Source organism: Stegostoma tigrinum, chromosome 13 (genome assembly GCF_030684315.1).
Source record: "Stegostoma tigrinum isolate sSteTig4 chromosome 13, sSteTig4.hap1, whole genome shotgun sequence".
Taxonomy (NCBI): Eukaryota; Metazoa; Chordata; class Chondrichthyes; order Orectolobiformes; family Stegostomatidae; genus Stegostoma; species Stegostoma tigrinum.
Genome location: NC_081366.1, coordinates 31,123,079 through 31,253,055, shown reverse-complemented (window position 1 = coordinate 31,253,055; position 129,977 = coordinate 31,123,079). Strand labels below are relative to the sequence as shown.

The following is a 129,977-nucleotide window of genomic DNA, read 5'->3' as shown; positions in this document are numbered from 1 at the left end:
GAAAGTATAGAGGGGATGTCAGAGGCAGGTTCTTTACATAGAGAGTTTGAGAGCATGGAATGCGTTGCCAGCAGCAGTTGTGGAAGCAAGGTCATTGGGGACATTTAAGAGACTGCTGGACATGCATATGGTCACAGAAATTTGAGGGTGCATACATGAGGATCAATGGTCAGCACAACATCGTGGGCTGAAGGGCCTGTTCTGTGCTGTACTATTCTATGTTCTAACATTTCAGGCATCAAGTGCTGACTGTGAGAATGTATTTACCCTCATTAACTTGATTAAGATTAAATGTAAATCCACATATAGTTTGGAAATAGATCTTTTGGATAATTAGATGTCATAAATTTCCCATGGACAAAATACTATCCATTGGTAGCAAATAAAGATGGGTTGAAACAGTCAAAAAAGGAGTGAAGAAACTCTAACATCATCTTTTGTTTACATATTTTACATGATATATGTAGCATTGTCATTAAACATGTGGGCAGATCTTTCAGCTGTGCAGACAATTTGTTTATGTTAGTAGGTATCTATAAAACAATTAAGCCATAGCTATAAAATAATATAAATACACACTTTTAATAGTTAATAAACACACTTTAAAAGTGCCATTTGATTTCTAATCAATGGATGTTCTTGACTAAATATACTGCTTGGAGTTCTCAGATCTGTGCACAAGCACCACAAATGTAAAGCTGAGTTCCTGAACCGTTGCAGTTCTTGGGGTGTTAGAAAGAAAATTCCAGGATTTTGATCCAGAGGCAGTGAAGGAACAGCAATATAGGTCCAAGTAAGGATGGTGATTGCTTTTAGGGGAACCTAGTTACTATACTTCTATAAGTATCATTTTTTTCCGAGTGCCATACTCCTCCAAAAGATCCACTATTTAAGGTTAATCTGTTCCAAAACTTTGCTAACTATGTAATGTTATGATAAAATAGCCGTCTGTCTATGCCAGCTTGTTAATTCGTGTGTCATTCAGAACACAATTCCTGGGTGTACTGGACGAAGTTCATACAAAGTCCAGTCATGTGATGATCTCTATGTCAAATTATTGTACAGAATAAAATTCAAATCTACTGAATGTACCAAACACACACAGCAGAAATAAAAACACAATTGTAAAAGCACGTGTTCAGAAGAGTTGGCTTAGGGATCTGTAGCAATTAAGTTCCAAGCTTTGGTTCAAGTTAAAACCTAGGCAGCTGAAATTAATTTCTCTTAACATTTAACACAATAAGCATGATAAGTGCAGCTATCAACTTTAGTTGGTCCCTCTGGATTAACAAAATAGTTCTTGGGTATTGCTATACTTAAATCTTTTCTGCTGCTCCATGCAAATATTCCATTTTTTTAAAAATCTTATTAAATGGTACAATAAAATTGCATAGAATTCAAAGCAGAGGACATAAAGTTTTGTAAAAGAAAAGAGCCCTGAGTTTTCTTTTAAATGTACTTTAACTTACTGTCGTATCTTCAGAGAGGATTGGTTTTAATTTAATTTCCTATATAAATATAATTATAGTACTCCACACTTATTCAGTTGCATTTAGTTTCATCCATGTCCTTTAAATGGAAGTACTTATGGCCTCTACAATTGACAGTTAAAAATACTCTATGTATATATTCAGTTGGTCTTTGGTTTTAGAACAGCAGAATTGGTGATTAACTAAAGTCAGACATGCTGTGCTGATTTTAGGCATTGGGCATATAAGTGTTTACTGGTGAGCAAATTGAGGGGAACATTTATGAGAAAAAATGTGACTGTGCTAAAGGATCAATACCGTCATTACGATGCATGATGATACTATGGATTTAAGAGGTGTATTTTGTAACTTTTTTAAATTCAAAGCTAATAAAATAAACAGTTTGTGAGGCCTTGGAGGTTTTTTTTTAAAGTTGGAACAACAGAAGTAGCTTCAGTGAGTGTAGTCAGGCTCCTACTGAATCAGGGTTTCAATTTAGCCACACATCTCTCTCTGCCACAGCAAAATGCTTGAGTTGTCTCTCTTGCTGCCTGAATTTTCTTGTGATGTTCTTTCCTCCCGGCCTGGAGGAATAGAGCATGTGATACAATCTATTTTACTGAATTTGCCTTTGCTAAGAGTATGTTTGTTGGATGCTACTATATAGGAACAGTTGCTGTTCCGTAATTAAATAATCTATTTTTCTGTTAAATTTTCCAATAGAATCATAAAGTTATACAGTATGGAAACAGGCCCTTTGGTCCAACTCATCCACGCAGACCAGATATCCTAAACTGATCTAGTGCTAATTGCTAGCATTTGTCCCATATCGATCCTCACACTTCATATTCATGGACCCATCCAGATGCCTTTCAGATGTTGCAACTGTACCTGCCTCCACAACCTCCTCTGGCAGCTCATTTCATACACACATCACCCTAGATTTAAAGATATATTGATTCTTCTTCTTTTTGTATTTTAACTAGAAGTAAGAACAATGTCTGTTTGCTTAAAGGTGTAGTGAAACCATTTGAATTACATCTGGAACACAGCACCTTACACTTGCCTTTAAACAAGATAAATGTTAGGGTTTAGGCTGGCTATCTCCCTGATATATGTGAATGGGGTTTGATCTAGTCCACAAAACATGTCATAAGCAGTCCTACACAAGAACAAAGGAAATTATTGAATCCTGAGGGTGTGAAGCATTTTGACTGTAAATTTTTCCTTGGTTTACGATTTACACCCAGCAGCAACCGAAAGACCAAGAGAAATCAAAAATCTTATCGTGACAAATTTGTAAAACCAGTAGTTCTTTTTAATTCATTTACCAGTGGTAGGGCAGCCTGGTGGCTTACAGGTTAGCACAGGGACCTCACAGCACCGGATTTGACTGTGTGGAGCTTGCGCATTCTCCCCTTGCCTGCATGAAGTTCCACCAAGTGCACCAGTTTCCTCCTACAGTCCAAAGGTGGATTGGCCATGCCAAATTGTCCGTAGTGTCCAAGGATATGCAAGCTAGGTGGATTAGCCATGGTAAATGCAGGGTTACAGGAACAAGCTGTGGTGGGGAATGTGGTGCTAAGTCTTGGTGAGATACTCTTGAGAGGGTCAGTATAGGCTTAATGGGTCATTTGGCCTCTTTCCTCACTGTAGGGATTCTATGATTCTAGGCACCCCTGACTAAGCTGGTGTTTACTGACCATCCCTAATGGTTATTAAGAAGGTGATAGTGACCCACCTACTGAAGCCATGCACATAGGTAATGCTGTTGTGAAGCAATTCAGAAAGTATAGTGAAGCAACACTGAACAGTTACAAGTCAGGATGATGCTTGGCTTGAGGGGAACTTACAAATGGTGGTACTCCCACATATTTTCTACCATCGTCTTTCTAGGTAGTAAGTGTCACATGCCTGGAAGGTGCTATTGGAGGAGCTTGAGCAAGTTGCTGCCATGCATTTTATCAATGACACACGTCGTTGCCTGTGTTCATCAATGATGAAGGGAGTGATTGCTGAATGTGGAGGATGAGTTACCAGTCAAGGGAATTTGATGGTGTTGAACATCTTGGAGCTGCAGCCATCCTGGCAACTGGAAAGTATTCCATTTCATTCCTGAAATGTGTCTTCTATGGTGACAGGCATTTAAGAAGTATGATGTGAAGGTGCCAGTGTTGGCTTGGGGTTAACAAAAATGTTGTGTCATTTCTGCAGTTATGAAACAGGAAATTAGTTCTTGCTGCAAGACTCTGATTTGCTGTTCAGCCACAGTATCTATACGGCTGGTCCTGTTAGTTTCTGGTCAATGGTAACCTCCAGCTTGTTGACTGTGGAAGAATTCAGTAATAATAATGCCATTTAATGTCAAGGCAAGATCATTACTTTCTCTCTTGTCAGTTAATTCCTAGCATTTGTGTAGCTTAAATGTTAATTGCCACTTATCAGCTCAAGCCTGGATTTTGTCCAACCCTTGTTAGATATGAAAATGGACTGTTTCAATATCTGGGTAGTCCTAGTGGTATTAACTATTATCTAAGCATCGGTGAACATCTCCTCTTCTGATCTTATGACGGAGAGAAGGTCATTGATGAAACTACTGAAGATAATTAAGCCTAGTTCCTCCTGCCATTTGTTGGTATCACATGGAGCAAATTTAGATTTGATTTGATTTGATTTATTATTGCCACATGTACCGAGATGCAGTGAAAAGTATTGTTTTGCGCGCTAACTAGAAAACTCATACCTTACATAAGTACATCAAGGCCATTTCACCACATCTTTTACACCTTTCCTAAATAGTGTCAAAATCCTCACCATTCAGCATTGAGTTTCGAATTAGTGCCCATTATTGCTTGTTAACCATCTTGATAACATCCCAACTCACCACGGATTACAACCTTACCAAACAAACTAACCATTGGAAAAACTCAATATGTAAGCCAGAGCGAGTTCTTAATGGGTCAACTCATCACTTGCTCCAAAAGATCTTCGTATTTGACAGTGGGCACCAACATCTCAGGCATGCTCCATTGGTACAGTCACATGCATGCAACATCCATAGACTCTGGTATCTGACATGTGCCAGCCTGTATGAATTCTCATGGCTCATCTCTGAGCCATGGACAGGATATTTTTACATTTCGATGCTGCACCTCCAGCTGCTATGGAAATGAAGTTATGATACTGCAACAAGGACACTTTGTAGTTAAGCACATGCACACAGCTCACAGACTGGACTAGGCTGCATCTTTGTCCTCTGCTTGCTGTCATTGTTCTCACTCACCCTGAGGCTACCTAAAGGCTCATACTGTCCATACCTTGCATTGTCTTGCCTTTTTCCAAATTGCCTTCCCAGCCAGAGGTTTACCAGGCTCATAATACAACTCTATTTACAACAGACACAAAGCTAGCAAGTTTGCCACTCTTGCCAGTAAGCCTCAGTCAAGTTGAGGGGATAGCCTTTGTTCAGGGGGTCCCAGCATAGCAAACCTCAAATACCAGTCCAGACCTTGCTCATTGTAGTCAGAGTGAGGATCTCTGCTCATAAGGGCTAAGGAGCCAAATGAGAGTTAGCAAGCCAACTGCCTTGACTCTTTTTGCTCTATTGTGAACTGTTTTGCACCTAGAATGAGAGAGAAGACAAATATTATGGGAGATGAAAGTGGATGGCACAATTGTTACTGTTGGTGCAAGTTTGAAAGTGTCCTGAGCCAGGCAGTAGGCCACGCAGAGGACGTACAGTATTTGTGGTGTTGCAGGTTGGTGTGAGTAATGACAAGTGAGGAAGATGTTGTATGCATTATACAGTGTGGTAAAACATGAGACTTGATGAGAAGCGAGTCTAGTAACAGAACAGAATGCGTGTCAGGTATCAGAGATAAAATGGTGGCACTTTTACTAGTGGTTTGGAGAGTCATTGACCTTTTCTATACATTGCTGGGCATTCTCCCAAACAACCACAACTTGCTTTAATGTGGGTGCCAAGCTCAGACTCGGCAGGCATGGTCTGGTATCTCTGGCCTCTATTGCTGGTTTTGGGGGAAGAGGAAATCATACCTGCTGGATGATGCCAGCACCATTTCAGCAAAGCAGGGTGCTGATTTCCCTTTGCCTGCCATGTCTGGGGCAAATGTCAGTGCATACTCTGAACTGCTAGTTATTGTTTAGGTGCACAAAATGATTTTAAATAGGTACCAGCACCAGGGATGCAGATTAATTCCAGAATCTCTGTGAGTGGCAAGTTGCTCTGTGAATGGTATGTGGTAAGATGAGGCAGCATCCAACATGTGCTCACCATGACGTCTGAAATACCAATTACTGTGGGAGCTGTGGTAAGATATGGCACTAAAACTCTCTCAGTTTCATGCATCAAACTCAACACGACTTGTACTTAGCTTAAAAAACTGCAACTTTTAGCCTAAAAAAATTATAGAGCTTGCAACTGAATGCATAAACAAGGATTAGCGTTATTAGTATTGTTAAGAAACTAATAAAGCATAAATTTTCTATAGCTTAGAGAATTAATAGCCCAGCAAGCAATTTTGTTCAGGATATCTTACATCCTGAAAGCTTGTCGTTCTCTAGGATTTCAAACTTCTTTTTAAAAGTTGTCACTTCCTACAGAGTGATCGTAATCACGTTTGTGGGGTAGATTTCCCATTCTCTGACAGTTTTTAAATCTGGGACCAAGGGAAGGATATCCCACAGGGTCCAGCAGTGCCGACAATAGCAAGCAAGATAAACAGCTAATCACATTAAAATCTCACAAACAGCAAAGTAGGAAGTCAAAAGCACTAATTGTCATTATTTCGAACTCAAATATTCATATAGCAAAGCAAATATTCATAAACAGATTAAGATAGATGTTATAATATTATAAATAAATTTTTTAAAAATCAAAAGATGTGACTTTTACTTGTTATGACAGAAACAACACAGCAATAAATTGAGCTCTGAGTGCCAGAGAAAATATTCAGTAATAATTACAAATTTAATGTACTGTGAAACAATCTAGTGTATGTAATTCAACAAGGTTTAACATTTCCCAAAGGTTTTACAGTAAAACAGAATAAAAACTGTCAGGTTTTGTCAATTCATGACTGCCTGTGGGTTGCACTCTGAGGTGACATCAATGGTGCACTCGTTGGAGTACAGAATCATTGACAGCAAACTGGATTGGCTCTCTGTTCAGCAGATCTGCGGACACTCAAAATTGCTCAGTTTTGTCAGAATGGTAACAGCAAACACGGCAGCTTGGCCACTACTGACACCTTTAAAGCTTGTATCTAAACCTTATAGGCAGAATCAAGGAATTGTTATGGTGCACAAGGCAGCCATTCAGTCCATCATGGCTACACCAACCTTTCAAATGAGCATTGCTATTGCCAATCTCCTGCTTTTTTCCCTTATCCTCGGACAATATTTCTACACAAATAATCATCCAATGGCCTCTTCAATGTCTCAACTGAATCTGCCCCAACCACATTTCCAAGCAGTGTATTCCATACTACTCGCTGAATGCAAAAGTTCTTTTTGCACATCACTCTTGCTTCTTTTACCCATTAGTTTAAATCTGTCATCTCATTCTTGTGGCTTTTTTCAGAGCAGCTTCCCTTCATCTACTTGATCCAGCCTGCTCCTGATTTTGAAAACCTCAATCAGAACTCCTCTCACCTTATGTCCACCCAAAAAGATCAGTCCCCAACTTCTTCAATCTATCCGCATACCTAAAGTTTCTTATTCCAGCAAGCATTCTTTTAAATCACTTCTACACTTTCTCCAATGCATTCACATCTTTTCCATAATATAGTGTGCACAACTGTACACAATTAGGTTCCAATCCACAATTTACAGTTGGACTCTTCCCAGGTTAGAAGAAAATTGTCAGATAAAAAAGAAAAACATCACTACTAATTAAACCTACATTACAGAGATTCTGGGGGCTAAATTCAAAATCTCTTACATCTAGAATATGGATGACAATGTGCTATCAACCCATAGTCATTGAATATTATGGACTAACGTGCACAACTGCAACAAAACTGCCCCTAGCATACAATAGTTTCTCATTTTGAATATCTTGACAAGCAAGTTCATACTACAGTCATACTACAGTCAGTACAATAATTGATTGGAACTCTTCCATGTGGTGGAAATGAAAAGGAATGATAAAATCTACCCGAGTATCAATCCAAAGCCGCTTATCAAACCCACAAGCTTAATCACCACCGATGTTGAACCCAGACAATGAGCTTTCTGAACTAGTGAAAGTGAAACTGCACAATGATATGAATCCTGTAACATCAACTTTGCTGTTCCTCTGATGCTGCATGTGTGTTCCTCCAACTCCACATTGTATTGACTTGGACACAAACAAAACTGTAAATGGATTTCTCATATACTGTCTTTCATTGACAAAGCATTTTAACAAAGTTCCTGGAAAGGATAGGATTCAAGCTCTGTACAACATCCTCAGCCAAGGTGGTGCCAAACTCCTCCATGCTCTCTTTAGAAAGACCAGTTAGGCGTCAGGCTTCTCTCTGGATAGAGGACCCTCCCTCCATGTCATTGACCTGCAGAAAGCCTTCAGTGCTCCATTGGAAGATTTGAGTGAGTTCCCTGATCCGTTGTGTCTCTTTAAGGTCAAATTTTCTTGTTTCTGAATTGCAGCACCTGCTCCAGAACACATTTCTATTTTAAGAGGTAGAGGCTGGCTCCAAGTCAAACATTTAGCATGAACTTATGCTGGCCTTTCACTGACGTGTAACCCCTACTCAGGTATGCAGGCATGTGAATATATAAATTAGCACACACAAAGTTTGTGTGATTCCAGCATTGGAACAAAGATGGGTTGGTCAATCACTCATCATAAATGCTATGCCATTTTCAGGCCTTATCCAATCTTTCTTCTACTGCAGTCCAACATAACACAAAGAAACTGTTAAAGCTAAATTTCTTGGGTACCTTAATTGTTGTGGGTCATTGCAGGAGCAGGTATTTCACCAACCCCCTTGCTTGTACAGTTCACCACGGCTTACTTAATGAGATCAAGATTATTTCATTATTTCTAATATGTGTCAAGCCATTTAGCATGGGTATATAAAAGGCAAATTTTGCTTAACAAATCTACTTGAGTTTGTTGAGGATGGAACTTGTTGAATAGATAAGAGAGAACCAGAAGATGTGACTTATTTGAATTTTCAGAAGGCCTATGATAAGGAGCTCATAAGAGGTTAGTGGGCCAAGTTAAAGCAAATGGGATAGGGAGTATTCTATTGACACAGATTGAGAATTGCTTGACAGACAACAAACAGAATGGGAACAAATGGTCTTTTTTGGACAGGCAGTCAGTGCTTGGGACCCAGCTATTCATGATATATGCAAACCAAATACCACATTTCCAAGTTTGTTGATAACACAAGTTTGAGAATGATGTAAGAAAGCTTCAAAGTGATTTTGACAAGTTAAACAAGTGGGCAAACACATGGCAGATGCACTACGGTGTGACTAAATGTGAAGTTATTTGCTTTGGTGTGAAAAACTTGAAGAAAGATTATTATTTATATGGTGATATATAGGGAAAATTGGATGTTCAAAGGGATCAAGGTGTCCTTGTAGTCAATGGAAGTTGACAAGGAGGTGCAGCAAACAATTTGGAAGGCAAATTATACATCAGCATCCATTGCAAGAGGATTGGAGTTTGGAAATAGGGACAACTTCCTACAGTTGTACAGGGCCTCAGTGAGAACACACCCAGAGAACTGCATGCAGTTTTGGTCTTCCTACCAAAGAAAGGATATACTTGGCACAGAGGTAGCTGCACGATGATGATACCGGAGATGGCAGGACTATCCAATGAGGAAAAAGTGGCATGACTAGGCCTGTATTCCTGACAGTCTAGAAGGATAAAAGGGGATCTGAATGAAAAGTATAAAATCCTAACAGGGTGAGACAGACTAGATCAAGGGAAGATTATTTTTCTGGCTGGGGAGTCTAGATCCAGGAGACACACTCTGGTAATAGATCTGGAATTCTTTTAAGTGATCCAGGTTTCCGCATACTGGTGTCCCTAAAGCAACAAAGAAGTTGGGGTCCAAATGTTTGTAAGCTCAAATACCTACGTCCTATTAATTTAATATAGAATGCTACAACTGTGATCTAAAATGTCTAATGGTTAAGTAGTTCAATGCTATAATGATGTAGGAATGGAGAGATGGGTGGATACTAAAAGAAGCAGTCATATAAAGATGGAAGAAAACTGTAAGATCAGCAAACAACAGGGAATGGTAAGAGAATGGGACTGAGATGCCAGGGTTGGTAGTGCAAAAAGGTTTGGGGAGGGAGGCATGATAAAGGAGGGGCTGCAAAAGAATGAAGACATCACAGGACTGAGAAATGATATGTGGACTTGCACCTGAATAGAAAAATTAGATAGTTCACTTATTCACAACAGCAGTTGGTTACTTGTAACCATTGAAACTGTGTCATTCAGAAAGATGCCACATATCCAGAAGCTGCCAGGAGCAATCAATCTACACCATTGTTTCAAGGTCATTGCAACCTAGATATGGCGATCATGTGAATCCAGTAATCCTTTAGAGCCCTGGTGAATGACACTGAAGTGAAATCCCAGAACTGCAACTCAAAAGAAATATAATATGGCACTTGCCTGCATTAATTGCTATACTGAATGTATTGTTTAACTGCTCAACAATTCAAAGGCTGTTACTGGATGCCCTAGAAAGGTATGTAACATACTACTTGTATTATGCAAAATGCACAACTGTACTGTCAGGAGAGGAACCACAGCATCACAGGAGTTGAAGGAGGATCAAGAAGAGATCAAAGGGACCGAAGAGAATAAACTTGGGCCTCAATGTTTACCACCAACATCAAAGCAACAATATGCTCAGCAAATTCACCAACAAAACAACATTTATTAATGTATCCCCTTTACAGTGGTAAAATAATATGGGGAATTTCACAGGAACATTATCAAAAAGAATTTGATACTGAACCATGTAATGTAACCTTAATACATTAGGATTAGTGACCAAAAGTTACTAAAAAGGTAGGTTTTATGAACCACCCTACAGGAGGAGAGACAGAGAGGTTTAAGGAGGGAATTACAGAGTTAAGAATCTTGACAGCTGAAAGCATGGTCACCAATTGTGGAATGACTAAAATTAAGAGGGTAAGGGAGCCAGAAATTAAAAGTCTACCGATATCTTAGAAGGTTGGAGTCATAGGGAGGGACAAGGCTATGTTAGAGTTGAAAACAAGTAAAAAAAATAAAATTCAGGGGTTACTGAAAAGGAGCCAAGTGAGCTGTATGTGTAGAAAGTTAGGACATAGACGGCAGAGTATTTCATGACCACGTGGTTATGGAAGATAGAATGTGGAATTGCATTGGAATATAGAGATATAGCAAAGGCATGAATGATGGTTTCAACTGCAGATGGGTTTGAATGAAGGGGAGTATTGGTGATGCTATGGAAGTGGAAATAAGTAGTATTAGCAATAGCATTGCTATGTGGTTAGACGCTCAGCTTAAGGCCAATGATATCAAGGTTTTAAGTTGTTTGGTTTGGGCTCAAACAGTTATCAGAGAGAGGGCTGAAGTTGGTAACTAGCGAACAGACTTTCTTCCAGCGTAGCAAAGACAACAGTTTCAATCTTTCCCATATTCAGTTGGAGGAAATTGCTGTTGATCTAGTACCAAATGTCAGACAAGTGGTGTGACAACTTAAAGACAGTGGATAAATTGAGAGAATAAAATTGATTCATCCAGAATGAATTCTTCAAACATTTGAGAGATCCTTGATCATGCATTACTGCATAAATTTCCTAGTAATATACCACATCACAATGATAAGATCAAATTTCCATTGATGTTGGGAACTCCAGTATTTCATTTATAACATTGGCAAGGGTGTCGGCAAAGAAAAATCAAGATGCATAATCACCTGGGTACAGGAGAGAATCAAAACAGCACTTGCCCAGATAAACAAAATAACCTGGAAGAGCTGTGAAAAGAAAAGTAAAGAACTGCAGATGTTGGACATCAGAAACAAAAACAGAAATTGCTGAATAAACTCAGCAGGTCCGGCAGCATCTGTGGACAGAAAACGTTAACTCTACTTTCTCTCCACCCGCTGATTTTTTTCAGCAATTTCTAATTTTGTTTCTGGAAGGGCTGCACTTTGATGAAGGCTGGAAAGGAAGTAAATGAAGACACAGCACAGCACTACTTAGAACTAGTTTCCAAATATCCTTTGATAGACAGTTAGAGTAAAATAACATGTCTAAAAATATGTAGTTTTCTTTTTATTTATTTATGTAGGATTACTGGTCCCATCTCCATCCTTCTTTTCAGAACGCTCTTGGTGACGATCAACTTCCAATAAGTTACCCAGAACATACGATGTTTCAAAGTAAAGCTGCTGTAATCTAAAATATAGAGGAAACAAACGTTAGCAATCACAGTGGCTCAATGGTTGGCACTGCTGCCTCACAGCACCAGGGCCCCAGGTTTGATTCCACACTTGAGTGACTGACTGTGTGGAGTTTGCACATTCTCCCTGTGTCTGCATAGGTTTCCTCCGGGTGCTCCAGCTTCCTCCCACAGTCCAAAGACGTGCAGGCTAGGTGGTATGGCTATGCTAAATTATCCATAGTATTCAGGGATGTGTAGATTAGATGGGTTCTAGGGGGACAGGTCTACATGGGATGTTGTGAGGGTCAATGTGGACTTGTTGGGCCGAAGGGCCTGTTTCCACGCTGTGGTGATTCTATGATCTATGAAGTTTTTACCAGTTAGAAAAGGCTTGTAGTCCTTTCCTCACCCCACCTACCAATTTTGTTCCATTAAAGACGATTCCTGGTGCACATTATGTAGCTGAAAAGGCTGAATGCATTGCTTGCTTCTAGCTTACCATAAATATTACCCTTCTCGATCTAAAGCACTTAAATAAGGATATACCTTCTGATGGTCTCTTGAGGGAAGATATTTTGCTTCTGTGATATATTGCCTTGATCAGAAACTCAACATAATTACTGCAATCTGTAATCTTCAACCCTTTGAACATTCTTAAGATAAAGGTCCCATGTTTGTTGCCTATCAATTGAATATTCTTCTTCCACATTGGTTAAGTATTTGCATTGACATTTTTCTGCTTTTTCTACTAGTTCATTTATACTTTCATTTTACATTTAAGTTATGATATATCAGGCCACTCTTTACATCTAGTCCGTGTATTTTTTCTTTTTCCTAAGCTATGTCCCCATACTGATCCCTTAACCATTTCCACCTGTCATATTTTTCAATGTTTACAAGTATCTCCTTTAACCATTAATTGTGCTCATGCATTCCACAGCAATGTGGTAATCCATGTAAAATGTTTCTTCCACTGCCTGTCCTATATTTGCAATGTTTAATTCTATATCTACGTCCCACTTGTTCTAGACCCTTAGTAAGAGTCTTGAGTCTGCATCCACTACTCTAGCTGACACGGTACTTCAAATTCAAAGTCTCATTGTGTAAAGAAACGTTTTCTCTTATGCTGGCATTGGTCCTTTTCCCTTAAATCGTCTTAAGTTTGGGCCCTTTAGCTATTGACAGTTCAGCCATCGGAACATTCTCGGTAGTTGTCCTTCCATAATTTTAAATGCTTTGCATCAAATTTGCTTTTAGATTTTTCTGCTCTAAGGGCAACCTTCCTGGTTTCTCCTGTCTAGCATGTAACTGTAACAACTTAATTGCTTGAGCTATCCTAGTAAACAGCTTCATTACATTCATCATTACATTCATCAAAGCCTTTGTGCTCTTCCTGTTCTACCCAGATTTGGAAACAAATCTCCAGCAGGAACTAAACCAATATTTTATGAATATACAGGGTAACTTCACTCACTCAAGGAGTAGGTCTACATTCCCATGATTCCATGATTTGTTACAAAACTTGTGAGAGGGTTCTAAGATGGGGAGGGAAAGGGCATTAGGAAGGCAGAAGAGGAAAGAGAGTCTATAGATTGAGGCTGGATAATCACAGCAGGTCAGACAGCATCAGAGGAGCAGAAAAGTCAATGCTTTGGGCCAAACAGTCCTTACCGTCTCCAAGAAGAGGAATTGGTGCCCAGAGAGACACAGCCTTGTTTTGCTAAAGAAAATGACAATTATCTGCAGGGGTGATTTCAAGACTAGCAGACAGATTTTTAAGGTTTTCAAGAGGAGAAAGATTTAAAAAAAGACATGAGGGGCAATTTCTTCTTTACACAGTCTCCTATAATGAATGAGAGTGAGTTTTGTGACATGGGCCACAGAACTGGAATGCATCAGTCTCAACTGATTTCTTTTAAGATAGAGGTGATTTTGAATCTAAATATCAGAGATGAGAACTAATGTCGGATTGACTATATCACCCATTTCTCCAGATTTTTCAACTAACGGGTGAACATAATCTTAGCGTGAGTGCATCATGGTTCACTCATTAAAAAATGTATCAAATTGCATTTCACACTATGTAGCAATTACTATTGAGAACATTTACTATGAACTCTATTTTGTCATTGATAAGAAACAGAAGGATCACTAAACTAATATTTACAGACCAAATCCAACACATTGGATGTGAATATAGGAAGTATGGTTAATGAGTTTGCAGGTGACATTAAAATTGGTGGTGTAGGGAACAGTGGAAAAGGTTACCTCAAAGTACGACAGGACCTTGATCAGATGGGCTGATGGGCTAAGGAGTGGCAGACAGTGTTTAATTTAGATAAATTTGAGGTGTTGCATTTTGGAAAGGCAAACCAGGACAGGTCTTAAACACTTAATGCTAGGGTTCTGGGTGTGTTGCTGAACAAAGAGACCTTGAAGTACAGGTTCACAGTTCCTTGAAAGTGGAGTCGCAGGTAGATGGAATAGTGAAGAAGGTGTTTGGTATGCCTGCCGTTAATTGGTCAGCGCATTGAGTATCGGAGTTGGGATGTCATGTTGCAGCTGTATAGAACATTGGCTAAGCCACTTTTGGAATACTGTGTTCAATTCTGGTCTCCCTGCTATAGGAAAGACGGTGTGAAACTTGAAAGAGTTCAGAAAAAAGTTACAAGGATACTGCCAGGGTTGGAGGCTTTGAGCTAAAGGGAGAGGCTGAATAGGCTGGGGCTACATTCCCTGGAGTATCGGAGTCTGAGGGGTGACTTCTAGAGGTTTATAAAACCATGGGCGCATGGACATGGTGAACAGCCAAGGTCTTTTCTCTGAGGTAGGGGAGTCCAAAACTAGAGGAAGTAGGTTTAAGGTGAAAGGGGAAAGATTCAAAAGGGACCCAAGGGGCAACTTCTTCATGCAGGGGGTGGTGCATGTATGGAATGAGCTGCCAGAGGAAGTAATGGAAGTTGGTACAATTACAACATTTAAAAGGCATCTGGATGAGTGTATGAATAGGAAGGGTTTAGAGTGATATGGGCCAAATGCTGGTAAATGGAACTAGATTAGGATATCTGACCAGCATTGATTAATTGGACTGAAGGGTCTGTTTCCTTGCTATACAGCTCTATGACTATGACCATTTCACCATTGCTTCATTAATTTGATTTCTTATTTACATAATTCACTTGTTTCCCAAATTCCTAGTTCATTCCAAACATGTAATTTTATCTCACGAAAACATCAGTTCAACTCCTCACTGAGTCCATAACCTCATTGTACTAGGGAGGTAATGAACAGAATCCAGGCAAACAAGTCAACAACATAATAAAATGTGAGGCTGGATGAACACAGCAGGCCCAGCAGCATCTCAGGAGCACAAAAGCTGACGTTTCGGGCCTAGTCAGCTTTTGTGCTCCTGAGATGCTGCTGGGCCTGCTGTGTTCATCTAGCCTCACATTTTATTATCTTGGATTCTCCAGCATCTGCAGTTCCCATTATCACTGAAACAGTCAACAACAGCAGTTTGCATTTCTAAGGCACTTTTAACATAGCATAACATTCAAGGGCATCATAGACAGAGAAAGCAAACATGATCTGTGACTAACTGCAGATGGCTCTCGTGTCTCCTATAATCGATGCAAAATCCGGAGAACTGGTCACTAGGAATTGTGAACTGAGAAAGTAAATGGTAGATGAACCTACATTCTCTTACATGCATGAATCTGTATAAGTTTTATATAACATGCAGCGGGTTAGCCAGCTTCCTCTTACATGGCATCTCTTACTCACTTGTATAAAGTATTATCCTGTTCATCAAGGCTCGTGAAGTAAATATCTATGAATGACAGACTTGAGCATAAATCATCCAACAAAACATAATCATCGTGTCGCAAGGTCTGTTTGAACTTTTCTACCATTTCGCTGAAACTTTCAAATTGGCTGGTTTTCTGGAAGAAAAGGCAAAGAAAATACTGATATTACAAAATACAGATTACTTTTTCTCTTTTGAGTAATTTCTCTTCTGTCTGGAATTATATAGAACCATCAAATTTTTACATTGCAATAAAAATGGCCATCAGCTGATTGTGTCTGTCCCAGGTGAATTAACTAGCTGCTTATTCTAAACCCAGCACATGGTTTGTAGTCTTGCAACTTCAGCACTTCAGATCCCGATTCCTTTTAAGTGAGTTGAGGGTTTTGCCTCAACCAGCAAACTGGGTGCTGAATTCCAGACACCAACCACTCTCTGGATGAAAAAGGTTTTCTTCATGTCCCTGTTAATCCTTCTACCAATCATCTTAAGCCTGCGCTCACCAGTAAGTGACCTTTCCACTAGCGGCAACAGGTGTCAATGTATACTTTATCCAAGCACCTCATTATTCTGTAGACTTTATTAAGTCAACCGTCAGGCTTCTCTGTTCCAAGGAAACAACCCTAAACTATCTAATCTTACCTCACTGCTGTAATTTTGAAAGTCCGAGAAACATTCTCGCAAATCCCATCTATACTCTCTCTGGAACGGTTCTGTTCTTCCTATAATAGTGACCAGAAGTGTAGACAATTCTTCAGCTGTGGCCTAATTAGTGTCTTACACAGTTCTAGCATTACATCCCTGCTTTCCTTTAATTTAATATCTCTGCAAATAAAGGAAAGCATCCCATAGGCCTTCTTTACCATTTATCTATTTGTCCTACTACATGTCCATGCACATCTGATAACTGGTGAGATCAGCCTACCATTTCTACATGTTAGAAATGTTGCAAAATGTTTATTCACTGAACATATGACACTGGTTGGTGTGTTGAACCATGTAGGCCCAAAAAGTCCAAGCCAATTCGAGAGACTGTGTTAATTCACTAGCCTTGTCCAGAAAGCTAATGGGAGTTACACAGGCTTTGGTTCAGGAAAAACTTCTTCACCCAGCGAGTGGTGGATATATGGAATGCTGTGCCCCAGAAGGCAGTGGAGGCCAAGTCTCTGGATACTTTCAAGACAGAGATGGATAGAGCTCTTAAAGATAGTGGAATCAAGGGTTATAGGGATAAGGCAGGAACAGGATACTGATTGTGGATGATCAGCCATGATCATAATGAATGGTGGCGCTGGCTTGCAGGGCCAAATGGCCTACTCCTGCACCTATTGTCTATTGTCTATTGAAAATACAAACGTATTTCAGTCCCACTCCTCATTGTGACGTTCTCCTTTCGCATACACAAAATATAGCCGATTGGAAGCAGCTTGCTTGACTGGTACCACATTCAAAGACATTCAATTCCTCCACCACCAATGCTCAATAACAGCAGTCTGTACCTTCTACCAGATGCACCACAAAGATTCACCAAGGCTTCTTAGGCAGCACCTTCAAAACATATGATCACCATCATCTAGAAGCAAAAGGAAAGCAGATACACAGGAATACCTGCAAGCTCATTTCCAAGTCACCCATCGTCCAGCATTAGAAACATATTGCAGTTCCTTCACTAGGTCAAAATCCTGGGAACTCCCTCCCTAATGGGTCTGCCTACACTGAATGGACCCACAGTGGTTCAAGAAGGCAGCTCACCACGACCTTCCCACGGGCAACTAAAGATGAGCAATAAATGCTGGCCCAACCAGCGATGTCCACATTCCTTGAATGGATAAAAAAAAATTATTCAGTGCTTTATGATGTGAATGTTAAAGCATACACACGGAAGTCAATTAAAATATTCATTTCAATAAACATTCAAAAGCAATGCATCCAGATTTGGGAACAGGCCTGTTTTATGACACAGAGTTTCAGTCAAATCAGAATGAATTCAATACCTGTTTCTCCATTAAATCTGTAATGTGCGATTGTTGTCTCTGTAATATAGCCTGCTTTTTTTGGAGCAAAATTGTCTCTCGTTCAGTTTGGACTCCCTTATTAAATTCTTTGGTTGTTTCCTATAAATAATAGTATAATTTATTTGGGTGGTTCTACTGATCAAAGTATTCAATGGGACGTAGTAAAAAATAAAATCAACGTACCCGAATATTTATAATGATAACTCCAATGAAGAGATTGAAGAAAAGGTAGCATGCTACTAAGATGAAACCAATTATGAAAATTCGACTTGACATGAAGCCAAGTCTGCCTGTTTCAGCCTGAAGATCAGTCCAGCCGTCCAACTGCAAAATACAAGAAGTCATTTAAACCACCCTAAAGATATAGTTGCAGCAAAATGATCATTTTCTCTATCCACAGTATCCTTATCCTTTACAAACAAAACAACAATGCATTGCATTCCAAGTTACATAGTTTCCTGAGAAATCTTTTCCTTTATTGTGTCATTGGATAGAAGGTCTTACTAATCTATGATTTTAAAGTTGTGATCAGAGATAATGGGAACTGCAGATGCTGGAAAATCCGAGATAACAAAGTGTGGAGCTGGATGAACACAGCAGGCCAAGCAGCATCTTATGTGCGCAAAAGCTGACGTTTCAGGCCGAGAACCTTCATCAGAAAAGGCGGAGGGGGAGAGGGTTCTGAAATAAATAGGGAGGGGGGCGCGGATCGAAGATGGATAGAGGAGAAGATAGGTGGAGAGGAGAGTATAGGCAGGGAGGTAGGGAGGACGGACAGGTCATGGAGGTGGGATGAGGTTAGGAGGTAGGAAATGGAGGTGCGGCTTGAGGTGGGAGGAGGGGATAGGTGACAGGAAGAACAGGTTAGGGAGGCGGGGACAAGCTGGGCTGGTTTTGGGATGCAGTGGGAGGGTGGGAGATTATGAAGCTTGTGAAATCCACATTGATACCATTGGGCTGCAGGGTTCCCAAGCAGAATATGAGTTGCTGTTCCTGCAACCTTTGTGTAGCATCATTATGGTACTGCAGGAGGCGCAGGATGGACATGTCGTCTAAGGAATGGGAGGGGGAGTTGAAATGGTTCGCGACTGGGAGGTGCAGTTGTTTATTGCGAATCAAGCATAGGTGTTCTGCAAAGCAATCCCCAAGCCTACACTTGGTTTTCCCAATGTCGAGGAAGCCAGAACACCTATGCTCAGTTCCTTAGACGACATGACCATCCTGGGCCTCCTGCACTGCCATAATGATGCCACCCGAAGGTTGCAAGAACAGCATCTCATATTCTATTTGAGAACTCTGCAGCACAATGGTATCAATGTGGATTTCACAAGCTTCTAAATCTCCCCTACCCCCACTGCATCCCAAAACCAGCCCGGCCCATCCCTCCCTCCCTAATCTGTTCTTCCTCTCACCTATCCCCTCCTCCCACCTCAAGCCTCACCTCCATTTCCTACCTACTAACTGCATCCTGCTCCCTTGACGTGTACATCCTCCCCGGGCTGACCCATCCCCTCCCCACCTATACTCTCCTCTCCACCTATCTTCTCCTCTATCCATCTTCGATCTGCCTCCCCCTCTCTCCCTATTTATTTCAGAACCCTCTCCCCATCCCCCTTTTCTGAAGAAGGGTCTAGGCCCGAAACGTCAGCTTTTGCGCTCCTAAGATGCTGCTCGGCCTGCTGTGTTCATCCAGCTCCACACTTTGTTATCTATGATTTTAAAGCAATGGACCCCAGAAGTCAGCACTGGGCCTACTTTCAGGGAAATATTGAAATGTGCATAACAAGGAACACCATAAACCCAATTTCAACAAAATTCTTGTATTGGCAAGGGGTTGTACTGTATCCGCCTCCTGTGACATCCACCAGGTTTTCTTTACACAGCATTATTTTCTTCTTCTTAACTCTGTCTATCCTTCCAGAGCCTACATGATAAACAACTTGTATCAGCCACCCCTCTCTCTCTCTCTCTCTGCTCCTCATTCAAAATTCAAGCTAATTCTTCTTCCACTCTGACATTACAAGTGCTCAAACTGGTCAATGCATACGTCCCACTTCAGAAAGAGAAGGCCAGCCTTCCTGAACACGCAGCATTCTGAACGGCACCAGCTGAGAAACGGACTTTAAACATGTTTTACAGCATAGGCTGGAGAAAACAACATAATGGAGTGATCAAACAGTCAAAAATGTCTTGGATCCAAGATCAAAGGACAGGTTATCTCAACAGTTTAAAGAATACTGATTTTGGATATGGGATGCATGAATAGCATGGTTCACGTGAAGCAATCTTGAACGAGATGCTCTGAGGAATTCAGGAAATTTGACAGTCTGCATATCCAGATGAGATGTACCCTAGGCTCTTAAAGAAGGGATAAAGCACAAAACAGTCCAATCCATGGAACGGGTGGCTGCCCATGCAGCGTACTTGAGATGGTGAGGGCTGCTGCTTAAGACGGAGAACGCAGGGGAACAAGCAGTGAGCTGGAGCCTGCTCTGACCTACTTGCCAGAAATTTTGCTTTCCAGTTTCTATCTGGTACGTGGGAGTATAGGCAACTGCATATCAATGAGGCAAGACCAGACAGCAATGGCATGCAAATAAACAACTCATCACTCACCAGTGAGATTCTCACTTCATCATCCAAAACATGGTTGCAGAATCAGACTTTTCGTTCTTGACTGATCTTATTTTTCTGATTTCGCCATATTTTCACAACTGACTCACCAGTGCCCATGTCATTCAGAGCTGGGAAAACTTCACTCAATGGCTTTATTTATGAGAGCATTTTCTGCCAAAGCATTCATCCAGATTTCATTAATGCTCTGGGGTGGAAAGTGTTTGATTCTTGTACAGAGGGGACACTGTACAGTATATGGCAAGTTGGGGCGGGGTGAATAGTATTGAAGAATGCTCACTGTGGAGAGAAGGGTCTGAATTGCTGCTGTATGTATTATTTCTCTTCACATTGTTGCATCCAATTAATGGAAGGAGTGGAGATATTTGAAAGGACTGGTAACCACTGAACTGGAGTTGATCTCAGGTTTCCAGAGAGTAACCATATGTCTGTGCATCATTGAGACCATTAAAATAACTTGAGGCCCAGCTGGGTGCCTAGTACTCAGCTGTTGAGAAGACCAGAGCTCCAGAGCTATGGCAGAAGTTTGGTGAATAGTGTTTTTTTGCATCCCAGCTTGTAATGGTAAAACTTTGGATGACATCCACTCATATCTTGGTCTTTTCAACAAACTTAGGAAGTGGTGACATAGTTACGGAATGGTCAAGGTTCTTGCCAGCAAACACAGGATTTGGGTCCAGTCGCATATTTGCTCCGTAGAACACAACATTTTAGATGTGACGTGCCTAGGGATTTTCAAAGTGAAATACAGAATCATTGGAATTTGCTACATTTGGTTGCAGTCTCCACTTGTAGAAATATTCATCAATTTTTGGTAGTTCATGGATTAGAGAGGATTCCATATCCAGGAATGATTTTGCTCGAGTTATTAAAGCAGTATCATCAGCATAAATACATTTTCATGATGTGCTGGAGGCCATGTTGTTTGTGTAGACATTTTAAAAGGTCAATACTGGGATTCTGGCCTGGGCAAGGCCTAGGCTCTTAAGGAAGAGGCAAGGCACAAAACAGAGTTTTCTCAGAGTACTGGGCTCATCTCATGGATATATCTTCATCCTTCACTTGCTCAGAAATATCCTCAATGTTACCAGCAGTTAAGGAGGGAGGAATCAACTCCCCTCTTTTTAAACCCTTGACAATCAGTCACATGTATCTAACACTCTTCAATTAACAAAAATAGAAAATACTGGAGAAACTCAGGTCTGGCAGTATCTGTGAAGAGAAAGCAGAGTTAACATTTCAGATCCAGTGACTCTTCATCAGAACTCGACTGAATTTAGTTAACCAGATCAAAAATGAAGGCGAGCCAATGTGAAGGTATTTTGACAGTTATTATCTATTAAACCCAAGAAAATAAGATAAAAAAAAATGCCCAGAAACATTTTTTTCAAAAAGGTTTAAACAGGAGGAGGAGGAGTGTGTCTGTATAGATAGGAGATAAAGGTAGTTGCAGTTGTAAGTTAAGTGCCCTTGAGTTGTGAGAATGAAACCCGAGTTCCAACTTTTTAGCTATTCTCCCATTTTCTTCAGGAGTACCAAGCTTTCAATTAACAATAATTTCTTGATGAAGATGAGATAACAAGATCTGGAGCCGGATGAACACAACAGGCCAGGCAGCATCAGAGGAGCAGGAAAGCTGATGTTTCAGGTCTGGGCCCTTCTTACATTTTTTCTGAAGAAGGGTCCAGACCTGAAACGTCTGCTTTCCTGCTCTTCTGATGCTGCCTGGCCTGCTGTGTGCCTGCAGCTCCACACCTTGTTATCGCAGACTCCAGAATCAGCAATTCTTACCATTTCTTGTGAACACTGTGTTTTTCCCCCAAGTTGCTTTTTCACTGATGCTAAGTTTCTGAGATTCAGAGAGAAAGGCAGAAAATAACTTTCTGTATCACTAATCAATCCACATTGCTTTTTCTGTCCTTTCTTACTCAAAGGTTGTTGTTGATATGCAGTTCCTTCGTAGATGCTAGTGTCTGACACTGATCCGACTGGATTGTTACAGACAACTTTTCATCTCTAAACACGTGAATTCATCATCCAAGTGTGAGTAAAACAAGACATGCAAATTTCTTGATGCTTTGCTGAGTATCAGTGTCTCAGTGGTAATTCCAGTTTGTGTATTCCATACAGGCTTGTCAGGTGATCACAGCAGCTATGTTTAGATCAGCAGAGTTCTCATTTAGAACTATATTAAGTCCTTGGGAGGCTCAGGCATTAAAGTCAAATGATGAAATGTGAATATTTGTATACCGGGGATAAAAAGGACTGCAAGATGCTGGAAGCTAGTGTCAGTAAATGTGGAGGTGGAAAAGAACAGCAGGTCAGACAATATCTGAGCAGCAGGGAAGTCAACGTTTCACGCCTTTGTCCTGACAAAGGGTTTTGGTCCGAAACATTGATATGCCTGCTCCTCAGATACTGACTGACCTGCTGTGTTTTTCCAGCTCGACATTTATTGACAGAATATTTGGAGACCATTTTCACTACAATCATAACAACAACAGCTAGAGCAATTTGGCACATGGCAGTACAGGGACCTATTGAATATCAACCCATTTTCCCACGCAATATCATAAGCTGAGTAAACATCTAGAAAAATGGCTCCAAACTTTGAAGAGTAAAGGGTTAACAAAACCAATACTCTGACAATACACAACCAGCCCAGCTCTTTCTCTCCACCCACTGCATCCCAAAACCAGTCCAACCTGTCTCTGCCTCCCTAACCTGTTCTTCCTCTCACCCATCCCTTCCTCCCACCCCAAGCCGCACCTCCATTTCCTACCTACTAACCTGATCCCACCTCCTTGACCTGTCCGTCTTCCCTGGACTGACCTATTCCCTCCCTTCCTCCCCACCTGTACTCTCCTCTCCACCTATCTTCTTTCCTCTCCATCTTCGGTCCGCCTCCCCCTCTCTCCCTATTTATTCCAGAACCCTCACCCCATCCCCCTCTCTGAAGAAGGGTCTAGGCCCGAAATGTCAGCTTTTGTGCTCCTGAGATGCTGCTGGGCCTGCTATGTTCATCCAGTCTCACATTTCATTATCTCTGACAATAGCTACTGAGGATACACATCCTTTCTTTTTCCTTTTCTTTTATCATGTGCTGGTAAGTACAGTGATTTGATACATTTGTTTTTATTTATCTGGTACTTAATGTTGTAGTAGAACAAAGTTAAGCTTAAGAGTAAAAGTTGCAGGAGATCCCAGACCCACGTTATCCTCCTCTTGCTCCATGTGGGAGCTCAGGGGCGCGGCTGATGTCCCTGACTCCTACACGTGCAAGAATTGTGTCCACCTACAACTCTTGTTAGACCACATGATGGCACTGGAGCTGTGGATGGTCTCACTTTGGAGCATCCGTGATGCTGAGGAAGTTGTGGATAGCAAGTACGGCGATTGGTCACACCGCAGGTTAGGATTGCTGAGGGAGAAAAGGGAATGGGTGACTAAACGGCAGAAAAAAAAGGCAGGAAGGCAGTGCAGGTGTCTCCTGCGGTCATCTCCCTCCAAAACAGGTATACCGTTTTGGACACTGTTGGGGGAGATGGCTCACCAGGGGAAGGCAGCAGTAGCCAGGTTCATGGCACCATGGCTGGCTCTGCGGTACAGAAGGGCAGGAAAAAAGAGTGGAAGGGCGATAGTCATTGGGGATTCAATTGTAAGGGGAGTAGATAGGCAGTTCTGTGGTCAAAAACGAGACTCCCAAATGGTATGTTGCCTCCCAGGCGCACAATTCAGGGATGTCCTAGATAGACTGCACGACATTCTGAAGGGGGACGGTGAACAGCCAGCTGTCGTGGTGTGTATAGGCACCAATGACATAGGTGAAAAAAAGGGATGAGGTCCTACAAGTAGAATTTAGCAATTTCAGAGCCAAGTTAAAAAGTAGGACCTCAGAGGTCGTAATCTCAGGATTGTAACCAGTGCCACGTGCTAGTCAGAGTAGAAATGAAAGAACAAGTGGCTTGAGAGATGGTGCAGGAGGGAGGCGTTCAGATTTTTGGGACATTGAAACCAGTTCTAGGGGAGATGGGACTATTACAAATTGGACAATCTACATTTGGGCAGGACTGGAACCAATGTGCTCGGGGTTGCTTTCACTAACGCTGTTGGGGAGAGTTTAAACTATTGTGACAGGGGGATGGGGACCAAATGAGGAGGTTAGTGGGCAGTAAGGAGGTAGTATCTAAAGCATGTAAGAAACTAGATAATGAAGTCAGTGTAACTAAGGGAAAGAGTAGGCAGAGAGCAGATGATGAACGCGAACAGACATGTGGTCTGAGGTGCATTTGTTATAATGCGAGAAGTGTAGTAGGTAAGGCAGACGAACTTAGGGCTTGAGTTAGTACCTGGGATTACGATGTTATTGCTATTACTGAGACTTGGTTGAGGGAAGGGCAAGACTGGTAACTAAATATCCCAGGATATAGATGTTTCAGGTGCAATAGAGAGGGAGGTAAAAGGAGTGGAGGAGCTGCATTACTGGTCAAAGAGGATATCACAGCTGTGCTGAAGAAGGGCACTATGGAGGACTCGAGCAGTGAGGCAATATGGGCAGAATTCAGAAAAGGAAGGGTGCAGTAACAATGTTGGGGCTGTACTACAGACCTCCCAGCAGCGAGCATGAGATAGAGGCACAAATATGCAGACAGATTATGGAAAGATGTAGGAGCAACAGGATGGTGGTGATGGGAGATTTTAATTTTCCCAACATTGACTGGAATTTACTCAGTGTTAGGGGTTTAGATGGAGCAGAATTTGTAAGGAGCATCGAGGAGGGTTTTCTGGAGCAGTATGTACATAGTCCAAGATAATGAAATGTGAGGCTGGACAAACACAGCAGGCCCAGCAGCATCTCAGGAGCACAAAAGCTGACGTCTCAGGCCTAGACCCTTCATCAGATGAAGGGTCTAGGCCCGAAACGTCAGCTTTTGTGGCTCTCTGATAAAGGGTCTAGGCCCAAAACATCAGCTTTTGTGCTCCTGAGATGCTGCTAGGCCTGCTGTGTTCATCCAGCCTCACATTTCATTATCTTGGATTCTCCAGCATCTGCAGTTCCCATTATCACTGTAAATAGTCCAACTTGGGGAGGGGCCATTCTGGACCTGGTGTTGGGGAATGAGCCCGGCCAGGTGGTTGAAGTTTCAGTAGGGGATTACTTTGAGAATAGTGCTCACAATTCTGTAAGTTTTAGATTACTGATGGACAAAGAAGAGAGTGGTCCTAAAGGAAGAGTGCTGAAATGGGGGAAGGCCAACTATAGCAAAATTTGGCAGGAGCTGGGGAATGTGGATTAGGAGCTGCTGTTTGAGGGTAAATCTGCATTTGATATGTGGGAGGCTTTTAAAGAGAGGTTGATTAGAGTGCAGGACAGACTTGTCCCTGTGAAAATGAGGGATAGAAAGGGCAAGATTAGGGAACCATGGATGACAGGTGAAATTGTGAGACTAGCAAAGAGGAAAAAGGAAGCATACATAAGGTCTAGGTGACTGAAAACAGACAAAGCTTTGGAAGAACATCAGGAAAGTAGGACCAATCTGAAATGAGGAATGAAGAGGGCGAAAAGGGGTAATAAAATATCTTTAGCAAACAGGGTTAAGGAAACTCCCAAAGCCTTTTATTCATACATAAGGAGCAAGAGGGTAACTAGAGAAAAGGTTGGCCCACTCAAGGACAAAGGAGGGAAGTTATGCGAGGAGTCAGAGAAAATGAGTGAGATTCTTAATGAGTACTTAGCGTCGGTATTCACTGAGGAGAGGGACATGATGGATATTGAGGTTAGGGATAGATGTTTGATTACTCGAGGTCAAGTTGGCCCAAGTCGGGGTGGGGGGGGGGCGGGGAGAAGAAGTATTGGGTATTCTAAAAGGCATTAGGGTGGACAAATCCCCAGGTCTGGATAGGATCTATCCCAGGTTACTGAGGGAAGAGAAAGGGGAAATAGCTGGGGCATTAACAGATATCTTTGCAGCATCCTTGAGCACGGGCGAGGTCCCGGAGGACTAGAGAATTACTAATGTTGTCCCCTTGTTTAAGAAGGGAAGCAAGGATAATCCAGGTAATTATAGGCCGGTGAGCTTGATGTCAGTGGTGGGGAAGCTGCTGGAGAAGATACTGAGGGATAGGGTCTATTTACATTTGAAAAGAAAATGGGTTTATTAGTGATAGGCTGCATGGTTTTGTGCAGGGAAGATCATGTTTTACCAACTCAATAGAATTCTTTGAGGAAGTGACAAAGTTGACAGATGAGGGAAGAGCTGTAGTTGTCATATACACGGACTTCAGTAAGGCATTTGATAAGGTTCCCCATGGTAGGCTGATGGAGAAAGCGAAGTCGCATGGGGTTCAGGGTATACTACCTAGATGGATAGAGAACTGGCTGGGCAACAGGAGACAGAATTGTAGTGGAAAGGAGTTTCTCAAAATGGAGATCTATGACAAGTGGTGTTCCACAGGGATCTATGTTGGGACCACTGTTGTTTGTGATATACATAAATGATCTGGAGGAAGGTATAGATGGTCTGATCAGCAAGTTTGCAGATGACACTAAGATTGGTGGAGTAGCAGATAGTGAAGGGGACTGTCGGAGAATGCAGCAGAATATATATAGATTGGAGCGAACCAAACGGTAAATGGAAAAGCCTTGGGGAAAATTGATACATAGAGAGATCTGTGTGTTCAGGTCCATTGTACCCTGAAGGTGGCAACGCAGGTGGGCAGAGTGGTCAAGGAGGCATACGGCATGCTTTCATTCATTGGACAGGGTATTGAGTACAAGAGTTGGCAGGTCATCTTACAGTTGTATAGGACTTTGGTTCGACCACATTTGGAGTACTGCATACAGTTCTGGTCGTCACATTACCCAAAGGATGTGGATGTTTTGGAGAGGTTTACTTGTGGTTTAGCAATCTCTGCTAGGTTTGATGGAGGCATATGAGCAAGGAGCAGGAATAGCCAATTGGTTACAAAATGAGCTTGCCGATAGGATCATAGGGTGGTGGTAGACGGGTGTTCTACACGTGGTAGACTGGAAGCCTGTGACCAGGGTTGGTCCACTCAAGGTCAAAGGAGAGAAGTTATGTGAGGAGTCAGAGAAAATGAGTGAGATTCTTAATGAGTACTCTGTGTCGGTATTCACTGAGGAGAGGGACATGATGGATCTTGAGGTTAGGGATAGATGGTTGATTACTCTAGGTCAAGTTGGCATAAGTCGGGGGGAGGGGAAGTATTGGGTATTCTAAAAGGCATTAGCGTGGACAAATCCCCAGGTCTGTGACCAGCAGCGTGCTGCAAGGATTTGTGCTGGGTCCACTGTTCTTCATGAGCACAAACAGAAGTTGCTGGAAATGCTCAGCAGGTCTGGCAGCATCTGTGAAGAAAAAAATCAGAGTTAACATTCCAGGTCCAGTGACCCTTCCTGTGGACTGATGGTAGCTGGGAAAACATCACTCTGTATCTGTTGGTCATAATTTATATAAATGACTTGGATGGGAATATAGGAGGCATGGTTACTAAGTTTGCAGCTGACACCCAAATTGGTGGTACAGTGGGTAGTGAAAAAGGTTATTTGAGTGTACAACAGGATTTTGATCAACTGGGCCTGTGGGCTGAAGAATAGCTGATCGAGCTTAATTTAGATAAAAGTGAGATGTTGCATCTAGTTAAGACTAACCAGGGCAGGACTTACAGTTAGTGGTCAGGCACTGGGACCTGTTGTCAAACAGAGATACCCAAGGGTGTAGTTACATTGTTCTTAGAAAGTGGTGTCATACGTAGACAGAGTGGTGAAGAAGATATTTGCCATGCTTGCCTTCACAGAGTGCAGAAGGAGGGGCGTCATGGTACAGCCAAACAAGACATTGGGAAGACCACATTTGGAGTACTGTTATAATGCTGGTTGCCCTGCTTTGGAAGGATGGTTTTAAACTGAAAAGGGTGCAGAAAAGATTTGAGGATTTTACCATGACTGAAGGGTTTGAGTTATAAAGGAGGGGCTGAATTGGCTGGGGCGCTTTTCCTCTGCAGCATAGTGGGCTGAGGGATGACTTTATAGAGGATTATAAAATCATGAGGGACATAGATGAGGTAAACAAAGGTATTTTCTGAAAGGTCTGTTTGACTGTATGACGCTATGAGCAGACCATTCCCCCTCTAAAGCCTTCTCCAACAGTTACTAAGATCATAGTTAACCCGATTGTAACCTCAAATCTACATGGCTGCCTACCACAGATAACCCCACTGCTGAGCAAAACTCTCCAGTTCTGCCTTCAAAACAAGCTTCCAAAGGCTTTTCAGGAAGAGACTTCCAAAGACTCACAACCCTCTAGGAGAAAGAGTTCTGCCTTCTTTCTGTTTTAAATGGGTGACCAGTGACCACGAGTTCTAGAATCTCCAACTACTGGTATTATTCTTTCCACATTCATGTTGTCAAGGCCCCTCAGGATCTCATATGTCTTAATTGAGTTGATGCTTCAAATTGCCTCTGGCGGTTCCAGTCCCAGATGACTGTTTGTAAAATCCATGTCTTCAACATAGTACATTCAGCTTTGATTTCTACAGTTGCCCAAAGATTCAAGGAGTGTCTTGTGGCTGCTGCAGGTTCTTGTGCTTGTTGGTATTATTAAAAAAGAGCTCTGCAGTCAAGATTCCTTTTTCTGGTGTTGATAAGATGTTCATTATAGGTCAGATTTATATTTGCTACTACATATCTGCTACGTCTGAAGGTATTACTCCTTGATACCCAAAAGATACCTTGTGACCTGATGGAATAAATGGTTTACAAAAGGTCTTGTGAAAAATAAATGAATCACAATTGTTGTCAGGGAATTGACACAGGGCAGATAAGCTAGGTTTCCAGTTCTCTCAACTCTCTACAATATGGGCTATATGTGAAAACACATATAAGCCCACCAATCTCAACTATCCTAGTAACAGAAACATATACACACAGATAAAATTTGTTTGTTGCAGGAATGAGTATTAGCTTGCTGTCTGAAACTGGAATAATCTAATTTTCCGGTGTATCAAAATTCCCACACATTCCCAATTTAGACATTATTCAAACAATAAAGTCCAAAATATTACTACTGCTGCGTTGGGTGAAATCTGATTGTAATCTTGATGGGTAATTCCACATATTATTGCTACTCCCTGAACATTCATTTCAATGTTTACTATTTTCTTCCAGCAAACACTGTTTCAGTATATGCTGCCTTAACAGTGGTCAATTGTCTGATTTTCTCAAGAAAGGTCCTGACGTGAAACATCAACTTTCCTACACTACTGATGCTGCCTGATCTGCTGTGTTCACCAGCTCCACACTGTATTGTCTCGGACTCCAACATCTGCAGTTCATGCTATCTCTCAATTGCCTATTTGTTGGTGTGATTTAAATCTCCCAAAAAGAGTGAGAGCTGTTGATTCTTTTAGGTTCTTTGAGAGAATGACAAGGTCAGTTGTTAAAGGGGAACAGGTAGATGTCGTAAATTTGGATTGCAAGAAGATATTCAATAAGGTGCCACTTGAAAGGCGCACAAGATAGGAGTTCAAGATAATGAATTGAGGATTGGGTAACACACAAAAATAGAGGAGTTAGGGTTAATGAGTCTTTTACAGATTAGAAGATATAACTAATGGAGTACCACAACAATCTCAATAATTCACCATCTGTATTAATTGGAGGACAGGGCAGAATGCAATGTATCCAAATGTGCTAATGATACGGAAGTAAGTAGGAAGGTATGTTGTGATAAGGACATAACAAATCTGCAAAGGAACACAATACATTGAGAGAGTGAACAAAAACTTGGCGGAAGGAGTTTAATGTAGAAAAGTGTAAGGCCATGCATTTTGGTTGAAAGAATCATAAAACCGACTTATTTAAAATTGAGGGTCCAGAAAAGTACATCACAGGAATCTGGGTGTTCTTGTGCATGAAATAGGAAATGTTAGCATGCAGGTGCAGCAAGTATTTAAGAAGACAAACGGAATTTCGGCCTTCATTGCTGAGAGATTAGATTTTAAAAATTAAAGGAAATTTTGTTACAACTATACTGGATGCTAATGAGGATGCACCTGAAATACAGTGCGCTGTTTTCATCACCGTATTTAAGAAAGGATATACTGGTATTAGAGACCGTTCAAAAGAGATTCACTAGACTGATTCCTGGAATGAAAGTGTTGACTTATTAAGACTGACAAACTAAACTGGACAGGTCTTTATTCATTAGACTTTAAAATAATTAGCGCTGATCTAATTGAAACATATAAGATTCTGAGAGGGCTTGACAGGGTAGATGTTGAGATGATGTTTTCATTAGTGGGAAAATCTCAAACCGGAGGACACAGTTACAGAGTACCATTAATTAAAAATGAGATGCAAAGCAATTCCTTCTCCAAGAGGACAGTGAATATCCAGAATTCCCTACCCCATTGAGTTGTAGAGATGAGATAATTGAAAATATTTGAAGTGGGGATGGACAGAATTTTAAATATGGGGTAGTTGAGGTCTATAATAAACTGGTACAAAAGAATGGTTGAGCCTTGGGGCAGTTTAGCCATGAACGTTTTGAATGGCAGGACTGGTTTTATGGGCCAAATAGCCTACTTCTACTCTTATTGCTTATGATGTGGAGATGCTGGTGTTGGACTGGGGTGGACAAAGTCAGAAGTCATACGACACCAGGTTATAGTCTTAACAGGTTAATTTAAAATCACAAGCTTCATTGCCTGACAAACGAACAGTGAGCCGAAAGTTTGTGATTTTAAATAAACCTGTTGGATTGTAACGATGTCATGTGACTTCTGACATATTTTTTATGTCCTTATGACTCCCTCGGTGTATAGCACTTGCACTCAGCAGTCAAATTTCTTCCAAATGGTGGCAAAAGTGTGACTAGGAATTTGGATGGGAGAGAGGCTTGATTTTATTGATAATCAATTTATAGATAAACTCTCACATGGACATCAAAATGAACACCATTTTCCTCTGAAATGGCAAATGGAATCTTTTACATTCAGCTGACAGTTCAAATGGAATGTGCCCTTGATTCAACAATACTACCAAGAGTGCGTTTCTGCTTCACTGCTTCACATTCATGAAGGTCCATCATTTGAAATGACTCTTCAAATGATCAGATGTTTCCACTCAGAGCCCTAGTGTGTGAAACTGGAGTGTGCAGATAAGCCAAGTAAAATAAGGGTGTTCTCAGCCCATTTCATTTGGATAGCCAAGGTACACATTGAGAGCTGAGGTACCCAGGACAACTTTGGGCATGGGGTCAGGAATGCTGTTAGGATTGGGTAATGGTTCAGGCTTCATTTGTGGGGAGGGGTGTCTGGTAGCCATGGTGGGGAATCAGGTATCCTTTGAGATTATTAACTGTGGAGAAGACCGTGTACAAAAGCTGCATGAACCCTTTATAACTGTGCAATCTGTCAAGAGGCGTCATCCTGTCTAGAAGTGTCGGCCTGTCAAAATATGTTTCGTGGATGACAGTACTATTCCTGTTGGAGTGTAGTCTGAAAAATTACAGTTTTAAGTGTAGAATTATTTTTTCTCTTGTGTGTATGGGTACTTGTAGATACTGAGCAAGTTGGCATGGTGGGTAAAAGGGAAAGACGGGTGAGTACTAAGTAGATATTGTGGCTATAAGGAACCATGGACAATGTATAGAGGGGATTAGGTGTCAGGGATTGATATGGGGAGTGTCGGGGGTGGGGTGGTGGTGAAGGGAGATGCAAGGGATGAGGGCTGGAGAAAGGTTTTAACATTTTATTCTTTTGTTTTAATTTTTGACCACAGCACTGAAGCCCAAAGGCAGATTTTCCACTCAGCCTACCTCAGAAACTAGCCGCCTCCTCAGCTATTTCCAGGCTAATTGCTCAACTCCCAATCCAGTTCCCAGCTCCCTGTGAGACTAAGTAAGTTATGCACATGGCTAATATTAAAGATCAGGTTTGCAGAGCCAGGATTTCTCCATCCTCTGCATACTTGACCCAGGAACAAAAATCTGGTCCTGTATGTTCAAGTCGCCGAAGTACTATTTGTTCTCACAGTCCTCAGATAAAAGTCCTTCCAAATGAGTCAGGCAGACTCCTTAAATCCAAAGAAATAAATTACACTCTAAATATTTTAAAAAATGTCTGACTTATATAAATTTCAATTTTTACCATTTCTGAATTTTAGGAGAAGTAATCAGTATTTTGTTTGTTCCCGATCAATATAAAGAATGTGCAAAATGTTTCATTACCGTTACCAAACTGAAGAGTGTAAAGAATGCAGATCTGAGGTTACCCCAGTTTTTGTAATCGCCGTGATCCGTGTTTCCATAGAAATAGTATCCAATCAGTGCAAAAACAGTCATCAGTAAAAACAGGAGGAACAGGACGAAGAAAACACTCTTCAACGTACTCACCAGGGCAGTAGACAGCACCTATAGAGCAGAAATGAATAGTTGTTTCAAAAGAAGCTGTAGGTAACTTTAAGAAATAATCACTCCTTAATATCAGTTCACATCAAAATTTTAGATCTTACCTTTCATTTAGATTTTGAAATGGTCTAAACAGCCTTGGTCCAAAGGCTGGCACAGGAGTTGAATTCCAGAGGTGAGGTATGAGTGCCTGGCCTTGCAGGGTATTGCCCTAGGCCTTACATCTTCAGCTGCATCAATGACCTTTCCTTGATCATCAGGTCAGAAGTGGGGATGTTTGCTGAAGGTTGCACAATGTACAGCACCATTCACAACGCCTCAGGTACTAAAGCAGTCAACATCCAAATGCAGGAAAATAAGTGATATCCTGGTTTGGGCTGACGAGTGGTAACAAATATTCGTGCCACTCAAACACCAGGCAATGACCACCTCTAACAAGACAGAATCTAACTATCGCACATTGACACTCAAAAACATTACCACTGAAGAATTCCCTGGAGGTAAGCATTCACCAGAAACTGAACTGGATTTGCCATATAATTACTGTAGCTGCAAAGTCAGATGCAAGGAACATAACAGTGAATCACTCAGCTCCTGACTCCCAAAAGCCCGTCCACTATCTACATGGCACGAGCCAAGAGTACAATGGAATACTCTCTACTTACCTGGTTGAATGCAGCTCAAACAACACTCAAGGAGTTTGACACAATCCAAGTCAAAGTGACTCACTTGACTGACACTAATTTCACAAGCACCTTACTCCCAAACACCAATGTTGATTATCATCTGTGTGTACCTATGTACAAGTTGAATTGCAGAAATTTACCAAGACTCCCAAATAGCACCTTTTAAATATACATCAACTGTTATTTTGAAGAACAAAGGGAGAAGATATATGTGATCACCACTGTCTGCAACTCACCATCCTGATTTGGAAGTATATTGCTGTTTCCTTTTCATTCAGTCAAAATCCTGGAACTTCTTCCAGCGTATCTAACTCAAAATTGGCTGCAGTGATTCATGAAGGCTGTTCACCTTATTCCCAAGGGCAATTAGAGATGGGTAATAAATACTGGCCCAGCTGGGACAAGCAAAAATCCATTAATTAACTTTAAAAATTAATTTACTTCACCCAATCTATTTACCTGTAAGCCACGAATAAATGAGATTGTCCGGAGTGTTCTGAGTGGTCGTACTATATGAAGCCAGTATAGAGAACGTTTAAATTTAAGAGGAAGAAAGCGGTAGATAAAGGATAGGCTGAGCACGATGAAATCAAACACATTGAATCCAATCTTCCAATATTTGATTGGGTCAACATAAATTTTTGTTAAGAACTCCACTGTGTAAATGGCCAAGAACAGCTGTTCAGACACCTATCCAAATGAAAGCAAATGATTGTGATTAAAATATTGTATCTGAAGATATCAACATTCTTACACTCTCCCTCCTTATCTATCAGATAGCTGGGGACCTCCCTATGACACAAGCTGTTGCCTTAATTCAAAAATGTAATTTCCTTTCTACAGGCAAGTAGATCAATCATCATGAAGCCATTTCCTGTTCTACATAAGGAAATAATACCAAGACAAAAATTTATTGCCACTACTTGAGAGATTCAGTAGAAAGGTAGATCAATTTTGAAATGTTCTAGTCCTGATGTGGACCAAGCTTCCAGATTGGTGACTCTTAGAAATGACCACAACAGTGCTCATTTGGAGGGACTGGTACAAAGGGCATTATTTTGAAGGAGGTGAATCATTCTAAATTTGCTGTCCCCAAATCTCAACTCCATGGTAGCCAAAATGGATGTATTTTCTATTGGAACTTCCGCTCAAAAGTTGAAATTTAATAAACAACTTTTTCTGAATACAGAATATCAGTTAACAGAGGAAGAAAACTTGAAAAAAAAAGCACAATTAATCCAGAAAACTATTAGAAGCTGACTTGAGCTGATGTCTCGCATATATATTTCTTTTAAGAATCAATGCCCAAGAATATTAGAAATGAATAAATCTGATGTGTTCCTCCTTTATGTTCAGTCTTATGCTTCCAAAAGTCTTCACTTTCCTTTTCAGTGCATATTTACCCCAACAAGTGATGGCACATTCGATATTACTACAATGTATCCCATTGCACTTTCAGGATTAATATTAGTTTCGACATATCCTAGCCTTATATTTGAGGTAGTTTGAAGCATTTGGGCAGTTTCTTTGTTTACTAGATGGGTATACATATGTTAGCTGTGTTGATTTGAACTTTAATCTCACAGGAGGGCCTGAAACTATGACTCGGTCCTCAATAAAACTGAGAAAAAGCTAGTGAAGGTCTAAGATATTTTCTAATCAACCTACTCAGCAATATTGTCACACACCTCTGGAACAGGTGGGACTTCATGCCTTTGGGTTAGAAACCCTGTCAGTGCACCATGAGTGCCCCAGTGAAGGTAAAACTATCAGCATGCAATTTAAACACCTCTGTTTGTGACTAGCTCAAGGTGGTCATAGAAATTGCAGTAATATTAATGAGGTGTCACACAGAAACATAGAAAATAGGAACTAGAGTAGGCTATTCAACCCTTCAGACTTGCTCTATCATTCAATATGGTCATAGCTGACCATCCAACTCACTACCTGTTCCTGCTTTCTTCACATACCCACATACCCTTTGATCCCTTTAGTTCTAGGAACTTTATCTAAGTCCTTCTTGAAAACATTCAGTGTTTTGGCCTCAACCACATTCTGTGGCAGAGATTTCCACTGGCTCACCATTCTTTGGTTGAAGAAATCGCTCCTTATCTAAGCCTTAAATGACCTACCTCATTTCCTTAAACTGTCTCCCTGGTTCTGGGTTCCCCAGTCCACAGGAACATCTTTCTTGTGTTTACGCTGTCTCGACCTATTGGGATTTTATAGGTTTCTATGAGGTCCCTCTTACTCTTCCAAAGTCTCGTGAATATAGTCTTAACTGATCAAGTCTCTCTTCTTACATCAATCATGCCACAAATATCAGCCTGGTAAACCTTTGCTGCACTCGTACTATAGCAAAAACATCCTTCTTCAAACAACAAAGTGAAACTTGCACCAGATACTCCAGGTGTGGATTCACCAAGGCTTCATACAAGTGCAGCAAGACATCCTGCTCCCATACTAGAATCCTCTGACTATGCAGGCTAATATATCATTTGCCTTCTTCACTGCCTACTTCACCTGCATGCTTACTTTCAGTGACTGGTGTACAAGGGCACCAATGTCTTCTTGCATCTCTCCCTTTTTTAAAATCAATGATTATTCAGACAATAATCTGTTGTCCCGTTTTTGCTACACATGAAGCATCACTACATCCTTGTCGGGGCTCACCTTCCCACATAGCTTTGTGTCCTTTGCAAACTTGGAGATATTATATTTAGTTGCATGTCTAAATCATTAACATATATTATGAATAGATGGGGTGCTAGCACTGTTCTCTGTAGAACCCCATTAGTCACTGACTGACAAATCAGAAAAAAAGATTTGTTTATACTTACTCTTTGTTTTCTGTCTGCCAGGCAGTTCCCTATCCATGTCAGTACTCCCAATCCCTTGTGATTTAATTTTGTATTCTAATCCCTTATGTGGGACCTTATCTGAAAGTACAAGTAAACCACATCAACCAGCTCCCCTTATCAACCCTATAGGGGAAACTGCAGGAAATGTGGGGCATATACCCTCAAAACAATAGGAAAGTACTAATAAATTCAACTGTGTAAATATATTTCAAAAATATCATGCTTTTCTTACATTAAAGAATATAAAGAACTTGTTTGCCATTTGGTAATCTGTCTCAAGTGCCATGAAAAGGGAATTTGCTAAAATCGTTGTGAAGATGATTCCTTTGAATATCCAACTCTTCGTAAGTCTTTTAACATAGTTATAAAACACACCATCTCTCCTAGGAAAAGAAATTCAGAGAAAATATAAGCATCAGTTCCTTCTACGGAGGTAGTAAAAGCCCCACACCTTGGATTTACTCACCGTTTTCTTCGAAAGTCAAAAATTGTTTGCTCATGATGACTACCGTACTTGAGTGGATGGATTTGTTTCCCTAAAGGCATGCTCAAATGTTATTTGTTTGCTTGCTCAAAAAAATGCCATTACTTTTAACTGCTCTATATCATAGAAGGTCTATTTTGATCCAGAAGTTAAATATTTTCTGCAATATCTTGTTTGCCCGTGAAAGATCACAGTATGAAGAAAACAAATTGCTGACATGCAATTTATTTTATAAACAGTTCTAGAATGGAATAATGCACAGCAACGGAGTAAACAATAAAAAGAAAGTGATTGTGATGTACTGGCATTCCAGGATGTAGCCAATACTAAGTGGCAAAACCACAAGCAGGAATAGCCCATTCGCCATTTTGAGCCTGCTATGCTATTCAATAGGATCATGGCTGAGTCATGGCCCTTAAAAAGCTTAAAATGCATCTATTTCTTTCTTGAACATATTCAGTGATATAGCCTCCACAGTCTTCTGTGGTAGAGGATTCCAGAGATTCATTAACCTTTGAGTGAAGAAATCTTTGCTCATCTCAGTCACAAATGGTTTATTCCAAATCCTGTGTTCCCTGGTTCTAGACTCCCCAATTAGCATGTTCCTATTTCTGTATTGGTTAGTCACATAGTAGGGGGGGTTAATGTAGACCTTAAACACTTCTGCCTCCAATTCATCTCTGCTGTTAGCCTTGTCCAGTTTGTCAGTGACAAGGGGACAGATTGTTACTTGTTTTACCCTTTCTTAGTTGTGGTATTGCTTTAAGTTGACATGACACAGCCGTTGCTTTATTCCTTCTTCTAGGGTCTCAATTCAATCATTCAATTCCACAAGATTCTTGGTGAGTCTGCACAGGCCACTGAATTAGGTTTTCAAAAGGGTTCATCTGATAATGGTAGGAGCACTAACACATGGGTCCTGGATGAAAGGTTCAGGTGTTAGCCTCATTTTCATCGGTGTCTGAGTGATTTTCAAGTGTTCTCTTTAAATAGATCTAGTGGGGTTTTTTGGTTCGTTATTATTCCAAACGTACTTCCATAAAGGTATAGGAGGCACTTCCCGACTCCAAATATGACTGTTAAATCTTCTTTCTCTATCTGGGCATAGTTAAACTCTGCATTAGCCAAAGTCCTGGATGCAAAGTCCTCTCTATTGGGTCACGTCTGAGGTAATAATATCCTGATGACATATGGGGAGGCATCACATGTCAATGCCAGATCTCGCTTGGGGTCATAGTGTGTCAACACCATAAAGGATGTTTATTCACTTCCCAGGAAGAAACGGATTGGCTATGCGGCCATTTCCAAGACTGACCCTTTTTTAAAAGTTGATGCAAAAGTGCCAGGATGGAGGCCAGGTTGTGAATGAGCTTTCTGCAATAATTCACCAGGCCAAAGAAAGGTCTAAGCCTTGGTACAGATGTGGATGTCAGGGCACCTTTGATCACCCTCACTTTACCTGCCAACAGGTGTAACTCAGTCTTGTCGACTTTGTAGCCCAAGTATGTCACTGAGTTCTGAGGCAAGGTCTTTCGACCTGAAATGTTAACTCTGATTTCTCATCACAAATGCTGCCAGACCTGCTGAGCTTTTTGAGCAATCTTTATTTTTGTTTCTGATTTCCAGCGTCTGCACTTCTTTCAATTTTTATTTCAGTCACTTGAGGTGCTTAGTGCACACATTTTTCCTTTCTAAGGTGAATACCCAGCTGAGAGAAACATCTAAGGACTATATTTAAGTTCTCTTAGTGCTCCTTCTGGGTCTTCCCTAGTATTACCTCATCATCTAGATGAATGGGAAGTTTTGCGCTGTCTGCTGAAAAATTGCACAAGCTGATAATACTCTAAATAAATATTGGTACATACCCTTACAAGTATGATTTTGTAGCATACTTCTGGGAGTCCTCATCTGACTGCAATTGCAAGTACACATGGCTATTGTCCAGCTTTGTGCAGAACAGACGCCCTGCCAACTTTGCATACAAAGTCTCTATGCAAGGCTTTGGGTATTTATCCAGCTACAAAAAGTAGCTACTGACCCACTGGGTTTCACAACCAGAGTGACGGGTGCTGCTCATTTCAGAAATTGGACAGGTTTGATGATTCCTTCGCATATCAGCCTTGGGATCACAGTGTGCCAACACTTTAGAGGATGTCTCTTCCTTTGTATTTCAGCCAGTTGTCTATATATTAGTGCTCCTGTAAGGCAAATGGCACTGGGTGGGCATTGCAGTATCATGGAATTGCCTCCTGGTCAACATGTAAGATAGCCTTGGCTTGATTTATAACCCCTAGGCCTTCTGGAGAAACTTTCCAGTATTTAATTAGGACTTCACTCAGGCAGCCATATCCTAATTGAAAAACGTTGAGCCAATCCAGATTAATGTTTGTAAGCCAATTTTACTCCAACAAGATTGAGCCTGAGCCTTTTACTTCAATTAGTGATAACTGAACTAGCTGCTTCTCATAACAGACAGGAACTGAAGTTATACCCTTGATCTGTAAAAGTTCCCTGGTATAAGTCTGCATCCAGCCGAGGTCTTGAGCAAATTTAAGGATTGGAATCCAGAGTGAAGTCTGTTAAAATGGTGTCCTGCTCCTCTGCTGCTTGGCCCACTGTGTTCATCCAGCTTCACACCGTGTTATCTCAGATTCTCCAACATCGGCAGGACCTATTATCTCTGAAGTCTGTTAAAGACTGGTTCTGCGATCCCTGATCCTGCCATGCCAGTATCAACCTCCACTTGAATTGGGTGACCATTTAACCATTTATTTTGATTGAAACAAAAACAGAAATCACTGGAAAAGCTCAGCAACATTTCAGGTCATTAGACCCTTCCTCATAACTGAGTTGAGTGGAGTTCTGAGGAAGGGTCACTGGATCTGAAATATTAACTCTGATTTCTCTCCACAGATGCTGCTAAACCTGCTGAACTTTTCCAGCACTTTCTGTTTTTGGTTCTGATTTTCAGCATCTGCAGTTCTTTCAGTGTTTATTTTGATTGGTTCTGATTTGGATCTTACTAAGCAATTTAACTGTCCCAAACCTGACGTGGGTGGACTTTCCAGGGTGTGTATCCTCCTGGATACTGGCCTATGTGTTCTCTTACTCAACGTAGGTCTAGTGGGACTCCTTAACTATCTCAAGTCCACATACGAGCAGCAAATTAATGGCTTGCCAGCCCAGATCTTGAAGAAAATTTTAACTGTTTGGCTGAGATTTGGCTTTGTTTTAGGGTTTTGCTGTGGGCTGACCTAAAGTCCCTCTGATATGGCCTGAGTGAGCCTTCAGTCAAGTAGTGTTCCCCAAGGTCAGTCAGAAAGGCAAGAGTGTCCATTTCCATCGGAATACCCTGCAATTCAAATGCTTCACTTGCCATGTTTTCCAATGATAAAGCCACTTGTGGGTGCTTTTGCATAGTGATACCATTAATTCCCCACACCAAACAGTCTCTTAGCAGCTCATCAAGTGTTAAACAAAAGTCACTTGGCTATACCAGTCATCTTAACCTAGTCAACAGTCCTGTTACGGATTCTCCTGTTCTCGAATTGCTGAGAAAAAACAATTGTCTCAGAATTAGACAAGGTTTGCATTGTAATATTCCTTAACTAAATCCATCAACTCTTGAAAGGCTTCAGTGGCTGGTGCCTCAGGGAAAGTTAGGGTCCTAGTAACTGAAAAAACTGCAGGTCCACAAGCTGTCAAGAGAATTACTCATTACTTTCCATTTACCTTAATGTCATTTGGCCGGAAAAAAAAACATTCTTTCCACATATGAGGCTGTCTTCAATGGCAGGATCAACTGAGTCAAGCTTTCCAAATAACAGCATGATGCCAGAAATGCTTACCACAACTCAAAGATGATTGCTGCAAGTGAATTTCTTCAGGTGCAGGCTTTTCTCTCAGAAGAGGCTTGTATCCCATTACCAAGTCACCCCTAACTTACTCGTGGAGAGTCCTTGACACTGATCCAACTCCCCTCAGAGCTGTGAGAGTGAACAGGATTTCTGACACTCCTGTTTGTATCTATCAGCCAAGGCTCCCCAATCGGACACAGATTAACAGCCCCAATGAGGTCCAGCTGGCTGATTCATTACAACAATCACTACAGTTTGCAGGCCTATGAGGGTGGTCTCCATTTCCTCGTCAGCACCATATATTTAATGTGGCCAATTTAGGGTCTGTTTCTGCCTCATCTTCTGTGTAAGCCGTCTTGAGGTATTGTTTTCTTTTTAAATTGAGCGTCAGTTTATTGGACAGCTTACCAAGGAAATTGTATTTCTTGTATGTTTGGGGCCTTTCAACCCATCCCTCTCACCATTCCCCACCCCTCACCAACACCAAAGTGGTGTCAGGTATTCCAAATTCCCAATACCCTGTGTGTGCATTTTTTCCTCCTCAAATCTGCTCTAAACCTCTTGCCTTCCACCTTAAAAATTATGCCCCACCCCTCCCCTTGTTACTGATCCTTCGATTAAGGGACACAGCTGCTTTCTATCCAACCCATCCATGCCCCTCAATCTTATACACCTCTATTAGGTCCCTTCTCTGCTCTGAAGAAAATGAGCCAACATTATCCAGCTTCTCTTCACAACTTAAACACTCTATCCCAGACAGCATCCCGATGATTGTGTCACATGTAAAATGTGGGAGGTTTTGGGATTGAAAAGACATCTGGAACAAGTCAATGTGCCAGAGGATAGCAGTCCTTGAACAACATGTTTTGGAGCAGTGACTCTCCTCGTCGCACACCATACAAAAAGGGGAGAGGTTTCTAGAACAGTTGTACCAGAGAGTGGTCACTCCACATAAATAGGAGCATAGAGATGGCAGGTGACTGGCTGACCATTCACTAAAAGGCAAGGAGACAGCAATTCCTGGAAACTCAGGACACGTTGGACCTGTCTAACAAGTCTGAAATTTTAGAGGCTTTTTAAAATGAGTGACATGACAAAAGCAGGGGTGGATGACTCGAGGGAAAAGCCACAATACCATGTTGCTCTGGGAAAAGAGAGAAAGGCTGGTAGGCAGATTAGAAAGGTAGTAACAGTGGTAACACAATAGGTCCAGGGTTAGACAGTCTAGTTTGCAGCCGGGATCATGAGTCCTACATGGCCTGTTGCCTCCCGAGTGCAGGGTTTGCGGCATAACAGAATGGCTGGACAAACATCTGGAAAGGGAGGGTGACCAGTGATCATGTGGGAACCAACAACGCAGGAAGGGATGGCGTAATCTCAGAAATACCATCTACACTATGAGGGTAAGGCAGACGAAGGAGGTTAATGCGTGACTTGAGGAATGGTGCTGAAGGGATGGGTTTAGACTGGGGTCCATTTTGGGGAAGGAGAAAGATGTTCTAAAGAGATGAGCTTCACCTAAGCAGAAAAGGAACTCATCTGCTGGGTGAGAGGGTAAATAGTGTAGTGGGGTGAAATTAAACTTGTAAGACAGTGGGTTATCTTGTACCATTGGCTTTGTTTTAGAAGTATCATGAGAGTGCAAAAGAGAAATGGGAACACAAGGAAAAAGAAGTGAGGGAAGGTATGAGTGTTGACAGTGGAAAAAAAAGTCGACCTTCCACTGGGCAAGAGGTATGGGTAGGGTTAAATTGTAGGTGCAAACAATCAAGATAAGGCAGTGGATGAAGATAATGTTGTGGATGTTGTATATTTGAGCTTTCAGAAAGAATTTGAAATGGGTATTACATTGTGGGTTGGTTGGCAAATTGTTTGGGATTAATGTTATAGTGTAATAGAATCATATAGTATGGAAACAGACCCTTTGATCCAATTCATCCATGCTAACCGTATTTCACAAACTAAACTAGTCCAATTTGCCTGTGTTTGGCCCATCCCCCTCTAAAACCTTTCCTATTCTTGTATCAAATTTTGTTTAGATGTAATGTGGCATCTACCACCTCCTGTGGCAGTTTGTTTCACATATGAACCACCTTCTGTGTGAAAAAGTTGCCCCTCAGATACCTTTTAAATCTTTCTCTTCTAGCCTTGCTATTATGCCCTCTAGTTTTTAACTCCTCTACTACAGAGAAAAAACCTTTACTATTCACCTTATCTATGCCTCGCATGATTTTATAAACCTCCTTAAGGTCACCACTTGAATTCCTATGCTCAAGGGAAAGAAGTCATTGCGCCATTCCCAATTTAATAATATCCTTCCTGTGTCAGGATGACCAGAACTGTGTACAATATTCCAAAAGTGGCCTCACATAGAGCCGCAACATGACATCCCACTCCAATTCACAATGCTCTGACCAATGAAGGCAAGTGTCCCAAATATCTTCTTCACTACCCTGTCTACCTGTGATGCCACTTTAAAAGGAACTATGTACCTGAACCCCTAGGACTCAGTAAGACAAAACTCCCCAGGGCCCTACCATTAACTGTGTAAGTCCTGCCCTGGTTTGTCCTATCAAAATGCAACACTTCACACTGAAAACACAGGTGTGTGCAGATGGACATTTATCAGACTGGAGATGAGTTCAGTCATATTCCCCATGGATCGGCTTGGGGACCCAATATTTGTTTTGGACAAAATCTCTGAATTTGGAGATTCTAACTTAGGGTGAAAAGGGAATTGTGAGGATGATTCTGAGCAACTTCAGAGGGGCACTAGCAATTTGCTCAAATGGCAGGTGAAATTCATTGCAGAGAAATGTGAAATAATGTATTTTAATTGAAGAAACACGGAAAGATAATGACGGCTCAATGGTACAACTTTGAGGGGAGTACAGGAGCAGAGCAACCTCAGGGATCACATGCATGATTCTATGGGGGGGGGGGGGAGACTGGACTTTGTATTTGCAGATACATTCTATTTTGTTCAAAAAGCACACAATTTGTAGACAGTCAGTCAATGTGGCATTTTATAAATTCCTACTTTAGAAGTAAAATCAGTCTGACACCAAATCAAAACACAAACAGATTCTAAACAGCTTCACATCTAACATGCATTGCCTGACCTAAAATGTCACCACTTCTTTATTTTGATAAAACCTTTCGCCCTCTCAGGACAGTGACTTCAAAGGAATTCGGGAAATAACATATACACATTAATCAATTAAAATCTCTGAACTGATCAAAGATTCAGCAGCATCGTAGGTTTGTTTAGTACATCCTCATCACTGGTGTGAGCCTTTGATTTTTTACATATAAATTCTGTGTCTGATACTGCCTCTCTCACTAACACCGGAAGAAGGAGTAAGAATGCAAAAACTTGTGTTTTCAAATAAACCTGTTGGACTGTTGCCTGGTGATGTCTGACCTTGTCCACCCCAGTCCAATACAGGCACCTCCACATCAAAAGTGGCCAGGCAAACTGAAACATTTGTTAAGGTGGCTTATAGGATCCTTGGCTTTATAAATAGGGAGTATAAATAAAGAGAGAGTACAAATAAAGAGAGTGCTACACCTCTACAAATCATTGGTCAGGTCACATTATAAAGACAACAAAAGCTTAGAAAGATTGGGTTGATTCCCCTTGGAGCAGGGAAGACTAAGAGGTGACCTTATTGAGGTGTTCAAACTTATAAACCATTTTGACAGGGTAAAGAAGGATATTCTTGTTTCCACTAGTTGTTGTATCAGTAACTGGTGGTCACAGTTTCAAGATCGTCAGCAAGAAAGGTAGGAGTGAGATGAGGAGATACTTCTTTACGGGCAGCCTTGTGAGGGTTTAGAATGCACTGCCTGAGAGAGTGATGGAGGCGAACAACATAGAAGGTTTCAAAAAAAACTGGATATATATTTGAAAGTGATGAATTTTGAGGGTCAGGGAAGTAAGGCTCGAGAATAGGACTAGATGGGACAGCAGCAGGTACAGACATGATGGGTTGAATGGACTTCTTCTGTACTGTAAAATTCTGTGATTCTGTGAATCTGTCCTGCACTAGCTCCAGTGCATTTTTCCCAACAGTGCAGTGGCCAGAACTGCACATGGTAGTCCATCTGTGACATAACCAAAGCCCTGCTTGTACCACTCTATCCTTCCCCAGAACTGGTCCCAATGTCCCAGGAATCTGAACTCCTCCTTCCTATACCAATTCTTCAACCATACAGTCATCTGGTATACACTGTTATTTCTATGATTGCCAGTACATGGCACTGTTGTAATCCTGAGATTACAACATTTGAAGATTTACTTTATAATTTACGTTCTAACTCCCTATTTTCTACTAACAGAACCTCATCCTTTATTTCCTCCCTTTCATTGGCACCAATATGTACTATGACCTTCACCCTTCAGATTGCTCTATAGCTGCTTTAATACATCCTTGACCTTGGCACCTGGGGTGTAACATATAATCTTGGAATCTATTTGGTGGTCACAGAAATGCTAGTCTGCTCTCTTTACTATTGAATCCCCACTTATTGTAGCTGTAACCCTAACCCTATCTTATTCCTTCACACCCACAGTGCCAAGGACTTGGCTTCCACTGCTATCTCAAGCTGTCGTCCCCTAACAGTACATCTGTTACAAACGGCCTCCTGCATTACCTGCCATTCGCTACTCTCCCATCCCCTTTCTGGCTGTTTAGTCTTTACCTGAGGTGTGACCACCTCCCTAAACATGCCATCCACGAAAACGTCAGCATTGCAGATACTCCATGAGTTTACCAACTGCTTGGCTCCAAATAGTACTTAGCCAGTGCAGCTGGACACATTTCCAGAATGCATGGTTGCCAGGGAGTGTCCATGGCATTCCACATAGTGGAGGTGGTGTACATTACCAGTGCAAAATCTATTGCCATGGCTTCCCTTTTGATGGAGCTTGTTAGTTATTTCCTGTAAAGAATACTAATCATGCCAGGAACCTTGGTTCATTCCAAACACTCCCGCTACAGTGCAAAGTTCTTGCTTTAATCTTTGGAAACCTTATTTTAAATCTTCACTACCCTGATGTTACTTTCATTATGTTATTATGTTGGCTCCAACTTTCTCAGTTGAATCCCTAGCACTGGTACTTCGTTAAAATTGCACGCTTTTCTGATCTACAGCAACAGCAGACAATCCCTAGGTTACCTAACTGAGGGGTTCTTACCAAACAATGAACTTACGGTATTAGCAAGACTCAGTCAATACAGTGTGGAACCGGGAGAATGCAGCAGGTCAGGCAGCATCAGAGGAGCAGGAAAGCTGACGTTTTGAGTTTACACCCTTCATCAGGACTGCTGTGCTTATGGTGTGCTTGTGACATTATTCTTTGTTTTTCCACTACCTCTCTGACTCCCAAGGTTAAGTGCCCTTCGGGTAATTAGGGATGAGTAATAAATACTCAGCCACATCCATATCCTGTGAAAGAATTTAAAAACGCACAAAGGAGTAACAAAATTGCTTGTGCTTTTTGTCTTAGTAATTAAATATTCAGATATGGACCACAAATGGACATATTGCGCCAAATGCCCTATTTCTGAGATGTAAGTATTTTTAATTTGTATTAATCATCTGTGAAATAATCTCATATTTGAAAGATTCAACATGAATAATAATACTGCAAGACTGAGGCTGTTTACTAATGCAGATAGCCAAACAATACAATCATGAGCAGATCCAGTGTTTTACAGAGTACAAAAATGCTACATAAATCTCATTAGACTAAATTATGTGAGCCACAAACTATATAATTATATCTGGAACTCCACATTCTTTTTCAATTGAATGAAAATCTGTTGTGAACAAGTTATAATATATATTTATAATGCAAAAGAAAGTTATTCAGGTTCAGATTTCTTTATTGACAGATGTAAGTGCATTGTTTAATTTCATATGATTAATAATTAATTTTAGAACAATTAATTGGCCATAAGTTTTCCACTGAGATTAATCATCTGTTCTAAAGCAGCAAATTGCCCATCTCATACAATTAAGTTCAAGGCAACGTGGAAATGGCAATAGTAGTGATTAGTTCCACTTGTTCAATAACTCACACATTACAGAAAAAAGGAAACAAGTGTGTTATATCTTAAAAATGGAAAATACTGGGATTATACAGACACTCTGATTTCACCAGAACTGATAATTAAGTTGTAATGGTCACAAGTGAAACAGTAAACCATCAAGCTATTCAGCTTCAGCACAAGCAGATTTTTAACAGCATTCAGTAAGGTGCCACACTGAAGGATAATATATATAAGAGATTGTGAAGTTGAGGAGTAATGTATTAAGCATCGATGGAAGATTAATTAAATCAGGAAGCAAACAGTAGGGATAAAGAAGGTGGCTAAGGTTGGCAGGCTGCAACCATGAGAATGCTGCATGGATTAGAGGTGGGCCACAGTTATTTGTAATCTATGTTAATGGCTTAGATGAAGAAACTAGGGCTAATCTATCCAAGGTTTCCAACGATACAAAGATATTATGGCTTCAAAAAGATATAGACAAGTTAAATAAAATGGCAGATGATAGTATACTGTTGAAAAATGTTAGATTTGGTAGTTATTTCTTTAGTAGTAAGGATAGCAAAGTAGAATGTGATGTTAAAACACAAAATATCTAAATGTTGATTTTCAGGGACATGTATGTGCTTGTACAAAGAACAAAGTTAGGACGCAGGTATGTCAAGCAGTTAGGAAAGATGACACGTTGGCTTTTATCGCAAGTGCACTAGAATGTAAAATTAAGGAAGTCTTGCTACAATTTCACAGGACTTTGGTGTGACAGCATCAGAAGTGTTGTGTACAGTTTTGGTCTCCACGTTTAAGGAAGATACATGCGATGGAGGTTGTACACTAGTTCAATTCCTGGGATAAAAAAGATATTCTATGACAAAAATCTGAATAAATTGGGCTGACAGACTTAAAATCAAGAGGTGATTTCATTGAAACATGAAAGATTCTGAATGACGGTAGATACTGGGAGGTTGTTTCACCCGACTGAGGAATGGGCATGGTCTCAGGTAATGATTATTTAGCACTGAGATGAAGGGAATATCTTCACTGAAAAGTTTATGAATTTTTGGAATTCTCAAACTCAGAGTGTTGTGGATGCTCAATCATTAAATATATTCAAGAGCCAGAGAGTGAAACGTTCAGGTTATTGGTAAAAATTAAGGGATTTGTAGAGGGAAAAAGTAAATGGAGCAAATCTGGAATGGTGAAGCAGACTCATGGGGTTGCATGGTCTATTCCTGATCCTATTCCCTGTACGATAATTTTAGGTTTCACACAGTTTCCTTTGGCTGACCATACTAAACATAACTGTAATAAGGGTAATATTACATTAATTATTGGTTTAAAGAATTTGGGAGGAAATTAGGAGTGAAGCAGCACAAAAAATACAAGCAGTTCTAAAATCAGTTAAAGTTGAAAGATTTAAAGATTTAAAAACAAAAATAGAAATTGCTGGAAAATCTCAACAGGTCTGGTAGAATCTGTGGACAGAAACAAGAGCAAACCTTTCACATCCAGTGATAATTCTTCAGAACAGCTTATTTGGGTGGTCTGATTAGTAAGATTACAGATGACACGAAGATTGGTGGAGTTGCTGTTGACTGTGAAAGGATACAACAGGATATAGATAGATTAGCGACTCGGGCACAGAATGGTAGGTGGAGTTTCATCCAGACAAGTGCGAGGTGATGCATTTTGGAGAATCAAGTTGTGAATTATACTGTAAAAGGCAGAACCCTTAAGAACATTAACACACAGATGGATCCGGGCATGCAGGTCCACAGTTCCTTAAAAGTGGCAACACAGGTGGCCAAGGTGAATAAAAAGGCACATGGCATGCTTGCCTTCATTGGCCAAGGCATGGAATGCAAGAGTTGGCGAGCCATGTTGCAGGTGTATTAAACCTCTGTTAGGACACATTTGGAATATTGTGTGCAGTTCTGGTCACCACGCTGCCAGAAGGGCTTGGAATATTTGGAGAGAGTGCAGAGAAGTTTCACCAGGATGTTGTCTGGTCTTAAGGGCATTGGCTAGGAGGGAAGGTTAAAAAGTTTAGGATTGTTTTCACTGGAAAGATAGCCGCTGAGAGGAGACCCGATAGAGGTGTACAAAATTATGAGAGGCACAGAGAGGGTGGATAGTCAGAGGCTCTTTTCCCCCAGGGTTGAAGTTTCAATTACAAAGAGGCACAGGTTCAAGGTGAGAGGAGGAAAGATGGAGGGAGATGTGAGAGGGAAGATTTTCATGCAGAGAGTGGTAGGAACCTGGAACACACTGCTGGAAAAGATGGGGGAAGCAGGCACATTGGTAACATTTAAGAGGCATCTGGATGTTTATATAAATAGGGGAGGGATAGTAGGATATGGACTGAATAAGGGCAGAAAGTTTTCTTTTAAGTTTAGTTAGGGCATGATGATCGGCACAGGCTTGGAGGGCTGAAGGGCCTGGTCCTGTGCTGTACTTCTCTTTTGTCCTTTGTTCTATCTTTTAAAAAATTAAAGAATTTGTTTAATTTTACCTTTCTGAAAGTGTTTTAATTGATACTTATTTTTAAAAGAAAGGCTACTCTGATATTGAAATAGCATGCAAATGCACTTAAGAATCCTACACGTCAAACTGTTATTACAGTAAACAGGTTAGCTCACTAAAGTCTCATTCCGCTGACATTTACAAAAACAATATCCATAATAGTGCACTCATTGCTCAATGCACCATGCAAGAGCACATTCTGTAAACCTTTACCAATTCAAAAAGAAAAGGGCGTTTTCTGAAACACAGCCTAGTCCCAGACCGCAGCAATGCTTGTTCATGGTGGCATCAATAACTGCTGCACTGCAGTTGCGGTGTTCACACGCAAACTGTACTTAAAAGGTCCAGATGGACGAGCACCACCCAAAGCACTGCAGTAACTAAGTCAATATTACAATGTTACTGGCTTCAGAAATCCCTGCCATTCAGCAACAAAATTGAAAATAATTGCAGGGCCCTTTTGACGATGTCATTCGTGATGAATACCTTCCTTTCTATCAACTGATAACAAAAAAGAAAAACAAATTGCACATCCAAATGAAAATTACCCATATATTTAAAAACAATAATCAGTGTGGCTTCAGATCTGGCTTTCGAACTCGTGGCATAGTCATTTACGAACCAGAACAAAGTTTGAGATTCATGACATTATCTGAACCCCTTAGGTGTTAGTCAGGTATCCATACAAAAACACATAGGAATTTTTCTGTATAAACCATCTGAGCCTCAGCTACATTGCAGCCACTTCCAGTCATCCATTATTCTCCATTTACCCATTGTTACTTGTTCGATCTTGATACTACTTGTTTGCATTTTTTTCACCATGAAACTACTGACTTTTGTACAACTGAAAATGCAAACATCTGCCAGAAGCTTTCATTTCTTCCAAAGGGTGTCAAACATTGCCATCCAGAGACCCTATATTGGGGCAAAAACCTTGCAGACCATTTAAGTGTTCGAGCTGACCCATTTTCAACTGAGATCTCAAAAAAAAACCTCCGAACTCACGGGAACTATGGAAACTAAGAATATTTTGCTGAAGGCTTGCCACTAAATTTAACACATTCATGCAATATTCAAGAAAATTATGCACAAGTGAATTAATTCAGGCCAGAAACAAAAGTATAGATATTTGCATATTTGAAACATTAGTACTGAAAAGGAATATCTTCACTTGAAACATTCTAACGTGTTAGAAAAATCACAATAATTTTAGAGGAATTTCCTAAACTACATCTATTTTCCTCAAACAAAAACTATAGTAACACATCTTTCCCATATTGCTTGCATTTACGACGACTTGTGCCACAAACACAGGAGCCAGTCTGGTTGTATGACATAAAAAGAATAGTGGGAATAATAGTGTGGAGCTGGAGGAACACAACTTCAGAGGAGCAGGAAAGCTGACGTTTCGGGTCGGGCCCCTTCTTCAGAAATGGATGCAGGTTCTATGATCACAGCTGTGTTGTTGCGTGTCAGTAGCTTGGACTTTGGACCAGCTCATGCTCCAGCAACAGTCTACACACCACACTTTGAGAACACTGTCCTACAGAGAGTCTTAGACGTGATGCGATTAACAGAACATGTTTTTGTTAAAACAAATTAAAGACAATCTAAACATGAATACATTCATCAATCCTTTTGCAAGCAAAGCATTTATTTGGACTTGAAGGTGGCTACTGGTAAGTCATGGAGTCACAGAGATGTTCAGCACGGAAACAGCCCCTCGGTCCAACTTGTCCACGCCGACCAGATATCCTAAATAAATCTAGTCCCATTTACCAGCATTTGGCCCACATCCCTCTAAACCCTTCTTTTCATATACCCATCCAGATGCCTTTTGAATGTTTTAATTGTTCATACCATCTATTCCCACAGCAACTTGGCTAAAATTGGGAACTTAGTGTAGGAATTCACTCTTCACTCACTCTTTTGTGATACCTCTGAGCCAATGCTTCCCAATCCACTGTCCTGATGTGGCTTCAGCTCTGTGAAAATTTGCAAAATACACATCTTCTGACCATGGGAGGGTTCAGCATATGGGGTTGGTTGAGTGTAGAAAGATAGAGGGAGGGGCTGAATGAGCAGATGAGGCAAAGAAAAAACTAGTATTAATTATTTGCAGGCATTTTTTTTGCAGCAATCCAGACCCAGAACATTCCATTAGGCCACAATCGCGGACAAAAAAAACCACAAAGATTTGGAAAAGCCTCTCAACTGACTGGGGTGGGGGAAGGGAAAAAAACCACAGTTTGGGAAGCCCTGCTCTAAATTGGGAAGCCCTGACCTAAAATGTTAATTTACTTACTTATTACGAGCTAATTTACTGTAAGTCTGTTAATTCATCTTCCACAGTTAGAGACGAGAGATCAAGAGGAAATGTTGTCTTCAGATAGAACAGCAGGGCGTACAGACGTAATTGATTTTGCATTGTGAATTCATACATTTGGTCTTTATTCTGCATTTGCTTTGATATCCCTTTTAACTAAACAGCAAAGGTGATCAAAGTATAAAAGCTTTGTTGCAGTACAAACTAAATAACTGGGCAGTGCAGGACAGAATTGTGAAGCCATCCAGCGTATTGGGAAATTACAAAGTGTAGATAATTTCTATTATAAATATTGACAGTGAAGTTTATAAAATGAAAAATGTGTGTCACAATCGTGATGCAAAGTAGATATGTTCCCATGTATTAGTGGTGATCTTTCTCTGCATCATCTCTGTAGCTGTAACATTATATTCTGCATTCTGTTCTATTAAACTGATGTACTTACGTAAGGTATGATTTGTCTGGTTAGCACGCAAGAAAATGCTTTTCATGGTATCTTGGTACATATGGCAGTAATAAATCAAATCAAATTAAAAACATTTGATTTATTTTACCTATATATCCCGTGAAAAGCATTGTTTTGCATGCTAACCAGGCAAATCATACCTTACATAAGTAAATCAGGGTAATAGAACAGAATGCAGAAAGAGTGTCAACAACAAGGAACCTGATTTTAAATGTGCAAGTGGGCTCATTGTAAACGAGAGTTAAAACCTCACCGTTAATATTCAATGTATAGTTACTGCGAGAACTGCATTTTAACATTAGTGGATTTGTCTTTATTACATGATATGGCACAAACCAAACCCAGCAAAAATAATGTTTCTTTATATTAATCAATATTATAGACACCAACTCTCGGGTTCAAGGGCAAGTCTGATACTCCTGAACTGACATATTCAAATTTCTTGTTTCTTTATTATTGTTTCAACATTTCTTACATTATATGTTGTGTTGATAAGAGAACAGAATTTAAAAAATAACTTTCCACTCACTGCAGTTCCAGTTTCAGCATCTGTGATGCAAATATTTTAAGCAATATTCTTTAAATTCGGGACAACCTATTTCAGTATGTTAACTTGAACGCTTCTCACCTTTTATAAGGAGCTCAGCATCACTTCAGAATTCACATTTCATAATGAACCTTTTTAAAAGCATAAAAATAACTAATTTATTGAAGCAGCTGCCTGTTCGATGAACTTTGCCAGTTTGACATCTTTTTTGGACAGACCACCACAGTCGTGTGTCAAAAGAGTTATCTGAACCTGGGGAGGAATGAAATACAGAATGTTAGTTCATCAAGCAGATTCACCATTCCACCTTAGCCGTCCTGCAGCAAGCGTCAATTTCAGAATTTCCTTTCTGCTTGCCTATTATTTTCATTGGAGCAATTGCTTTGAGAAGTCTTGTGTGTGGCATCTGTGGTTTTTGAAGAGTGGGAAAATAAAGCAGAATAAAGTTGCTGGCTGTTTTTACTACAAGAAGAGACAAGAAGGCTCTCAGCCAAAGAAAAAAGGAAAGGCCTGAAAAATTTCTTCAGTAAAAAGACATCAATATAAAAATAATCTAATTTTCCATTTAATTATTCTTCCAACATAAAAGTAACAGTAACCCGCTAAATGTGTAAGAGTGTCACTCTAAACTCCTTTATCTACCAACTGACAATTTAACCGACACTGGTTGTGTGAAAGGGAGTATACAACTAAAGTTTCTAGTGTGCAGATCTGTCAGTACTTTTCATGAAAATGTGAATTTTATTTATTAGAAATGCTACAGTTTGTGACTGTACTCCAGCACTTTGGCTCTAATTTCCATTTGGAAGTATTTGACCGACAATTCAAGCTCCAGCTCAAAGCTGAAATAATAAACTGACACGTCAATGCAATCCTTAGTTTTATATTGTCAGCAACGTTCCTTCTAAACTGTGTGGCCGCTTGGAGGGTCTGTTCATATCATTTGTGGGAGAATGCACAGGACTTATAGTTCCAGAACCTGCTCCCAAGCATGGACCTTGGAATCTGTGCAATGGCAGGAAAAATTAGAGCTAATGTAGATTGCAAGAGGCACCATTTTTTGACCAAAGGTATTAAACTGGGTTCCTGAGCTAAGATCGCATGCCAACATTAAAAGCAGGGGAGCTCTCGATGTCCAGGACAGCTTTCATTCAACATTAAAAAAATTTAGATTAGCTGCCATGGCTATTTCTCCATTTCCCAAATCAAACCTGCACCTGCAATACATAACTGTCCAGCTATGAACCACCCTTTTCCCAAGATACCAGTCAATCTTATTTTGTGCGAGACCCAACTCCTATTCAATGGACCCTCAGCTCATCAAGAAGACCAATCTAAATATCCCTTTGTGACCACAAGCAAGTTGGTATTATAAAAGAAGTCATAAAAGTACCTTCTAAAAATATTAATGAGTACATAAAATGTAACAATTTATTTTCCTTAGCCAAAAGAATTGTTTTGAATTTTTTCCTCGCATTGTGTTACCTGCCCATTGAAAAACGAGAAGGAATGCTGCTTTAAAGACATTGTGTGCATCAGTTCTAACCTATAGTCAGAAGCTCCTTTCTCCATTACAGACTATTTTCTCACTATTCTGTTCCCCCAAACATCTGATTATGATTGGTATCAAATTGGAGTAAAATCAGATCCTACCATATCATTATTGGCCGGACGCACAAATAAAAACCAAACTGACTTTCACTTTCTCTGCTAGTTAAAAGGATTCAGTTTTCTTCAGACGTATCCCGTAATTTTGAACATTACGAGGAGATATTCATAACAACCAACTGTTCCAGCAACTTACGCCTTATAGGTCTTTTTTTTGCTGGAAGTCTAACATTATATATTCTGTAGAAAACTCTTCTTGCATTAGATATAATATTCCAATTCCATGACCTGAAAGCACTATCACTTGAATTTACATGTTCCGTATTATTGCGTAAGCTCTACACAATTGTAACAAAGGATGAAAACCAGGCTGAAATAGTTCGTGTTGTAACAAAGGAACAATGGACTGCTCGGAGTGCCATTTTTTGGTTGAGATGTTAAAATGAAACATGTTCTACCCCTTCAAGTAGATCGAAAAATGATCCCATGGTATTATCCCAAAGTAGTACAGGAGAGTTCTTCCCAGTTTCCTGGCCATAATCATCTTTCACCCAGTGTGCTCATGACTGGAAACATACATAAGTTGTCTGTGTTGTTTCTTACAGAACAACAAGCTATACTCTAAAAGCACTTTAAGATATTCTGTGGCTATGAAAGATGCTATGTACCTTTTATATTATGCCTCTTAGTTCTCTGACCTTTTGTCTTATGTTGTTAACACTCTCCTCATTAATATACCCCATCATTTTATAGCATTTTCTTTACCTTCCTTTGTATATGTGTTCCTCCATTTTCCTCACTGGGTGCCTTCTTACATCCTCCAGTTCGGACGAAAGGCTGTGCCCGAAAGGTTAACAGTTTTTCTTTCACTTCAGATGTTTCCTAACTTACTATGTTAATGATTCCATGCTTTTGATACAAATTTATAGCATTTGCAGTTATTCTTTTGACTTAGAATAAAATTCCATTCTAAATGATGCTGTTCACTACAAAACTCCTCTGGTACTTTTTGCTAGCATTATCATATATATTAGATCTACTCTGTAGGTTAACAAGACTAGTAGCGGACCAAAATATAGGAAATAATAAAACAATCTGCATAGGTTAGAATGGGACTCCCCAGAAGTACAAAAGCATAAGAAAATTATGACAAAGGCAGTGGTGATGGTGGCTGGGGGTGGGTGTAGTGAAGTGTATGTAATGGGTTCCAACAATTGCACTTACTCTAATCTTAAGTTTAAATTGGTGATGGTCTGGATGGACTAAAAGCTGCATTAAATGCACACAATGTTGTTAGCGACAGCGCTACTAATGGCTAAGCTGCTTTGATCCTGCTGTGCAGATCTCTATAACAAACATCAAAGGAAAGATTGAGCCAACCAGCAGTAGCACATTAACCAAGATAGCAGTATATCTGAGAACACTAGTGAAGGTTTGTAGCGTCATACAAAGTTTTATATGCAGATTTGTGTTTTCCTGTGAAACAAAAATCACACAGATTGAGTGTAGGGAATAGAGAGTGCACCTTAACACACATTGCTAGATGTAAAACTGTGTTTCAGACTAATGGATTGCACATTATTGTACAGCGAGTGATTTATACTTATAGAGTGTGCTCCATTTTGCTGTCAATCTCAAAACATACACATTACCTTGTGGTACACATTGAACCATTCAGGGTGATGATTGAGTTTCTCTGCCTGTAAAGCCACGCGTGTCATAAATCCAAAGGCCTGGAATAAGAATTGATTTAAACAAGACATTAACAGCTTTCTAAATATTTTTGTTTGAAGTTTCCAAAATGCAGAGCTAATATAGAATGCAAGTCAAACTTCTGATAAGCTGCAGTAGATGATATTGGGCATTTCTGTTTACAGAAAAATAAAACGTGCTGTTTTTACAATGGTCCCAGTTTTCTGATTCCATTAATAGCTAACACTGTTTTATGTGCTACTCACGGGGACCGGAGTGGCATTGCAATCTCCAGAAATTGTACTTCTGCCAAAATCTGGAAGTTGTAGTATGCAATAATGGGGTCCAGAGGAGTTAATGTTGTTTGTCCTTAGTTCATCAGGGATCAGCAGGCAAGACTTTTCACTATTTTCCTATAATTCCATGGATTTTATAATGCAAGGAGTTAGAGCTGATAAAAGATAAGCAGGGCTTTGGGATTTGGTTTTAAAGTACAGAGGGACAGAAAGAGTGTTGAATCTCTTACTTGAAGATTTGTTACTCCGAGCAAATTCTAACTACAGAAAGGTAAATTAAAATGAACTTTTTTAATAAAGGCCATCATAAGACAGAGGAATAATCTTAGCGTATAGCGCAGCATAAGGGAGGTCTGTTATTCAAGTATTAAAAACATCTCACTCTTCGCCACCCATCTCCTATCATGATCATGTTAAAAGTAGTTAAGAATTGCTCATCATTATGTCACTTTTTAAGCCTGGTTTAAAATTACTCAGATTTCTTAAAAAAATTACATGCCACATGAGATGACAGCAAAAAATGTCTTTGGAGAAAATAGCGCTAGTTGGGGCAGTTGCAAAATAAGGAAATACCCATTTAAGATGGAAATGATCAAGTATTCCTTCTCCCAGAGGCTCATTAGTGTTTGGAATTCTCTTCCCCAGCAAGCAGGAGAGGTTGCATCACTGAATATATCTAAGGCAGACTTTTGATCTACAAGGAAGTCAAGGGTTAATTGTAAAGGGCACACTGGTGGCAGTGTGGCAGATGCAAAAGTAGCCCTCATTTTATTAAACAGCTAGGCAGGCTCGAGGAGTCAAACAGTCTCCTCCAACATGCATTTTAATGTTCTTGCTCAATCTGATTTTTGTGAATGTACAATGCATATTTTGTTCATTCTTTCAATAGTTATCATGAAAAATAGTAATTTTATTGGGTCTATAGAGAAGGATGGTTTTACAATGGAAGAATACATTGTCTTACTGATTTTGTCAAAAATATATACTTTTCATAAGAGGAGTGAAAAGCATAGAAGGGACAGAGACAGATAAAAGCCCAAATACCTGTTTTTGTTTAATCCTGTGAGGCTGTAGCCGAAGCACAGCAGGACTCAATTATCAGTTGACAAGAGACACATCTCCCCGTTGTGTTCCCATCCTAATCCCTAACTGTAAGTCTAACACTCTACAGCTACAAATATACTTGAACAAACTTCAATCTTTTGAGCATTATAGCTAATGTGAAGAATGGTAAAATTATTAACTGATACAAAACACAATCGTTACACCTCAGGGATATATTGTACATCGACATAGGTCACATGATCTTGTTAAATGGTAAAGGGGGATTAACAGCCTACAAAAACAAAAGGTTGCTGTAAAAGCTCAGCAGGTCTGGCAGCAACTGTGGAGGAGAAAACACAGTTACCATTTCTGGTCGGTGACCCTTCCTCAGAACAGTTTTGAGGAAGGGTCACCGGACCCGAAATATTAACTCTGTTTTCTCCTCCACTGATGCTGCCAGACCTGCCGAGCTTTTCCAGCAACTTTTTCTTTTTGTTCTTAATTTACAGCATCTGCAGTTCTTTAGGTCTAAAAATTGATAAATCTCCTGGCCCCGATGGGCTACCTCCCAGAGTACTGAGGGAGGTGGCTGAGGAAATAGCGGAGGCTTTGGTCGTGATCTTTCAAAAGTCACTGGAGTCAGGGAAAGTCCCAGATGATTGGAAAATTGCTGTTGTAACCCCCTTGTTTAAGAAAGGATCAAGGCAAAAGATGGAAAATTATAGGCCAATTAGCCTAACCTCGATAATTGGTAAAATTCTAGAATCCATTGTCAAGGACGAGATTTCTAAATTCCTGGAAGTGCAGGGTCAGATTAGAACAAGTCAGAATGGATTTAGTAAGGGGAGGTCATGCCTGACAAACCTGTTAGAATTCTTTGAAGAGGTAACAAGTATGTTAGACCAGGGAAACCCAATAGATGTTATCTATCTAGACTTCCAAAAGGCCTTTGATACAGTGCCTCATGGGAGGCTGTTGAGCAAGGTGAGGGCCCATGGTGTTCGAGGTGAGCTACTGGCTTGGATTGAGGATTGGCTGTCTGACAGAAGGCAGAGAGTTGAGATAAAAGGCTCTTTTTCAGAATGGCAACTGGGTTCAGTGTTAGGGCCACAGCTGTTCACCTTATACATTAATGATTTGGATGAAGGGACTGGGGGCATTCTGGCGAAGTTTGCCGATGATACAAAGATAGGTAGACAGGCAGGTAGTACTGAAGAGGTGGGGAAGCTGCAGAAAGATTTAGACAGTTTAGGAGAGTGGTCCAGGAAATGGCTGATGAAATTCAATGTGAGTAAATGAGAGGTTTTGCACTTTGGAAAAAAGAATACAGGCATGGACTATTTTCTAAATGGTGAGAAAATCAGCAAAGCAGAAGTACAAAGGGATCTGGGAGTGTTGGTCCAGGATTCTCTAAAAGGTTAACTTGCAGGTAGAGTCCGTAATTAAGAAAGCGAATGTAATGTTGTCGTTTATCTCAAGAGGGTTGGAATATAAAAGCAGCGATGTTCTTCTGAGGCTTTATAAAGTTCTAGTTAGGCCCCATTTAGAATACTGTGTCCAATTTTGGGCCCCACACCTCAGGAAGGACATACTAGCCCTGGAGTGTGTCCAGCGGAGATTCACACGGATGATCTCTGGAATGGTAGGTTTAACGTATGATGAACGGCTAAGGATCCTGGGATTGTACTCATTAGAGTTTAGAAGGTTGAGGGGAGATCTAATAGAAACTTACAAGATAACGTACGGTTGAGAAGGGGTGGACGCTAGGAAGTTGTTTCTGTTAGGCGGGGAGACTAGGACCCGTGGGCACAGCCTTAAAATTAGAGGGGGTAAATTTAAAACTGAAATGAGACGACATTTCTTCAGCCAGAGAGTGGTGGGCTTGTGGAATTCATTGCCACGGAGTGCAGTGGGACATTGGAAGCCTTCAAGGCAGAGATCGACAAATTCTTGATCTCAGAAGGAATCAAGGGCTACGGGGAGAGTGCAGGGAAGTGGAGTTGAAATGCCCATCAGCCATGATTTAAATGGCGGAGTGGACTTGATGGGCCGAACGGCCTTACTTCCACTCCTATGTCTTATGGTCTTATGGTTTTTATTTAGGATTAATGGCCTACTCTTGCTTCATTGTTCTTACTTGCATTTAAATACATGTCAGACTAATTTGGGGGAGAGATAGGGGGGAAAATGTCACCTGAATTGGATCTGAAAGAATTTCGAATACGTGCTCTTGGCATTACAAGAACAAATCAATTAGCTCGACGTGCAATCACACTAGTTTGGATTTTGCAGTCAGCACATGGCAATGGTGCTAACTAGTGACCTCGAAGAAAACTGACTTTGAAAACCTAGCCTTTGCTATGGTGTAAATTTCCACTTTGCCACAGGCCTAAGTACAATGGTGGTCCATTGGGTTTGGAGCAGCTGCTACCAAAGCGCAGTGGGGAAAGACCACCATGTGAGGTCTTCTTGCTGAAGGCAAATGGGAGTCACTTCAGTTATCAGACGTTCCTAATACCTCAAAAATAAATATTGTTTCAATAAGAGAGTTCTTTGGATTTTTGGGTAGAGCCAAAATCCAATGTTTTGTTTGTTTATTTGATAGGCTACTGTACAGACTCAAACTGCTTTTGTGACAATGTATATATGCAAAGTGATTTTTAATGATTAAAGTATATTTTTGAAGTAAAAAAGGGGTCCTTCCAGAAACATAGGATTGTATGTGTAAGAGATGTCTTTGTTTTTTTTGGATAGAATGAAATTCCAATGTTTGTTTGTTTACTTGATATGCTACTGTACAGAATCAATCTATATTTGTGACAATGTACATATACAAAGAGATTTTTATAAACAAAAGTACATTGGGGGTCCATTCAGTTATTGAACCCTCCCATTGCCTCAAATATATATGTGTAAAAAAAGCCTTGGGTTTGTTTATTGGAAGTGTCGGAAAACAAACTCCATTGTTTGTTTCTTTCTGCATATGCAAAGACTGTACAAAACTGAACTGCTTCAGGGACTACGTAAATAAAGTTTTAAAAAAAAAGCAAATTATATTTTCGTAATAAAAATAACAGTAAGTTGAATCTGGCATCAAGCCAAGTGATTGCCACCGAGACAGTAAACAGCAATCAGTCAGTCACTCACACTGAAGTATTCCAAGATCACACATTATAATCTAAAATGCACTGATTAAAACTACAATAAAAGTGAAAAATAGGGTGAAATAAAACATTGGGGCATATAACTGAAATTAAAGGAGATACCAAAATATCAAAACTAGCCAAACTAATTGTAAAATGTAGATTTTTTAAAAAATCATTATGTAGAAATTTGATATTTTACAAATATGAAATTAGTTTTTTTCACCGAGAGGATTTCTAGCAGTAATTACAAATTCATTACAATGTTAAAAATCCAAACACACTACATTCAACAAAGTGCAACGTTTTTTCCCCAAGATTTTATTCTTCACAACTGGAAAACAGCGTAAAAAGAGAAAGTTCTTGTCAGTTAAGTGATTTCTAATTGAATGCAGACAATGAGGAGTTCCACACCACTTCCTATGGAAAACTACCTGGCGAATACCTGCCAGCAACAAATGCTCCCTTTAAATTCTGTTTGCTACACAAAGGCAGATTGTCACATTAAGACTGGAGTATGGTTGTGCACTGGCTCTTCTTGTAGGGAGCATTTTATGTCTGGTCTGTTCCTTGTGTGGCACATTGCTGACTGGTGCACGGCTGTGTGCACATATAGTCTAGAGGGAACACTGGTAGCAATTTCTGTATTTCTGTTTTTAACTGCTTCTGTGTGGTTTCAAGAGATTGCTACAAGGCTCAAAAGAGCAATGACAACAAGCACAGGCAGTTTCAGCATCATTCCTGTTGCAAAAATTGGGCCAATTCTCAAAATCCTGGTAACTGCAGTTTAATGAATTAAAAAAACAGAAATCTAGCCCATCTGTATAAGGACCTGTTTAATTTGTAACGGTAAAGAATTAGAGAAGAAATTCCAGGATTATTAACTAGTTCTGTTGCACTAACATGTGCTGCAAGTGTAAATCCAGAAAAATTAATGATTATTTGCTACAAACAGAACTGATTAATTGCTCGCAGGCAAGTTTCAATGATTTGTCAAAGCATGTAAACAGGTACAGTTGCTCTGTTTTCAATTATCGTAATTCGCCCAAATATTGGTCTATCTCACTGAAGGTGGAACTTTAAAAGAAAATCACCTTTCAAATGACCCTTTGAGCTGTTTTAAAAAGGCATCATGCTGGAAGTCTGTCATGTTTTCAAACGTGGTCACACTGTAGTATCAGGTTAATCATAAATTACGGGTTTCTTCTAATTGTCTTCGGGGTTCCTATGACATTAGTCTGGTTCATTTGGGCACAAGAACTTTAACAGGCAACCAAGTTTGATCAGAAGGTTTGAACAATATATTGTGCTTATTTTCCCTCTAGTCTCAGAACAAAGCAGTCCACTTGATCTCTATAGCTTCCACCAACTAAACGTCCATACCCTGCACGACTCATGCACAATTGGCTGTAGTCTGTACCATAGAGATGTACAAAACCAACTCAGCATCTTTCAAATCATCCACTTCTACATTAATCTTCCTTTTTTTGTCAGCAAAATAAGTAACTTAATTAATTCTATCTTGGGAACCAAATGGAACCACCAGTTTAATTATTTAAACAGCTTTGTTCAAAGCATCAAAAAAAGTAGTTATTTTTTTCAATTGGGTCATAGATAGCAGCCAAGTAAGTCATTATTCCTTAAGTTTACCCCAGTTTCCTTTTTCAAATATTTCCTTTTTTCAGAATCTGCTACCTTTCAAGCAATGCTTTTCAGATCATAAATTTCGGTTTCCAAGTGTTGTCTGTGACTCTTTGACAAATACTTTAAATTTATGCCCTTTACCTAGGTTTTTTTTAAAACCACTGGGAACAGTTTCTCCTGTTTTCTTTGTTCAAGCTTACTGATAACTTTGACCACCTTCGTAAAATCACCCCTAAAATATAAGTAAATGCACAATTGATTAAAATAATTAAGTAGGTCACTTGGATTGTAAATTGGAGTTTACACAAGGGTGGCTGAACCAGAGAAACTGTGGCACATTAGAGAGGGGTAAATTTTCTAGATTCTTTGTAGCAGGAGGCAGGTACACCTCATAGGACAGAGTCACGTGGTTTGGTCAGCGTTCAAGGTGACTGACTGAGCATGAGGCATAAGGGTACCCAAAGGTATGCAGACTCTTTCAGCTTGTCTGGATGACAGTGGATGAACTAACTGACCATGATACAGGAAGCCATTCAGGTGGTGGGAAACCAAAAAGGAATGTGGTGTTTGTTGGGTAAGAGGTCAGAGAAATTGATGAGAGGTGATGTGTTGAAAGATAGTTATCATGGTCCATGTAGGTACCAACAATGTAGGCAGGACAAAGGGGGCTCGGCATCATCAGTAAAAAGACCTGGGCATTAAATTATGAAGCCAACCTCAACAGGTCATCATCTCTGGGTTATTACATGAACAATATACAAATTGGGAAAGACAATTGCATGGCTCAATGATTGGCATGAGAGAAGTGTTTTCTGGTTTGAGGGGCACTTGGCACCAGCACGAGGGAAAGTGTAACCTGTGTTGTTGGGAATGGCCTCCAGCTGAAACATACAGAACACTTGCCAGTGTTCGTGCAAACTGCAAAACTACAGACAGTGTAAGAACTTAAAACTAAATAGTGGGGGAAAGGAATCAAATTTAGGAGTATATTGTAAACCAAAAAGAGTATAAACAAGGCAAAAGAAAAAGATATCAATACCAGAAATGATAAGCAGACTGTGACAGGAATGGGTAGAGTACAAGTCTACGAGCAAAGTAACGGATAAGACTAGCTAAAGAGTCTGCATCCAAATGCACATAGCGTTCAAAACAACTGAAATGAGATTGCAAATAGAAAAAAATAAGTACGATCACAATTAAAGAGACAAGAGTGCAGGGTGGCAAGGATTGGTGGCTGAATGTTGAAGGGTACAGGAACCTAGGAATAGACAGATAGGTAGCTCTGTAACAATGGTATTAGCATAACAGAGGATCAAGTGGAATATTCCTTCAGTTCAGACAATGAAGGCATGGAAAATGAGAAATGGTACAGCTGTCGGGTGCTGGAAGTCAGAAACAAAATCAGAAATTGCTGGAAAAGCTCAGCACATCTGGCAATATTTGTGGAGAAAAATCAGAGTTAATGTTCTGGGTCCAGTGACCCTTCCTCAGAATGGTAAAGCTACTTTTTCTCATCGTGATCACATTGTGGTTCTAAGATCCTGGAACAGTGAGAGGGTGCAGTGGTGGAAGAGGTGTGGGTTGGAGGGAGGGTGATATGCCTGTAAGGGAGTGGATGGGGGGGATGCCTGTGAGGGGCAGGTAAGGAGATGAAGCTATTTAACCCATGGGTTTTAAAGTTAAAAGCACCTATCATCCCGTTTGGTATTTATGACAAGATTCAGGCCCACAAGGTCGTGATTGTTATGTATTTTAAGAAAATTTATTTTAGTGTTTGGATTTTGAACAACTGGCACATAGGTTTGAATCTATGTGTTTGAGAGGTTTCAATATTTAATTCATTATTTCTGGAGTCATTTTTAAAAAATCAGCGTGAGAGAGGGAATCCCTTGGGTTAGGGTTCGGGTTATAATGGGGATTTCTTAGTATTGGAAAAGTTTTACAAGCAGACAGAATAACCATCAGGCAGCATTAGGTTCCTTTTAGTTTAGGAGGATTGGGATTTTTTTCTTTTGTGTAGGGAAAAATCCTAAAGCGTGGAAAGCTTTTGGGTTTTGAGTTCACAGATGTCCTGGTGAAGTTAGGTCTGTGAAATACCTTTGCCTGAAGAAAGAAGATAGTTTAGAACTCTTTGGAATAACATCATCTCAATATAAAGATTTTAATTTGAAATCTCAAGACTAGGAATGTTTGGTTAGAACAATGACGCAGATATTCAAAGTTGAGAAAGTCTAAGCTCAGTTATGTGGCAAATCAAGTAACAGGTAGCCAAACTCTCACAACTGGGAACTAAGAGAAATAAACACTGAAAGGGCTGCGGATGCTGTAAATCAGGAACAAAACCAAAGTTGCTGGAAAAGCTCAGCAGACCTGGCAGCATCTGTGAAGGAAAAAAAAAGTTAAAGTTTCGGGTTCGGTGACCCTTCCTCAGAACTGATAGTGGCTGGGAAAACATCAGATTATATGCAGAAAAAAGGGCAAGGGAATGGGGTAGGGAGTAAACAATAGGATACAGCCTAAAGAGAGAGAACAGCAGTTGGACAAAGAGTTGATAACAATCAGGCTGGGAGAGTGAATGGTTGTTAACGGGGACTGTTAGTGACTAATAGCAGGTAGTGTGTAATGGCAGGCTGTGTGGTAATAAGTAGGGGTCTAGGACATGGGAGAGTTCAGGCCCTAAATCTGAACAGTTCATAGGGCCTTCATAGACTTGATACTGTGTAGTGAAATTAATGAGTTCATAATGAAGGCACCCCAAAGCAGCAGCAACCATAATATGAAGAATATTAAATTCAGCTTGAGGGGAGAAATGTGGGTTCAAGAGAGGGTGGTGAGGAGGGGGAGGAATTTAGAAAGAGATAAAGTTTAAAGTTGTAGCATTATGGGTCAGAAATTTATATTTCTTAAGTGTTAAAGACAATATGTTTGTAATAAACAGTTACTTTCCTGCTAAGTACAGAAACTTAGTGAATGATTTACTTTAACCAGTGCTCGTCTGTTAGATAAACTGGGGACTTTGCATTGTTTATCCTTAATCCTTTTCGCATTTGTGATGACTCCGGGAATTAGAAGTGCACTATCCGGTAAATTGTGATGAAATCTGGGAATTCATACTCAGACTTCGGAACAAGGGCAACACCATGTTGGGTGTAGAGACAGAAAGGAATAAAAGGGAGAAAAGAAGCCATCATGTTCCATATCATCAAAAATAAGATGGCATTAAAATAGCTAAAGCGATTCTACAGGTGGAAGAGATGGCCCTGACATTCATACAACAGTCTCCAAAAGCCAAGTTGATTGAATTGACAAGCAAATTACAAGTGGAATTTCCTGCCAGGGCTAAGAAAGTAGAAACAATTGAAGGACTAGCACAACATTTAGGTTTAATGGAAATACAAGAGAGACCAAGTATTCCAAGTAATGAGACATCAGAATCAGTTCATATTGAGTTACAGTTAAAGCAGTTTGAGCATGAGGAACAAATAAAGAAGCTGGACAGAGATTGGGAAATGAAACAGTTGGGAGGGAAGATCAAATTCCAAAGAGCAGTTAGAAAAGGGAAAATCGAGATAGAATTGAAAAGACTGGAGTGGAAAAATTAAGGTGAATTAATACTTAAAAGACTCAAGTGATCAGAAAGAAACAAAATAAGCATTTCAGGAGAGAGAATGAACATTTCAAAGGCAGATAGAGAATACTGGCCTAAAATTATGGTACTTAAAAAAGGAGACCATTGAAGCAAAGAGGGCTCTAAGGGAAATATTATAGTCATTATATATAGTCCAGTTAAAAAAAATGTTTCAGTATGAACAGGTCCTACCAAAGTTTTAGGAATGCAACATGTAAGCATTCCTAAGTAAAAACTGAAGGAACTGTGGATGCTTTAAATCAGAATCAAAAATAGAAATTACTGGAAAAGCTAAACAGGTCTAGCAGCATCTGTGGAGAAAAATGAGAGTTAATGTTTCGGGTCAAGTGACCCTTTCTCGTAACTGTCAGCATTCTTTTTCATTTCAGAAAATAGCAAGACAAATGAATTGGCCAAAGGGAAACTGGATACTTCCCATCCAGCTCGCTAACAGGGAAAGCACAGCAAATTTATGCCCACAGCCAGAGAAGGTTTCACAGGGTTATGACACTGTAAACAAAAACCTACACTGCGTGCATATGATTTAGTTTCAGAAGCACATAGACAAAAGTTTTAAAACTTAAGCAACAGCCTGCTGTAACATTATATTGAATTTGAAAGGGATAAGCAACGTAATTTTGACAGGCAAATACAAACATATGAGATCTCAAATAGATCATGTTCTTCGAAAAATCGAAGAATTTTAAAACTTACTAAGAAGAACCCATGTCGAAGACCAAAGAATTGCAACTGTTAGACCACCACACAGATTCAATAAGGATAAACCATGGGGCAGTGAAAAGAAAGCAAGCAGTCAGGATAAAGAAAGGACAGTGTGGAAGACCACAAGATCTCCTCCTCTGTTCAAAAGGGAAGGTACTTGAGGATGGAGATCAACATCAAAGACCAAAATGTTTCCACTGCAATGAAGTGGGCCATCATCATTCAGCATGCTAGAAGCTACAAGGGAAGCCAATGGAATACAGTGGGATTTCTAAGAATAAGTCAACTAAAAAGAACTCTGAAAGAAAGTAAGATAATAAAATGTGAGGCTGGATGAACACAGCAGGCCCAGCAGCATCTCAGGAGCACAAAAGCTGACGTTTCGGGCCTAGAAGGGTCTAGGCCCGAAACGTCAGCTTTTGTGCTCCTGAGATGCTGCTGGGCCTACTGTGTTCATCCAGCCTCACACTTTATTATCTTGGATTCTCCAGCATCTGCAGTTCCCATTATCTCTGAAAGAAAGTAGTATGGATCTGATTGGAGCTTTAACTACATTCTGGAAACTGTACAATAAAATCTGTTACGAGTGGTTGGGAGGTGGGTAGGATAGATGGAAGCTGTGAAAGAGGAATAAAAATGGGAAAATAACCTCTTCCACTTCCAGTAATGCAGCCAAATCTATAACTACGTTAAGGGACACAGGAGCTACTCAAAATCTTTTGCTGGAGGAAGATTTATAGTTCCATCCAGAGAGTTTAATGGAAGTAGAAAAGTATAGTAAATGGGATAAGTGGAGAAACTATCCCAGTTCCACCGTACAAAGTGCAACTGGATTATGACTTTTAACCAAGCCAGTGGTGGTAGACATGGTTAAGCAATTACATGTAGACAAAGTGTATTCATTCAGCAGCAATGATTTGGTTACAGTGAAGCTTCTAGCTTAATCCATAATTACAGCAAGTGTAGGGAAGTTAAGGGACAGAGTTACAACAAGTCCCAGGTATTATTTCATTGGACGAGGTGACCAAAGCAATAGCTACAAAGTCTGTAACCGGAGGCCAAAGAAATATCACAGGTAGATATTACAGCAACCAAAACTTTCCTTAATGAAGAGGATAATATGAGGAAAGTATTTAGCATTCATTAAGTTAAGCTTAGAATGCAGATCCCAAACTAAAAGGTTAATACGCACAGTTCACACTGAAGCAGAGGCTGAAGAATTTCTGGAGCTCCATTATATTGAAAATGAAGCTTTGAGAGGACATAGAAACAAACAGTCTCTGAACCTGTGGATGAGCAATAGACTTGTTCATCATAATCAGAGTCATACAACATGGAGATAGTCCCTTCAATCCAACCAGTTCATGCTGACAATATTCCCAAACTAAACAAGTCCAACAAAGCCTACATTTGGCCCATATCCCTCCAAACATTTCCAACTGATGTACTTATCCAGATGTCTTTCAAACATTGTCAAAGTACCAGCACTCAACATTTCCTCTGGAAGTTCATTCCACGTATGGGCCATTCTCTGTGTAAAAACGTTGCCCCTCATGTCCTTTTGAAATCTTTCTCTTTTCACCTTAAAAATATGCCCCAAGTTTTGGAACCCCCCCCCCACCACCGACTTTAGGGAAAGACCTTTGTTATTCACCTTATCTATATCCCTCATAATTTTATAAACCTCTATAAGGTCCCCCCTCTACCTCTTCCTCTGTAGTGAAAAAAGACTCAGCCTATCCAAACCCACCAACCTCCACATGCAATGTATCATTATCCGCCATTTCTGCCACCTGCAATCCGACCCCACGACCAAAGAGATAATTCCCTCCCCACCCCTGTCTGCCTTTCGTAGGGACCCTCACTCCACGACTCCCTCGTCCACTCCACACTCCCCACTAACCCTACCATACCCGGCACCGCAGGGTGCTACACCTGCCCCTACCTCACCCACCTCACTTCCATCCAAGGCCCAAAGCAAACCTTTCATATCTGACAGTGGTTTACTTGTACATCTTCCAACTTGGTCGACTGTATCCGCTGATCCCGATGTGATCTCCCCCACGTTGGTGAGACCAAGTACAGACTGGGGGATTTTGTGCTCTGTATGCGACAAATGACAATACCTTCTGGTTGTGAACGAGTTTATAACTCGCCCTCCCACCTCCTAGATGATGTGCCCATCCTGGGCCTCCTCCAGTGCCACTATGATGCCACACGCAAACTGGAGGAGCAACACTTCCTAATTCGACTCAGGACCCTCAGCCCTATGGCCTAAACAAGGGATTCACCAGTTTTAAAGTCTCCCCACTCCCGGCCTCATCCCATGTCAAAATCTCCCACTCATTCCCACTTCCCTGGCCTGATACAACCTGTCCATCTTCTTCCCCAACGATCCACCCTACTCTTCACGCTGACTAATCCCCAACAACCCCTACCTGCATCCAACCTATCACTAACCCTCCCAGCTTTCCCCAGCCCTACCTATCCTCCTTCCTGCCTCCTTGACCCGGTATAAACTGTTCATCTTCTCTCCCACCTATCCACCCCCCATCCCACTGACCAATCCCCACCACTCCCTACCTGCATCTACTAATCACCATCCCACCTACCTTCCCTAGCCCCATCCCTCCTGTTTTTATTTATTTCCCAGTTCCTTTCCCCCTCCCCATTTCTGAAGAAGGGTATCAACCTGAAACGTCAACTTTTCTGCTCCTCTGATGCTGCCTGGCCTGCTGTATTCCTCTAGCGCTGTGTTGTCACTGACTCCAGCATCAGCAGTTCTTGCTATCCCCTCAGCCTATCCAGCCTATTTTTATAACCCAAGCCCTCCATTCCTGGCAACATTCTGGTAAATCTTTTCTGAATCCTCTCTAATTTAATAATATCTTTTCTATAACAGAGTGACCAGAATAATACAGGGAACTCCAGAAGAGGTCTTATCAATCTGCTGTACAACCTTAACATGATACCCCAACTCCAAAACTCAACGGTTTGAGCAATGAAGGCAAGCGTGCTAAACGTCTTTTTAATGACCCTGTCTATCTGTGAAGCAAATTTCAAAGAATTATATGCCTGAACCCCTTGGTGTTTCTGTTCTTCAACATTAAACGATTAGTCATAGGGCCCTGGGTAAGTCCTGCCCCTGTTTGTTTTACCTAAATGCAATACCTTGCATTTATCCAAATTAAACTCCATCTGTCACTCTTCAGCCTATTGATCTCTTTGTAAACTTAGATAATCTTCTTCACTGTCCACTATACTCACAATTTTGGTGTCATCTGCAAGCTTACTAACGATGCCTCCTTTATTCTCATCCAAATCATTTATTTCAATAACAAATTCCCGATTTCTCTTTTAACAATTTGCACTCTTTATACTCTTCAAGAAATTCAATTGATCCTAGTTATCTATATAAGATTTTTATTTATTCTTGACTAGAACCTCAGTATCTTTATTCATCCACTGTTCCCTAATCTTACCAGCCTTAACTAACAGGAACATAATGCCTCTGAACTATCATTATCACACTTTTGTTAGTCAACAAACCTGTGAACAGTCTATCCAATCAACTCCTGAAAGTTCTTGTCTTAAAATTTGCCTTACTCCAATTAAGAACTTAAACCTTTATGGAAGGCTTATCCTTCTCCATCACTATTTTAAAAACTAATAGAAATATGATTACCAATCCCCTATTAAAAGTTCAATTGCTTGCCCTGCCTTATTTCCCAAGAGAAGGTCAAGTTTTGCTTCTTCTCAAGAAGGAACATTTACATATTGATGAAGAAAATTTTCTTGAACTCATTTTACAAATTCTTCACCATCCAAACCTTGAACACTATGGCAGTCCCAGTCAATGTTTGCGAAATTAAAATCCCCTACTATTACAACGCTTTTTTCTTACACATTTCCAAGATATCTCTACATATTTGCTCCGCAATTTCCCTCTCACTATTGGGGCCCTATTGTTCAATTTCATCAAGGGGATCATCCCTTTCTTATTTCTAATTTCAACCCACTGAATGATCCCCCAGAAATATCTTCTCTGATTACAGCAATGTTTTCCTTAATCAAAAACACCACTCCTTCTCCTCTCCTGCCTCCCTTTCTATCCTTCTGATAGCATCTTAATCCCAGAACATTGAGCTGCCAGTCCTGCCTTTCCGTTAGCCAAGTTCTGTAATAGCTATGACGTCCCAATCCTGCATTCCAATGCATGCCCAGAGTTCATCAGCCTTACTTGTAAAATCCCTTGCATTGACATAAATGCAGATTAATTCTTCACGGTTGCCCCATTCTCTGACTTGCTCTTGTTTGTCTTTTGTAATCAACTTGTTCTTTTCTGACTCAGAGCCATCCTCATCTATATTTCTATTCTCAGTGCTACTTGGGATGCATGACCTAACTGTGTCCTTCCTGCCAATATGTACAACTTCCAGCTTCTCACTCTCTCCTTTGACGCTTCAAATGTTTTGAGACATCCTTAACCACGGCACCAGGAAAGCAACATACTACCCTGGATTCACACTCACCTCCGCAGAATCTCCTATCTGTACCCTTCAGAGGAGAATCCCCTATAACAATTTTGTTCTTTCAAAACTTGATAAACCCTGCATAACATGATATTCATTCTCAGTGCCCAAGATGTGACTGCCACTTATATTTTCCTTGGACAGACTATCCCTTTCAATGACCCAAAATGGAAAACTCATTTGAGAGAGGAATAGCCACTGAAGACTTCAGAACTACCTTCTTACCCTTCTGACTGATCTCACTGTGTAACCACCTCTCTAAATCTTCTCGTCATCACACTCTGTGTCCTTTGAATGCTTTCACTGTCATTAAGCCTAAAAAGCTCTTAAAAGCACCTTAACATTAAAAGTAAGCTACCTTTCCTGACCCACAGATTTTTATTATAATCATGCAAAAGATTAAAAAAAGCTTTTTAAAACATCAAGCACTTAGATGAAACAATTGAAAAAAAAACCTCATGTCCTCCAACTGTCAGGTTTCTATCTCCAGTTGAAACAAAATCTCTCTCCAGAGCTGTCCACATGTAGGGTTCTCCGCAAAATCGGGACGTAAAACAATCTCTCCTTCCGAGTGTATATTTCTTCAAGTAAATTTTTTTGAAGTATAAAGTTTCAACCATTTTTTAAAAATCCTCTCCAGGTCAAACTTGACAAACACATGGAGGCCTCTCCCACACAAATGCTGTTTGAAATAAAAATCTCTCCTTTGCATTTCTGTGTGGGGTTTTTTTGTCTATAAAAGTTCCAAAAAATGATTCAAAATAAAGAAAACTTATGCTTCTGATATATAATAACCATAAGAAATCTACAAAAAAGCCTGCAACTCAGCAGCAGCTGCAAGAATCATATAATGATTCCCCCCAGACATCAGAAAATGATAATGAGCGCAGCACTTGAAATTCCTATAGCAGGGCACACTTGAATATGGGAAACCCAAGCATTCATGAATAGGGCCAGATTTCATAAAAGGACATGGTGCAATTCTGTAAAACATGTCATACGTGGTAGAGAATAGGTAAGCCTCTACATATAATCAAAACAGCTCCTTTAATCCCCATGCAAGTTTTTGATGAACCATTCAATAGGGTGTTAACCAATTCAGAGAAAAACTCTAAACTTGATAAAGAAATCAATGTTTTGTTTGAAACAACGGATAAAAGAATTCAATCTAAAGCCCTAATCCAGGAATCTGGAATGCACAATAATGTCAAAGCAATAGATGAACAACATAAGTTTATTTCGTTAGATGAATATGGAAGAACTGTTTAGTGTCCTACACACATTCAACTATACCATCAGAATTAAATTTGATCACAGCTCTCAGGGAGTAGTAATTTTTGCCAAATGTACAGGAGAAAAAGGAACTGCTAATAAATTCTGTACAATTAAACAAACATAATATCAAGGGGCATTCTTTAAACAGTTTCCATAGGCAGCACAATGTTCCAATCTTTCACACTGTGCTCTGGAAATAACAACTTTGCTAGTCAAGAGAAAACCTAGTACATGCAGTCAGCCCCTGGACAACAGAAAGAATGTGTTGTGGTTAATCCTCCTCACACGGACTACAGGAGGACTCAGGCATGCAGTTTGATTTCAGCTTTACTCAAACAACCTCAGTTTTAGGTTGGCTAAACAGAATTCCGTCTGATACTCTGTCCCAACTGTCCACACGTACAGAAAAATATTAACTTGTAAATAGAAAAACATCAATTTTACTCCCCTGTGATCACACATGCATACATTATGGTACAAAATTAAAATGTAAGAAATTCAAAATATTCCATCCCAAGTGCTTCTCATCCTGTTTACCAGAATCTATTTAAATTCTCTGTTTGCTCTCAAAATTAGTACAGGCCTTAGGATGTACAAGATTCTTGCTTGTTAAAATGGGCCTTATAGTACTAACTTTCCTTACTCACACTGGAACCACGTTTTATTGAAACCTTATTTATTTCCCATTATGGTTTCCCTATTTGACTAGCTCAAGGTGACCAATTTCAGTTATACTGCCCCTTCCTTGATGTTCCACCCACCTTTGCTTATCTGTACGTTTTTGAAATGTGTAGAACATTTTCACAAGAAATTATGTGTTTTATTATATTTAGGCATTTGAAATTCACTTTCAAATGTAGTATGCTAACGACACAGACTTTCATTTTTTAAAACTCTCTTCATTAAACTAATTTTGAATCTGTGAAACTTAATGACTATTTCTCGTTTTAGTACACATATAGAAAAGTACACATGTATACTTTACTGGACAAGCATGAAATGAAAACAAAGAGAATTTTTTTGTCACAAGTCTTTCTTTTATTGTTCCTATGGGAAACTAGCTAAACTCTCTAGTCTGCTCTCAAGTATGATACAAGCCTTACCGTGTACAAGGTTCACACCTGTTAAAATGTACCTTACAGTGCCAGCTCATTTTACTTTTCTTTAGAACCACATTTTATAAAATCTTACATAATTCTCACTACAAACACAAAATAGCTATTGAGTAGCCTGCCAAAAATTCTCCTTTTAGAATCAAATGCAGATTTGTCAAATGACAGTCAGAAACTATCAATAATTCCCAGAATGTTACATGCAAATTTTGAAGTGGGGAAATTTCCTTGTAACTCTAAAGAAGAGCAGGGCCTACATTCAGATAAAGAATGTGGGAAAATCATCGAATTTGACATAAAGGAAATTAAATCTAAATCAGAATCAAACTTCTGGATCTGGATCCTGAATGAGTCGAGAGTCAAATTCCTCACACTGATTGTTGCATTGGTATACAGTTTGGTCAGCAAACTGATAGATTTGGATTAAATAAAAGGGTTAGAATGTCTAAATGCTGTTGCCTCAAAAACAGTGGAGATACATAGCTTGGAAGAAGGGTTAGAAAAGTAGGCCCCCAAAAATAGATTTTGAGCCTGATGTGATGGTTCAAAATAGTAAATAGTCCGTAGGCAAGTGTTGTTTAATATAAATACTGATCAGCTCCTTGAAGTATTCAGGTTTATCAACCCAATCTGAGGAAACAGATGTAAGCAAAGCAACTGTGACAAAATGAGCAACTTGCAGTTGAACGTACAGAAATGGACATGCAGGCAGATGTATATAAAAATGTGTATAATTCATATCCTGAGAATGACTTTATTCAAGCCGGAATTCTCAAGCACTTACCAGAATCACAGGAAAAGTCCAACGACTGTAAGTTAACAGCACAGAAATGGAAACCAGGTTAGGTCAATATAATCTTAGACATTGACGCAGAAAAACTTAATGCGGAACCAAATGAGGTTTATTTTCTGATTCAAGTCAAGATTTGGACAAAGGAATGGAGTACTCTTATACTACATCAACTTTATTTTTATTTGGAATAACAGACTGTGTGCATAAAGTTTAAAAACTGGAATGCACGACTGTACAAATGGAGTCAATTGATTCAACAATTCAGTGTAAAAATAGTTCACATTTCTGGTAAAGGTTATTGCTATTGTAGATGCCTTATCTTAAATGTAAAATGATGAAATAAGTTAAGAATTTAAGAAATGTTAAAAAAATTCTACAAGACTTGTATAAGGGAAGAGTAATGATGAAAGGATGGATTTTTTTGTTGCTTGGTTATCACATACATGTGATGGAATATATATTTTTGAAATTACATTTTATCTTTCCTAACAGTGAAAGCATGTAACGACTACATTGCTCAGTTCCTTTTTTTTTGCCAATGGACTGAAGAAACAATACAAACCAAGGGGATTGTGCAAACAGATGGATGTCATTTTCAAAAGCATGTTTGTTAAAGTGCATCAAGTTACAGGCTGCTTTCTCCAGGAACAGTGAGAGCAAAAGAAAGACACCACAGAGTTGACGGACTCAGAACTAAGGTAACCCAGCTTGACAATTTTTTTTATTGGCTCCTGATCAGCTTACCTTGGCCTTGGTGAAGCAATGCAGCAGAAAAACACGCCTGCAAATCTTCACTAAATCTGTCTGTCTCCCACGTGGAGGTACTAGAATGTCTCCAACTAATTTCCACTCACCTGTTGCTGCAAATCTCATGCTGAAGGAGCAAAATGCTTTCAAAAGGCAGTGAAAGCATATATTCTCAATTCTCAAGCAAAGCACTGATGTGCCACAACTCTGTGTCAACAGCAGCAACTGTAATAAATTGTAGTAAATTGTAATATATCAAAAGAAACTTAGAATTAAATTCTGTGGCCCAGATTGGTCCCATCGAATTTTGCTTTCTAAATTTTTTTGTCTTTTCCCACTCGTAATATCCAGGTCTTGTCTATCCATTTGTAAGGCCAGAGTATAAGTTGTAGGAACATAACATCACATAAATGCAGTAACCTGTTGAGGGGTTTTCCTGAAACTGGAATACAAATTAGTAAGATTAATTGGGGACTTTAGATATTTTGACTACAATTTTGTTCCCATTTTGATGACCCCAGGAACAATATGGCTTAATTTCCTGTGCACTGCCCTGGTCAGTCATTACAGTTATATAAGGAAGTTACATAATTTTGAAAAAACAGATTCGAAGATTAGACAGAATATAAGCAAAGAATAACAATAAAAATTAAAGAGCATGGTAAATCAGAATATGAGAGAAAACTAGCCAGAATTACAAAATACCCACAAATTTCCAGAAGCATTTACAAAAGGAAAAGGCAACGTTGTCTGTCTCGGTCCTATAGATAGAGCCTGGAAAATCAAAAAAGTGGCAGAAGAGTTCTGCGTAACAAAGTGTGAAGCTGGATGAACACAGCAGGCCAAGCAGCATCTCAGGACCACAAAAGCTGACGTTTCGGGCCTAGAAGGGTCTAGGCCCGAAACGTCAGCTTTTGTGCTCCTGAGATGCTGCTTGGCCTGCTGTGTTCATCCAGCTCCACACTTTGTTATCTTGGATTCACCAGCATTTGCAGTTCCCATTATTTCAGAAGAACTCTACAGTTAGTTTACATTAGTCTTCACTGTAAAGAACAGAAATCACAACCCAGTTCAAGGTATCAATCAGGAAATGGAAGTAAGTGAAAGAATTCAGGTAAGTTTGCACCAGAGAAGTTGTGTGGGGTAAATTGTTGAGCTGCAGGCTAATAATTGCCCAGATCCTGATGGACATCCTCTTAAAGGTCTTAAAAGAAGTGTTAGTGAAACAGCTGATGAATTGGTTAATTTTCAAAAACTCCCTGGATTTGGATAACGACCCATTAGATTAGGAGATGGCATTTGTAACAGCACTATTCAAAGCAGAAGTCAGAGCACAGATAATTACAGGTCAATTAATTTAACTCCTGTCGTGGGGAAAATGTTAGACACTAGTATTAAAGGACATGAAAGCAGGTAACTTAGATAAGTTCAAGGTAATCAAGCAGAGTCAATACGGCTTTGTAAAAAGGAAAATCCAGTTAAACTAATCTATTGGAAGTCTTTGAGGCAACAGATGCTGTAGTTGGGAGGCGAACAGGTAAATGTACCATTGGAAAATTTCCAGAGGTATTGATAAAATATCACATCTATAGTTAGTTGCAAAAGCTAAAGGTTCATGGCTGTCGGGCGGAGTTGAATATTGGTATGGACAGAAGATTGGCTACAGGAAGTAGAATAGGCAAAATGAGCCCTTTTCCTACTGGCAAGATGGAATGAGGACCTGGCACAGGGTTCGGTGTTTGGACTGCAACAGTTTACAAATTTATAGAAATTACTTAGGTGAAGGAACAGAAGAGTTTTTGTGCCAAATTTGCTGATGACAATTTTTTTATTCATTTGTGGGATGTGGACGTCGATGGTTAACCAGCATTAACTGCCAATCGGTAGTTGTCCCCTTGAGAAGATGGTGGTGAGCTGCCATCCTGAATCACTGAAGCCCACCTGATGTGGGTCAACTCTCAGTGCCATTCGGAAGGGAATTTCAGGGTTTTGACCCAGCAACAGTGAAGAGATGGCAACAAATTTCCAAGTCAGGGTGGTGAGTGTCTTGGAAGGAAACTTGAAGGTTGTTGTGTCCCATGTATCTGTTGTCCCTGTCCTTCCTAGTGGAAAAGGTTGTGGGTTTGGAAGGTACTGTCACAGGATCTTTGGTTAATTTCTGCAGTTCATCTTGTAGATAGTACACACAGCTGCTACTGAGGGTCAGATGTAGTGCCAAATCAAGCAGGCTGCTTTGCCTGGATAGTGTCAAGGATCTTCAGTATTGTTGGAGCTGCAGCCATCCAGGCAAGTGGGGAATATTCCATCACACACCTGTCTTGTGCCCCATTGATGATGAACAGGCTTTGGGGAATCAGGAGTTAGTTACGAGCCTCCAACCTGCTCTTGTAGCTACCGTATTTATGTGGCAAGTCCAGTTGAGGTCCTGGTCAACAGTAACCCCAACAATGTTTAATATTTGGGGATTCAGTGACGTTAACATCTATGAATGTCAAAGGACAGTACTTAGGTTGTCTCTTATTGGTGATGGTCATAGCCTGGCGTTTGTGAGGCATGAATGTTACTTGCCACTTGTCAGCCCAAGCCTGGACACTGTCCAGATCTTACTGCATTTGTATCTGAAGAGTCATGAATGGTGCTGAATATTGAACAATCATCAGCGAACATCCCCACTTCTGACCTTGCGAAGGAGGCCAGGTCATTGATGAAGCAGCTGAAGATGGTTGGGCGTAGGACACTACCCTGAGGAGCTCGTGCAGACGTGTCCTGGAGCCAAGATGACTGACGTGTAACAACCATGGCCATCCTCCTGTGACACCTTCCATCGCTTACTGATGATCAAGAACTGACTGATGGAGTGGTAATTGGCCGAGTTGTATTTGTCCTGTGTTTTATGTACAGGACATACCTGGGAAATTTCCCACATTGTCAAGTGAATGCCAGCGATGTAAGTGTACTGGAACAGCTTGGCTAGAGGAGTGGCACGTTCTGGAGCACAAGACTTCAGTACCATTGCTGGAATGTTATCAGGGCCTGTAACCTTTGCAGTATCCAATATCTCCAACCTTTCTTGATATCACCTGGCGTGAATCAAATTGGCTGACGACTGATATCTGTAATGCTGGGGACCACTGGAGGAGGCTGAGATAGATCATCCACTAGGCCTTTCTGGCTGAAGATTGCTGTGAAAGCTTCAACCTTATCTTTTGCACTGATGTGCTGGGCTCTTCCATCATTGAGAATGGGGATATATGTGGAGCCTCCTTCTCCAGTGAGTTGTTTAATCATCCATAACCAATCATGGCTGGATATGGCAAGTCTGCCGTGCTTTGATCTGATCCATTGGTTGTGGGATCACTTAGCTCTGTCTATCACTTGCTTCTCATGCAGTTTGGCATGCTAGTAGTCCTGATTGGTAGCTTTACCAGGTTTTGCTGGTGCTATTCCTGGCATGCCTCCTGCACTCTCTATTGACCCAGTGTTGATCCCCTGGCTTGACGGTAATGGCTGAGTGGGGGATATGCTGGGCCATGAGGATACAGATTGTGCTGGAGTATAATTCTGCTGCTGTTAATGAACCTTGTGGATGTCCAGTCTTGAGTTGTCCATCGGTTCAAAGTTTGTCCCATTTAAAATGGTGATGGTGCCACACAACAGGGTGGAGATTATTCTCAATGTGAAGGTGGGTACGAAAGTTTGCTGTTATAGAAAATAAATAGGTAGGAAAGTAAATTATGGAGAGGACATAAAGGAGGGCACAGAAATATACAGATAGATTAACCTAATGGGCAAAGATCTAGCAAATGGAATATAATGTGGGAAAGCGTGAAATTGACCATTTTTGCAAGAATAAAGGATGCATGTTATATTGTAGAGACTGTAGAGCTCTGAGATGCAGAGGGATCCAGAGGACACAGTTTAAAAATAAGGGGTAGGCCATTTAGAACAGAGTTGAGGAAAAACTTCTTCACCCAGAGAATGGTGAATATATGGAATGCTCTGGCCCAGAAGGCAGTGGAGGCCAACTCTCTGGATACTTTCAAGAAAGAGATAGATAGAGCTCTTAAAGATAGTGGAATCAAGGGTTATGGGGATAAGGCAGGGACAGGATACTGATTGTGAATGATCAACCATGATCATAACGAATGATGATGCTGGCTCGAAGGGCCGAATGGCCTACTCCAGCACCTATTGTCTATTATTCTAGTGCATAAATCACAAAATTTTAGAATACAGATAAAGCAAATATTTAGATTAGCTAACAGAATGTGATCATTTATTGCATAGGGAATTGACTATAAATGTTTGAACTAGACAGGCATTGGTAGTACATACAATATTGGTCTCCTCATTTAAGGATATAAATGCAGAGGCAGCTGTTCAGAGAAGGCTTACTCAATGGGAGGACTGTGTTGTATTATCCTAGGAGGAAAGTGTGCATACGTTAGATCAGTGTCTGTGACAGTTTACTAAATTAAGCGGTGACTTGATTGAAACATACAAGATCCTAAGCGATCTTGACAGTGAGATGGGAGGAAGGATGTTAGTTGTTGTGGAAAAATCTAGATTTAGGGATCATTGTTTAAGAATAAAGGGATCATACATTTAAAACAGAGATGACTTTTTTCTCCCGATTGAGGATCATGAGGCTTTGCACCTCTTTTCGTGAACAGGTGAGGGAAGTAATCTCCAAATTCTTCTAAAGCAGATATGGGTAGACTCTTAGTAAGCAAAGAGGTGAAAGGCTATCAAGCAAGCAGTACTCTGGGTTTGAAGATACAATGAGGTCAGCCACGATCTTACTAAATAGCAGAGCAAGCAACAGCACAAATGGCTAAGTCTTGCTCAAGTATTCATGTTTTACTGCTTGAAGGAGAATGTCTTGCATTTCTGCAGTCTTGCTATGTAACTGATGTGTTTTATGTCCAGTAGAACTCTAGTAAATATCATCTCCACCCCCATGCCACATTCTAAAGAGCTAGCCTCAGTATCCCACACTAGGCTTAATCAGGGTTTGTAAGAAAATCAAAAATCAATCATATGTTTTATTTGTAAGGCCTTTTGTAATTCAAGAACTCGGTGTTATTTTTTAAAAATCTTCTCCATTTGGCCTCCCACATCAAAATCTATTTTATGCACAACTCCTGTATTCCAGAACCTCCATAAAAATTGTACAATTTGGATTATATTATACCACCTTATCCTTCTTACCAAAATCACACTTCTCAATGTGAAAGTTCATTTTCCACATGTCTGCCTATTGTTGCGACATTGTCTTGAATGTGTTGATCCCTTAACCAAGATAAACTTTCAATTATTTTTGTTTCCAGAGAAATTCACCCTTATTTAATAATTGCCTTGCACTACAAAATATATTCAGCCAAAAACAGCAGACTGAACATGTATGACATGACTCCCAGAGATCCAGTACTAAAACCAGGCTGGGAGAAATTAACTTCAAAATGTGTAATTCTGTAGGGAACAACAGCCATGCAAACAGCAATATTTCAAAATTCAAAAAAATTTGGTTCATTATGATTTCTTAAGATAATTATTCACCTATTAAAACATCATTCCCAAACAGCACTTTAGAAATAAAAGCAATTCTAAAGGAAAAGGAAGCCTAACAAGATGGGCATACTTACAAAACAGAAGTAATAGTTTAAGGGTATTTTACAGCCACAGTAATTTGTTCTGAAGCCACCGGCAAGATTTCAAATAAGTAGCCTACTTTATTTTTATATATGAAAATGGGCCTGGAAGTCAGACGTACATTAATAAGAAAATGCACCAGCGACTTTTCTATGCATGAAGTATGTTACGTCATAAAATGAGAAACAAACCCAAGCATTGGAAAGAACTGCCGATGCTGGAGTCAGAGCTAACACAGTGTGGAGCTGGAGGAGCACAGCAGGCCAGGCAGCATCAGAGGAACAGGAAAGTTGATGTTTCAGGTCAGGACCCTTCTTCAGAAATGGGGTCCTATTTCTGAAGAAGTATCCCGATCCTGTTCCTCCAGTTCCACACTGCTATCTCTATTTATAACAAACCCCAAGTACCATTTTTACAAATAAACATTTTAAAAGAACTTGACAGTAATTAAAGCGTAGTTAAATGGTTTAAGTGTAGTTAATGTCAAAGAAAGGTTATGCCTTCCTGGCTTAACTTAGTTTCTTTGAGGTTGTATCAATGAGAATTGATGACGGTATTGCAGTGGATATTATCTATACAGATTTGGAACTGTACAAAAAGTTGGTTGTGTCACAGCTAGATCTTTGTGCGCAGTTCAGGAATCCATTTTATAAGAGGGATGTGATTGGGTTGGAGAGGGTGCTGAAGAGATTTACCAGGATGTTATCTGGGCTGGAAGGTTTTAGCTATGAAGAGAGAATGGATAAACTGGGGTTGTTTTCCATTGTGCAGAGGACTCAGACAGGGTAACTTGGCCGAGGTGTATACATGTGTGGAGGGCATAGATAGGATAGACAGGAAGAAACCTTTCCCCTTAGTGGAGGGATCAATGATCAAGGGGCATAGATCTAAGGTAAGGGGCTGGGGGGGTGGATGGGATGTGAGGAAAAATGTTTTCACCCATAAGGTGGAGGGAATCTAGAACTCATGGCCTGTGAGGGTGGTAGGGGCAAAATCACTCACAATATTCTCCAAGTATTTAGACGTACACTTGTGTTGCCAAGGCATACAAGACAATGGGCCAAGTGCTAGAAAATGGGATTAGAATAATTAGGAATTAGGAGGTCATCTTTGACTGGCGCAGACTCAATGGGCCAAAGGGTCTTTTTCTGTGCTGTAGCCCTCTATGGCTCTCCTGGAGTAAGGCATTTGGCAAGGTCCCTATGGCAGGCTGGTCAGAAAAACTAATACTGATGGAATGCAGGAAAATATGGGGAGTTAAATTTAAAATTGCCTCTGTGATAGGAAACAAAGCATAACGGTCAACAGACTTTTGTTTTTAGAAACAATTTAAAGTGCTTTCCAGTTGCAGTCCATAGGGCTGTTTTGGGTGCCTTGCTGTTTCAGGTTGTATGTCAATGATATAAACTTAAATGTGAATGAATTAGCTTTGTTCTCACGTGTACTCATGAATGTAGCGTAAAATCTACAAGTCACCACTTACAGCAACATCCTAGGTACAAAGGTACCTAGGTACAGATTCTTGAATATGAAATTTTTAGGAAAGGAAATACAAAAATAAAAAAAAGAAGTCCACCATTACAGACTTTCAAAAGTATATAAAACCACAGTAATAAATTAGAAAAATAAAGAACTTAAAATTTAGAATATAATCCTTCCACAATAGTACAAATAAAAAAAAATTTTAAAAAGAGAAATTAGTCCATTTCATGGCTCTGGGCTCTAAGACCTAACAGCCTCTGTTGGAATCCCGGGCCTGACCTCCACGATGCCGAAGAAAAGTAACAGGCCGACGCCGAAGCTGCCACAGGGAGACCCAGATGAAAGCTGCTGCTGAGAGAAGTCCCAGGCCAGTCACTGGAATTCTGGATCCAGACCTGCCTTGTCTTCAAAGCCATTGCTGAAGCAGCCTGGCTGAAGGACCCACGAGCCTCAAGGAACGGCCAGATCCACGCCACTTTCTCCCCTGCAGCAATCTCTCAAAACCTCCTTCCTCACCCAAGCCACCAAAAGAAGGCAAGATCAACTTAATGTTAGAAAACAAAAGACAACCAATGCAGCTGGCCCGGTGATAGAAGCAGACAGGCCAGGAGCTCGAACTCTTCCTACCCTGCCACCGCCATCCTGAGAATGGGGGAGGCACGAGTGGAAAATTTGCAGAAGACATAAAAATTGGCCAGAAAGATGACAGTGAAGAGGGTGGCCGTCGGCTGCAAGAAGATATCAATGGCTTGATTGCTGTCTTCTGCCAACCAATCTGTGAAGTTATATTTTTGTGCAGGACAAAATGAGCAAGGGAATACACAATAAATGTGAGGATTTTTAAAAATATATTCTCCCACAGAATGGGACTGTCATGAATCAACCAGCATTTATTATCTATCTCCACTTTTCCAGAGGGCAATCAATAATTGGCCGTATTATTGAAGGCCTGGAGTCACATGTAGGGCACACCAGGGAGGGACGCCAAGCTCTCCTTCCCTAAGGGGAATTCATGAACCAGATTTTTTTCATAACAATGGACATGATCACAATTTGACTAGCTTTTAATTTCAGGTTATTTATTAAATTCAAATTTCACCATCTACCATGATGGGATTTGAAAGCATGTCTCAGAACATTAACTTGAGGCTCTGGATTTAAATCTGGTCACATTACCACCATGCCACTGCTTCCCCACTTGAGAAGGATCAAGAAAGTGAAAGATCGCAGAGTACAGGTTGACAGCTACCTGCAAGCGGCAAAGGCTGTAAATGGGATGCTTTGGGTCACTGGGAGAGATATTTAATGGAAAAGGTAAGATGTAATGCTGAAACTACACAAAACACTGGCTATGCCACAGCTGGAATGGCATTTTTAGTTGCTACATTACATGAAGGGCATTATTGCTAGAAAGGGAACGCAGGAGATATTTAAAAGAATGTTGTCAGGGCTTGAAAATTGCAGTTGAGGAAAGACTGGATAGGCTAGAGCTGTTTCCCTTATATCAGAGGTGGCTGAGGGCTAATTTATTTGGTGTGTGCAGAATAATTAGGAGCTTGGTAGCATAAACAGGGAAGAACAGTCTCCCCGAAAAGAGAGGTCAAATACCAGGGAGCACAGATTTAAGGTGATTGAAAAAATATTGGAAGGAACACAAGGTAAAGCATTTTCACTCAGAAGATTACAGGGTGTCTGGATTGGCTGTTTGGATTAATGGTCGAGGTAGAAACTCTTAAATCAATTAAAAGAAACTTGGATCCTGCAGCTTGCAGTGGTTCAGACACAATGAAAAGATACCAGATCCTGGAAGGTGGGATTGGAATGGGTGACTAGTCTATTCAGCTGCCACAGACGTGACAGGCTTTCTCTGTGTCATAAATTTACTATAGTTCTAAAGATAAAAAGATAGAGAAATCCAAGTAGGAAATTATCAAGCTTGGAAGATGAGGATGCAGATGGCAATGATGAAGTGATTATAATCAAGGATGTTTAAGAGACCAGAAATGGAGGAGTGCAAATATCTGAGAGTTATGGGGCTCAGAGATTACAAAACGATAAGGATAGATAATCAGAGATAATAAGGACTGCAGATTCTGGAAACCAGAGTCTATAGGCGAGAGGCTGGAAAAGCACAGGTCAGACAGCATTTGAACAGCAAGTCAGTCAACTTCTCAGGTCGAAACGTTGACTTACCTGCTGGTTGGATGCTGTCTGTTCTGCTGTGCTTTTCCAGCCTCACACCTACAGACTCAGGAGAGATAAAATCATAGGGTTATTTGAAAATAAAATGAGCTTGTCAAAACTGAAGCAGTGTTTGAGTGAGAGTACATTGCATTTCAGTTAAACTTTAAAGTTTCATTGTATTAAACCGTACCATATTTTACATTACTACACCAATGACTTTTACCTATAGTACTTGTAGCGTTAAATGATTACACACCACCAATAATGACTCGCTGAGTCACTTGCATGTGGCTTGAGTTATCATCATTGCCGTAAAAGTATCTCGAGCAAAAAGGAAAATGACATTCAACCAAATAAACACTCTTACAGTTACTTTAATGACTGAAACACTATATAGTAATGGAAGCTTTTCAGTCTTTATTCCAACCCTTCTATGTGGTCACTGACTGGCTTTCCAGTGATTGCTCTGCAATTACTGACCATGGAACTTTCTAGCAATTACATATTGATATGCAGGGATACTTTCAGAAAGCTTCAAAACATTCCATGGAATCAATTTCCATCTTACAGCACAAACTACTCTTTGTTCCCAAACAAAGATTTGTTTCTTTATGATATCTGGATTGAATTTCCATTCTTTGTCAATGGTTAGAAAACAAAGTCTATTACTTGTCTCTGTTTGTGCTAAATAGCATTCTGAGGTGGTGGAGATGGAGAAATCACAAACTCCTTTAACGGCAGTCTGAATTACTCACAATTTGTTTCCCCATATTTCACCTTTCAAATCATTTTTTCACGATTACGGCTATTATAAGTTTAAGGTTTCCCTGAGGTGTTCTCTCAAGTAGCGCTTGTCACTTTCCCAAACAGTCTGAGTGCCTTCTTTCCTAATACCTGACTACGTAATAATGGCTTAACTTAGGGGTGCAACTTGAGAGCCCTGTTGTGATCTAAATGGGATGTCATAGCTCCTCACATGTTAACCCAAATATACACCTTTAATCTCTGGATAGGTATATTTGCTTAACAGTTTGTGCCACGTGAATTAATCTGCACGACATGCCTTTTCTCCAAACATTAGTGTAAGTGGCCAAAGTGACAAAGTAATCATGTTGCTCAGAGCTATTTTAAACAGTTTCTAATTGTGGGACCCAACCACCTGCAGTTTAACTTCCAGTTCCACAGCCCAAGAACTGTGCAGCTAAATCATTCTTCACAACTTAACAGCACCCCTGCTTCTCCCAAAAACAATGGTAGTACCTTATTTTCTTATGCTGGGAATCAAGACAATATGATCTCTGAAACATCAGGCCCATCAAACAAGCAAACTATCTGCTTGCAATGGGTGATATTATCTGCAGACAACTTGCCATGCCAACATGATTAGAAATTCACCTGTGACAGTTTAAATATTTCTGGCTGATCTCAACAGAAACAGAAATTATTTCACATCATTGGCCACCCAAGTGGGAGGAGATAAGATGCCTATGCTAGGACTTTGAAATAAGCAGAATTGAGTTAGCCCCAAATTAGTTTGCTTAGTTTCAATATAAGTTCTTCAATTTTCTAGACTGTGGCAAAATTCACTTAGTTTTAAAGCATAAACTCCATATATTAAATATTAATTTCAAAAGTATTTCATTCGCTGTAAAGCACTGTGGAATATCTGAGCTTGTATAAGGCACTGAGCAACTGAAAGTCTTTCTTCAATTCAACCCGAAATACTTTCCATGGGAAAAAATAGTGAACAAATATCTCACAATGCAACTTTTTCATTGAAATGTTTTCATAAGCAGAAGCACCATCATAAATCAGCTAGTAAACATCATAACAACTTAGCTTTATCAAGCTTTCGTCTTTGAAATGGGTTCTAAGGGCTGAATTTTCTTCCTACCACCAGTGGAGGAGAAAATAGAACCAGCTGTGTTGGTGTTGAGGAGTAACTATGCGTCACCTACCTGACATGAATATCGCAGGCTCCTTCACAACTTGCCACCAATAGAGCTCCTCAAGCAGTCAATTAAAAACCACTGAAGGAGGGGAGGGAGGCATTGATCTGGGGCACAGATGAGGTGGGGGTGGTGGAGCCTCTGGAAGTTACCCAACACACCTTTGCCTTTGAACCCCTTCTGCTGCTGAGGCTCAGCCTCCAATACTTCCTGGAAAGTAACCCATGTTGCCTACTGATCGTGGGCTTCAGTCTTCTGGTGCCATCAGTACCCTGTGACTGCTAGCTTTCCACTGACTGGCAGCTTCAGGCAGGGTCGGTCACTGATTCTCTACTGCAGCCACATCTTGTCAAAAGCAACACACCACGGTGCTCAGTCGCACACACTGCCTTAGAATCAGAGATAAAGGGTGGACGGGAATACATGACCAATAAAGATCGGCCTGCCCCACATTGAAAATAACAGCTTTGGCAAGAAAGCCAGATTTCGTTCAGATAATTCCAAATATTTTGAGTATGTGATAGATAATTACTTCTAATCTAAAAAGCGCCCTTCATTAGACCCTCAAATTGATCACAATCAATGGATTAGACCATCATCTGACATTTACAATCATGGATGCTGCTGACGCAAAGATAATGTAAACTCAGCTTCTCTTCAGTACTGTGTTAACCTCAGCAAATAGCTAAACATGATCACTAAGAGCAAAACAGGCTTTATGTTCATATCACAATGTTAGGAAATTTGAGAGGACAAATCCTTAAACTCCATTTCTTAAAATTCAGAGCTGCCCAAATGTCCTATAAAGCATGTTCTTTCAAAGTTCTCCAAATGCCAAATTATCAAAACAAGGATATGAGAGAGTACTTGTGCCCACCCACCCTCCATATAATACTCAAGCTTCCTGCTTTGTAGAAGTCTGAACTGAATTTGAGTCAAACTCCACAAGTGAAAGATCATGCTAACTATCCATCACCCAACCTCTGTAATTTTAGATTTACTTAATCTTTGTCTGTGTTTCAATTTGTTAGATGAAGTCTTTCACAAAAATAACTCCCACCAAGAAAATGAGCTCTGGCAATTTAAAGACTAATTTCCCAAAGCAATTCTCATGGCAATCTTAATTAATTCATGTTTAATATGCCTCAAGAAGGTACCTTTTGGCCAATGGCCTGGAGATAAATTCCAACACTAATCAGGTAAATTAGAAGTCTATTATTTAAGTGGTGTCTTATTATCCTTTAAATATTTGCAGTGCACCAACATACTAACTTCATTGAGTATAGCTGGCAATAAAAGGAAAGAACATTCAGATACAGTCTTGTGCTTGCATTTCATAGTTAACGATGTTTGACATTTTTCACATCTTGTCATGTGATCTATCATTAAGTATAATTACTTTGCATGGTATCTGTCTTGAGACCAAATTAAAGTAATTGTAGTATTCCGGCAACAAGACCTTCCTTAATTTGGCTACAGCCTGTACTTCTTCAACTTTGATTAAATAAAAATTTAAGAAGGTATAAATTATTAGTCAATGCTCAGTCATGATGCATCAGTACTCATCTGAAGTACACCACAGGATCACATTTCAAACCATAAAGAACTAAAATTTGGCTACCGGTCACTTGAAGATTCGTGATGAAAACATTAGCCAAGCAGCAAGACTGCTGATGTAGCCTTTTACGTATAATTGAATCTGCAGGATTTAATTGAAATAATTTGGGCATCTTAATCAGTCACAATAACTCAAATGTTACAGAAACAGAACTGTAATCAAAAAATTGCAATGGGGTTTGGGGGAAATTACTGCAAACCAGATGTATGTTACTTCAGCTTTGTACGATATTAACTGGAGCCTTTTATGATGGAGACACATAAGCTATGATGACATTCAAACATAGCACACCCCAAAATGTGTTAAGATATTGGTTTCAAAACTATGATTAATCTTAGAACCTACAGAGTCGCAGCTGTACTGGCAGCGTGACACCAGATGGATACCACAGGGTAGGACTGAAAGCTTGGAGGGAGAGTCAAGTTGGGTTGCATTTAAAAAGGAAAATGCCTGCAGAAAACATTGAAAAGAAGAGCAGTATTCTTTCAGCCAGGTAATATTTCATGTTCGGAGAACAAAATGGGAACAAAGCAGAAGTTAGAGTAACCTAGTGCACAGCAAGTAGAAGTTACACCATATGTAATACAAGTTAAAAAAAAACTAACAAGCTGCAATAAATGTAACAAACTATATCAAGCACTTTCTGGCTCCTACTGTTGCCACAAAGCACACAATTATGCATAAAACAAAAGACTGAAGCATTAGATTTTCTTCAACCTATTCATGACAAACGTAGCTACAATTTGCCCACAAACTCTGAGATCTGGATTTCTATCCTTGGGGAACAAGTTGAGTTGGATAATTTCCAAATACTACAATCCTGTCTCCCACCCAATAGTGCCCACCCCCTCTTGCCATGGTCGCTTGGTAGGGGCTGGCAGATTCAAAGCCACTGGCTCTAGAAACAGACCGAAGGCATGGGCAGCAGGTTAAAATGGCTGCCTCCATTCGATGGAACATCAGATGAGTTTGGTAGATGAATGTGTGGCCTCCCTACCCCCTAACATTCACATTCCAAGCCCTCTCATTGTCCTTTTTGTCAAAAGTTCCTGAACCCTGTAAAAACATTGCAGGAGTCTTTGAGGTTTTCATGAAATGAAGATAAACAACCAATCAAAAACCACTTTTAAGAAAGGCACCTTAAATCACAACTATCAAGATAAACAAACTCACAATCCCCTTTGACAGTTGTAAAAACCACCTCTGTGCAGATGAATGCATTAGTGGGGTTGGAGCTCAGCCAAGCATTCATAACAGGAGTCCACTGCATGCAGATAGTTGCATTCTTGTGTGACCTTATGCTATAAATAAAATTGCCATTAAAAATTGGGTTATAGGAAAATTGCTATAGGAAAATTGCTATACCTATACAGCAGAAAGTTTGCATTATTCAAACAGCATCCACTATTCATCAATCACATTACAGCCCATTTGCATTAACAAAAAAAGTGTTACAGCAAAACTACCTGTAGTTCCAGAAGCAAAAGCCCCCAGGTCTGAATACATTAAACTTTTGTAAGTAACTGAAACATCTCAGCCACCTATTCAAGTTCATCATTAGAAGAACAGATTTCCAAGCTGTCATTCAATTAAAGAGATTAAATCACAAGGGACATTGACAGTCAAATGTGAATATCAGTACTGTTCAAGGCAGAACAACATAACCCACTGACCAGTGTCGTCAAAGTAGCAGCTTAATGGCCATTTATCTTACTGGAACAAAATCTCATCATTGATCTTTATATTGAATGCATACTTAAGTTATCACAGAGCATTTCATTATGACACAAGTTTGTCAACACATTTTGAACTTAACCATCAAAAATTTCCAGATTTCAGACTACACGGCTCCCATAGTTCATGTTCTCATTAACGCACCATGAACAAAACCTCCCTGAGAAGCCAATCTGAATCCTCCATAATTGGAGAGGGTCTAAAATGGAGCTGGCAAGATAAGATATGTGACCTCCCAGCCTCACTGCTCAAACCCTTTTCTGGTGCCATTACATATTATGAGCAACAGGGGCACCAGTCACAGAACTTGGCCCCACTCACCATGTTTAAAGTGTAATCAACTCCAAGTGAAAGCATGAAAATCTGGACCCCAGACTCAGCATTCAGGCTGAGCAAAGGCCTTCTCTCTGCCAAGAACAACTTTTGGAATTTCAGGTTCACGCATTTACTCCTTTATTAAATTCATTAAGAGAATTAGTTAGATGGGACTCTTTCAGAAGAAAAAGCTTTATAATTGAAGTGTAACCCAGTGATCCAGGCAAAGTGTGGTCTTCAGTGCAGCTTTGGCCAAATGACTGGAAGCTGTCCTACTTCATTTACCTTTCCGCAAGCAAACCTGGTCAACTTTAAGTGCAGCATGTTGTGAAGCAAGCCTAACACTCACAGTGTAGAAGGTGTTATATGAGCACAGATCTACTATCCGCTAACTAACAAAAGATCAGAGGATTCGATAAGAGAAGCATGTTTGGGATGACAACCAGCAAGTAGTGGAGTGCCAAAGGCACTATTGTTGGCAACACAATTGTTATAGGGGAAGTGAGTGTACTAGAGCCAAATTTGCAGGTGACAACAAAATAAGTAAGAAGGCAAATCATGAGGATGATGCAAACAGTCTACAGATATAGGCAGCCTAGGTAAGTGGGTAAAACTTGGCAGATGGAATATAGTGTGAGGAAATGAGAGATTATGCATTTTGGCAGGAAGAATAGTACAGAGAAATACTACAGAAAACTACAACAGAGGGATTTGGGATTCCTTGTGCATAAATCATATATAGAAAGAAATAAGTTCAGCACGTAGTAGGGAAGGCAAATGGAGTGTTGAAAATTATTTCAAAGGTAATGCAGAATAAAAGTAGCGAGGTCTTGCTAAGACTAGACAGGGCACTAGTCAGACCATAAATGGAATACAAAGAATAGTTCTGGTCCCCTTTTTTAAGGGGAGGCATAGTGACGTCGGAGGCAGTCCAGAAAAAGATTCACTCGGTTGATCTCAGGTATGAAGGGACTGTCTTATAAAGGAGTGAGTAGGTTGGGTCTGTACTCATTGGAGTTTACAGGAATGAGAGGTGACCTCATTGAAATATAGAAGATTATTAGGAGCCTTTACAGTGTAGGTGTGGAAAGGTTGTTTCCTTTTGTTGGAGAGCCAAGGACTAGGGAGTATACTCTCAGAACAAGGTGTTGCACATTTGAAATGCACACAAGGTGGAATTTCTTCTCTCACTGAGTAGTCAACATGTGTAATTCTGTGTCGCGGAGAGTTATTGAGGCTGGATTAAGTATTTAAGGCTAAGATGGGCAGATATCTTAATCAGTAAGGGGATCAAGGGTTGTGGAGAAAAAAGACAGGACAGAGGAATGAGGATTATCAGATCAGCCAAGATCTCATTGAAGGGTGGCAAAGGCTCAATGAGCTGAATGGCTTACTTCTGCTCCTACATGTTATGTCTATACGTTGCATTTAGCTTGTTAAACACTTTGTAGAAATAATGCCACCATGTTGCACTGAACTCCAGATGCAGGGATGGTTTTAAGAAGCAGTAAGTACTTCATGACTTTAAGATGGAGATCTAGGTTTTCCAGTAAGCAGAAGTAACAAACTATCAAATTATTTAAACTTCCTGTTCTTTCAAAAAAGGAAATAAAATCTGTTTGCCTGTGTGTGAGAGTCCAAAAAAATGCTGTTCTTGCATCTTCAATAGCTGTTCGTTAACAATGCTAGAATGATAACAGTTGGGGTTATGTCAAGTGTTAAGTTGCAGAAAGCGACTTATTATAACAGTGGGGAGAAGGCTGCAAGTTCACAGTTTGATTGTTAACCCCAAGAGATTATTAAAAGATTAGTTTGTCTTTGATATGCAGTCATGAATAAAATATTTATTTTGATATGCAATCAAAATTTAGGGTATTCAAATATGTGTTATGGGCTTTTGTGAATGGAATTTCTTTTTACTTAGTGAATTTTATAGCAATTATTTAGAATTTTATTCAAGCCATCACAGCATGGCACTAGAGATCTGGATACTGAGTAAGTTGGCAGAGGGTGCAAGGGAAAAGGGTAGCATATGGAAAGCACGACTTGGCACATGCTGGCATTGATAGGGCAAAAGGTACACGTGGAGGGAGATGTGGGCGAGAGAGAGAGAGTAGAAGGCAAGAGGAGCATAATATTTAACAAAATGATGATGAAGTCTTTGATAAACAAGATGATCCATAAAACATCCTGACATGGTACCTGGCAGTTCATATGGCCGCCTCAGATCTGCATCCAGGGCTGGGCACTCACTTCCCCACTCTCACAACTCAACCACAGGAAAAGAAAATTAAACCTTTGTGGGCACTTTTCCCTGAGGCAGGAAAAGTGACCTCACCCAGTTATTACTATTCCATAATTGTATTAATGGGAGACCTAGAGTTACTGACATTCCCATTACATGGTGAGAAAATAAGTTAAAAATAATCTTACACACAAATAGCTGCAGCAGTTCGCTTATTCCTTATTACAAGTTTTTACTTCAGAATAAAGTTATGACAATTCAAAAGGAGATTTATATTGTATAAGGAAAGGTATTATTTCAGTGTTTTTTGCTTACCACCCATGAAACAATTCAATGATAAAAGAGCTAGACAGATAATTAGTTTTACAAACTGCTTTAACAGATAAAACAACATTTGATATCGTTCCATGTCAAGACAGCTGTGACTTAATTCAACACAGTACGATACCAAACAGTCCATGTGGAAAATGCATCATAAAGTGCATATGGTGCAGAGAGACAAGTGATGTCGTCTCAAGTTACCCCTGGAATGCGTTTAATAATCTACTACCATAGTTGGAAATAGGTTTCAGCTAATACACTCTTAAAAATTTTGTTGCAGCGGTGGAATAACAAACATCTCTCTGGCTTGAAAACGGCTTTAAATTTAATGGAATACTTCACGCTGTTCTTTTAAAATTAAAAAAGAAATATAATCAAGTTAAATCAATTCTCTACAAAACATGCAATGATCAGATGCAATCTACATTTAGAAACACCACTGGGTATGGTAAGTCAGCGTTATAACACATTTATGCTACTTCCAGTAACTGCAACACCTGGCAACAATCGCAGGCTCAAATACAGCAACATGTTAGCAACTTGCTCCATTTTAAAATAAATGAATGAGCAAGTTATGCATTATGGTCAATACAACTGCAAAGTCAATCAAACCAAACTATGTTAGCCTGCAGAAAACTGAGACAACATTTAATATTTTTCTGTTTTAACAAAGTAAGTTTGGATATTGGCAATTTCATTTTTAGACATGAGTTTCAGTCAGTTTGATTAAAACCAGCTGGACAAGCTCGAGTCTAAAACAGCCCGTCACCGCTGGTTTAATCTACTCTCTGCCATATTCAAACACATGCTATCATTTTATAAGTGGCTTCTTCCAAGCGTGTCCCAGTCACAGTTCGATCCTTCTTTCCCAGCATACACTCATTTGTACTATCTTGGCTTAATTTCAATATCGCTGTTTCTGCTCTATTCCATTGTTTGGTTTACATCCCAGTCATCCACAGGCTGTGAATGAGGCTCATCCACATAGATGTGCTATAACTTCTGAAAGCACTTCACTTGTAACTGCAGACAATAGGAACACTACATTTGACTTCCAGATTGCAAGATGATGGGATCAAATATTGGTTCCTGGTCCTGACTGCTTAGTGAATTTTTGATGGAATGGAAGAACATAGAACATTACAGTACAGTACAGGCCCTTCGGCCCTCGATGTTGTGCCGACCTGTCATACCGATCTCAAGCCCATCTAACCTACACTATTCCATGTACGTCCATATGCTTATCCAATGACGACTTAAATGTACATGAAGTTGGCGAATCTACTACCGTTGCAGGCAAAGCATTTCATTCCTTTACTACTCTCTGAGTAAAGAAACTACCTCTGACATCTGTCCTATATCTTTCACCCCTCAATTTAAAGCTATGCCCCCTCGTGCTTGTCGTCACCATCCTAGGAAAAAGGGTCTTCCTATCCACCCTATCTAACCCTCTGATTATTTTATATGTTTTAATTAAGTCACCTCTCAACCTTCTTCTCTCTAATGAAAACAGCCTCAAGTCCCTCAGCCTTTCCTCGTAAGACCTTCCCTCCATACCAGGCAACATCCTAGTAAATCTCCTCTGCACCCTTTCCAAAGCTTCCACATCCTTCTTATAATGCGGTGACCAGAACTGTACACAATACTCCAAGTGCGGCCGCACCAGAGTTTTGTACAGCTGCAGCATAACCTCTTTGTTCCGGAACTCGATCCCTCTATTAATAAAAGCTAAAACACTGTATGCCTTCTTAACAGCCCTGTCAACCTGGATGGCAACTTTCAAGGATCTGTGTACATGGACACCGAGATCTCTCTGCTCATCTACACTACTAAGAATCTTACCATTAGCCCAGTACTTTGCCTTCTGGTTACTCCTACCAAAGTGCATCACCTCACACTTGTCTGCATTAAACTCCATTTGCCACCTCTCAGCCCAGCTCTGCAGCTTATCTATGTCTCTCTGCAACCTACAGCATCCTTCGTCACTATCCACAACTCCACCGACCTTAGCATCGTCTGGAAATTTACTAACCCATCCTTCTACGCCCTCATCCAGGTCATTTATGAAAATGACAAACAGCAGTGGACCCAACACCGACCCTTGCGGTACACCACTAGTAACTGGTCTCCAGAATGAACATTTCCCATCAACTACCACCCTCTGTCTTCTTTCAGCAAGCCAATTTCCGATCCAAACTGCTATATCTCCCACAATTCCATTCCTCCACATTTTGTACAATGGCGTATTGTGGGGAACCTTATCGAACGCCTTGCTGAAATCCATATACACCACATCAACCTGTTCACTCTCATCTACCTGTTTGGTCACCTTCTCAAAGAACTCAATAAGGTTTGTGAGGCACGACCTTCCCTTTACAAAACCGTGCTGACTATCCCTAATCAATTTATTCTTTTCTAGATGATTATAAATCCTACTCCTTATAACCTTTTCCAACACTTTACCAACAACTGAGGTAAGGCTCACTGGTCTATAATTATCAGGGTTGTCTCTACTCCCCTTCTTGAACAGGGGAACCACATTTGCTATCCTCCAGTCATCTGGCACTATTCCTGTAGACAATGACGAGTTAAAGATCAATGCCAAAGGCTCGGCAATCTCCTCCCTGGCTTCCCAGAGGATCCTAAGATAAATCCCATCCGGCCCAGGGGACTTATCTATCTTCACCCTCTGTAGGATTTCTAATATCTCTTCCTTGTGAACCTCAATCCCGCCTAGTCTGGTAGCCTGTATCTCAATAATCTCTTTGACAACATTGTCGTTTTCTAGAGTGAATACTGTTGAAAAATATTCATTTAGCGCTTCCCCTATCTCCTCTGACTCCACACACAACTCACCACTGCTATCCTTGATTGGGCCTAATCTTACTTTCGTCATTCTTTTATTCCTTAAATACCTGTAGAAAGCCTTGAGGTTTACCCTGATCTTATCCGCCAACAACTTCTCATGTCTCCTCCTGGCTCTTCTGAGCTCTCTCTGTAGGTCTTTCCTGGCTACCTCGTAGCCCTCAAGTGCCCTAACTGAGCCTTCACATCTCATCCTAACATAAGCCTTCTTCCTCTTGACCAGAGATTCCACCTCCTTCGTAAACCACGGCTCCCGCACTCTGCAGCTTCCTCCCTGCCTGACAGGTACATACTTATCTAGGACACACAGGAGCTTTTCCTTGAATAATCCTGTCACATCTGATTCCAGCTTCCCCCTCTCAAACCGCAGGGTTGATTGCTTACCTCAGGTTAACTCTCTCAGCACATAAGTTCCACTAGTGAAGGAAATCTACTATCCTTATCCTGGTTTACATGTGATTCAAACCTTCAGCAATGTGGTTGGCTGGGTCCTAAAAAGTCACTCAGATCTAGGGACAATTGGAGATGGACAATAAATGCTGGCTTGGCCAGCGATACCCACAGCCCACAAATGATTAACAAGATCCCAGAGTGTGAACTAATGGATGAAGCTGATTTTTGGGGAAGGCTGGGTTTGAGGTGGCCGCTTCTCTGTTCTGTTTCAAGAATTCTCCTCCTTCACACTCTTTTCATCTTGAACTAACCACCATGCTGAGTCTTGCTCCATCTGAAGAAAACCATCTGGGGAGCGATGATAATGAAGGTTATAACACAAAGTTTGGTAAATGGAATTGAGCTCAGTTGACTGGATGGTTGGTTTGTAATACTGAGTGATAGCAACAGTATGCGTTCAATTCCTGCACCAGCTGTGGTTATCGTGAAGGACGCTTCTCAAACTCTTCCCTCGCCTCACACATGGTGACCGAGAGGTAAAACCACCAGCGCTCAAGTCTTTCTCTCTTTTGTGAGAGAGCAGTCCTCTGGGACTATGGCAACTTTACCTTTATAGGAGGATGTGCTGATTGGATGAGATGAAGCTCACGTGGAGCAGGGAGGTTAAGTGATCTATTGTTCTCCCATAATATGTATATAATTCTCTTTGACTTTTTCATTCTAGATTGAACATACCTGTGAAAACATCTGAAAGCTAATGAAAAGGGCATGTATAAACAGCAAGGGGCAGAAGTACTCTCTGCTCCATCAGTTCAGAGTCAAATATCCATTTCTGAAGTGCTACCTTCAATCAGAAATAGCCAGGGATTGATGCAGGCATCTAAGTGCAGCAACCCAATCTGTTACCACTTCACAAGTGGAGAACAGGAAAGAATTTTGAAAAGTATAATTTTGAAATGTCTAAGATTTAGCAAAAAATAAATACTAAAATGTTGGCTCCAGTCTCCCAGGACCTCCCATCCTCTGCCCTTGGGATATTTTTGAATTGCTGGCATGGAGAACTTAATTGGATGAGTTATATTGAATATAACTGAGGTAAATATTCAGTTTCCTGATGACAAGTTGAAGTTTGGTATTGAGTTCTCACTTCATAACTTTGTTATTGGGAATCAGTTTTGCATTCATAAGAATATTATGAATTCTAATGAAAACCCAACTTGCTGGGATCACCTGCACTGGTGCACTCAATAGCCAAAACCAGGTAGAATACGTACAACACACGCATTGTGCCAGGTAGGGCACATATTCACTACTTTGTCATGGGTAGCATCTAATGTGTCCGTCTGTCTGTGTGTTAAGATCCCTCAGCCAGCCAGAGACTGAAAGCATCCATGAAGTGATGATCTTGGTGCATATTCAGCTGATACCAATCATTCTGCTGGACCAGGCACTCAATGTCAGTCACCAGCAGTCCACAGGAGCTGGACGTGCGTGCATACCGCAGCTACAATCTCTAACAAAACTTGGGCAGACTCCTCTATCCTGCGCTTCAGTCTCTGGCACCTCTGCAAGAGTTTCCCCTCCTTGCTTTTGTATTATTATTAATATTATTACTATTGTTGTCTCATGAACGGCTGAATCCAGAAGGTGATCATCTATAATAGGTTCAGCAGGGGCTTGCTCTCCATTCGTCTTCTGACGGTCAGAGACTTACGCCATTTCTGCCTCCTCTAGCTGCAGCCTAATATCAGCGCTGTGCTCACCAGAATGTGACCCTGGCCCTGTTCCAGACACATTTCCATCTGAGTTAAATGTTTTTACACTGGTGGAGGGTGGAGAGCAATGTCTTGATGGCACTAGTACCACCCCAGCTGCTCCAACTCAAAGGTATGCTATGACATGCTATTAATAATGGGCCTAGAACTCATAAGTCTTGGCTTGGGAATGGGATCTGTAGACTGCAGAGAAAAGCAAAGATCTGTTAATGTTGTGAGACACCGCCCCTACCCAAGGTTTAATTAAGATGTTGGTGCTTGATTTGAAACTGGGACTAGCTGTTGACAGGCACTATACGGCTGTAGACATCCAATTTCCCCTTTATCACAGGGGTAACTCCCTTGCTCATCTCCCAGTTCAGTGGCATCTGCCTTGAACAGGTTGAGGAGCCTTATACCAGGCATTCCCTACCTCCATTGACTGTGTACACTCACACTTATATATGATCTCAGAGGCAATTAACATAATATATCGTAATTTATTATGCTTAGTTTACTGTTACAGGCTAAAACATTGATAAGGCAACTGCAGAAAATCAATTTCAAAACTTCAAAAAAAATTGTAAACAACATATGATGCAACAGTATGCAAACTACTAATGCATGTCTAAATATCAAGTCTCTATTTAGCCTAGGTATTCTATTTTTTTTAAAAGATGAAAAACAGTTTCAGTAGAGGCTAATTTCAAATAAAATTTGCAAATGCATTTTACATTATCTTTTCCCACAGTGTAAATTCAAGCTTCCAACCGGCATAAAAATAAAGTTGCTGGAAAAGCCCAGCAGGTCTGGTAGTATCTGAAAAGGAAAGAAACACAGAGTTAATGTTTCAGGTCCAGTGACCCTTCCTCAGAAAGTGCCCACAGTTTTTTGGGAATTTTTCCTAGTTAGCATAGAGCTTTAGTTTTAGAACTTGAATTGGCCATCAACTAGACTATGGACCTCAAACTTCAAGGAAATGTGACTTTGTTTAAGCTAATTAAAATAGACAAGAGCAGCTACAGAGCTCTTGCCTACATGTCACATTTGAGCACAGAACAGTATAGCACAGGAACAGATCCTTTGGCCCTCCATTTGGCCTGTGAGCTTCTACAAGCATCAGCAAAAACAGAGCAAAAAGGACACAGACAAGTTTTCCTAAGTGTTTAAAACAGGAGTAGTACTTGTACTTATAACCAGGCATGGATAAACAGACCCTGAAAACTCACTGCCTTTAGCTTTGTAATGCAGTGAAAATATTTGTGGGGAAGAGTACAAAAAGAAAGGCTAAGATAGAGTTACAACTTCAAAAAGACACCCAGAATGTATACAAGATTGTTTGAAATGTCAGGATACCCCATCTGGAAGAGGATTAATCAACAACTACTTAGCCTTTTCTCCCAAAAAGAATGTAAAATCTTTTCAAGGTGTACTGAGAATGGATAAAGTAGTTTATGCCCTGCCAAAAAAAAAGAGTTTATCATTCTTTTATTATTAGTTTCTATAATTTAACAAAACTCTGATTAACATTAGCAAATTTATTTAGCTTAATGGGAAGGGTCAAATACTATTTATGTGGGTTACACCTGCAACCAATCACCACGCTGCCTTTGATAATTAGTAAAAGATTCACTTGCCAAGACCACATTTGGCTAAAATGAGAGCCTCATGGATTGGTCTACTTTCGTAATGTAGACATATTGATACTTTAAGCAATAAATGAGACAATAATGCTATTTTAAAACCATTCCAAAGTCAGTAATTCAAAAGGCTTTGTTATCTCAATCAGGCAGATGTTCAACTGAAGATAGTTGGCAGACAATTCAATGATATTGACAAAAATTAAGCTCCTCATGGTAATCAGGGTTTAAAAAGCTACATTAGGAAAAAAACAAGAGTCAATCGAAGCACCCTTCTGCTGTTAGGAAAGCACAATACTTTGGATACTGAAAATCTAAAACAAAGAAAACATTGGAAAAACTCAGGCCTGGCAGGACCTGTTGAGAAAGAAACAAAGTTAATACTTTTGAGTTGAAAGACTTGAAACACTAACTCTATTTCATTCTTCACAGATGCTGCTGGGTCTGCTGGAGTTTCTCCAACAGTCTCTATGTTTGTTTCACCATTGGCTATCCCAGCTAACTTAACACAGACCAAGAAACAAAACTGGTCTGCTCATCTCCACACAATTCTGCACCTCAGTGCACTAAGCAAGTATCCTTTGCTCATTGGAACAGGTCAGCCTACTGATGGCTTCAAAAACACATACTGACTGAAAGGGATAAATAAGCAAAGGGCATTGATTCAAAGGAAGTGGTCGAAGGATTATTTTCACCCAGAGCATGGGAGAAAATTCGGGAACTCTCTGCTTGAAATTGAAGGAAAGCAGAAACCCTCATTGCATCTAAAACATGTCTGGATTTGCACTTGAACTGCTGCAAACGCCAGGACAACAAACCAAAAGCTGGAAACTGGGATGAGACTGGGCAGCTCTTTCTTAGCCATCACAGAGAATGGGCCAAATAAGCAATAGATACACTTCAGCTACTGCCTAACTTGTTCCAAGTGAGAAGAGGCAGAATGCCTCTGCTCTTTCCCAACTCTCTTAACAGGTTTCTTTTAAAAAGGATGCACGTGCCAATTCATTGGATGTTTAATTAATTTAATCCGTGTGGCTTTATAGGACACAGACAAGTTTTCCTGAAGTATTTAAAACAGGAGTAGTACTTGTACTTATAACCAGCCATGGTTTAAAAATAATAAAAGTACTGACTCTGATGCATTCAATTAATCACAGACATAGCTATAGCCATGTAAATTACAAATTGGAAGGATACATCATGTTGTTTAAAATTCCAGAGAAGAAAGTCAGTCATGTAGAGATTTGGATGATTTCAGGCTGAGTAATTTAAAAACATTGATGGAATAATTCTACTTGGCTTCCTGGGGCCAGCAGCTGCTGGGTTAGTTTTTAAGATGCTACGCTGTCATACAGTTGGTAAAAGAAGGCAGAGTTCAGGCTGCAGGATAGACACTGGGAAATACAGAGTGCTTCTCCTGTGGCCCAACATCTCTGGCTTGAGAAAATATGTATATTTTTGGATGTGAGTTTGCTCGCTGAGCTGGAAGGTTAGTTTTCAGACGTTTCATCACCATTCTAGGTAACATCATCAGTGAGCCTCCGACGAAGCTTCAAATGTATATTTTTTAAAAGCACAAAAGATGGTTTAGGAAGGCCATCACACTCCCTTCTCACCTCCTAGTTAGTTACCCAAAGATGATCATAGTTCTAAACTGATTCTAGATTAGTGGCTTAGAGATCAATGTTTGGAAGAGTTCCTTTCACAGCCAGGATCCATTATATAAAAGGAATGGAGTCTAAAGACTCATTCCCAAACATCTCAATACACAGTTGAATTTTGGATATTTTAGGGCTGGTTCAGGAGATAGAGTTATTCACACTCCTCTAAGGCTATTGTCCCTGGAGGATACTTCTGGACAGCCCGACTCTTCTTAGTGGGATTAGAATTTGTAGGGCTCAGTTATGCAAAGGTTCCAGCATAAAATGAAGGAACAAGTGAGAGTGAACGAATGAACCAACGAACGAACTTTTCGATACAAAACGTGATTTTAGCACAGGCTTATTGAAGAACCACTCTGTTCCTGAAAAGATCATGCATTTTGCGATTCCTCCATCACCACACGTGCAAAATTGGATTAGACTACATCCATCTCAAATTTCCCCAGCAATTTCAATCTAAAACCAATAAGCATACTTAATCAACATGTGCACAAGGTACATTACATGTAATTCTAGAACTAATGTTGCTTATGGGACCCTGGAAGGTGTATACAACTTTACCTCTTTAAGAAAAAAGGTAACTACAGGTCAGTAGTAATTCATTGGTAGTGAATCATTTTGGATAATACATTATATAAATACATCTGTCTTGCCGCATGTGCCAATAGAAATTAAATAAATACGACAACTTTTCATATGTTTTACACAATACTAGGAGGCCAATGCATTCCACAGATGTGGCACTTAGGTATTTTTTAATATTTTCTGGCAACATCAACACAGCAGAAGGGTTCTACTTCATTGGCTCTACGGATATTTATGATATTCACAGCCATTCCTGCAAGCCTTATATTTATTTCCTATCACAAAATCCTGAAACAATTTGCCGTGGGGAATAAAAATCCAAGACTGCTGACGCTTTTGAAATTTCCATGCTTGCAAAGTCTGACACACACTGCATCTGACGGTTTGCCCAGGGCTGGAGATATGATATTCTAATGACTAAAGACCAGCATTTTTCCTATCACTCCCTCAGTCTGGCTCAGGTGGTAATACTGGCACTGCTGAGTCACAAGGATTGGGCTCAATCACAAAAACTCAAGGGTGAGATTCCAGTCCTCTGCGTTTCAAAGGAGATGTGAAATTCTGGCCCTTCAGCTTTCTTGGATGGTTAAAAAGAATTCCACTGCAGAATTTTAAAGAAGTGCTGAGGAGCTGTCCCCAGTGTCCTGGACAACATTTATTCCTACATTACAACAGCGAATACACTTCAAAAGTACTTTACTGGTTGTAAAATGTTTATAAATCATTATAAACTACAAATGTCTCTTTATCAAGCTATGTACAACAATTATTGTTACTCTGAAGAAAGTGCCAAGGTATTTTAGAAACTTGCTAACATTAAAGAGGCAAATATCAGAAAACTCCATTTTAAAAATGTAGCTCCAGCACATCCTGTTTTATTCACAAATTACCTGCCTTATCGCAAAGAAACTCAATAAATTTGAATTAAAAAGGTTGATAGGAGAATAAAACATATTTATAAATCAGGCATACCAGCACACAGATAACAGCAGCAGACTTCAAAATAATTTCATGTCCTGCATACTATTTACTCGAATTTGCATGTTAATCAACAGCAGCGACATTTGAGAAGCAAAATGGAGATTGACAAAATCAATTTGATAACCAAATGCTTCTACAAAGATTTTAGAATTGCGTTGACTGCAAGGATCATGTGGCAAGATTTCAAGTTTTAAGGCTTTAACTGTAACAATCAAGATCAAAAACAAGTTGGTCACTTTTGACCACTATTTTACCCTAAATCAAAGAGGCAGGCCCAATGAGGAGGAACAGTCAAAGCTGCTTATAAATATTTCACTGGATTCAAGAATTGGAGGAGGGAGGCAACAAGCTGCATAAAATTTATAAATGCCAGAAGCTTCCCATCTGAGGAGCAAGAAGGAACAGGTATCAGAGAGGTTGGTGGAACTAATCTACTGGACAGTGTGCATTTATGCAAATCAATTAATCTGAACCAATCATTCAATTCCTGCATAATTTAAGGCACCATGGATGTGAGTTTGCTCGCTGAGCTGGAAGGTTAGTTTTCAGACATTTCGTCACCATTCTAGGTAACATCATCAGTGAGCCTCTGACGAAGCGCTGGTGTTATATCCCGTTTTGTATTTATCTGGTTAGGTTTCCTTGGGTTGGTGATGTCATTTCCTGTTCTTTTCAGGGGATGGTAGATTGGCTCCAAATCAATGTGTTTGTTGATGGAGTTCCGGTTGGAATGCCATGCTTCTAGGAATTCTCATGCGTGTCTCTGCTTGGCTTGTCCTAGGATCTAGAAATTCTCGTGCGTGTCTCTGTTTGGCTTGTCCTAGGACATGCACAAGAACTCCTTGAAGCGTGGCATTTCAACTGGAACTCCATCAAAAAACACATTGATTTGGAGCCAATCTACCATCCCCTGAAAAGAACAGGAAATGACATCAACAACGTGGGAAATGACATCACCAACCCAAGGAAACCTAACCAGATAAATAGAAAGCGGGACATGACGAAACGTCTGAAAACTAACCTTCCAGCTCAGCGAGCAAACTCACATCCAGAACCTCAACCTGAGCTACAAATCTTCTCAAAACTCATTAAGGCACCATTCTTGTAGTGAAGTGGTAGTGTCCCTACCTCTGGGTCAAGATGCCCAAATTCAAGTCCCAGCTCGCTCCATAAGTGTGTAATGATCTGTCTGAACAGGTTGGTTAGAAAAATGGGTGCAATTAAAAAAGGCAGAAAAATTATTCAAGGCTATATTCAAGTATCTTCTAAATAAGTAAGTGTTTCTGAATCTACCAACCTTTCAGGCAATCAGTTCAATACCATCACTCTCAAAAATTCTCCACTCCCTGTGCTAGACCGGCCAATTTCTTTCGAAATATGCCCCTGGGTTATTGATCTCTGTTAAGGGAACTACTTCCTTTCTCGATATTGACCTTCATAATTCGCACACTGCAATTAGAACTTTGTTGGGCTATGTTACACGGTCAGTTTACCTCTACTGGACACAATTGTTATATCACCATTGGATCACCGCATGTAACCTGAGATTACAAAGATCTCATACACTTGGGTGAGGCGTTTGCCGAGTGGTATTATTATTAGATTTTTAATCAGAGACCCAGGTAATATTTTGGGGTTCCGAGTTCAAAACCCGCCACAGCAGACAGTGAAGTTGACTTCAATAAAAAATCTGGATTTGAGACTAATGATGACCATGAAACCATTGTTGAAAAACCTAACTGGTTCACTAACGTCCTTTAGGGAAGGAAACTGGTCTGGGTAGTTAGGGCAATAAACGCTGGTCTAGCCAACAATATTTTTTTAAAATTCATTCACAGGATGAGGGCATCACTGGCTGGGCAGTATTTATAGCCCATCTGTAATTGCCCAGAGGGCAGTTAAGAGTCAACCACATTGCTGTGGGTCTGGAGTCACATGGAGGCCAGACCAGGTAAGGGTGGCAGTTTTCTTCCCTAAAGGACATCAGTGAACCAGATGGGTTTTTCCAACAATTGACAATGGATTCATCGTCATCATTTGACTCTTAATTCCAGATATATATTGAATTCAAATTCCACCATCTGCTATGGTGGGATTCAAACCCAGGTCCCCAGACCATTATCTGGGCCTCTGGATTAACAGTCCAGCAATAATACCACTAGGCCATCAGCTCGCCCCAATGAAAAAAAAACAAATACCATCTTGCCTCAGATCACATGAAGCGTAGCACTCTGCTAGAAGCACACCCGTATGTTGTGAACTAATAGTTTAATGTTAGCCCAGACACTTAAGTGCCCAAGGAATGTAATGGTCACATACAGTGGCTAATTGTGATAAATGTCTGTTGGACTCTTCAACACTACAATAATCACACCCAGTTTCTTAAGTTACTGAAGATAAAACATGCATCCCTACATCAAGTAAAATACGCTGTTGGAGGTAAACTCAAACGAGCTTTTCTGTCATGTTATGTGATGTTAACAACCATCCAATCACCAACATCCGCCTCCACACCCCACCCACCCACCCAGACAGTTTACAGAATATATCAGTATCTGTCTTCAAATGCATTAAATCTGCAGTCTTAGGTTTTGCTTGCAAAGCTTCATTGTAAAGTAATTTGAAGCAGAATCTTTAAAATAACTTCCGTTAATCTAATTATCCCATAGCTGAGAAAAAGACTTTTAAGACATATTGTGTTCCATTTTATTTAATCTACTGTAGCTAGGTTTAAAAAAAACTCAGCAAAATATACCAGCATGTGCACACTGAATCAGTCTCATCTCTTTCAAATGAACACATAATTTAATGTTCCTAAAATATGAATGTCTATTAATATCCATCTGTGAAGAGACGTGACTGATACCAGTTTTATCCAATAACTCCATCAGCCTTTACTTTTCAACCAGAAACGTTAATGTTTTGTTTTTAGAATATAGCCTATTTATCAGGTGTAGAATTGTTGAGATAAAAGTTTAAGTGTCACCTTTACTGCTGGTACACACATGGAGATATGTCTTAAGTGCAAAAGGAATATTGCGGTGCATCTGCAGTTATATAGGACTAACATCCTGGAAATGCCATTCTGCAATGCTTTAGAGGGTGTTTACTTCCATGGAACAGTTCAGTTACGTTCAGTTTAATAATATGTGCTACTTTAGCTACTATCAATTCCAGGAACAAGAAATACCTAATACCATTAGAGGGCATCAGTTTAAAGGTGTGGGGGAAAATGATTTAAAAGGGACCTGAGGGGCAATTTCTTCTATGTAGGGTGGTGCACATATGGAATGAGCTGCCAGAGGAAGTGGTAGAGGTTAGTACAATTACGTTTGAAAGGCTATGCTGTGTGATAGGTACATGGATAGGAAGGATTTAGAGGGATGTGGGCCAAACATAGGCAAATGGGACTAATTCAGTTTAGGAAACCTGGTTGGCACGGAAAAGTTAAGCGAAGGGCCTGTTTCTATGCTTTATGACTCATTCTGAGTGACATTAATAATTAGAGCCAAATTGGACACATCACCCATATATACCACGTATGTACTCCATTAAGACTTCCAAATGCATATAATTAATGAAGCTCACAGCTAACAGGACTAAGAGACTTTTTCTTTAAATTTAATTTTATTTGATGGTACAAACAATTCAGTCAGTTACAGGTCCAATGGCAAACTCAACCCTCCAACACCTTCCCCATTCTGAACAGAAAAGCCTAAATTTGCTCTAATGACACTAAAAGAGCTGAGTTCAATCTTGCCTTTTGCTACACACTCCTACATCCACACTGGAGTCAAGAGTATAAACAAGGTGCAATTCTTCCCTCCATCACAGAACACTGGGGCTGGATGTAGCACCAGTTGAGATTAGCTAAAAAGCCACGATGCATGGATCTCATCAGCCAACAGGAACTATTACTACAAACGATAGAAGATTCTCATTAAACTCGTTTGCGTTCATTTTAGATCCAAAAGCTACAGGTGCTGTATTGTACAAAGCTCCTCAGCTACAAAGAACTTATAGGCTGATTTTCCTATAGGTTTTATGAGTAAAAATCTTAAATCATCTGTTTTCAGACTTCCTTTTTCATTGTAATTATCAGGATGAATTTCAACCTCAGATTCTTTCGATACAATCCATTATGCATTTCATTTTAGTGACTATTGAATGACTCACTCAAAGCTGTTCAGATAGACTTGTAGCTGTTCAAACCCAAATAGTCAAATTCCAAAGTTTCTGACATGGGTTTTATAGAGAGGAACAGAAAGCCAATGTTTGTTGAAAAGATTATGCTAAAGCCACACTAACCATTTAAGATTTCAAAAATACTGTACCTGGTTAAAATTCTTGAATGAAAATTCTTTAAAAAGGGCATCTCGATCTTCCACTTCCCCCCATCCAGCTGCTTTTAATTCTGGTAGAAGCTGTTCTCTTTCCTCTGGAGTTAACCACTGGGGCTGTGAAGCCTAAAAGAACATCAAGCACAAAATATTAAATGAACATTGCCTAATTTCACCAAGTTTAACAATATACACTAATACACTTTTTAAAAATGTAAATTTTACACGGTAATTTACAAAGCTATAAACAAGAATGTTTATTAATGTAATGGATTGTGTAAAATTAAAAAGACACAAACATAACATTTCATTTGAATCCTAATGCGGTGTTTTCTTTTTCTTTTTCTTTACATGGGAAAACCACTGAGAAGGAACTAAAGTCTCACGCTGACACCGATACAATTAATTGAACATTTCCCCACAGCAAGTAGCTGTGGGGAAAGGAAGTGGAAACAGTTCATCAGACTCTGGATATGTCTGGATAGGAGAGGAACCAAGCATGTCTGCCTCAGCTGAGCAACGGAGAAGTAATACTGGTAAAAGATATAGATCAATTGTTTTCCGAAGCTGAATTATGGACATGGTAGTCAAGGAGGTAAACAACATTACAGCTACAAGAGATGACAATGATATTTTAGTCTGCAACCATTTCAATGCAGTGGCACAAGCAAAATCCTGATCAAGGATAATCAAACAAGCAATTGCAGGAAAGATGGGCATGACTTGGAGGCCAGAACTTATTCAACTATTTCAGAGAGGAAAAAAAGTTAATATGCAAATGTAAAACTTTTATTAAAGAGAGAGGAGTAATGACAACAGCCAATGTCCAAGGAGATGGACCAACTTTGAAAGCACGCATTCACATATTTTACACTTATTAGAACTGTGGATTCTCATAAAACTTTAACACATAAAATAAGGGGTTTTTTTGCTTGTCATGGAGGCTTTTGACAGAGCATGTAAAATACTTCAGCAACAAAAGCCTTTATTCTGCTGCATTATCTTAAAACCACCACAAGATGGCAAATCACCTTAAATAGAATCCAACTAACAAATTTGCCAATACAGATTATAGCTCAATAATCTAGCAGCCACAGGGCCCGCCAGACAGTGGGAGGTCATGTGTCCAATACAGTACCCTGGGCTCCTGACCTGTGCCATCCCCTAAAAAAAAATCATGGAATGTAGACATCACTGGCTGGGCCAATAATTATAGCCCATTCCTAACTGCCTTCCTCAATAGCCCTGCAATAGATATGGGCCCAACGAGCAACGTCCACATTGGAAGTACTGTGGGTGCCAGACAACATATAGGTGCAGGACAAAACAGAGGATCACACCGTGTAACAGACTTCTGAATCTAGGACTGCCTGTAAGTAACAACTTTACACCTTCAAAATCAAGTATACTGAAAATTTCTGATGCTTTTGAAATCACAATGCATCACAGGAAATCTAACATACTGCTAATTTTTCACAAATATGTTAATTATTGCGGTTCAATATATTGTCGTCTTTTCATCTTGGTTACTTAAGTGGCCAAATGAAGCTTAATACAGTCTTAATAACAGTCCAATGGTCACTGATCAATTGTGGTATCTTATTACAATTTCAGGCGCATCTAGTTAGCATGAATGTAATCACATGCTGTGGATTTGTGATCGTTTGAATCCTAGGTTCTATGAGAAGAAAAATTGGATATTCCATCTCAAGTAATTAGCCTCAGGGTACAAAAGACCCTTAGACATTACTGTATTATAGCACATTGACCAGGTAGCCATATACATTTAAGGCATGTCACAATGATGATGACGTATATAAAGACAGCCATTCTGTGTCATCATACAGAAAAAAGTAGCAGGTGTAAGCCATTCAGTCCTCAAATTGTTTGGGAGCCCAAGCATCATTCCAGAGTTGAAGAACAAACAAAACTGGATTCTGCTCCCAAATCAGATGTACTCCTTCTAAAATCAATTGGAAAGTTGATGCTCATTTACATTGTACTCTACTTGTTGTGCTAAACCTTTTCAGGGTTAATACTTTGCTGGTATATTAATTCTGTATTCTGCAGGTCACTCGTCTGTAAGATTTTTTGAACTAATCTACTTACTTTACTGCCCTTTAAAAATAGAGCATCTTCTTTCTTCTTTATAAATAGTGAATACTTTATGCTTAATACTTATGTTCAGTGCAACATTGGATAATAAAAGCCGTCAATTTGCATTTGTAAATAAGTTTAAAAGCACAAGTTGACATTCTAATGTTTTAACGACAGCTGCTAGTAATACTGTACAAGTCAGGTCCCAGAGTGAAACCCGACCCTGATAAAGCACAAGTTTCATGTTTATTTTCGTTCACTGTGGAGGTCAGTCAATGAACATATTCACACGAGGCTGCCAATGTACTTATAAGAAAAGAACAAACAAGTTTATTATTAAAAAAAGAAAAGCACAAGCTGTAATAGCACCAGAGAGGGTGCAGAGGAGATTCACTCGGTTGATTCCAGAGTTGAGAGGGTTGAATTAGGAGGAGAGAATGCAGAGGCTGGGATTATACTCATTGGAATTCAGAAGAATGAGGGGAGATCTTCTAGAAACATGCAAGATTATGAAGGGAATAGATAAGGTGGAGGCAGGAAGGCTGTTTCCACTAGCAGGTGAAACTAGAACTAGATGGCATAGCCTTAAAATAAAGGGAAGCAGATGTAGGACTGAGGTCAGGGGGAACTTCTTCACGCAAAGGGTTATGAATATGTGGAATTCCCTGCCCAGTGAAGCGGCTAAAGCTACCTTGCTGAATGTTTTTTAAGGCAAGGCTAGATTAATTTTTGAACAGTACAGGAATTAAGGGTTATAGTGAGTGGGTGGGTAAGTGGAACAGAGTCTCAAAAAGATCAGCCATGATCTTATTAAATGGCAGGGCAGGCTCAAGGGGCTGGACGGCCAACTCCTGGTCCTGGTTCTTATGTAATACACTATATAAGAACTGCATCAAAAGATTGTTGCCAGGGTTGGAGAGATTGAGCTGTAGGGCGAGGCTGACTGGGCTGAGGCTATTTTCTCTGCAGCATTGGAGGCTGAGGGGCGAACTTAAAGAAATTTATAAAATCATGTGTGAATAGTTAAGGTTTTTTTCCCTCCCCTCAGGGTAGGGGAATCCAAAACTAGAGGCATAGACTTCAGTGAGAGGGGAATGATTTTGAAGAGACCCGAGGGGCAACCTTTTCAAGCAGCGAGTGGTGCATGTACAGAATGAACTGTCAGAGGAAAAGGAGGAGGCTGGTACAATTACAACATTTAAAAAGGCATCTGGATGGTACATGGATGGGAAGGATTTGGAGGGATATGGGCCAAATGCTGGCAAATGGGACTAATTTAGAATACCTGACTGGCATGGGTGAGTTAGACCGAAGGGTCAGTTTCTATACTGTACATCTAGATGACTCTCCTGGAATTATCTCATTGCAAGTATGAGAAAGAATGATTCATCCTTTTTCATCTCTTACAGACACTCAAACTCAGAAGTGACACCCTTGTATGCACAATACAATTTTTCGCTAAGCTAGCATTTCTGTAGCCGGTCTCATTTTAGCAAATGTCTGCACATTCATTTGATTTTTTTTCAGTTAGAAAGACTCCAAGACTCTTAAACTGCTAACACTGCTTTCTTTTGCTGCTTAAGATGGTTTGTCAAACACGTCTTCAACAACCTCATTGGATGTCTTCCCTCTATCATACCCCTGCAGTTCTTTTTTTCCCCCACAGTCTCCTGACTTGCACTTTCTCCCAGACTTGCATACTTAGAGACTGCTGCTCACAGCACGTTTTGGTATTATGTGTACCTCTTCTTTCTGCATGAACCATGTCACACACCCCTCCGTCCAACCCCTTTCCTCCGGAGAAATCAAAATTCAAGTCAGGAAAAACTTTTGCCATTTGTGTCCCCAGGTGGCATGCTGGGCATTTAGTTGAAAACATATGATCTCTTCTCACCAGTTTTGCAAATGATCTTCTGAATTTAAAAAGGGTAAGCAAATCTTCACAAAACGAAAATCTAAAATCTAATCATCTGCCATTTTAAAATGCAAGTCTATAGCATTAATTGTAAATTATTAACTTTCAGAACAATAGTTTTAAACTCATGTATTGTCTGAATCCTTCCTGCTCCCATTATCATTATCATCTTCACCCAACAAGGCAAAAGGCTCATTAACTTCCATCTCCAGTGTCTCAATCACCTTGTCTTTCCATGTGATGCCAATAAGGTCATCACAAAGCAGCCCATTCTGAGGCAAGCTTGCTATCTTATAGACCTAGTGATATTATCACTGGACTGTTAATCCAGAGACCCAGATACTGTTCTGGGGTCCGGGGTTCAAATCCTGCCACGGCAGTTGGTGGAAATTGAATTCAATGAATATCTAGAATTAAGAGTCTAATGATGATCATAAATCCATTGCCGATTGTTGGGAAAAAGCCAATTAGTTCAGTAATATCCATCAGGGAAGGAAACTGCCATCCTTACCTGGTCTGGCCTACATGTGACTCCTGACCCACAGCAATGTGGTTGACTCATAACTGTCCTCTGGGTATTAGGGTTGGGCAGTAAATGCTGCCCAGCCAGCAATGCCCTCATCCCATGAATGAATAAAGAAAAAGAAAGCACCAACTTAGGCAATGTACAACATAAAAGACAATCCCATCCATTAGATTATGTTATAGAATGAAAAAGCTCATGCTAGCAGGTCACTCCAATTCAAGCATGCTGTCAGAAGAATATAAAAACCTCAACACATTAAGTGTGAAATTATGGCTGATGATCAGTCCAAATGGCAACACCAGCTATGGTCAGGAAATCTGCATCACAACATTAAAGAAATTTCAGAAGCTCCATGGCAGATGATGTTAACCCTATAAATAAAGTCAAAGGTCACCCTTCACCACCAGTAAGGAACAACTTTGAACAACATCTGTAGCAGATTTTCCAGATCAGCTTGTTTAGCCAGAAAAAGAAGTGCAGCAGATGATCACATCTAATCTCACTAAATTGTGAGTCAACATCCCCCATATCTCTCTCTCTCTCTCAAATGGAAATGTTGCTATCAAAAATATTCATTATGTGCGGCAGCTACGTCTTTTCCCCTCATCTCAGCGCAGTTTAGTTTTTAGTTCTGTGAAGATTTGCTTATCTTTTTAAGTTCAGAAAGTCATTTGCAAAATTAGTGAGACAAAAATCGTGCGTTTTCAGCTAAATACCCAGCATGCCACCTGGGAACACAAATTGCAAAAGCTTTTCCTGACTTGAGGGGTGTGTGGCATGCAACAGGTTGATATCTTGAAGGCATTCACCTAAAGTCGCTATTACATATATTAAAACATGTAGTCACATTCCCCAGAGATTACATCATGGTCAGTGCCTGTAACCACCATTAAGCCTCTTCAGTAATACTGTTATAAAGCTAATCTCCACTGTGAGGTCAGGATGGCAATAAGGTTTCTGCCTGCTTGGGAGTTTATATACTGCTGCTCTGTTCAGCTCTGAGCATCCCCATTCAAATAGTGCAGTTGACAACAATTTTACCTAATAAATGTATTGAGATGGATGGAAAACATGTTGGCAGAGAGGAAACACAAAGTGGGAATTAATAGGTCCTTTTCAATTGGACAGGCAGTAAACAGTGGGGTGCCACATGGATCGGTGCTGGGACCCCAGTTATTCACAAAATATATTAATGATTTGGATGAAGGAACAAGATGTAACATCTCAAAGTTTGCAGATGATACCGAGTTAGCTGGGAAGGTGAATTACGATGAGGATGCATAGATCCTTCAGCATAATCTGGACAGGTTGGGTGAGTGGGCAAATCAATGGCAGATGCAGTATAATTTGGATAAATGCGAGGTTATTCACTTTGGAAGCAAATTACTACCTGAATGGCTGTAAATTGGGAGAGGGAAACGTGCAGTGGGACCTGGGTGTCCTTGTGCACCAGTGGCTGAAGGTAAGCATGCAGGTGCAGCAGGCAGTGAAGAAGGCAAACGATATGTTGGCCTTCATTTCGAGAGGTCTTGAATACAGGAGCAGGGATGTGTTGTTGCAGTTATACAGGGCTTTGGCGAGGCCACACATAGCAAAACTGCACGCAATATTCTCTCCTTTTCCCAGGAAGGATGCTCTTGCTCTCAAGGGTAGACAGCAAAGGTTTATCAGACTCCAGGGGTGGTGGGACTGACGCTTGAGGAAGGATTGACTAGGTTAGGATTATTTTGCTGGAGTTCTGATGAATGAGGGGGGATTTCATATAGACTTATAAAATTCTAACAGTACTATACTGGGGTAGATGCAGGGAGGATGTTTCCAATGGTGAGTGTGTCCAGAACCAGGAGTCACAATCTGAGGATTCAGGGTCGACCATTTAGGAAAGAGAGGAGGAGACAGTTCTTCACCCAAAGAGTGGTGAGCCTGTGGAATGCATTACCACAGGAAGTGGTTGATGCCAAAACAGAGAACGTGTTCAACAGGTGATTAAGTATAGCACTTGTAGTGAATGGCATCAAAGGTTATGAGGAAAAAGCAGGATTAGGCTACTGAATTAGATGATTAGCCATGATCATGATGAATGGTGAAGCAGGCTCAAAGGGCTGTATGGCTTCCTTCTGTTCCTGTCTTCTATGTTTCTAAATTCCACCACGTTGAATATTAAAGCATTACAACCACTGATGAATAAAATAATTTAACCATGACAGACATGAAAATATTAAGAATAACTTAAGTATGAGTAAGTATATGCAAGTGGAAAAATAATTTCCTTAAAACAAAGCCTGAATGAAACCTAAACCATAAAGTCTACTTTGCACAATTCTCTTTTCCCAAACTAAGCTTGACAATACTTGGTATGAATTCAGCGTGCTGTAACACAACAGCTCTGAGGATCACAGGTCAGTGGATAACTACACTGTAAACAGATCCACGAGGGCCAGGAAAGACTCAGGCTTGAGTTCTGATATGTACAACTCAAGTCATTCCAATCAACCTTACTGCATTAGTAGTGATCACACGACTTCCCCACTAGAAGTCCCCACTTTTACAATATTACATTGTGGCCAATAGTAGTTTTTAAACAGGTAACCAATAATCACTTATTAGGGAAATAGATGTGAACATTATAAATCTCGCAAGAGATAGTATCTGGTATATGGGGTTCAAGGTGAGCTTGCCAATCATATACAAAATTGGCTCAACAGCAGGAGACAGAGTGGTGGTGGAGGATTGTTTTTCAGACTGGAGGACTGTGACCGGCAGTGTTTCAGAGGGATCAGTGCTAGGTCCACTTTTGTCTGTCATTTATATAAATTATTTGGATGAAAATATAGAAGGCATGGTTAATACGTTTGCGAAAGATACCAAAATTGGTGGCAGAGTGGACAGTGAAGAAAGCTGTCTAAGATTAGAAACAGATCAACTGGGTCAATGGGCTGATGAGTGGCAGACAGAGTTTAATTTGGATAAATGCAAGGTATTACATTTTGGTAAAACAAATAGGGGCAGAACTTGTACAGTTAAAAGTAGGTAGTCTTGTAGAACAGAGACCTTGAGGTATGTAATTCTCTGAAGTTTGTGACAATGTAGACAGCGTACTAATGAAGCATTTTGCACACTTGTCCCATTGCTCAGACTTTTGAATGTAGAAGTTGGGATGTCATGGTAATAAAGTGTGAAGCTGGATGAACACAGCAGGCCAAGCAGCATCTCAGGAGCACAAAAGCTGACGTTTCGGGCCTAGACCCTTCATCAGAGAGGGGAATGGGGTGAGGGTTCTGGAATAAATAGGGAGAGAGGGGGAGGCGGACCGAAGATGGAGAGGAAAGAAGATAGGTGGAGAGGAGAGTACAGGTGGGGAGGAAGGGAGGGAATAGGTCAGTCCAGGGAAGACGGACAGGTCAAGGAGGTGGGATCAGGTTAGTAGGTAGGAAATGGAGGTGCGGCTTGAGGTGGGAGGAAGGGATGGGTGAGAGGAAGAGCAGGTTAGGGAGGCAGAGACAGGCTGGGCTGGTTTTGGGATGCAGTGGGGGGAGGGGATGAGCTGGGCTGGTTGTGTGATACAGTGGGGGGAGGGGACGAACTGGGCTGGTTTTGGGATGCGGTGGGGGATGGGGAGATTTTGAAGCTTGTGAAGTCCACAGTGATACCATTGGGCTGCAGGGTTCCCAAGCGGAATATGAGTTGCTGTTCCTGCAACCTTCGGGTGGCATCATTGTGGCACTGCAGGAGGCCCATGATGGATATGTCGTCTACAGAATGGGAGGGGGAGTTAAAATGGTTCGCGACTGGGAGGTGCAGTTGTTTATTGCGAACCGAGAGGAGGTGTTCTGCAAAGTGGTCCCCAAGCCTCCGCTTGGTTTCCCCAATGTAGAGGGAGCCACACTGGGTACAATGGATACAGTATACCACAGTGGCAGATGTGCAGGTGAACCTCTGCTTAATGTGGAAAGTCATCTTGGGGCCTGGGATGGGGGTGAGGGAGGAGGTGTGGGGGCAAGTGTAGCACTTTATGCGGTTGCAGGGGAAGGTGCCGGGTGTGGTGGGGTTGGAGGGGAGTGTGGAGCGAACAAGGGAGTCACGAAGAGAGTGGTCTCTCCAGAAGGCAGACAAGGGTGGGAATGGAAAAATGTCTTGGGTGGTGGGGTCGGATTGTAGATGGCGGAAGTGTCGTTGGGATGTCATGTTGAGCTTGTACAGGACATTGGCGAGGCCTGTATTATTTTGGTCAGCTCTGTCATAGAATGGATATTATCAAGCAGTAGAGGGTTCAGAAAAGATTTACAAGGATGTGGCCAGGAATTGAGGGTCTCAGTCCCTTTGCACCTCTGCACTAATTCTCCTCAAAGTTTACAAGACTACCAACTTTCATTATATACATAAGCTTTGAAATGGGTTCCTGCATATCAAGATCTTGATCATTTATAAATGCATTGGAAACTCTGTTTCCTATCAATCATCCACGTTGCTACTCTATGTAGCTATCAATAAACCGAGGACATTGCGTGCTTTATTAACACTCTGTGCGTTTGTGTTACCACCTTTAACAATCAGTGCATATTAATATGCAGGCCCCTCTGCTCCCACACCCTGATTTAGAATTGTTTCCTTTTTTGTCTACAACTTTTCTCAAGTTTGTTGTATGGTACCGAATTGAACTTCGTCTGAAAATCCATGCACACCACATCAATTTTTTCTGTTACTTCTCAAAAAAACTTGAAAATGATCTCCTTTTTAGAAATCCCCACCAACTTTTCTCAATAAACTCACCCTTTTCTATGTTACTACATCTGCCCTAAATAATTGATCTGAGAAGGTTCCCCAGCACTAAAGTTATATTGACTGGACAGCCATTGCTGAGCTTATCATTACAAGCTTTTTTTGAAAATGGGCATAGTTTGCAACCTTCCAGATTATGGCCATTATCCTGTAACGTCCACACTGACTTCCTTCAACATCCTTCGATACATCTCATTGGCCTTAATGCCTTATGAACTCTAAGTATCAACAGTCTGTGCAACATTTCATAATCAAGTTAGGCCCCTGCTCGTGATTGAGTTCCCTCCTCTGGCCTGGGCAACATCTACCTCCCTGATAAAGACTGGTGCAACTTATCCATTTCAGTTGTCGCCCATAGCCCTTTCTCGATACGTAAACCCCATTTTTAGGTCTCTATTCCCCATGGTGGGCTCCCCATTTAAAGTTACTAACTACTTCCTGACTGCAGCTCAACAGATGCTAACAATCCTCTTACAATTCACCCCAAAGATCAGTCCTCAAATGAAGACAATGAGAGCTGGCAGGCTATGTTGGCTTAGACAGCACCTGTAAATCTAATCTAATAGGAATAAATACGCACTTCCAGTCAAGGAGGCAATCTTAATAGAAAGACGTCTTGCAATTTTTCCATACCCTAGTGCAGGAGTTTGAACGCAAATAATTTATTACAGACTAGGAATTCAACCTGTGTTCAGGCTGGGCAACGTGTCTTTACTGTTCATCATCTTCAACATTTCCAACCACTTCAAACGAATACCTGCTTGTTTCTGCACTATTTATACAAAGTGCAATAAAAAGGAGGCAGTTTGACTATGGATGACTTATTGCATTTTTTGCGTGAATGCGCAGAGGTTTGAAATTAGTTATTACTACTTACTTCTGCAGACTTCCGTGAATATACCTCCAAATATAACAGCTTAGGTAACCAGACAATAAAAGATACAACTCTAGCCTGGTCTTTAAACATTTATAAAAACTTTAAATATGGTGCACCAGCAAACAACCACAATTTCAGCCGGCGCCTATATTAATTCAGAAACACAGACAGTCAAGCCCTAAATTAAGTCTCAATGTTTGACAGAAGAAAACATCCATTCTACATTTAACACAATGGTGCCTAATATGCTATTTTACTGATACCATGGTCCCACAGCTGGGAAATGCCTCAGATAGTCAGTGTTCCGAATGGATCAATACGTCAAGACATTCTATTCAAGTACAAGCATCCTGTGGACTTATTTAATCACGTATATTTACATGTCCAAATATTATTTTGAATTTTACAAATGTTTGGCTATCTAAATTGAGAAACACTGAAAACCGTGACAGGTTATGGACAGGTTCATAAGAATTTCATTGCCGAGGGATATAACACAAAGACCAAACACTGTCTGGAGCCACCAGTCAACAGATTTTGTGGTGGCAGATGTGAATTAAGGAGGAACAAATCAATTTCAAGAGTCCTTTTCATATAGTGGGTTAGTCAAATTAAAACAGATCTTATATATAGTTTTGTGCAAGATATTGTTCATTCACCTATCTAGTGCATTTATCTGCTGGTTTAAAGAATGAGCCAGCTAAAGTGCATATTCTAGTAGCTCGATTTCACCACGATCTAAATAAATGGACAAGTATCAGGAATATAAGGAGTAGAGGGAGTGCAAAGTTCACTTGCAAGAGGGGCTGTGCAAATAAATCAAAGAAAACATTTAGCATTAAAAGATCCCAAAAATATTAATCTAATATTTACTTAAATTATTCTAAATTCTGCATTCTTACTAAAAATTCAAATTTCAAACACAAACGCAAGGCAACATCTCATGTTAACATTTTGATATGTGACAAACTTAAACATATTTTAAAGTCTTAAACTCCTTTGTGAAAGAAGGGAATCTGTTGCATTCAGTCAAGACAGTGACAAACTATTAGACTTCTGTACTGAAGGCTCAACCAATGCAAAGTAATAGCAATATTCAGACTTACTCTAATAATCAACTAAGAGTTCTAGATAAGAAGGGAAGACCTGCACAGGGAACACTAAAGGAAAGAAGGCATTGTAGTCAAACAAAACTTTTGTACTATCTACTTTCATCTTTTGGTAATATAAACAAATCAGTCATGTCTGTATTTTTGGGTTCCATGTTGCTACATTGCTAATTGAGAGAATGGGATTTAAGAAAAGTCACAGAATTGAGTTACACAAAATGCAATTACCTTGTATACATGTATTTGATAGTTAAATTTTGTATTTATAATACATTTTAATTTTTGAATAAGAATAATTGCAGCTGCAAAGCAGCAACCAACTCATGACAGTTGTTCACTTATTTATTGTGAAGAGAGATTATTTGAACAGGAGTTTTCCAAGGTAAAAGCAGCGTTGTTATTGCTCTCATATCTAAAAAGATAAAATGAAATATAATTTAAAAAGTGAACATTAATATACCTCCAGAATACTTTAGGCATTGTTTGCTGGGAAGCTCCTGTTTCATTTACCAAACTGTAAACAATGCATTTTCTGCTGGTAGACAATTAAACAGACAGCAACAATCCTCTATTTCCACAGACAATGACAATTTGCATTTGTATAGTACCTATCTTAAGCACAAAACTGGTGCAATCAAAAACAGACATTAAGTCAAAGGAAATATCAGGAATGGTTAAAGATATAATTTTTTAAAAAGGATGCGTGCTTTAAGTATCATAGAAAAACAAAAGGCAGTTTAATTTGCCAGTCTCATAACCTGGAAGTCAGTCAACTTTTTGCCCATCTACCAACAATTGACAGAGACAGCGGGTCATCAAGCTTATGCCATGGAAACAGACCCTTCTGTCCAACTCGTCTATGTTGACCAGATATCCGAAATTAATCTAGTCCCATTTGCCAGCATTTGGCCTATTTCCTTCTAAACTCTTCCTATTCATATACCCATCCAGGTGCCTTTTAAATGTGGCTCCGCCACTTCCTCTAGCAGCTTGTTCCATACGCGCATCACCCTCTGCATGAAAACATTGCCACTTAGGTCCCTTTGAAATCTTTCCGCTCTCACCATTAACTTATGCCCTGTAGTTTTGGACTTCCCTGCGCTGGGGAAAATTCCTTGGCTGTTGATCCTAGCCATGGTCCTCACAGTTTCATAAGCTTCTATAAGGTCAGCCCTCAGCCTCCGATGCTCCAGGGAGGACAGCGCCAACCTATTTCGCCTTTCCCTATAGCTGAAACCCTCCAACTCCATCAACATACTTGTTAATCTTTTCAAAATCCTTTCAAGTCTCACATCTTTCCCATAGCTGAGAGACCAGAACTGAATGCAGTATTCCAAAAGTGATCTAACCAATGTCCTGTACAGCCAAAACATGACATCCCAATTCCTGTACTCAATGCACTGACCAAAAAAGACAAGCATACCAAATGCTGCCTTCACTATCCTGGATACCAGTGACTCCACTTCCATGGAATTGTGAACCTGCACTCCAAGGTCTCTTTGTTGGGCAACACTCCCCAGGACCTTACATCCTGCCCTGACTTGCCTTACCAAAATGCAGCACCTCATATTTATCTAAATTAAACTCCATTTGTCACTCTTCGGCCCATCGGATCAAGATCCCATGGTACTCTGAGGTAACCTTCTCGGCTCTCCACAACGTCTCCAACTTTGGTGTCATCTGCAAACTTGTTAACCAATGCTCCTACATTCAGATCCAACTCATTGATATAAAATGACAGAAAGTAGTGGACCCAACCCTGATCCTCATGGCACACTACTGATCATAAGCCTCCAGTCTGAAAACCAACCCTCCTCAACCACCCACTGTCTCCTCCCTTTGAGCCAGTTACATATCCAAATGATGAGTCCTCCCTGTATTCCATGTGACCTAATCTTGTTAACCAGTCTACCATGCAGAACCTCATCAAATGCCTGACTGAAGTGCATGTAGACCACGTCCACCACACTGCCTTCAACAATCCTCATCACTTCCTCAAAAAACTCAATCAGGTTAGTGAAACACGATTTCCTACCTATAAAGCCATGTTGACTGGCAGAGGGAAAAACTAACAAGAGTTCAGAAGCAGAGAAAAAAAAAGTCAAGGAGAAGCTGTAGAGCTACAGGAATTTATACGCAGCAAGCAGATGAGAATTTTAAATGAAAGGTGTCAGAGGATCTGGAATAAGATCACTGCGAATGGGGCAATGGACAAGCAGGGCTCTGCAGAACTGATGCAAAGTCATAGAGATAGGAAAGCAGAACGAAAACATGGATGAGTGTTTCAACAGCAGCTCAACTCAGCCATGTCCATGCAGGTGAAGTTATAGGGGAGGACAAATACATTCTTTAAGTAATGTGGATAAGGGGATCAAATTTCGTAGTACGAAATTAATACGAAGAGCACAGGTGTGGGCAGGGGCTGAAGACAATGACTTTATTCATACATGCTTGGATGTCAGACAGTCCAAAAACACAGTAAGAGTGGATGGGGCATGACAAGGAATGAAGAAGTATAGTTAAACATCATCTGGATCTGCCAAGATACTGCAAGTTTGCAGATGCTCTAGACAAGCATATCAGATGTGGAAGAAAGGGACAAACATTAATCCTCAATGGACTCCAAAGGATCGGCTGCAGAAGGACAGAACAAAACAAAAAACTGAAAATACTTTGCCTACAATTAGACAGGAATAACTAGAAAGCAGAAGAGGTCCACACCAAAAAGTGATGTAGTTGATTACATCCATGGCTGCAGGGAGGTCAAGGGGGCTCACAGTCATACAGAATAGTCATCTTCTGTATTCAACAATACACAAACAAAATCCACAGCATCCCTATCGTGACGTCCTATTGCATTTCGATAAGACATCCCAGCAAAGCATAAAGAGTAGGAACCAGAGGGGAGCTGTGCATAGAAGTAGTGAAACTGACTGTAGTATGCCGTGGCGCTGTTTTGGCTCGGGTCAGCTCATTCAGCGGGTGACTTGTAAAACGTTTTAACTTTTGGCCACGTTACAGCGTGTAGTATTAAGATGACAGCCGGCAGTTGATTACCATCAAATTATCGACAGCCCACATCAAAAAATATGGAAAACAAAAGCCAAGGATGTAAAGGAAATGCTCCTTTACCCATGAAATTGCAGTCCCTGTTAAAGCAGGGCTTTTCCACAAGACTATCGGAGGCCCTCGTTTTCTCTGAGGCACTGACGACACAGAAATGCTGCGCACACACTCCCACAGTGATTGCAACATTAAACGCAATATGCACCAGTCCGGTACCTACCATTTTTGAAGACAGTCTTAAGGAAGCAACACTAGAGTGCACAGCGAGGAGACTGTGGAGCACTCTGGGCCCCACCGTATGGCTGAACATTAACCAGTTCATTGCTCTCCTAATAACCTTAGGCCTCCTACTGCGTTCTGCCTTCACCGAGCAGGGTCCCCGAATCACGGGCAAGGCGTTCAATTTACTTCTCGAAAAATACGTAAATAAAAAACAGTAATTAGTCACCAGTAGCGGAGAATAAGATTCGATTTTTAAAGCGATCAGGTTGATTTCAAATATGGTATACCGTTTCCTCGAACCTCTAGAGGGAGTAACTTGCATATAATGTTCCTTTTCTCAGACCAGTGTGTTTGAATGATTAACCACACGATCCCACCTCCAAATAACAGAGACACCTCTGCCACCTTTCGACACAAGGTGGGATACCGGATCAGCTTTGAATGCGTGCAACTTTCATAAACCAGAGTTAAACAAGATATGAATTATGATATATTATTTTTTTGAGGCCTTCACCTAATCACGTATTAATTTTACCACAAACAAACAGCGGAGAACGGAAACCCCGAATTAATGATAACTGTGGGATGAACACAGCAGGCCAAGCAGCATCAGAGAACTAGAAATGCTGACGTTTCGGACCTAAACCCTCAATCAGAAATAAGGACAGCTACCTAGAATACACCTCCTCCGACCCACCTTCCTGCAAAAATCCCCTGTTCCCAATTCTTTTGCTTCCGCCGCATCTGCTCCCAGGATGAGGCATTCCACTGCCATAGATCTCAGATGTTCTCCTCTTTCAACTACCGCAACACCCCCGTCCGCAGTGGTCGAGAACACCCTCACCTGTGTCTCCCACATTTCCCACAACTCATCCATCACACCCCCTCCTCGCAATAACAACCAAAAAAGAATTCCCCTCGTACTCACATACCACCCCACTAACCTCCGGATCCAACACATCATCCTCCGACACTTCCACCATCTGCAATCCAACCCCACCACCAAAGACAAATTTCCTTCCCCACCCTTGTCTGCTTTCCGGAGGGACCACTTTCTCCATAACTCCCTTGTCCGCTCCACACTCCCCTCCAGCCCCACCACACCTGGCACTTTCCCCTGCAACCGCAGGAAATGCTACACCTGCCCATACAACTCCCCCCTCACCCTCATCCCAAGTCCCAAGATGACTTTCCATATTGAGCAGAGGTTCACCTGCACATCTGCTAATGTGGTATACTGCATCCACTGTACCCAGAGTGGCTTCCTCTACATCGGGGAAACCAAGCGGAGGCTTGGGGACTGCTTTGCAGAACACCTACGCTCGGTTCACAATAAACAACTGCACCTCCCAGTCGCAAATCATTTCAACTCCCCCTCCCATTTCTCAGATGACATTTCCATCCTGGGCCTCCTGCAGTGCCACAACGATGCCACCCGAAGGTTCTAGGAACAGCAACTCATATTCCGCTTGGGAACCCTGCAGGCCAATGGTATCACTGTGGATTTCACAAGCTTCAAAATCTCCCCTCCCACCACCGCATCCCAAAACCAGTCCAGCTTGTCCCTGCCTCCCTAACCTGTTCTTCCTCCCACCTATCCCCTCCTCCCACCTCAAGCTGCACCTCCATTTCCTACGTACTAACCTCATCCTTCCCCCTTGACCCGTTTGCCCTCCTTGTCTGACCTATCCCTCCCTACCTCCCCATCTACACTCACCTTCACTGGCTCCATTCCCACCCCTTTAACTTGTCTGTCTCCTCTCCACCTATCTTCTCCTCTATCCATCTTCAATCCTCCTCCCCCTCTCTCCCTATTTTGTTTAGAACCCTCTTCTCCTCCCCCATTTCTGATGAAGGGTCTAGGCCCGAAACGTCAGCTTTTGTGCTCCTATGATGCTGCTTGGCCTGCTGTGTTCATTCGGCTCCACACCTCGTTATCTCGGATTCTCCAGCATCTGCAGTTCCCATTACCTCTGATACACCCTTAACCCTGATTGAATGTTCCCTTTCTGAATGTCAACATATCAAAGCAAAAGCTTTTGTGGCAGGCCTAGGATTCAAGTTCTACCAGAAGTTCATAATAATGTCTCTGAACAGGTGGGTTGCATTCTGGTTCCCAACTGGTTCAGATCATTTAATCGGACATAGTGCAACCTTCTAAATCAGTCCACATACTGTAGGTAAAACACTTTACCCAACAAGCCATGTAGGACAGCACTTTGTGAAATATGTCAAGCTATTCTAAATGTTGTATTATCTTGCCACAATAGAAGAAAAGGGAATGGGTAGCCTTTTCGGTTCATTCTCCCCATTTACATGGTGGAGTGTCTTCAATTATTAGATGACAGCATTTCTCCTGGAATCTGCGTTAGGGTTGCTGATGTTTCTTATTTGCATTATAAATTTGTAATCAATTTGTAAATTCAATCCAGATTGATAATATTTGCAACTAACACAATTTGAAGAGACTCATCAGAACCAAAACAGCCAGCACAGAAATTACAGAGACAGTCAGGCAGAAAACGTTTTTTCTTCTCCTTTGTAATCTTTCGACTCATGAGACAATGCAGTGGTCAGGTCTGCTAAACCTTGCCTAATGTAATAAAATGTGAGGCTGGATGAACACAGCAGGCCAAGCAGCATCTCAGGAGCTTTTGTGCTCCTGAGATGCTGCTTGGCCTGCTATGTTCATCCAGCCTCACATTTTATTATCTTGGAATTCTCCAGCATCTGCAGTTCCCATTATCTCTTGCCTAATGTAGCTCAGGATCCCCACTGCACATGGAGGTCTATCTACTGCAGTGGAAAAGGGTGTATTGAGGTGATGTCAGATTGATTGGCCTGTTTCCACTCAGCCCTTTTCTTAGCCAGCTGAGCTCCAGTTTTACCTGTCTCTTCCACTGTTAGTGACAATATCTGCCATAAGACCATAAGAATCAAGAACAGAGAAGGCCGTTAGGCTCCTTGAGCCTGCTCCACCATTCAATAGTGTCATGGCTAATCTGACATTCCTCACATCCATTCTCCTGCCCTTTCTACATAGGCTTTGAGTTCCCTACTGATAAAGAATCTATCTCAGCTTTAAATATACGCAAGCACTCTACCTCCACAGCTCTCTGTGGCAAGGAGTTCCAAAGACCTTCTGACAGAAGAAATTCCTCCATATCTCAGTCTTAAATTGGCACAGCTTTACTCAGAGACGATGCCATCTGGTCCTAAACTGTCCCAATTTGGGAAACATGCTCTCAACATTTACCCTGTCAAGCCCCTTAAGAATCCTATATGTTTTAATGTGATCATATCTCATTGTTCCAAATTCCAATGAGTAGAGTTCCAGCCTGTTTAGCCTTTGCTCATAAGATAATCCCTCCATGCTAGGGATCATCCAAGGGAACTTTCCCTGAACTCCAATGAAACAATATCTTTCCTTAAATAAAGGGACCAAAACTGATCACTCTGTACAGTTGCAGGAAGATTTCTCTCGTCTTATACTCCAAACCACTCAAAATAAGGGCCAACATTTCATTAATGTTCCCGATTACCTGCTGCATCCATTGCTGGTTTTCTATGTTTCATGCACAGGTACCCACAAATCCCTTTGAGTTGCAGCTTTCTGTAGTTTTTCTCCATTCAAATAATAGTCTGCTCTTTCATTCTCCCAACTTCACACATCACACTCCATTTGCCAACATTTTCTCCAGTTACTTAACCTATCAATATCTCTCTGTAAACTGTATGTATCCCTCCCTGAGCCTGCCCTTCCACTGATTTTTGTGCAGTCTGCAAATGTGGCTACAGTTCATTGACTTCTTTCCTCCAGGTAACTAACATACATTGTAAACTGCTGCAATCCCAGCACTGATCCCTGCACAACCCCACTTGATATGGGTTGGCAATCTGAAAAGGAACCCCTTATCCCACTCACTTTTCAGCCCATGAATCAATTCCCTATCTATGCCAATATACTACCTTCAACACTATGGGCTCATTGGGTTTTGTTTATTTTGAATTCATTTTAATTCATTTCATTTAATTGATTATTGTCACATGTATCTAGGTATAGTGAAAAATTTTGTTTTGCGAGCAGTACAGGCAGATCAAACCATACAAAGTGCATCAGGGTAATAGAACCGAGCGAGGAATACAATATTACAGTTGCAGAGAAGGTGCACAAGGAGCGGGACCAACATTAGATTTACCAAAACGGTCTCTCAGCACCTCATTAAAGTTAAATCAAAGTCACGTTCCTCTGTCAGTCATCGATGCAGATTCCCAATTCTCGAACTGCCAAGTAAAACCAATAGCGTTTCAGAATTAGAAGAGGCTTGAGATCATTATATTCCCTTAGTAAATCTGTCAACTCTAGAAAGATTTTAGTATATGGTGCTGCAGGGAAAGTTAGGTTCCTAATAACCAAAAAAGCTGCAGATCCACAAGCTGTCAGGAGAAATGCTCATTGTTTTTCATCTTCCCCAGTGTCATTTGTCTGGAAATAATAACACACTGGTTCCACATATGGGGCCCAGTCTTTGACAGCAGATTGAGCAAGTCACGCTTCTCAAATAATGACATGATGCCAGAAATCAGAGTCAACCCAGTGTAGAGCTGGAGAAACACAGCAGGTCAGACAGCAGAGTACGAAAGTCAATGTTTCGGGCCGAGGCACTTCTTCAGAGCTTTACGATGCCAGAAATGCTTACCCCAATTCAGAGTCAACTGTTATGGGTGAAGTTCTTCAGAAGCATGCATTTCTCTCATCACTACTGAGATAACGCCACAGAGGCTGGTATCCTGTTGCCGAGTCACTTTATTTACACGTGGAGAATCCTTGACACTGATCCAGCTCCTTCAGAGCCACCTCTGAGTGAATAGGATGTCCGATACTCCTGTCAGCCAGGGCTCCCTGCTAGGACCAGATTAACAACTGCAAACAGGGAACTCACATTCTGTAAGGTCCACCTGGCTGACCTTGTTACAATCACTACACTACTCTTTACGATGCTAGGATGAAAGCCATCAGGGCCAGGAGACTTATGTGTCTTAAAAGCCCCATTATTTTGTCTAATAGCTCTTCTTTAGTGATGATGATAGAACTTAATTTCTCCTGGCATTCTTTAGTATTAATGGAATAGTTGAAGTATCTTACACCATAAAGACTGCTGCAAAATATCTGTTTAACTTCTTTGCCATTTTCTTCTTCGGCAAAACCATCTCCTCAGATTCATTTTCCACGCAGCATGTGTTCCCATTGATCTCTCTTGTTCCTTTTTGACTGTTTAAAAATGTTCTTCTTGTCAGTTTTTATATTCTTCACTAGCTCGCCCGTAAACGTTATTTTCTCTGACCTCATTATCTTTTTGGTGCTCTTTTGCTCAATTCTGAATTTATCCCAGTCTTTCAGGCTAACATTGAGCTTGGCTTTCTGGCATACTTTTTCTTTCAACTTAGTACTGTCCTTAGCCTCCTGGCTTAGCCATAGTTAGTGTATCACTCTCTTAGAATCTTCCCCATTAATGGGATATATTTTTGCTTAGAGTCATGAATTACCTCATTAAATGTGTGTCACTGCTTGATCATTGTCATTCCTACTTACCTATCCAAACAATTCACTTTAGCTATCAGAGATAATGGGAACTGCAGATGCTGGAGAATCTGGGATAACAAAGTGTGAAGCTGGATGAACACAGCAGGCCAAGCAGCATCTTAGGAGCACAAAAGATGACGTTTCGGGCCTAGATCCTTCATCAGAGAACTCTCTGATGAATGGTCTAGGCCCGCAACATCAGCTTTTGTGCTCCTAAGATGCTGCTTGGCCTGCTGTGTTCATCCAGCTTCACACTTTGTTATCTCACTTTAGCTATCGCTATCTCATTTTATTGTAAGTCCCCTTATTTAACTTAAACTCAATTGTTTCCGACCTGAATTTCTCACTCTCAAACTGAATACCCAATTCTATCATGTTATGATCGCTACTTCCTAGGGGACTTTTATACCAAGGTGGTTATTATGATATCTCATTTATCCAAGATATCTCATTTATGCCTGGTTGTCTCCATGACATATCGCTCTAGGAAACTCTCTCTAATGCATTCTATGAATTTGTCATAGCTACCATATCCAATTTGATTAACCCAATCAACATGAAGAATAAAGTAACCCATAATTATTGCTCTATTCCTTTTACAAGCTCCTGCTAACTGTCTCCTGCTACCTCTCAGAGTGGCTACTAATGGGAATCTATACACTACTCCTACCAATGTCTTCTTTCCATTACTGTTTCTTAACTCTGCCCAAAATCAACTCAAAATCATTGAAGCCTAGATCATCTCTCACAATACAAGATGAAATGACGACAGTTAACCATGCTACTCTACCATCCCTCCTGTCTCTCTGATACGTCAAACCTCCCTGAAATGTTAAGTTCCCAGTTTTGATCTCCTTGTAACCGGGTTTCCATAATGGCTATGAGATCATATTCATTTTCTTCGATTTGCACTGTGAATTTGTCTACCTTATTGCAAAAATTCATGCATTAAGATATAAAGCCTTTAAATTTGTTCTATTATTGAATTTTCTGACACTTTTATGGTTCCTCAGTACCTTATAACTTTCACACATTTTGTCCCTTCCTTTTATTTTCTGGCAATTAATTCCATCACTAACCTGCAATTCTAATATCTCCTTTACCTTTGATTTTATAATTTTCTATGCAACTGAACTCACCCCTCCCCTATTTAGTTTGAAACCCTATCTTCAGATTATGTGATCTGCCAGGACTCTGGACCCTGGAGTGATTCAGATGGAGCCCGTCCCATCAAAACTGTTCCTTCCCTCTCCAGTACTGGTGTCAATGTCCCACGAATTTGAACCCATTTCTCCCAAACCATGCATTTACCTCTTTAGTCATAGTGACCCCGTGCCAATTATCTCATGACTGAGGTTGTAATCTGGAGATTATTACCATTTTAGTTTCCTTCTAATTTAGCCCCAAGCTGCTCACATTCCCTCACCAGAACATCTTTTCTCTTTCTATCTATATTTTTGGTGCCCACCTGGACCACGACAACTGGATCTTTCCCCTCCTGCTCCAAGTTCCTCTGCAGTCCAGAGGAGATGCCCCGAACATGGACAAGAGGCAGGCAACATATCCTTCAGAAACTTGACCCTGGCCACAGAGAACAGTGTCTATTCCCCTGATTATACAATCCCTGATTAGAACTACTTTTCTCTTTTATCTTGCCTCTTGAATTGACATCTTCACATCTTGCTTGCAGGTGCCATTCTGGTGGAGATATAGATGCTCAGCAGGTCACGACCAAGTGGCTAGTTCACCAGCCAGAGGCTCTTTGAGAGGACTGCTGTCATCTATATCATGAATATTGACTGAACCAGCATAGACAGCATTGGTTTAGCAGCAAATAGAAGGTGATGGAAGTATTACCTTCTCTGCGCTGGTGACTCATCCTGCTGAGAGACAACAGAATCACAAATTGTGTGTGAAGAGAAATGGCAGCTTAAATTCAATGCAAGACCATAGGATATAGGGGCAGAAGTAGGATGTTTGATCTACTGAATCTGGTCCACCATTCGAGAGATCACTGTTGACTGATAAGGCTCAACTTCACTTTCCTGCTCTTCTCTCACAATCTCAGTTCCCTTACTGAATAAAAGTCTTGGCCTTGAATATACTAAAGAACCTGGTCTCTTCAGTGCCATGTTAAAGAATTCCACAGATTCACTACGCTCAGAAGGGTACTGTCCTAACTGGCAGCTCTCCTTACTCAGATGTTATATCCTCAGTTCCTAGACTCTCCCACAACAGAAAAACAACCTATCTATTGTGTTAAACCCTTTAAGAATCACATATGTCACAGTATGTCTCATTCTTCTAAATTCCAATGAGTACAAACCCAACCTATTTAATCCCTCCTGATAAGAAAACCCCTGTGTACCCAGGATCAAACTAGTGAACGGTCTCCAGACTGCCTGCGATCCAGTATATTTTTCCCTAAATAAGAGAATGCCAAAATTGTTCACAATATTCTAGATGTTGTCTGGCTAATTCCTTAAATAGGTTTAGCAATTTTTCTATTTTTATACAGCATTGCCTTTGAAATAAAGGCCAACATTCTATTTGCCTTTCCTATTACCTGCCGCACATTTATTCTGGCTTTCTGTGATTTATGCTTGAGAAGTCCCAAATTTTTCAGTGCTGTAGCATTCTGCAGTTGTTCTTCACTTTAACAATATTCAGCTGTACATAACTCCTGCAGAGATATGGACAGGTTATGAAATTGGGCAAAACAAACAGACAAGACAATGTGTGAAAATGTGAACATACATGCAAACAAGAAAAAGTAGGCCACTCAGCCCTTTGAGCCTGCTCAGACATTCAATAAGATCACGGCTGAGCTGATTTTAATCACAACTCCGCATTCCTGCATCTATCTATCGACTTCTGCCTTAAAAATATTTAAAGATTCTGCATCCATTGCCTTCTGAGGAAGGGAATTCTAAAAACACTCAAACTTCTGACAAAATGTTTTCTCGTCTCAGTCGTAAACGGGCACCTCCTTATTTTCAAATTGTGACCAGAGTCATGATTCTCCCACAGGAGGAAATATCCTTTCAACATCTACATGGTCAGTCAGATCCCCTTGGAATCTGATATGTTCCAATTAAGTCACCTCTGACTGTAAATTCCAACAAATGCAGGCCTCGCCTATCTAACCTTTCTGACAATCGAAATAAGTTTCACGGTCAGTTAGTTCCAGCTTTCTTTTATTGAATTCAAATTCCACCATCTGCTGAGTTTCCAGATTAATAGTCTAGCAA

The 129,977-nt window shown here is 40.4% G+C and overlaps 2 protein-coding genes across 6 annotated transcripts; both read right to left on the bottom strand.

Moving 5' to 3' along the window:
• Nucleotides 1-11,761: 11,761 nt before the first annotated feature.
• LOC125458434 (cation channel sperm-associated protein 3-like) lies at nt 11,762-36,882 on the bottom strand. The gene is made up of 8 exons (XM_048543693.1): nt 36,803-36,882; nt 36,569-36,719; nt 33,935-34,165; nt 32,610-32,792; nt 17,908-18,048; nt 17,704-17,823; nt 15,688-15,845; nt 11,762-11,918 (listed from the first exon to the last, which is right to left on the bottom strand). Exons 1-8 carry the CDS (start codon nt 36,880-36,882, stop codon nt 11,804-11,806), a joined length of 1,179 nt encoding a protein of 392 aa, XP_048399650.1. The 3' UTR covers nt 11,762-11,803.
• Nucleotides 36,883-52,480: 15,598 nt separating this feature from the next.
• On the bottom strand, nt 52,481-121,968 carry LOC125458478 (pterin-4-alpha-carbinolamine dehydratase 2-like). 5 transcript variants are annotated; one of them, XM_048543754.1, is made up of 5 exons: nt 121,430-121,519; nt 121,141-121,327; nt 106,546-106,677; nt 55,856-55,936; nt 52,481-52,847 (listed from the first exon to the last, which is right to left on the bottom strand). In XM_048543754.1, the coding sequence occupies exons 1-5, from the start codon at nt 121,462-121,464 to the stop codon at nt 52,749-52,751; spliced, it is 534 nt and encodes a 177-aa protein (XP_048399711.1). In that variant the 5' UTR covers nt 121,465-121,519; the 3' UTR covers nt 52,481-52,748. The 5 variants fall into 5 exon arrangements, with proteins under 5 accessions (XP_048399711.1, XP_048399714.1, XP_048399709.1 ...); XM_048543757.2 differs by lacking the exons at nt 121,141-121,327; nt 121,430-121,519 and adding an exon at nt 121,840-121,968; XM_048543752.2 differs by having other exon boundaries at nt 121,141-121,509.
• Nucleotides 121,969-129,977: the final 8,009 nt, after the last annotated feature.

What these genes read in the sequence shown, in the direction of transcription:
- LOC125458434 (XM_048543693.1), bottom strand. Translation starts at nt 36,882, where the DNA reads ATGCCTTTAGGGAAACAAATCCATCCACTCAAGTACGGTAGTCATCAT. An exon ending in TTTGACTTTCGAAGAAAACG is followed by an intron (nt 36,720 to 36,802) that starts GTGAGTAAATCC and finishes TTCTTTTCCTAG; the next exon opens with GAGAGATGGTGTGTTTTATA. An exon ending in TTATCATTATAAATATTCGG is followed by an intron (nt 17,824 to 17,907) that starts GTACGTTGATTT and finishes TATTATTTATAG; the next exon opens with GAAACAACCAAAGAATTTAA.
- LOC125458478 (XM_048543752.2), bottom strand. Translation starts at nt 121,464, where the DNA reads ATGCAAGTTACTCCCTCTAGAGGTTCGAGGAAACGGTATACCATATTT. An exon ending in TAAGACTGTCTTCAAAAATG is followed by an intron (nt 106,678 to 121,140) that starts GTAGGTACCGGA and finishes ATGTTCTTTTAG; the next exon opens with GCTTCACAGCCCCAGTGGTT. An exon ending in CATTCAAGAATTTTAACCAG is followed by an intron (nt 55,937 to 106,545) that starts GTACAGTATTTT and finishes TTCTTATTCCAG; the next exon opens with GCCTTTGGATTTATGACACG.